The sequence below is a fragment of the Uranotaenia lowii genome, chromosome 3 (assembly GCF_029784155.1).
Source record: "Uranotaenia lowii strain MFRU-FL chromosome 3, ASM2978415v1, whole genome shotgun sequence".
Classification (NCBI taxonomy): Eukaryota; Metazoa; Arthropoda; class Insecta; order Diptera; family Culicidae; genus Uranotaenia; species Uranotaenia lowii.
Genome location: NC_073693.1, coordinates 124,204,003 through 124,348,181, shown reverse-complemented (window position 1 = coordinate 124,348,181; position 144,179 = coordinate 124,204,003). Strand labels below are relative to the sequence as shown.

Genomic DNA, 144,179 nt, shown 5'->3' with positions numbered 1-144,179 from the left:
AATCGTGCTCATGCTGAAGCCGAGTGGCGAAACATTCCTAACAGCATTCTCCACGTGTTCTCGGGATGTTGAAGCAGTAGCAAAGGTACTCGAGAATTTTTGAGCAAAGAGAGCACAGATTCCGCCATCAGAGTTCGCAGTGTTGCCATCCAGAAACATTTGAGTTGGAATACCAGGTTCATTCCGCTGACTTTTGACATGCTTCCAGAACGATTTTGGGTTGGACTTGAGGTTACGTTGTACTCGAAAAAGATAATTTTGGTAACAACGCTTACTAGCTCTTTTATAAGCGGAGTTCAGTCTTCGATATGCATCCTTAGTTTGGGAGGATTTGAGCTTATGGTAATTTCTAAGAGCACATCTCTTCGCCGTCTTCAGTCGACGCAGTTCCTTCGTAAACCAAGGAGTCCGCAAATTCCCGGAAGTCGTTCGCTTTGGCACGTGGCGGTCGATAACGTAATTTAAGATATGCGAAAAGGTTTCGGCCGCAGCATTGGGATTCAATAGATTGAGTTCAGATTCCCAGTCGATGGTGACCAGGATATGGGAGATAGCATCGAAATCCGCTTTCTTGAAGTCGAGATAGAAGGGTGCTGATTTTTCGACAGAAGCATGCAATCCGGTGACCTCGAGCGAAACCATTAGAGCTGGATGATGCTGAACTGCCTTAACGAACGGAGCAGGAGCCGATTCAATGGTCGGAACGCGAGACCCATCGCTATCCGCCTTGCCAGGTAAATTTTTTGACGTTTCGGAGTTAGGACAAATGTATGGCCGTTTTCAAAAGCTTTCCAAAAGCTCCCTAACTAATCGAAACTTTTCTATGGAGGACATGGTGTCGCTAGTGTTTGCTTAATAACTCCCATTGTCATTGAAGTTGAAATCCGAAGTTTTCGCGCTGGTGATCGGCAACCTTGCCAACTAGCGACGTTGTGAAATATCATTACTGGCAACGCTTTTGTAAAGTAATAACCAGCGTGCCTATACAGCTACGGGTGGTTGCACCTACGTTGCAGCTACGGGTGGAGTACCAAAAGTTTCTCATTGGTGGGGGGTGGAGACGGAGCGCTTTTTGACAGCGAATTGTTCGCCTACCATGCCTATGATTACGATTGCCTGTCACAAGATGGACGATTCCGTGTATTCACGCAGAGTAAACTTGAATTTTGGAACGAATTAAATCTGACTTTGATTCAAAACATTCATTTTTTTGAATCCAGCTCCTGTTTTCTTTGAATCAATGAATTATAGTTTTTATTGAAAAGAATAATTTTTGAAAGAAAGAATAAATTTTTTGAATTAAATAACTTTGGACTTTGATTTCAAACAAATTCTTTGATTCAAAAGAAATTTGTTCAATTGCATATTTCTTTAGAAACAAAGTAAATTTTCTTTCAACCGAAGAATAATGTTTTAAACTGAAAAGAATAATTTTTTGAAACAAAAACTTCAAACTTAGAAGATATTTTGCATTGACTTGCAAGAAGAACAGAAAACCGAAAAATCGAATAAAGTTCGGCCGCTCGTTTTAAAAATCAAACCAGTGAATCGGAGTAAGCTATAAATAAGGAGGATTCAGGATGCAAAATGGTAAGTGTAAGTTAATAAATACTGAATATTTATAAGTGAATTCAAGATTTTCTAAAACGCTTGTATAGTTACAGGACCACGGCCGACGGATAGATTTCCAAGTCTCTCGAACATGGAGAAAGCTGCGCAAAGTAACACCTCCCCAAATCCCGCGGTTGTATTTTTTCGGCCCAATCTTCGACGGCAATCACAAGTCTGACCAGCCAGCAGCTGGAGTGGCTTTCGGAAGTTTATTGACAGGCCCACGGAGAATGCGAAACTTTGTCAACGATATCAAGGACCCTACTCGGTTATAGTGAACCAGTGTTTTATGTGTTTGTGAATAAAAAAGAATTTAAGAACTAAAATTGTATCTTTTTATTATTCAAACTCCTAATAGGAACTTCGAAACAACAGGGTAAAAATCTTCCAATTGGAATAAATGGAAAATGGTTCAATGAATAAATGCTTTTAAATCTATATCTTACCTTTGAGCAAAGATAATAACTTTAAATCAAATGAAACTGGTTTTTGTATCAAAGCATTAATATTTTGAATCTAAGATTTTTCAAAAGAAAAAATCTTTGAAACAGAGGAAAATACCAAAACCAAAGGAAAAAATCCTTTGTTTTTGCGGCACTTTCCTTTGAAATAAAAAATCTTTGGTCTAAGAACACACCCGAAGTTGTACACGTCCTGATAATAACTTGTCGCCAGTGAGTGTCGCCAGTAAACACGCTAACTTTTGGCTACCCCTTAACGAATACTTTTGACCCGTTATTGAATAAGACTGGGAGAACTCCTTTTTCCGGATAAAGCCCCTTTACCCTTTAAGGGGTACTCAGCTTGATAACGCTTGTAGCGGATCAAAATTACCCCTTATTTCAAACGATTGTAACGGGTCAAAATTACCCCTTATTTCAAATGGTTCCGTATGCGATTTCAGGAGCTGCTTACTGGGAAATAAATAACAACAAAATATCATGTTTCATTTGGTTTATTCATATGATATTGCTCTTTCAGACTTATTTTGGATTCTCGCAACTCTTCCTGAAGAAGAAGAAGCACTACCGCAAACGTCAAACATGGAAACCGAAGTTTGAAACTGAAATAAATCTTCAGAACACTTTCATGCGTTTTTTACTAAGACAAACATCATGTTTCAGAATCAATCATGATTTTTCAGCAACATTTCAAACCATTTAAAATGATTACTGCACATGGTAACGTTCTGATTGGAACATTGTTTACCTATTTACAGAACTTTGGTAAACTTGATTTGAAACTTCAATCAGAAGGAAAAAGAAGAAAGAATGCAGAGCTTATTTCGAATTGTTTTTCTACGCATTTTTATACATAAAATCGAAGGATTAACATCCCGCATACTAAAAAACCATATCTCAAACAGTCTCTACGATACATCTACGGTTTCAGAAATAGTGATTGGATCTGTAAACGTAGCTGTTCTTTTAAACTTTACTTCGCCAACGATAACAAAACGAAATAAGAACGTTCATGTAAACATGTGCGATGGTATCTGAAAAGGTGATAGAATGATATGAACGATTTCCTTCAATTTTTCTTTAATCGTAAAACTGAACTGGAACCGTTAAACAAACCGTTCATCCCTTCTGTCATACTTGTCATACTCGCACGTCAAAATCAACGAAATGCCCGGTCAGAGATGCCAGTTGGTTTTGTACAAAATCAGTACACAATTATGAAAATAATTTAATTTTTTCTACTATCATTATACCACAGACAAACAGACGGGACACTCTGAAGAAAAATCTTCAAATTTTTCGCAAAGCTGCTTGTATAGCCATCTGGTGGCGACATTGCCTATTATGAGAAATTGCAGCCACCAACCGGTACAGAAAATAAAAAATCATCACGATACCCATGAAACCAGATATCTTTAAACCTGTTGTAAACAAATAAACATTTACAAGTAATGATATCATCACTCAGACAAAAACATCCGGTGTGTGTGTCACGCAAAAGACGATGTGTACGATCGGTTCCCGAATAATACGATGATCTTCTCCAACTTGCGGCCACAGGTGTCCTCGGATCGTGGCAGTGAACAGAAAACTTTACCACCCACCCGAGTGACGCCCAACGTGACCGAGTTTGAGGAAGTTTTCGACCGCCGGAATTCGGCAACTGCCACCCACATGAAACCGGTCCGCCGGATTTCCGGTGCTGGTGGAGGCGAACCATCACCAGGAACCAGTAGGGGTGGGGGAAGGACCGGAATAGTGGAATTGGATTTGGACTTGGACGACACCCGATCTGATGTGGGATCCGAGATTTGTTCGGAGCTAGGCGATGTCACCACTAGACGCAAGACGCAGTTTCGCCGGGTGATGGATTTGATTCAGTGTGAGAAGGTTCAAAGTTGATGGAAACTACACACTACCAAAAAAATCTGGAAAATTACATCACATATGATGTAAATAAAAAGAAGCATCATATATGACGGAATTTTCAGTGCGAGTTGAATATTACACGCCTGTAAAATTATGCAACGTGTAATATGAAAGTGATGTAAATTTAACGCCACTGAATTTGTGAAAAATATCCTATTGGAATTTGTTTTGTTTACTTTTTATTGATCCAATTCAATGGAGTTTTTTCATCTTTCATAACAAAAACAATCTTTAAATAGTGAATTTCATTTATTTGTGAAATTTAAAAAAAAATGTCTTACACATTAATTATTTTAAAATTCACTTTCACCATCTTCCGAAGTAGAGTTAAGCAGAGTAGCATGGGGCCGCTTCCAGAACAGCTTCCGCTGCTGCTGCTTTTCGGAGTTATCCGGAACCAACGATATCGACGAACTTAGAAGCTAACTGCTTCAACAAATTACTTTGGTTCACGATTTGACTGAACTCTACATTTGTGTATTCCTGTTTTTGACAGTTTTTATTTTTACATGACGTTATCGCGTTCAGTGTAATGTAATATTAATTTAACTCCCTGTCGATATTAAATTCCGTGTCGTGTAATTTTCAGAAATTTCTAATTTAGTGCTGTTGAGAATTTTGTGTGACCAGAAAAATTGTAAAATTACATCATATATGATGTAACGAAAAAGATGCATCACATATGATGGAGTTTTCAGTGCGAGTTGAATATTACACGTCTGTAAACTTCTTAAGACGTGTAAAATTTGAAAACATGTAAAATATTAAAGACGTGTAATATTTAATTCGCACTGAAAATTCCGTCATATGTGATGCTTCTTTTTATTTACATCATATGTGATGTAAATTTACATCAAATAATCGCGTTCTGTGTCAAATAATATTCGTGTCATTAGAATTCCGTGCTTTTTAGGATTCAAATATTTTTAGTCTGTTAATTTACATCAATAAATCGCGTTCTACGTCATGTAATATTAAAGGTTTTCAATTTCAGTGTTGTTAAGGATTCAAATTTTTTTTCTGTGTAGCCCAAAGTGTACCCTGGTTGCCACCCCAAAGGCGGAAGCTTTCGATACCGTCAGAAAGCTACAATCGGTCAACAGTTCCAGCACGGTGCAGTAATTTCTAACGGAACTTTGTGACCATTCTTTCGGATTTGTTCTAACGGAAGTGGTTCTCAAGCAGAGCATCAAGATGCTGATTTACCTAAAGCAATCCCTGGAATAGGCTATCATACAGGGTAAAAACTACATCATAGCTGCCGTAGGATCCACCGATCAACCACCGCCAGGATTGGTGAAGAATTTGCGAACCTGTATCACACCCAGAGGCAGATCACAGTCGATTCTGTGCTAAGGATGGCCGTTTCCATACTGCTCATATTTATCCTAGTTTAAATTTATGCCATTGTTTGGGTTAACACTCTAAAACATGCTATAATAAATGCTAGAAACTATTAATCAGTATCAATTCAGTAGCACATTCGTTTCATACTCGATCCTTTATATTTGGTTTGACTCAGGATTTTTCAGTTACCAGACTTTGCCAGCCAAACGGTAAAAAAAATCATTATGTAGACCTAAAAATTTTTTTTCATCTATGCAGGTTTTCAGAAAATGGACTGTCGGGACAACCCCCGATTTTGATCAAATTAGTGAAAGTTCTTAATTAACTTTTGCAATTGTAAAGTTTCAATATTTTTGAAATTCAAATCATTACGGATGGAAACATAATCAACAGTAACAGAAGGTCAAAATCGGATTGAATAATTTAACACAAAATCAATGCCTTACAATATTTTAATTTTTGGTTTATTTTCACAAACTGATTTTATATTTGTTTTCATAAAAAAAAAACATGATACCAGCCATACCGCTACGTGCATAATTTTTGGCCTGCGTTGGAATGTACTGCTTTCCTGCTATCCACATCTTTCTCGAACTCTTGCAATTCTTGGAACTGATGAATCCATTTTATATTTATTAACGATTCCTCCTGATAAAGCAACAGAATGCAACATGATTTCTTGTGGAATCAAAGATGAACACTGCTGCAGTAGAACTACTTAAAACTATCCGGTACCAGCTGGTTCGTAAAAATGATGCGTACGACTAGGTCACGGACCATGGAAGTAACTAACGTCTTATTTCTTTTCCGTAGTTCCGAGTTTTCCGTAATTTTAATCGAAAAATTTGATCTACTTTTATCTCTCACCGTACTTTGTTTACATTGAAAATTTGTTTTCCTATAAGCTCCAAGGATATTTATAAAACAAACAGCTACTATGATGAAAAAAATTTGATATTCACACCAGTGCACTCTGGTGTCGACATTGCCTAGCTTTGAGAATAAACCGGAACCGGTTTGCGAAAACCGGAAACAGAGTGTCCCGTCTGTTTGTCTGTGATTATACTAAACAAAGTTCAGCTCTTGATTTAGGCCGATGACATTTTTTTTTTCTTGTTGGGGAGAGAGTCCACTGCGACCATTTAGTTGATCTATTGTGGTTTACTCTGCGTTACTATTTTTACTTTGCTATGCTACTTGACACCCCTGCACTTTTGGTTGAAGTTGCAGTTGTTTACCGGTAGCACTACGAGCACACACATAACTAGGTAGGATCTCCAAGTGCAATCTAAGTTCCCTTGAAAAGATCCATCTACATGCATGTGCTGCATCATTGAGGCGTACAATTCCAAGGTATACCCGGCTAGCATTTCACTAATGCTAAAACCGCCAACCTTCATCATACTTTGTGTGCCAGGTTATGTCACGACCGGGTTTCGATCTCATGAACGTTGGCTTAGAAGACACGGATGCTATCCTCTAGGCCACAATCTGCTGGCTAGGCAGATGACATAGTGGAAGCGTTTGCACCACATATGAGGGAAATGTATGTGAATTACTTAAACCTGACATTAAATGCGACGAAGGAGATGCCAATTTGTTCCACCGCTCCAAATCGCATTATGGTCTCGTTCGCCAAATCGCTCTCACTATGTCATCGGCCTTACAAGATGCTTTTAACAACGCTCATTATGCAAGATAATTATGGTAGCTTCTTTACGGTCCATGGACTTAGTTTCAATTTTAGTTTAATTGTCGTTGAAAATAATGCATGTTATAACGAAACAACCAGCAATTACAAATTTGGTGTGTAGCATGCATGCAAAAAGACGACTTAGAAACATCAAAGCTTAATAAATCTTTTTTTACTTTCACATATTAATTTCATATCGGTACAATTTTGAATAATCGGTCTAGTCGGCACCACTGTCTACAACTGGAAGAAAACACAACAACAATTTTTCGTCCCTCTGAAATCGGGATTCATACTGGCTGATTCTTTCGTTCTGCGAAAGCTACCGGAAATAACTACCGTAAGTAGTAACATAATTATTTGTAAATGTTTAAAAAAGACTAATGATCATTAATTTATTTCAGCTTCCTCGCTCATTCATCACCCGGTTGACGATGGCTTCCCAGCATTCCGTAGCGCAGAGCTACGCGTTTCCATATGCTATGCCCATGGCGGGGTAGGATCTTTCTGCAAGAATCATCATAGGTCATCATGGATATGAATCGGTTTTCATTTCTCACCGTTTGTAAGTTCAATAAAGTTCAATAAAGATAATGTAAAAAATGGAATTGATATCGAAACATCCGAAAATTTCCAAAATATTACCATCTATGTGTGTGTGTGTGAGACCGCCATTGACGTACGGTTCTGGATAACGTTGGAAAAAACGTTATTTTGAATCGTTTGATAACTATTACTGTTACTGTTTAGATAAAAGATTACTCTTCGAAAAACTGTTATATTAACAGTTTGGTTGTCTGAATACGTTTTCCAAGAGCGGTTTCTGGACGTTATTTAAACTGTTTGTAGTACAGTTCCTCCATATAGAGGTTTTAACAGTTTTAAACAGTAACATAACTTAACGCCATATTCAACAGACCGTCGTTTTGGAATTCAAGTTTAGTGCAATGTTTTTTATGGTTTCAGATATCATTTTCTAAACGTTGGTTTACACTATTTCTAAACGTTTTATAACTACTACAGGAACCGTCATGTTACAATATTTTCGTATTCGGGATACAATATCAGAAATTTTTCTTTTAAACTTTGAATCTTTTGCAAATTTTTGTGTTCGGAACAAATTGTCTAAAACTTATTCCAGAATTACAGTAAAAATGACGAAAAAGTAGTTTAATTACTTTTGCCAGCTTTCTCTAAGTTGCTGATTTTTTTTTTGTGATTTTCATCCGCAAGAATGATTCAGATCTCAAGATTTTTCAATCGTTATTCAAATAACGATTTAAAAAACGACTGAAAAACCTTGAGCGATGAATTATCCTTGCGGATGAAAATCCCCCCAAAAAAAACGACTGAAAAATGATGCTGGCATGCAACCTTAGTGCTTTAAAATTACGAAGTATTTTTATCATGTTTATTCAAAAATTGTTTTATGAAAAAAAAAAATCCTGAAACCGTGATTAATTATCAAAATATTAAGTAAAAACCAATAACTTCAAACAGCAATGTTGCAAATCGCCATTCGACTCAATCAAAGAAATATTGTGCATCGTTTGGAAACTGACAACACAAACTTCCGACAATCTAGTACAAACATATGTTTTCTTCGTTGGAAGTTGAAGTCCAACATCTGAAGTTAAATTTAGTGCTGGCGCGATAGAAATATTGAATAGAAAATAAACTTGTAATCCTAAATTTGAATGAATTGAGTCAAACATTCAACATTATCACATAATATACAGTACAACGAATGTTTCAAATAAGTCAGAGATGTTTTAAAGTAACCGACTCTTATCGATATCTAATAATTTACTAAACTCGCCGAGAAGTCGATTTATTCATTCAAATAATAATTTAGTACATCTTAAAAAAACGATTTACATATCATATGATGATTTGCTTTAGTGTTTCTCGGCTACACTGACGAAAATGCAACCCATCAGCAGAGCTGTCAAATTACGGTTGTCAAATTTCGGGTCTAACTACCGTTGCGAAAATCCAATTTTTCTCTGAATACACAATAGCAAAGTTTCAATGTTAAATTAATTTTGTATTTTTGTTTACCATAAATCCACCATGATTCGGATTTTATCCATCATCTTCCCACTCATCCGGATCGTCGCACTCATCCGGAACTGTGCAGCGCTGAAACGAAAATCAGAAAAAATTAGTTTCTTAAGGAAAATATAATAAAAGCAAAGAATCAAATACTTACAATTTTTCTCACCATTATCAGTTAACCGGTCAAAAAATAACGCTTTGGATTTGACAACATCCAAAACAACCCCTTTTGCAGGGAATCGAGCTTTTCGAAATAAGGGGTAATATTGATCCGATAAAATGACCCTTTATTTGACAGATCGTGGGGGTTCTCAATAACGGGTCAATTTTACGCCTTTAAGGGGTAGCCAAAAGTTAGCGTGAATGTCGCCAGCGCTCATTGACGATAACTCCGGTTTGGGGATTCAGCGACAATAGCAAAGCACACTCAGCCGAAAAGGACACGTTAAATTCACCTATATTTTCACGTAGGCACTCATTACGTGAATTTTTTCTTGGTTTACGTGAAGCACGTAGAAGCTAATACGAATTCACTTAATCCTTACGTGAAATTCCTATAGTTGTCATGCTTTCAAAACAAAGTCACGTTTGATTTACGTGAAATTCCAGTGAACAGCCAATCACAAGCGGGTTTGTTGAATTCTATGTGATGTTCACGTAGCTCTGAATGGCTCAATTTAGTAAAATCTATGTGAAAGGCAAAAGGTACCCAATAAGGCGCGCGTGAATCCAAGTTCTATCGGCTGCCAAAAAGAGAAGTTTTTTTTTTTGTGATGGAGAAGCTGTAAATTCGTAAGTAGTAAAAAATATCATTGTTTGGTTGTTATTTATATATTTTGCCATTTCAACAGGATGCGGAATTGGAGCAGCTGGAACGATCAGCCAACTGCTATAGGGGGCCGAATTGAATACAATTTTTCGAAGACGTTGTGAAGTGATTTTAATGAAAGGTGAAGTAAAATTGTGAATACAGTTAAGTGTAACTATGAATGATGTGAAAGTAATTCATGTAGGTAAATAAAATCTTCTCTTCGAATAAAATGTTTCATTGATGCGAAATACAATACAAAACGTTAACATTTTAATTAAATCTACGTGAAAAGTATGCAGTAGATCGAATCCTTATTCACATCCGATCTAAATTATTCTCACGTACGCTTCACCTACACCTCATATGAAAATTACGTGAATTCTGCTTGCTGCGCGGGCTCTGTTAGCTACCTGAAATTCACGTAAGTTTCACGTGATTTTCATGGTGGCAAAAATCTATGTATATTTTCACGTAGCGTTAATGTGAAAAGTTTTTTCGGTGCAGAGATCCAACATACGGTCGTTTTCGTTAGTAACTCTGTTAATTTGACGCAAGGTTGCCGTACTCAGGGAGTCTAGTATGATGTTTGAAGGCGCCGAGAATGTAGAGCGCACAGGATCCGGGTACAAAAAGCTACCATGGTTGGAGCACCACTTCAAACCGGGCAAATTGAAGTCACCAATGACGAGAATATCGTCTTCGGGGGCGCAGAGAGAACTCACTTTGGATATGCAGTAAATTTGAAGTATATGCAGTCATTTTGAAGTAAAATGACTCAATTTAATCAATGTTCGGCATGATTTGCCAATGAAATTTCGGAAAATAGCATCACACATAACACAAGACAACAACATTTACATTTTCCGAGGTGCATGCACGCAGCGAAAAGATTTTTTATTTCAAAGGAAAGTGCCGCAGAAACAAAGGATTTTTTCCTTTGATTTTGGGATAAATAAAAATTCCTTTGATTCAAAGGCATCTTCCTTTGTTTCAAAGAATTTTTCTTTTGAAAAATCTTTGATTCAAAATATTAATGCTTTTGAAACAAAAACAGTTTCATTTTATACAAAGTTGTTCTCGTTTGCTACTATGTAATTTAGATTTAGATTTAAAAGGATTGGTTCATTGAACCATTTTCCTTTTATTCCAATTGGAATAAATATTTTCTGTTGTCCCGAAGTTCCTATTAGGAATTTTGAATAATAAAAAGAAAGAATTTACATTTTAAAATCATTTTTATTCACAAAATTAACATTAACACTGGTTCACTATAATTTTGATCCTAATTTTGGCCTGAGGGCATACTTCTTGGGCCGCTCAATAGACTTCCGGAAGCAGCTCCGGTTGCTAGGTTTAGTGGTCATCCAACTGGTGATTACCGCTGAAGATCGGGCCGAAGATAATCAGACCGCTGGATTTGGGGCGGAATCTGCCGTGTTCCTGTAATGCAAGAGTTTATATAAAATCTTAAACATTCACTGGATTAACACACACTTACCATTCTTCATCCTGAATCCTCCTAAAGCTATCTCTGATTCACTACACCCATAGAAGAGGTTGCAAAAATCCTATGCCTATTTAGCAAATCTCTGTGCCGATAATGCGCTGAAATGTGCACTGTGCCGAAGACGGTATGTTTGAAAAACCGTAACTGGCATAAGGACTCGGCTCCCAACCAAAATGATGACCACTACATTCAAGCGAAACAAGAAAAACATTTTATGGGATTTCCTTCCTATTGGATAATTCATCCCAGAAACAAGAAAATAAAAATTAAATCCACAGCGCTGTGGTGAGAATCGAACTCATATCACCATTTGTATCGTCTTGCCAGTCCGACATCCTAACCAGTGTTCTATACGAGCTTCATGCAGGACGAGGTATATTTGTCATAGGCTTTCTGTTACCGATCAATCACAAAAAAACGTACAACGGCGGCTTCCCGGCGTTTGGCCTCCTTTCAATGCATTCCTTTGTCTTAAGATGGAAACGGGAAAGGGAACGGGAGTGAAGGAACGGGAAACCCATTGAATGAGAACTGTGCTTTGCTTACTGCCTGCTATTACATACACACGCTACATATACACAGCTGCCAAAGCCGGCCAGCTTGTTTTGTTATGGAAACGGGAAAGGGAACGGGAGTGAAGGAAACGGGAAGCCCATTGAATGAGAACTGTGTGCTTACCGCCTGCTATTACATACACACGCTACATATACACAGCTGCTGAAGCCGGGCAGCTTGGCCGGTGTTGTTTGCCGGTAAATTGAAGGAAGGTGTTTTTGTTGCTTTTGCTACATACACACGCACAGCTTAGCCGTGTTTGCCGGTAGATTGAATTAGAAGGATGTTTTTGTTGTTGCTTTTGCTACATTCACACGCACAGTGCTCGGTTCGCTGGCTGCCTGGTGTTGGCCGGTATTTATTTCCATCCTTCTTCGGCTTGTGATGCGATGGGGAGGGACGCGAAAACGTTTTTATTTTGTTTCATTCAGACATACGCAATTCGGTTGCGCTGGGAGGTTAATGCCGGTGGGCGCAAATCGAATCAGTGCCGGTCGCGTTATCTTCTTGTACCAATGATGCTATGAAATTGACTACACGCCATTGGCACAGAGGCTGAATTTTGGGTGTACTCATTGATGATAACTCTCTCATAAAATAAATTGATTGTCTTGTTATGAGTTGCTCTTTGCTTGCAAACTGATGATATACCTTGTTTACTTTAAAGCTTAGTTCTTTTAGAAATGGGACAGTAACGAATGCGTGTATCTCAAAACCCATTCGTTTGATCAAAAAACTTTCTATGGAAGAAATGAAAGTAATCTTATGATAATTCATTAAAAAATTTGAAAAAAATATTTATCGTCGTTTGTAAGAAAAATCTCTACTTTACTCTTGGTACCTCTTATCGAGCCTGCGCACACTTTTTTCAGTCATGATATTGTTCAGTTTTTTCAACTTTTACTTCGTCCAATCTGTTAACTAGGTGGCTGCATTCTCCTCCTTCTATTTCTACGACTTTTTGGTCCAATACTCCTCTTTTAAAAGAAACTAAGAGTAATTTAGTGGATGAAGGTGTTTCAAAATTAACAAAACTTGATTATTTTTGACTCACTTAAAAGCGTTTTAATGGAATTTCTGCTGGCAAAAGCTGACAATAACGAAGTAAAACCACCATGAGATTAATATTAAAGTATAATCGGTTAGTGTAGATCGTAGGTTGCGAAGGGTACATACAAGATTACTCTTTTTAGGCTTTTAAAAACTGCAAAAAGCAATGTTTTTGTTTTGAAAGTTGTTGTTTTTCTCCATAGGATCAGAATCTTGGCATATCATTATAATTTATACAAAACAGCCAGATAATACATACTTTAATACGCGAGGGACCTTACCACAAGCAGACATGTTATGGAATTCAAATTCTTGAATTTGTTTTATATAGAATTTTTCTCTAGTTTTGTCGTCCTTCAGAAATCACCTGTCTCATTGCCTCGTTACCAGCTTTACGGCTCACGGGCTCTAGAGCTATCAAATTTTTATTTGTTTGAGGATAGGTTTGAATTACTCATAATTAGGCAACACTGTGAGCTAATCACGGAAATTTTTTTTTGACATTTCACCGATCTACACTTAGTTTTTCGTTTATTCAAAATAAAAAATTCTGGTCTGAGTCTTGTCTTCCCTGCTGGCCCTTAACCGTAGTTGCTGATTATGTGCTTCACTACAATGCTTGATTTGAACTTTGTGGACATTTTCGACATTGTTTGCATACTTTTCCACTACTCACACACACACTAATTCTTTGAATAATCAACGATTTTGTCAGCTATCCATTTGATAATGATGGTTTTTGAAAAAAACTGTGCAAGATATTTTTTTTCTTTTTGTCTTGCATCGTAAATATCTCAAAAACGCCCGAATTTAAAATTTTGAAAAAATAGGTCGGTGAGGAATTATCATAGGCAACATAATGCTGTCAAAATTTTGAATGTCCGACTACTAGTAACTGAGCTATTAACAAATGAAAGTGTCCCATTTCTAAAAGAACTAAGCTTTAATTTGTTCAAGAAGCCTAACTTGTTATGCGAAATATATTCCACTAAGTAGTATTCGTCGCAACGTCGCAAGAATCAAAATAGCATTTTTTGAATAAATTGAGAAAAAATAATAAATTTTACGTCTTAAGGTTGAATTGAGTTCTAAAGGGTAAATGTACCTAAATGTAGGGGGTTTTTTTCAACGGTTATTTCAAGGATATTTAATACACCTTTCAAGTCTATTTCAAGTCTATTTCAGAATCTTTAAAGAGGAAATAAAGAGGAAAAACTCAGTTTATACACCGATATTTAAGCTTGCTCATCTGTATCCTACAACCAGTTTCAATCATGTTGAAGCTTACAAATTTTAAACTGATTTTGGTTTGCATATCATTCTGCCAAAATTGCATGACATAAAAAAAGCAGCGATTAAACTGAAATTTTTAAGGAAAAAATCGTTACGTAACGATGAGCATACCTCCCCCCCTCCCCTATGTCACAATTCGTAACGTTCGAGCTAACCCCCTCCCCCCCCTAGGAGCGTTACGTAATTTATGGATGCCCCCTAAGACAAATGCAACTGCAATCATGTGACGTGCATATCAAGTTATTGATATATCATTTTTTAAGTTAAGTAGGGACTGCTGTTTTATGATAATTAACAATCTATTGTAGAAAAAAATCATGAAATAAATATAATTTGAAATAAGCTTCGCGGGCCGCACAAACATGTCCCGAGGGCCGCATGCGGCCCGCGGGCCGCGGTTTGCTCATCCCTGATGTGTATGATGGTTTGGATTACGAATTCAAAAATTCCAAAAACTCATATTTTAGTTTTTTTTTTCAATGTTGTATTACCTAACGTTGATCTGTACAACCCTCAAGGTACTCTGCAAAGTGATCCTGAACAGGATCCAGGTTAAAATCGACGCTACACTCCGAAGGTAACAGGCTGGTTTCCGAACCGGACGATCATGTGTGGACCACATCACAACACTACGAATTATACTGGAACAAATCAACGAGCTTCAGGACTCTTTGCTGCTGGTGTTCGTTGATTTCGAAGAAGCATTTAACCGACTTAACCATGAAAACATCTGGGCGGCTCTAAGGCGACGAGGAGTCCCAGAGAAACTAGTCCATCTCATCGAAGCACAATACGAGGCATTTTCGTGCAAGGTCTTGCACGACGGTTTCTTGTGCGAACCAATCCCGGTAACTGCTGGAGTGAGACAGGGATGTATCTTATAACCGCTGCTTTTTCTAATCGTAATGGATGAGATTTTGACTGGATCGATCGACTGTGCATCGAACCGAGGATTGCCGTGGAATCCTTCAACAATGGAGCAACTGAACGACCTTGACCTGGCTGACGATATTGTTTTGCTCGCCCAAACACAACCGGATATGCAGAGCAAACTTAACGAGCTCACCAAAAACTCCAGGGCAGCAGGTCTCAACGTCGATGTCGGAAAGACCAAGTCGATGGAGATCAACACAGGTAACTGGGCAACAGGTAGAGAAAATGGAGTGCTTCCAGTATTTTGGTAGTCAGATAACGCCTGATGGTGGTACCAAGAAAGACATCGAAACCCGGATCAGAAAGACCCGATTCGCGTTTGCGAGTCTCCGGATCATTTGGCGGTTACGCCAGATCTCTCTACGAACGAAAATCCGAATCTTCAACTCAATCGTCAAATCCATATTGCTGTACGGGTGCGAAACTTGGTGCACATATGCGGCAACGACGCGAAAACTGCAAGTATTTGTAAACCGCTGCCTGCGGAATATCATCCGCGCTTGGTGGCCTGGCAACTGGACCTTGAATGAGGAACTGCATCGCCGGTGTCATCAAAGGGCGCTAGAAATCGAGATTCGGGAACGTAAGTGGAGATGGATTGGGCACGCGCTGCGAAGAGATGAAAACGAGATCTGCAGAGAGGCGCTAGATTGGAATCCAGAAGGTCATCGAAGAAGAGGCAGACCCAGAAACTCGTGGCGGCGAAGCCTAGCCGCTGAAATCCGAACTGTCGACGAGAATCTTGACTGGGACCAGGTGAAGACGCTGGCTCCGGATCGTCAACAGTGGAGGTCTTTTACCACGGCCCTATGCACCGGAGGATCGGCGCGGGATCATTAAATAAAAAAAAAAAAAATCTAATGCAGCATGGCTTACAAAAAAGATGCTTTAACAAGAAGTTATGTAGGTATTGGTGAAAAAAAAATTGAATAAGAATCATCCTGATCAATAACTTTTCATCAGTTGCTCTCTAACGCTGTATTTATTCGTTCTAGCATAATCTGGCATTTGTGAGAATGAAATCCTATTTTAATTGATCAATGTGCTTAAATCATTTTCTTTTCCTTCCTTTAGCGCAACCGAAGTAAATTTCTTGCACCGCGCCCTGAAGCAATGTGCTGCTGTAAACTCAATCGCGAGAAGAACAAACGCGATACCAAACCCAACCAACATCCAAATGTATGCAGAACGCAGCTCATTCATTCCCACCGAAGTGAATTCCGCCGCTCCAGATTCACAGCGTGGCTTCGGAGCTATCCAGAGCACATTGTAACGCCGAACTATGCCAACTTCCTTCTGCCAGAGTAGACGTTGCCGAATGAGCTCCCGATATTTGCTTCCTTTTGAAAGAGGTATGCTGAAGGGGGGTAGTTTGATGCTGTCCAGTTCATGCACCTTGCAAGTATCCTGGGGTGTGAATGTCTCCATTATAATCCGGTGTGCGGTATTTTCTTCTATCTACAATAAAAAAAGAAAGTTTCAAAATATAAATTTTTACAACAAGATGTAGAAGCTACCTGAAAAGCAAACATGTCGTTCTTCACTCGTTTCATCCCAGTTTGAGCATCAGCAAAAGCTTCTTTACCTAAAGGTTTAATCTTCTGGAGAAAGACTGATTGCACTGCGAGGTCAGAACTTTCGTTCAAATACTGGTACGCATACTGCGCATTTTGAGCCCCGACCTCTAAAGGAGACTCCACCAGATCCGTTAATGATTTAATGATTGTACTGGGACTCTGCAGCAATGCAACTATACAGGCCGAATAGGAGGTAAAAAGAAAGAAATTCGCTAGTTGTACCCAAAACAGTAGAATCTTGGCTCCATCATATTTCGGATACAGCTCAAGATTCTGCTGACACAGAGTGCCTACGATGTACATCAATGATTCCAGTGGAGTCAAATGTTCCGTTTTAGTAATGCTTCTTAAAATCAGCAGCCCTATCCAATAAACTCCGATAAACCCAAAGCAGCTGAGCCAAACTCCAAAACTGAAAGGTAGCTCGAATATGTTGGTTACCAAAGACAGCGGTGGTTGTTTGAAAACGAATCTAGCGTTAATGGTCAATGTCACAATCGTGAAATCCAACATTTTCATCCGCTCCGGGGTCATCAACACAGCTCCGGCACAGAATTCCACAGCTTTCTGTCCAAACTCCATCAGTACACTACCCGACGAAAAGCTCCCATTGACCCTACAACCTCCTTTCTCGAGCTGGATCGCATTACGTGTGAAATTGAGATCGTACATCAAGTTTTCTATGAATGGATAATTTGCCCGTTCAACTAAATCGTCGATGTTTTCTACGACTTCGTTCCAATCCTGGAGTAATTCGGTCTTGGCCATCTAAAAATTCAAAATACGTTCAAGAATATTGTTATCATTTTAAAAATGTCTTTCTTTACTACTCACTCCGATTCCCACCGGCATCGAAAACGCCTCAAGGTTTCTTCTTTCAGCCGACCGAAAATCCACCAGCCGCAGTGCTCGTTTCATGGTTTCCACCTCGGTCAAGTCTCGATTACGGTAGCAAATCTCCGCAAACTTTACCTCTGCGGAACGAAACGGCTTCCAGCAATCGTACAGCTGCCAACGTGTCCAGAACAGAGCAATCTCCACGTGGGTACTCGGCAAAATATCCACTGTTTCAAACAGGGCGGTAAATTTTTCTAGAGAGTGCTCCAATTCGGTTCCATTACTTTCTTCCGCAACTTGATCCAGGAAAATCCAGTAAACATCAGTTAACATGAAGGCGTTTATGTTTTGCTTTAAATGATAGAAAAGATATTAGAATAACTGTGCATAAGTGCTATATTTGATACATTGTTAAATATATTAACATCGCTGTTGATGGAATTATAACAGTTTTAGTATCTTTATCTGTCGATTTATACATGCTGATATGATTTATTGATTGAAATAACACAATAGAAATATAGCAGAGATGCTTCGAGAATCTGAATCATGACTCAGAACTTAGATTGGAACCTCAATAACTGAATGAGGTGCAGAATTCTGATACAATTTTTGGAAAAGGTTTTTTTTGTTGTTTCGATTATAGTCGTTTTACCATCTTTATGGCATTCGCGACTTTATCAACGTTACAGTTGGCGGATCGTTATTGAAAAACTTATCCGGTACAACTGTGTTCGATATTTACTCTTGGGCTCGAACTCGCGGACACCGGCTCAGGAGACAACAGACTTGCCAACTGAGCTATATCACAAGCCCATTTGGAAAAGGTACTCATACGATGTAATTTTAAAACTTTTGATCTTATTCGTTATTTTATTGCAAAAAACGAAATTCTACTTCAGTGTTCAGATATTGGAATCTGTATCCTGTTCAGAATTCTTGATTTTAATGGTGCATCTTCCTTGAGACAAAAGCTTTAAATTAATTCAAGTTGAAATTATATGATGTTTCACTTTCTAAATTTTGTATTCCTAGCATTGGTCTGCAAATCGAAAAAAAAACAAGTTTTACCAATCTGGTCTTGATATTGATATTACAGTGGACGATTTCAAACACCGGAAGAAAGATTTGAACAGCAAGTAGTCAGAGAATCGTTTACCCAGACAACCATTTGGTGGGTATATAAAATTTGCAACACAAATATACGTGCAAATATACGTGTAGGTAAACATATCGCATATAATGCAGCAAAACAAGTATATACGTATAATTTTGAAGGCCATATAGGTACATTAGCAACCATATCATTGATTAGGATTGCATTGTCGTAATAAAATCAAGCAATGTATTTAAATACGATAAAGAATATGCATATGACGCACATTGTAGGTGCAAATATACGAATTATCGTAATAAAAACATGCAATGTATTTAAATGCGATAAAGAATATGCATGGGCCGCACATTTTAGGTGCAGATATATGAAAATGAGTTTAAATAACATTCATACGATATAATCTGTAAAATAATATACGAATTCTGGTTGTCTGGGTAACTCTCTGGAGCCACCATTTCTTTGTATACACACATTATTTCTGTCGATTGCACTTTTAAAAGTCCTCGTGCGTTCGGTTTGTCCAACTTATATTTTTTGGTAGTAGTTTCAATAAAGAGAAAAAATGAAAATTAAATTTTGCAATGCGAAAGAGGAAGGAGTTTACTTAAATAACTATAAGCACTAAAAACTAGCACCAATTCTGCTCTAGCACCAATTCTGCTATAGAGCTTGATTCTGTGCATCATATTAGCCATGTGAGCCAAGTCTAGCGAAATTAACTGCGGCTTTAGTGCAGAAACTGGTATAACCCTATAAAAGCACTGTGCTGTGCTAAGTTGATGCTATAGCGTTGGCGGGCAAAATGCTGGGAAAATGCAAATGGCGTTCAAATGAGGTACAAACCATACGAGTAAAAAAAAATCGATTTTTGTTTCGCTCCATTTTTCTGCCATGATAATGAAATTTTGTTTATGTTGATTTTCGCTTATGCATATTTAGGGGATCTGTGCATTTTTTACATGTTTTTTTTTTATTTTTCGGGTGAAGATGACCTGGAATCGAACTCACGACATATCTATGGCTCTGACATTTGACATTGACTCTGCTTGTGAACCTTTAAGGTCCGCGCTAAATCTTAAAAATAAAGCTGGTGTAAAGCTAACAAAATGCAAAGCTTTAGTGCTTATGGTTACTTGTTTACTCTCGTAACCTCTGGCGTTCCGCAAGATTCCTTCCTTGGACCGCTTCTTTTTAAATATTCAATGAATAAATGAACTGTCTCTTGTATTGAAATTCCCAAACTCACTCCATAAAAAATGCGTAAATGTGCTCGAAGTGCCCTTATTGTTTTTTTTTTACCGGAGGAACTTTTTCCAAAGTTCCGGAAGATTTCATGAAGAACTTTTTCCAAAGTTCTGGAAGATTTCACATATAGTGCCCATACACAAGAGCGGTTCTAGAATCTCCGTTGTTCAACATGGCTTCCTTAAAAGGCGGTCAACAGCGACAAACTTAACGGAGTTTATCTCAAGAGTTTCACAATGGATGATGAAAGGTCTACAAGTCGATGCTTTGTACACCGAAATGTCCAAAGTCTTCTATGTGTTCAACATACACGCTCTTCTGTCGGTGCTGTGCAAAAATGGAATAATTGGCACTTGCCTACAATGGATTCACTCATACTTAATCGAAAGAAAGCAATACGTAAAGCTGGAGAACGTGAGGTCCAGGACTTACTCGGTCAACAGCGGTGTACCACAAGGGACCCTTTTTTCATCACTGTTATGAACGAGTATATGCCGATGATTTAAATATTTTTCTGAAAATTCGTCACCCAAATTGCACGACTTTGAAAAATGCTCTACACAGGTTTGCGGAATGCTGCAGCAGGTTTGGAATAAAAATCAACGACTCTAAATGCAATGTTGTACCATTTTCTCGGAAATTGAGCAACATTATGTGCCAATACTGCCTGGGAAATGACTTGATTGTGCACGACAAGCCTCAATAAAAAACTTGGGAGTTGTATGAGACCACAGAGAACAGACAAAACAAACAAAATTTAGATCAGTTTTGAACAGGTCGTATGAAATGTTTGGCATATTTCAAGAAAATCGCTGTTAAAGTTTTGTAACACTTTCGTCCAACTGCGTAATAGAAAAATATCTTAAAAGTTAATCGCTATTCCCTTCAAGTTAGAAGTGCTAAATTTTGGACAATGGGATGCAAAAGTGATACTTTTGAGAGCAACCCACTTCGAGATGTATAGAATCAGTACTGATGGTAAGACTGATCGTCAAGAATGTTGCTAATTGACTGGATATGACCGATTTCTCCTTCTGTTAGTTATTTCGACTGCCTCATTAGTGCAAAAATAAAGGAATGAATAAAAGTTTATCACCGTTACTTTTTATACGTTTTATACTTACTGACCTTTTTACTGACCTTTCCCCAGGTGCAACAACAACCGAGCGTCTGTTCTCCAGGTCAGGGGCGGCTCAAACAGCGTCTGTCTTGCAGCAAGCGGCTGAATTTATGAAATGCGGCTCCCGCCAGCTAAGTCCAAGATGGCAGCCCCATCGCGGGATAGGGACTTTAGGCTAACAACCTACTGCTCCTGATATCTTGTATTGTTACAGAAACTGAGAGAAGAAATAACCGAATTGGAACTTTGGCAACGACTTTTAGCATGAAAACACGGACTAGAATTGGAACTTGGAATGTTTTGACCCTTGTCCAGCCAGGAAAGCTGGCTCAACTTGCTAGAGAAGCTAGCCGCCTCAAGCTAGAGATATTGGGACTGAGCGAAGTCCGTTGGCCTAACACTGGAGAACACAAGACACAGTCCGGGCAAGTACTGCTTTACTCTGGCATACGAGGAGAACATGCTACTCGGGAACGAGGAGTTGGTTTCCTGTTAAGCCCGCAGGCCCATGCGGCCCTCATAAGATGGGAACCGGTAAACGAAAGAATAATCGTAGCCAGATTCAGAACACGGGTTAGAAACCTTACAATGGTCCAGTGTTATGCGCCAACTGACGTTGCCGACTTGCAGGAGAAAGAGCAGTTTTACAGTCAATTGAACAGCGTGGTTGAGAGAATTCCGAAGGGTGACATTCAAATCCACTTAGGCGACTTCAACGCAAAGATTTGCTCCGATAATCAGGACTTTGAGCGCATCATGGGGCGCCATGGTCTAGGACAGATGAGCGAAAACGGAGAGCTGTTTGTAGAATTTTGTGGCAACAACAACATGGTGATCGGTGGATCGCTCTTCCCCCATCGACCAGCACATAAGGTCACTTGGGTATCCCGAGATGGCCGAACAGAAAATCAAATTGACCACATCTGCATCAGTCGAAAATGGAGAAGGAGCCTTCTTGATGTCCGCAACAAACGAAGCGCAGACATTGCATCTGACCATCACCTCGTCCTTGGCGAGATACGACTGAGAGTTGCGCGTGTCCAACGGCGCGAGGATAAAGTCGGGTGTCGATACGACGTCCGCCGGTTGGAGAATCCAGAGGTGAAAAGGGCTTTTGTTGAACAGCTAGAATCCCGAGCCTCGGAGCTGACGACAGACGGAACAGTCGAAGAACAGTGGTGTGGAATCAAGAATGCCTTTATCACGACGAGCCATGGTACTCTCGGTAAAGTTTGTGGAAGACGAAGTGAATGGATGTCGGATGAAACCTGGAGGATGATCGATGATCGGAGAAAGGCGAAAGTCGGAATTGAGCAGGCATGTACCGGGTCAGCCAAAGCAGCCGCCCGCTTACGATATGCGGAGCTGGAAAAGGCAGTTAAACGAGCTTGTAGACGAGACAAGAGAGCCTGGACAAACTCCCTAGCCGAAGAGGGAGAAAGAGCCGCCGCCATTGGAGATATCCGATTATTATATGAGATTTCTCGCCGCCTTAGTGGTGCAAGGACTAATGCAAGAATGCCGCTGAAAAACCGAGCAAGTCAGCTGCTGACAGATCGAACAGATCAGCTCAAGCGTTGGACTGAGCATTTTGATCAACTTTTCCGAGTTACAAATAGCAAAGGCCAACAGAACCCGCAGCTCGAGGCGCCCACAGTGAGTCGCATTAATGGCGTCAACTCGGAAGCGCCCTCACTGGCTGAAATAGAAGCGGCAATCAAGGACATGAAATCCAACAAAGCGCCTGGAATCGATTGCATTCCTGCTGAAATGCTCAAAGCCGACCCTGCCTTGTCAGCACAAATGTTGCACCGTCTTTTCGCTGACATTTGGGATACTGCAACATTCCCGGCCGACTGGATGCAGGGTATCCTCGTAAAGGTCCCAAAGAAAGGAGACCTAACAGAGTGCGGTAACTGGCGTGGCATAACTTTGATCTGTACAACCCTCAAAGTACTCTGCAAAGTGATCCTGAACAGGATCCAGGAGAAAATCGACGCTACACTCCGACGGCAACAAGCTGGATTCCGATCCGGACGATCATGTGTGGACCACATCACAACGCTACGAATAATACTGGAACAAATCAACGTATTCCAGGACTCTCTTCTACTGGTGTTCGTTGATTTCGAAAAAGCATTTGACCGACTGAACCACGAAAACATCTGGGCTGCTCTTAGACGACGAGGGGTCCCAGAGAAACTAGTCCATCTCATCGAAGCACAGTACGAGGCATTTTCGTGCAAGGTCTTGCACGACGGTGTCTTGTCCGAACCAATCCCAGTAACTGCTGGAGTGAGACAAGGATGTATTTTGTCACCGCTGCTTTTTCTCATCGTAATGGATGAGATCTTGACTGGATCGATTGACTGTAGACCAAACCGGGGATTGCCGTGGAATCCTTCAACAATGGAGCAACTGAACGACCTTGACCTGGCAGACGATATTGTTTTGCTCGCCCAAACACAACAAGACATGCAGAGCAAACTCGACGACCTCACCGAAAGCTCCAAGGCAGCAGGTCTCAAAATCAATGTCGGAAAGACCAAGTCGATGGAAATCAATACAGAAAATCGTTCCAATTTCGTGGTAGCTGGACAACACGTTGAGACAGTGGAGTGCTTCCAGTATCTTGGTAGCCAGATTACGCCTGATGGAGGTACCAAGAAGGACATCGAAACCCGGATCAGAAAAGCCCGATTTGCGTTTGCGAGTCTTCGAAACATCTGGCGGTCACGCCAGATCTCTCTACGAACTAAGATCCGAATCTTCAACTCAAACGTCAAATCCGTATTGCTGTACGGGTGTGAAACTTGGTGCACATATGCGGTGACGACGCGAAAACTGCAAGTTTTTGTGAATCGCTGCCTGCGGAACATCATCCGCGCTTGGTGGCCTGGCAACTGGATCTCAAACGTTGAACTTCATCGCCGGTGTCATCAAAAGGCGCTAGAAATCGAGATTCGGGAACGTAAGTGGAGATGGATTGGGCACACGCTGCGAAGAGATGAAAACGAGATTTGCAGAGAGGCGCTTGACTGGAATCCAGATGGGCATCGAAGAAGAGGCAGGCCCAAAAACTCGTGGCGGCGTAGTCTAGCCGCTGAAATCCGCACAGTTGACGAGAACCTTGGCTGGCAGCAAGTGAAGACGCTGGCTCCGGATCGCCAGCAGTGGAGATCTTTTATCTCAGCCCTATGCGCCGGTCAATCGGCGCTGGACCCTTAGGTAGGTTAGGTAGGACTGCATAACAGTAATTTGAAACCTCTGTTTTGCATATTAAAGGTGAACAAATTTGCTATCGATCATCTGAACATCCCAAGCAACCAAAAGTCTCGTTAAAAATGTCGAACACAGCTTAATCAGCATAATCAATGTGCTGAAATTCCTTTTATTCAGCCCAAAATTTAAGTTCTTATTGAAACTTTGAAGTTCCATTACAGATTTGAACGGCCTTCTATTCAGCCTACAAGTAAACGTTTAATCAGCGAAAACAAAAAAATAATTTTCCTCTCCTCTCTCATTTTGGTCACCACCAGCCCATGTGATGCTGTCGGTTTCTCGGCATCCATCTTTATTCCTCCCATCCCTCACCTCCCTCAATTGATCTTACTTAATTGCTCTTTTTTAAACTTTGTTCGATACATGCCAGCAAGCACGCCAGTTCTGCTACACAATTATTTGATTCGCTTCCTCAAGCAATCAAACAACTTTATAGAAAAAATTAGTCCTGGTACCAGATTTGAACCCGATCCTCCGAGGTGATAGCCAAACACGCTGCCACGATGCCACGCCTAGATGTTGCCTTGCCGGCAGCTAAAATTCGAAGTGGTTATAAGCTTCCTAGAATATCCGCAAGGGCAGCCAGCGGCCAGCAGCAAAGACGCATGTTGATTATTACTAAGAAGCATTACGAAAAGGCGTATAAATCAATCATCCGTTAAAATAATATCGGTTTAAAAAAAATGAATTCCATGTTTATAGCTGTTAAGCATAAAATTATACAAATTCTAGAGTTTATCTGATACTAAATTAATGAATTGCTTCAACTTACTTTCAATGTGTGATAAATTCCTGGTAAGTAAATACAGTTTGACGAAATTTCATAAAGTCAAAATATTTACTCTTTTCAAAAACAATCATTGGCGAGTAAGCTTTAAGTTGTTCTGAGTTGAAGTTTCAATATAAATTATACATTTCAACAATTTTCAAGCTCCAAAAAACGATTTATTTATTATATGCCCTTTTGTGATGTTTGTTCACATTTCATATTCATGAAATGGCGGACATGTCTCAAAAATGGCTATTTGAGGAACTATTTGGAACTTCGAGTCCATAGAAGGCTATTTGAGACCCAATTTGGAACTTTTATTCTGAATGGTGCGATTGACATGTCACAAAAAACGCTTTTTGAGGAACTTCTTGAAATTTGAAGTTCACAGAAGGCTATTTGAGGAACTTCTTGGAACATGAAGTTCATAGAAGGCTATTTGAGAACTAATTTGTAACTTTTATACTGTGTGGGTGCAATTGACATGTCACATAAATGGCTATTTGAAGAACTTTTTGGAACTTCAAGTCCATAGAAGGCGATTTGAGGAACATTTTGTAACTTTCATGCTCACATTCGAGAAAATTTGGTACCAATTCCCTTCGGAACCTTTGTTCAGCGAAATTCAAACTTTGGAGGCACGAGTTTAAGTAGATATGAGACTTTTGGTTGCTTGGGATCATTTTTGCACATCATCAACAGTATTGTTGATATTAGTGGCTTTATGAAGGAAAAAAAATATAAAAAACGCATTTTTTTAGAAAAAAATTAGTATTTTTTGCTTCTCCCGAGCATTAAACGCTAAAATCCTATTCACGTTTGGGACTCAAGCAACCCCTTCCCATGGTCAGATTGTTCTGAAAATTGGCATGTGATCTTCTGGTAAGCTAAAAAATAATTTCGACTCGGAGCGAGTGAGATTTACCATGTTGATTTCTTCATATACTATGTTTAGTATACTGCGGCTCGTTAAATTTTTCAATAATGCAGAAAATTACTGTTATGGTAAAGTAACCGTAACTTACTCAATTTTCAACCGAATTTGAAAAACAACCACTTGAAATCGTTGTTTCTAATTCACATTTAAGGCCAATAGAAAATAAGATTTTTTAAATGTTACCATCGAGTCTGAAACTTTAACTCAAACAAAATTTTCTCTAAAAAAATGCGTTTTTTATCATTTTTTCTTTCATAAAGCCACTAACATCAACAATACTGTTGATGATGCGAAAAAATGATGTTAAGATGATGGATAGCAAATTTGTTCACCTTTAATATGCAAAACATAGGTTTCAAATTTCTGTTATGTAGTCCGAGATATTTTAATCTAAGTACATGTACTTTTTTAATTTTTCCAAAATTTCAGATTTGGAGCATAACTCAAAAACTGTTCTACTGAGATTTTTTTGAATTTCATTTTCGGATTCAGCGTCAGATTTTACATTAAAAATGACCTTCAGTTTACTTAGTTCAAAAATGCTGTAAACTAGTTTTATTTATGAGTTTATAAACGATTACGCCTCTTCGAAAACTGGGCACTTGAAAATTTGATTTGTAACTTTTCAACGGCGCAATAGATGGCACTGTTTCAAGTAAATTTTCAACGTATTTTTTTATGTCGCCATTTGAAATTTTACACACTTTTTTGAAGATTTTTTGTTGGAGCTTGTGCGTCTGTTCGCTGTGATTAGACTTACATAGAGCTAAATTTCTCGAAGCATATAGAAGATATATAGATCCCTATACGATTGGATCAATTTTCGCCGGATTAGTTCGTACCGCTATAGAGTCCGCCGGTGTTGTTTGGCGTCCCTACCATTCATCCATACCATCCATACATTCATAAATATCAACAGACTAGAGAGAGTTAAAAAAAAAAGTTTCTGATAATATTTTCATTGAAGCTACCAAGTAATGTAATATTAACGTGTATAAAATTTGGTGTCAATCTGTTTAGTGATTTTTTGGTCAGGACAAGACAAATTTAGGAAAGAGCCTGTGAGAGACTCAAAAACAGCTAAAAATCAACTTTTCGAACCAAGTTCATAAGGTAAATTCTTGAGGAGTCCTAGAAGATCTAACAATGAGCTTAAACTCGAGTAAAAGTGAAGATGGTTGATTCCATGAGGTTAAGGAACGTGAGAGTATTTATCAAGCGCAATCCCAATGTTTCAATAAGAGAAGTAATAAAAAAAGATAATTTTTTATGACTGGTTCGTCTAGCTGACTAATAAACTTCATTTCTACAAGGTAAAAAAGCTGCCCGCCGCGCCGGTGAAATAAACCAAATGCGGTGGTCAAATCGTGCGCAAAATATTTGAAACGTACGCTGGGGGATATTTTTTTAAATTTCGTAATGGGCTGCAAAACAAACTCTTTACCGGGCACCTGGCGGGTTTCCAGACAGAAACTTTTCATTGATTAGTCTCTTCTAGATGTTCCGATAATAAAAAGAAGAAATTAAAAAAAATGTCTAATACTTGAGGACGCCGACGATCTGAGGAAGCTGCAAATCAGTCAGTGTTTCATGTGACAAATGTGGCCATTTTCTCCTGCATTGCAGTTCAATGGGTCAAACAAAGTTGAATCTCTGTTTTGGATGGATCTGGAATAGAGTGCCCCAAATGACCCGACTTTTGAAAAAGTTATGTGCTGCAGGCTAAAATTGATCCGAGGGATCCTGTATGAGATTTCGAGACATTTTGTTCGGGAGAATCATGAAAACCCAGTTTTTCATGGATAACTTTGGTTTCCTTCGGCCGATTTCTTTTGAAAACGGGGTTTCTTAAAGCCCAAATTATGAAAAGTATTTTATCCGAAGACTGCAAATCGATTCCAGTTAAAATAAAAAAGTTATTAGACTTCAAAAATGGGCTAACTTTTTTAAGCGTGGTATTCATCACGGTTAATGCTGCGTCGAAATATTCGAACGTCCCGACTCATTAACAATGATGAATACCACCCTTAAAAAAGTTAGCCCATTTTTTGAAGTCTAATAACTTTTTTATTTTAACTCGAATCGATTTGCGGTCTTCGGATAAAATATTTGTCATAGTTTGGGCATTAAGAAACCCCGTTTTCAAAAGAAATCGGCCGAAGGAAACCAAAGTTATTGATGAAAAACTAGTTTTTCATGTTTCTCCCGAACAAAATGTCTCTAAATCCCATACAAACTTCAAGCTCGTTGAGCGACCCCTTCCCGTGATCCGATCTGGCCCAAATTTGGCATGAGATCTTGCACGAGGCCTAGGATCAATTTTACGCTGCAGCGCATAACATTTTACAGGTTTTGAATTTCCCATACAAATTTGGGGCAGTCTAATCTGGAATCGGGCCATCACGCGAAAACTGTGGTGGAGTGATAAAAAGTTAAATAGGTGTTGTTTTTTCCGAAGGAGGACAATCGGCTTAATTTTTCATAACCTCTACCATAATAAAATTTTCGAATAATTTTGAAGGTAAAGTTTCAGTAAACAGATATTTTTTTTTATCGAAAATAGCTTTGATAAGAAAAAAAGGTGGTTCACAATATACATTATAGATGGCACACATCTTCATTGGACGCTATTTAAAAATCACTTGAAAAAACATCACAAAAATTTGCACATGTGCACATTTCATTATCTATTTACTAGGCAGCTTCATTCAAATTCTCATCAATTTCCGTCTATGCATTTTAAAGTTATTTACAGAACAAAGTGATGCATTTTTTCGAATGTACTTCTAACCCTGTGTTTTTATTATCCCCGGTGTACCCTATATTAACTTTTCGAAGAATAACTCGATCAATCTGAGCTAAATTCTTAAATTAGGATGTACTTATGTATAAAACTTTTCATGACTGAAATTGTCTAGCTAGTTTTATAATCTTAAATTCAGTAAAAGATAGCAGTTTTGGGAAAAACACTATTATTAAAAGAAACAATAGCGCCTGAGCATGAGCTAGCCAAAATTCATATTTTTTTACGTAAGTATATGTTTGAAATGATTTACAAGTAAGGAACTGAGATTTATTGTGATTGTCACTCAAGAAGAAAGTCTAAAGGATCTGTTTCACTTTATGGAGCCACCACTTCCTTTTCTTTCTCCCATGATATTTGTTTACATTCTTATGAAGTCCGCTTGTATTGCTCCTACAGAGAAAAGTTGGATTTTTGCAACTCTTCCAAAAGAAGAAGAAAAACTACCGCAAGACGTCAAAGCCGTTGCACTGAAACAAACAATTCAGATCATATTTATGAGTTTTTGCGGGCAGAAAAATCATTGTTTAAAAGTCAATTATGAATGATGCAGTGACATTTAAATCCGTTTTCAATGCATTTTACCAATTCTTAAATTATTTATCACATTTATTTAGAAAAGAAATGTATCGAATCATTGATTTGAAAAACAAAACGGGAAACCAATCTATTTCTTTATATATAAAAATCTATAGTATTAAGGGATTTATTTTCTAACTATAAAGCGAATGGTATAATAATAGCGACACGTCAAGAAACGCGACGGAACCAGCATCGCTTTGTTCAGAATTATTTATAGTCCATGTCATAATTACAAAAAAATATAGTGAAGGGACTGTTTTCGACGTCTCAAGAAAAAATCTAATTCCATTAATTTGCAGTAGAAAAGTTGACTTCAGCCTTACATATTTACCATTTCGTAACAAATTGAGTTATAAAAATATTAACTCTTATAATTGTAGAACAAAATATATTTTAAAAACTACTCTTTAATAATTAACATGAAATGTTTTTTATTACCTATTTTCGTGATAAAACAACTGAAACAACCACTGATTTAAAAAAAATGGATGCCTAAACCAACCCAAAACATTTTTCAGATTTTTTTCAATATCTTTTCTTATATTTTAGAAACATTTATTTAGGTAATTAAACAAACAATTTGAAAACATTTGACTACTTAATTTCTACCGAACAACATACAACGGAAGTAAAAAATATAAAAATAATAAAATGGAATCAAATGTGATCGACATCTGTGCAATCGGGAATTTCATTGACAACTTCTAATGAAAATGAAGCTTCCGATGGAGCAATCGTTGTTGTTGTTGTTGTTGTTGGAATTTTTGAACGATGCACTTCCGCTCTGTTTCGGAAAATTTTAAAAAGAGTTTTTCCCTGTTGCATCTGTTAACCGTTCCGTTGTGTTCAAACTTGCTTACCCAATTTCCGATTATTGTTGGGCTTTTGTTTTAAATTTTGGCAAGCTCTTCTTTTCCCAGTCCCAAAAAATAGTACCCAAACAAACAATGGACAATTGTATTAGGAGACGCATGCTTCTCCATTTCTGCTCTCAACAGCGCCATACCTGAAAGCGATTTTGATTTTGAATTTGCAAAATCATATTTCACTTCTACCTTCCTTTTTATTCGCATATGCTACTCTTTATCAAAGGACAACAAAAAACACCACCAGAAAAGAAGCCTCAGATATAAGATGATTATTTTCTTCAGTGTTACTCGGTTACACTGACGAAAATGCAGCCCATCAATCGAGCTGTCAAATTACGGTTGTCAAATTTCGGGTCTAACTACCGTTGCGTGAATCCAATTTTTCTCTGAATACGCAATATTGTTCCTTTAGCTCAACCAGTTCATACACACAAAATTTTCGAGGCCAGAATTTAGCAAAAATTTGCTCAAATTTGACCAGCTAGAAACTTAGCAAAAAAATTAGCAATATTTTTTAACTATAATTTTAGCAAACGAGAAAAAAAGATAGCCGCCGCAATTTTTACTCAATTTTTTAGCAAAAACCGGAAGAAAAGATCGCCCGGATCTGAAATTTCAAAATTTATTGTTTTTTCTCTGGAGAATCAGGGAGAACGTTTGATTATGAAATAGAATTCACAAATTTACTTCACTTTCAATTTATTTTTAATTTTTTTTTTAATTTAATTTCACGTTCGATCAACGGAAATTCCGGTTCCATCTTCATCGACGAATGCACCAGAGTGTGTGCCGGATGCAGCTCGTTGAAATTCCAGCTGTGGTCCCCTTTATTTCTGGTCTGATGGGGGTTTTGTGTTGCAGTTGTAACCTGAAAGAAAAACAAACAATTTTGGATTTAAAAATCGGAAAATTTGTACAATTTATAATTCGCCCTTACCTGTACGCATCCGGTGTCGATTTGGTTAGTATTTTGTTGTTGACTTAGCCACCACTAGAACCACAAGCATCGAACTTTCGGAACCGCGCACAATCATGTCTGTTTGTTATTTTTCTTAAAACCCGCGGCGGCTGTTGTCTGTGCACAAAGCGGCTAGAAAAACTTTGTTTTGCTAAAGTCAAGCAAAATGAACTTTCTAATTGCTAAAATCAAGTAAATTTAGCTTTTTGCTAACTCAACAGTAAAAAAATATTTTTGCTAACGGAAAGTAACAGCGAAATTTTGCTAAGTGGAGCCCCGAAAGTTTTGTGTGTATTTTAGGAAGTAATAAATAAATTCACTCACTTTTGACAGCATTGAGATTCAAGGGTAAATCAATCTCAGTTAAAGCAGATAAAAAAAAGGTTGCGCTTTACACTCACCTTGTAGATAAGTGAGGTTGTCAATTCCTCACACCTAGCATCGACGGCTACTCCGCTGTTCTTGCTTCCGGAAACGTTAAATTTGTCGTCAAATGATGATATTATGCGAACATAAAATCCGTTGTCCATGTAAATGTCCATCAAATTGTACAGCTCAACGTTATCGAAGCATCCAACAACAGTGACCGATTTAACATTTCGTGCCTTGAAGAAACTAACAGAAATTTTGGCGAAATCTGTTGCGTTAAAATACTGAGCTTCACCGTAAATGGTATGGATGCAACAAATGAAGAGGAATTCGAGAAGCATGCTTATCAATCGGTTTAGGAACAGACTTCGTTTTTTGAACTGCCAAGACCAAACATGTTGACAACCATATTATACCCACAATATGCTGTGAGAAAATTGAATAATCATTTTGTTTTTCCATTGGACTATTAACCAATTAACCAATTCAGCGGTAAATCATTCACTAACGAAACGAATTAACTTGAAGGTAAAATTGTTAAAAGGTAAAATTATTAAAATGAGATATAATTTTCCGTGAAGTTTTCTTTTTTGGGAACATTATTTAAAGTTTCGTTAAGTAGGTATAAAGCTACTAACGAATGGAAAAGGAAATTAATAAAGGCGTTGTGATGATCACTAGCTAGTTCGTGATCATAAACTTTATTCGATTAAGTTCGGATTGTGCATCGTGCTCAAACTTTCTACATGTGCGGTTGTGGTAAAAGATGAAACTCCTTAGTGGTGCACTAAATTTGATACATTTGTCATCTAAATTTTGCTCAAATTCAGTTTGTAGATAATTTTTCTGATATTTTTTTTCTTGTGTGCTGATACTTAACTTATATTACATTTCAGTGTTTTTTTTTTTAATTATATATTTATGGTATTACGTTTTAACATTTTAAGTCATTCTCAACTTTTATCAACGATGCAGCCATTGTCTTAACAGGCAAGTATACTACCATAGATCTAAAGCCCGAGCCCGATTTCAGTTTCAATTATTTGTTCGAAAGGTTTCTTTTTTACTTTTACTTTCTTATTTTCTTTGTATAAACAATGATTGTACATTTTACTACTATTCTGATTTTGATATTAGATTGAAAATTTTTAGTGCTTCTCCACTTTAAGTATGTATTATCAGGCTGAGTCGATTTGGGGTCATTTTTGAACTTCACAAACCCTGGGGTCTTAAAAGCATCGTTTTGGTTTAAAACTCAACCATGATTTTTTTGCTGAATTTTTAAGTAACGTTTAGATAGATAAGTAAATAAAAACTTTCATGTTTGAATGGTAAAATTTTATATATTTTTTTCCCGTGAAATCATCATCATTCTGTTTCTTCCGCGGAACTGCGCCTGGTAATGGGTTTTGTGCCAATTTATGAATAGTGATGTCAGTAGAATGGATTAATTTTCAATGCCAAAAGACTTAACACTATTCAACAGCTAATAACTTTTTGCCTAATAAGATACGAAGTTACAATCTTCGACAATCTTCAGCGGAAAATTCCCGTCAAAGAATGCATAATTTGGCACACCCATTACCAGGCTTGGTTCCACGGAAGAAACAAGATGATGTTGCTTTTTCAGAACAAAATATTCAATTTTTACATACAAACATAAAAGTTAAAATTAACTCATGTAAACATTACTTAAAAGCTCTGCAAAAAAATCATGAATGAGTTTTTAACCAAAACCAAAGCTTTTTTGACCTCAGGGTTTGGAAAATTCAAAAATAACCCCAATTGACACAGTCTAATATATTATGTTGATTTGCTCATTCTATATATATATTTTTTTTCTTTTTTGCTTACAGTGTCATTGACGTGTTTGATCTATTTTACAATTTAAGTAAATCAAATAATGATACTCCTAGCTTAAGCACCAATACAATCAAGCAAAGGTCCAAATGTCCCTTAAACCACTGACCACACTGACATGACACTTAGAACAAAAATTCAACCATTTTCTGTCTAATTTTTTGTTGTCAGATTTTGCAGGTTCGCAATACCGACGGCAGGTGGCGAACCTGAAAAATTTGACAAAAAATGCCCTGTAAGAAAAAATTGTCCTGTTTAGCCCGATTTTATCGTAGAAATTGCGTGTTTTATTTTTAAAGTTGGGTGGCATTTCCTAACTGGGATAGCATTTCATCAAATCGATCGATGCGCACTCTGGAATCGACATTGCGTACTGTTGGAAAAAATATCCAGAAAACGAAATCGAGTGTCCAGTCAGTATGGTCAGTGCTTAAACAACGCTTGTTAGAATTTTTCCACAAATACATATTCAGACCGGGCAAATCCGAGATATTTTATCTAAAAACCTAGGCATCAAAATTTCCAACTTAAAATCCAAGCAATATCCAGGCAAATGAAAATCAAGGAAAACACCTGACAGTGTTCAATCAAAGCAATCGAAGGATTCCCAAGCAACCAAAAGTTCGAATATCACTTAAGGAACGAACTAATAAGTTCATATATAGCTGTACAAAAGTTCTGTGGAACTTTTTTGCTGTTCAAAATGCTTTTTCGAGGTCCATCGAACTTCATTCTTTATCAAGTTCAGCCAATACTCAAAAAAGCTTTAAAGTACTGTTTTGGTTTTTGTTTCTACTTTTTGGGAACTTTAAATTTGTATGAAGAAAAACAATCTACTTGTTACGTACTTCTCATTTTTTTCAAAATCAAGTAGCTATCAAAGGGTTGTAAGTCTTTTTGTACAGCTCAATAGTTCGTAAAAAGTCTCTGTTGTACTATTTTGTAAACTTGAAAGTTTTTAATTAGTCCCAACGGGCGTTCAAACGCAACTTCGTATTATAGAAACTTTGAAGTAGATTTAAAGGCTAAAATCTACTTTTTTCGAACTTCAACACGTGTTTGCATAAATAAACACATCGTTACTTGGGAAACAACTATATGAAGTACACATTAAGTTCCGGAAGAACTTTTTAACAGCTTGAAAGTGGGAATAAAGTAGAAATAAAAAACCTGAAAGTCGTTTTAAAGAAAATCATCACATCGAGTAAAATCATTGCCTACTCATGATGTTCATATAGGGCAACAAGTATGGATCTCAACTTTCAAGCGGTGAGCTCGGGTTCGAGGCTTGGTTAGAACATGTTTTTTAAATGTAATGTGAGTTAGTAACAAATATGGTTGATTAATATGAATCAAAATAGCAGACTTGAGAAGGCAATTGAAGGAGCGGAAGAGTAATTTTTTCGATTTTTTATGCTGCTTATAAAGTGGATTTTGAAGCTGGTTAGAAGTTGTTTGACGATTTATGCGAACTTTTTGTCAACTTTAAAGTTCGTTTAACTACTTAAAAATTAAGCTGAAAAGAAGTTATATTAGCATACTCGATTAAGCTGATTAAACCTGATAGAGGAATGTTATCCGAACTTTTGGTTGCTTGGGTTCCCTCCAATTGAACCACGTACCGTGGTTAAATTAAGGAAAATTCTGTGATTGCTTTGTTTCAGTAGAATCATTCAACAGTAGTATTTTTTTAACGAAAAAACTTCAGCAGATTTTAAATCAAATTATTAGCTTCAAAAAAAATTCTCGTTATTTTGTTAGAACTTGCCAAAAATTTCGTTTTTGGACGCAAAAAAAATTGAAGGTTTTTGTTTCATTTGGCAAATAAATTGAATAAATTCGGGCTCTTGTCAACAAAATCCGGGCACCCGAGCCGGACCGGACCTTTCCCAACCTTTGTATCGAGTTTTCAAGTCTTGGTAAAACCGGGAAATTAAGCAAGCTTAGCTTAGACAAGTTCAGGAAAAGTCCGTTTCCCAAATAACTAGTGAACCTGCATATAAGAGAAGCGACGTCTGATTCCTGTTAAAATAAAATATGTGGCAACATCGCCGAAAGCTTGGACAAAAAATCCTCAGCACTGTTTTCTGGCTCAGTGTTCAAGCTCTGAAGTGAACGCCCATTAATTCTAACAAAACCATATTGAATTTGATGCCCGGTGGGTCGCGATAAACGGTATGAATGACTTGAATTTTGATAACAATCAGATAGCTTACTACAGGGTCCGGCAAGTGAACTGCTACATAACTTTAGGAGTAAATATAACGAAGTATATATATACAAAACCGAGTTAGATGACACCTTGTCACCTTGTTAACATTATGTCTAAGACGTCAGAGGATATCGAAAGATTCCTTTTAATTCAACCACGGTAAATGAAAAGTTCATATACATATATTTCGATAGCAACTTACTACCTTCTTCAGTGAACGTTTTCGATTCCAAAACGATTCGAAAACGCTCACTGAAGAAGGTAGTAAGTGCTATCGAAATACTGGTATATGAACTTTTCATTTACCGTGGTTGAATTAAAAGGAATCTTACGAGTGCTTTGATTCAGGTGTAATCAAGTGTTTTTTTTTGTGAAAATAGTCCTCGAACCTTAACGTAGTGCTTTGATTGCCTAGTTCCAGGCTGAAGACATATTTCGTGAGTTGTCCAATGAGTGTATGTATTTTTTTTGCCTTTCTTACAGAAAGGTATAGTTATCGGTCGATTTGGGAGATCCTTAATTATGGGTCTTAGATATACCTTTATAGGTACCTATCGAATCAGCTCGACGAGTTCTGTCGATGTCAGTGTATTTGTATGTATTGGTGTGATTTTTTTCTAAACTTTGTCACTACGTTTTTGCGAAACTGGGAAGTACAATAAAAATGATTTTTGTCTTAAAAAATTTGATTTTTTTCCCTCTTCAATGTATAAAAGAAAGAAAAAAAAACAAAATAGTTTGAAAAATAAATTTTCATAGTAATTATCATCAAATCATCACTCCAAAAAACGTGTCAATATGGCTGGCTAGCCACAACCAGCAATCACTAAAATCAAGATTATCGTATGTATGACGTCAAATTATACGTAACGTCATAGATACGCGCTTGCTATCAGTATGGACCTGTCGATGTGTGGAAGGGAGAACAGATAGAATTCACTCCCACTAAGGTCTTGATGACATCCTGACAGAAACCGTATGGGAGGAAAATAACAGCTAAAATTTTCCCGACCAATGGTTATTTTTTTTCATTTTTATGGATCAGTTTGAACCCGATCCATTTCAAAAATTTCGGAACCGAAGCCCCGAATTATGAAACTTAAAAATGGTTTTCACCAAGGGGTACGACCCCAAAATTGATGAAGTCGTCGATGAGTACGTCATGCCCACACTGCATGGTACGGAAGCGATAGTAACTTCGCCCAACATTATATTCAGGCACAGATTGCTCTGAGAAGGGGAAAACAACACGGGTACGCGGACGATGTATGTCCTCTCATCTTCTCACATGCCGTTCGTGCTTACGAAGCTTTTTCTTAAGCAGCAACGACAGGAGAGTATTTCGCCCGTGGAAGCAAATTGAATCCAATAAGACAAATGCTCTCGAGCTTTAAGCTCTCGGGCTTGTTTTTTTGTTCCCTTTTCTCTTCCTCTCTTCAGATCTAACGTTGCGTTGTTGTTGTTGGGGTTGGTGTCTAGAGAAAAACGATGACGGCTTGGAGGTCAATCTGAACTTTCACTTGCTGAAGCCAATGGAAGATGACAACCAAACAGTAGCGCCACCAAGCCCTCCATAGTAGAGTTTGAAGCATTTGGGATTTTTTTTGGAACATGCATATAAAGCTAAAAAGCTAATTATCATTATTGACAAAGTTGAAGAAACAGAAAAAAAACCTTTTCGCCAGGTTGACCAAATACAAAAATGACAAAATCGACAAAATTGAAAAAAAAATGACTAAATAGACCAATTTGACAAAATTGACGAAATTGACAAACTTGACATAATTCATTGATTTGACAAAATTCACTTAGTTGAAAAAATCATAGAATTGATGAAATATATAAAATTGACAAAATCGAAAATTGGCAGATAAAATTCACTGAATTGACAAGATTGATAAGACTGACAAAATTAACAAAATTGAAAAAATTGACAAAATTGACAAAATTGAAAAAATTGACAAAATTGACAAAATTGACAAAATTGACAAAATTGACAAAATTGACAAAATTGACAAAATTGACAAAATTAACAAAACTGACAAAATTGACAAAATTGACAAAATTGAAAAAAGTTAACAAAATTAACAAAATTGACAAAAGAGATGACAAAATCGACAAAATTCACTAAATTGACAAAATTTACAAGATTGATAAAACTGACAAAATTGAAAAAAAATGACTAAATTTACGATGACAAAGTCGAAAAAATTCACTAAATTGACAAAATTGACAAGATTGATAAAACTGACAAAAATCGACAAAATTGACAAAATTGACCAAATTGACCAAGTCGACCAAATTGACAAACTTGGCTTAATTCATTGATTTGACAAAATTCACTTAGCTGAAAAAATCATAACAATTGATAATATTTATAAAATTGACAAAATCGAGAAAATTGGCAGAGTTGACAAAATTGACGATGAAAAATTCGACAAAATTCACTGAATTGACAAAATTGACAAGATTGATAAAACTGACATAAATCGACAAAATTGACCAAAACGACCAAATTGTCAAAATTCACAAAATTGACACAGACAAAATCGACAAAATTCACTTTATTCAAAAAATTGACAAAATTGACTGGCGAAATTTACAAAATTGACCCAATTGACCAAATTGACAAAATTGACAAGATTGACAAATTGACAAAATTGACCAACTTGACAAAATCGAAGAAAATTGACAAAATTGAGAAAATTGGCCAAATTGACAATGACAAAATCGACAAAATGCACTTAATTGACAAAGCTGACAAAATTGACAAATTTGAAAAAATTGACAGAATTTTCAAATTAGAAAAAGTTGACAAAATCATGAAAATTGTTAAAATCGACAAAATTGACAAAATCTAGAAAATTGGTTAAATTGACAAAATTTACTAACTAACAATGCTGACAAAATCATGAAAATTGATAAAATTGACATTATTGATAAAATGGAAAAAATGACCAAATTAACAAAATTAACGAAATAGACAAAATCAACAAAACAGAATAAAAATCTCAAAATAACAAAATTCAAAATACTACGCTTTCAAAATTTTCAATATTATTAATTTTCAAAATTTATTCTACCGATTTTCTACATTTTTGTATCGTATTTTACTCTAGCAATTGAAATTTTATCCAATAGTTTTATCTATGTATTTGTTTCCTCTACTTGAGAGGTTGAATTATTTGAAATACATGGTCAGGTATCTTTTTTTAAATTGTATTCTTAATTTTTATACCCCTTCCATTTTGAAGATATCATATGCTGTAACTCCAAAAGGAGTAAATCGAGTTAGGTTATAATGTCTTAGAAACGGAATCATACATGATATTCCAGAATCTAGTTATTCAAAAATCTCCAATTAGTTGCAAATAAGGTTATTTATATGAAATTTATGATTATATTAAAAATACTTTTATCCTAATAAAAACTTTGAATCTTTATTTCCTAAATTCATTTTGGATTTATTGCGTATGAAATTCATTAATTATAATTCATAATTCATTTTGTTTTATATGTACCCAAATATAATTTACAGACTGTAAGAAAGGCTACAATCCACTGTCAAGTGTATTAAATCGGGTTTTTATTTTGGCTCTCACTTGGAAGATACCTGGAGATCAGAAGTACCCAAGTATAGTATGGTGGGGATCGTCAAGCTACAGTAGCAACACCTACCATGGTGAAGATCATCAAGATGTACCCTGAGAGAATTTCTTGGCGTAGTAACACTAAATTGGCGATAGATTTTAATACACCGGATCAAAAAACCCTCGGATGTTGGAAGATGATCTTTAGGCCCAGCCTTACAAGATCCTAAGTTTTTAAGACCTCTCGTTTGAACAGAAGCAAGAGCGGGTAGAAAGGGCGAAGGCGCAGCTTACGCGGTCCGCGCATGAAAAATTTGGAGAACATCGTGTTTTCTGCCGATAAATTCGTCTCCGTACAGTGGTCCGTGAAAAAAAAAACAGAACTACAGATTTTGGTTGCCAGAAAGATCACGAACCTATGCAAACCGCCTACCATTCAACGCTCCTTCACGGACTCTGCGCCACCTACCGATGTTCCGGTTACCGTTATCTCGTACTGTTTATTCTTTTAATAGTCCCTTAGTTTCATGTTGTAGACGCTTCAATGAAATCAGTGATCGCTTTGATTTTAACATTTCCAAATATGCATTTAGACTTAGAATAAGTAGGACATAAGCAGTCTGTGCGAATAAGTGTAATTCGAAGACAAGTAAATAAATAAAAATAAAACACATTAAAGGCCACACGACGACAGAAATCTGTCTTATTAAAGGTCTGGGTCGGAATCGCCCGTACTCTCCTGGTAAAGATCAACCGAATACCCTGAAGAGGTGTAGATCAATCACTTTTCGTATCGAAAAAAGTTCTACGGCATGTCCTCGAACTGTGGACACGTCCCAATTTGGTTTTATTCTTTTAACGAATAGTCACCGTTGGTTATAATTTTTATGCTAGTTTTAATGGCATTGCGGTGAACGTTACGACGAAAATTCTTTTATAGAAGAATTACAGACTGAAAATTAAATGATGGATAGATAAAGCAGATGCTTAGTAGGAGAAAATTTACAGATGTTGAAAATGAGCCAAGAGCATATTTTATGGAAAGCTTCAAAGGTGCGTTCTAGACCCTTTGTCCCACATCAGTTGAATGGCTGAGAGAAGTAATAGCGAGAGGCGCAATTACGTTCACCCATACATCCAACCCGATGGATTGGTAAAGCACGTGCTTCCCAATCGGACAAAAAGTCTAGACCGCATGGCTCTGGTGAAGCTTTTCTATTGCTGAACCAGTTCAAGCGATGTGTTGTTTTTCGGATTCCGTTTTTATCGGCAGCGCTACTTATTGTTTTCACGCAAGTACCGTAAGCGTCCCTACTTTTGACAACTTTTTTATTTTATGAACTGTATTTTTTTTTTTTTGAAATATTTACCCCTTATTTAAACCCCCCAAAGCCAAATGATTTTTATTCTTTTAACGAATAGTCACCGTTGATTATAATTTTTATGCTAGTTTTAATGGCATTGCGGTGAACGTTACGACGAAAATTCTTATATAGAAGAATTACAGACTGAAAATTGAATGATGGATAGATGCGTGAAAACAATAAGTAGCGCTGCCGATAAAAACGGAATCCGAAAAACAACACATCGCTTGAACTGGTTCAGCAATAGAAAAGCTTCACCAGAGCCATGCGGTCTAGACTTTTTGTCCGATTGGGAAGCACGTGCTTTACCAATCCATCGGGTTGGATGTATGGGTGAACGTAATTGCGCCTCTCGCTATTACTTCTCTCAGCCATTCAACTGATGTGGGACAAAGGGTCTAGAACGCACCTTTGAAGCTTTCCATAAAATATGCTCTTGGCTCATTTTCAACATCTGTAAATTTTCTCCTACTAAGCATCTGCTTTATCTATCCATCATTTAATTTTCAGTCTGTAATTCTTCTATAAAAGAATTTTCGTCGTAACGTTCACCGCAATGCCATTAAAACTAGCATAAAAATTTTGGTTTTAGTTGGTGGTTTTTTCAGCAGAACTTGCATTGGCTTACGAAGGAAAGAGGTCCCAATTTTTGTGTGTGTTGAATCCTGGGATTCCCACCTGCGGGCTTTTTAGAATATGTGCCTTGAGCTTCTGCAGCGAGTGGTTAGGCTCAAGGACAAATAAATCGAAAGGCGCCAATGGATTAAGAAATATGATCTGTTTTGATGTAAATCGTATTAAATTTGAAAGAAACAGTTTTTGTTTTGATCAAATTATTTGTTAGTTCCAATGTTGCACTTCAATCGGACCCGGACCCTGTAAATAGAAACACGATCCACCAAAGGCCGATGACAGAGCGAGTGCGATGCGATGTGAAACGGCGAATGCGATTCAATGCGGCGAAATACATTTGATGAAAATGTATGTGAATCGCTTAAACCTGACATACTCAACGCGGCGAAGCAGATGTCAATTTGTTCCGCCGCTCGAGTTCGCATTGGCCGCGTTCGCAATTCGCATCGCATCGCTCTTACTATGTCATCGGCCAAAGCAGTGAAAAAAATGCACCGAATCATAAATTACTATGACGAGTTTTAAAATTATGTGTTTGAACTACAACAACAATCATATAGTACCTACTCTCCTTGGTTGAGTTTTCAATTAGAAAGCTAAAAGCTTTACGACAAAAGCTCGGATCGATTCGAATCGGTTTTGACAGTTCTTTTGTATCGATTGGAATTTACCCGATAGGAAATACACCCTACTATTCACCATACTTAGTCGGCTCGCGAAGGGTGCGTCGGCCGATTTTCGATCATACTAATCGGCCTATTGTTGCAACGTCGCTTATGGGAGTTTTTGCTGGGCATCAGCCGATTAATTAGCCGATTTCGTAGGCCTATCAAATAGGGTGATGAGTAGCATGATTGTGTAGGAACCGACTTAATCGCCTGATTAGTAGGGCGATAAAGTTGATGAGATTTTCGACGTTCAGCTATTTAATAGGGGTATCAAACGAGCTATTTAGTATTAACCACCCGACTTAATCCGACTAAATAGCAGAATTGATTGGCCTCAAAAATCGATTGTTTTTCCTACCACCCTACCCAATCGTACTAAATAGCCGGATTGATTGACCGTTAAATTGATTTTTCTCCCTACTACCCTACGCAATCCGACTAAATAGCTGAATTGATTGACCGCCAACATCGATTTTTTTCCTACCACCCTACCCAATCGTACTAAATAGCCGGATTGATTGACCTCAAAAATTGATTTTTCTTCCTACCACCCAACTCAATCCGACTAAATAGCCGGATTGATTGACCGCAAAAGTACCAGTCGACTAAATAGGGCTATTTATGTAAATGGTTCATTTTAGTATCTCGGAGCATGTCCAGTAGAGGTATTTTTATTTTTCTGTAGTAAAAATGTCTCCAGGTGGTTGGCGAAGTAAATTTTTGGCAGGTAGCCTGATGGTGGAGGCACGAACCTGCAAAGTGGCTCATTCGGCAATGAGAATGCCGGAATCTTTGAACCTAGCGTCCTACAGTAGTCGGTCGGGAAACGACCTGTCCTGTGGAGAAGCTTGCCATCCAAGCACTGCAAAACTCCAACGATCTACCAAGGCTTCCGTAAACTTCTGACTCACAGCACCTGAAGGTGGAAATCCGTCCAAGCTCCTCCACCCAACCGGTACAAACGGATTTCGAGAGCTGAATGTTTTTCTATTGAAATAAGAGGAAAACAATCAAACTAATTTCCACAATAAATTTTTATTCCATCAACTCACCTCCATCGGAATCATGAACACATTCGATTACGGCTTTAGGCATGCCCAGCAAACGTCCGGAAACTTGGTCAGGTTGACGTCGTCACGACGGAACCGATAGAAACCCGCTCGCCACTCGAACAAACTGCTGATGAGCACTGACGAAGTCTTCTGTGCTATCGTGGGCCAAGCTTTCCCTTCGATGAACTCCATCACACAACACAACTAATTCAGTTATGACCATTCCATACTAAATAGGCTTAAAGTTTGCCAACTAAATAGAGTCCTACGAAAACCTACTAAATTGACCGATCCCCCCCGATTACGTCGATCAACTTATTGTGCTACCAAATCATGCGTAATTGTGTGAGCCTACTCACCATCCGATTTAGTATGGCACCTATTTCATATTCAAGCGTAGCCCGATTAATCGGCATACCAAATAGGGTCATTGATTTAGTAGGGTGATTCATAGCCAGACTAAATCGGCACCCAACTAAATATGTGAACGGCGAAATTTTTCAACTGTCAAATTTCCTATCGGCTAGTGTATCAGAAGTCGCTTCTCTTACATGTAGGTTCACTACTAATAACTTAGAACTTTGAAAACACGTATGCATGTAACATTTGGTTGCTGGGAAATTTGTTCGCTCATCTCTATGACCATTTTCAACATTCAATCCAAGAACATGTACTGATAATTGTTTGCATCTTCAATCAATTTTGTTTTCCCTTTAACTAACTCTCTTTCTTGCTCTTTCCTTCTATGCCACTTATCTCTAAGGTGTTCGGCTCCAAAAACCAGCAACGCAAGCGTAAATCCAACTCCAATGACGACGTACGCATATCGCAGCTCTTCCAGAGCAACCGAATTGAACTCTGCCGATCCCGACTCGCACTGCGGTTTCTGGGCGATCCAAATGATATTGAAGCGCCGAATTATGCCGACTTCCCGCTGCCAGGCCAATCGCTGCCGGAACAATTCCCGATACTTGCTCCTTTTAACAACCGGAATACTAAAAGCCGGCAGCTTGATCGCGTCCAACTCAAAGACCTTGCACGTGTCCTGAGCTGTGAAAGTTTCCTTGATCAACTGATAAGCGGCATTCACCTCGACCTGCAAGACATCAGATATTGTCAAATTTAAATGTTGAAACGTATAGAGATCTCGATGATCGACTAACTTGGTAAGCATACAGCTCATCCTTGACCCGGCTCATACCAACTTCGGCTTCGGTGAATGCCTTCTTTCCGTAAGGTTTTATCTTCTTACGGAACAAAGCTTGCACGGCTGGGTCTTTGCTTTCGTTGAAGTAAACCCATCCATAAACGGTATCCTGCGAACCGGCCTTCAGAGGAGAAGTCACCAAATCTGCCACCGATCTTATAACATGACTCGGACTTTGAAGGAGGGCTACAATACTTGCTGAGTAGGATGTAAAAATAAAGAAACACGCCAAATGGATGCAAAACAGCAAAAGTTGCCCAGCATTGAAGTGTGGAATAAGGTTAAAGTTCTGCTGGCACATCGCTCCTAGGATATAAGTCAATGAATCAACCGGTGTGAATGGTTCGGTTTTTGTTATAACTCTAATAAGCATCATTGTGATCCAATAGATGACCACGAAACCGAAACAGCACAGCCAAACTCCAACGCTGAATGGCAACTCGAAAATATTGGACACCAAAGATAGGGGAGGCTGTTTGAAAATGATACTGGTCCTCAGGATGAAAGTCACTATCGTGTAATCGACCACTTCCATGCGTTCCGATCTCATCAGCACGGCCATCGCTCCCAATTCGGCTGTTCTTCGCTGAAACTCTCCCATGATGCCGCTAAACGTTCCATTCGTTTTCCATCCGACTTTGTCCACTTGTCGTAAGTTTAGAGTAAAATTCAAATCATACATCAGAGCCTTAACGAATGGCCAGTTGGCTTTCGCGAACAAATCGTGAATCGAATCAGTCCGATCTTCCATCCCTATGTAATACTCGGGTGCCGTTATCTAAAATCGATATCAATAGAACGGATATAAGTGTATTCTTGAGTTAAAACGTAAATTCTTGGAATGTGGATTAAAAGTTTGAGATCTGATACTTGATTCCTCTTCTTATTTTCATCATATCTTTTTGGAAAAATTTAGCAACTCATCGACTTTTGCATTCTCTGACAGCGTGTAATTTCAAGTTTATATACTTCAAAAGTTAGACCAGTACATGAACCTGTAGATGAACTAGAAGCATTTTCGAGTCGAAAAAGTGATATTTTTTAAGTTTAAAGTGACTTGATCCTATACTAAAGGAGACTTGATCCTTAATTAAAGGTGCCCTGACCCTAAGCAAAAATCTAGCAAAATCCGAAAATAAAATGTCCGTTATCTATTTTTTGCCATATTAGTTCTCAAATAACAGTTTGTAAGAATTATCCAAAAATAATTTTGAAAGTTCGTCCAATAACCTAAAGTCATTGGATACTTTAAGGCGCAATTTTCTAGTTTTTAGATAAATACAATATTTTGAGTTCTATTTAATAGATAATTACTGGATAAGGTATGCCGGAGCAATTGCAAACATTCAACTTTTCTCTGTTACAAAAAATTTAAAAAATATTTCTTCTAGAAATTGTTGTTTAGGCCCAAACAAACAATCAGACATAGATAAACTGAACTTTCTCCAAAATATTCACTAAAACACTGCACTGTTTCTATTACACAAGAATTGAAGTACGTACTAGACATGAAAAGTGTCTTTTCGTTTAGCATATTTTGGCTTCAGAAAAGGGCATTCAAATCCGCTTTTTCGCTGAAAGATGGGTGTTTGGAACTGATATTCAAGTGAAAGCTGAAAATTTATGATACATTTTCAGTACATCCTGAAAGTTTTGAAAATAATATTCACTCTTGTCAATGAACACTGCAGGACAAGTACAAACCACACTACCCTTAAACGGGGCAAGTGTAAACTTTTAAAATTTTTCATAAAAGAACCATTACTTTTTGTCGAAATTTTTTAATTTTCCACTTTCAACGGGAATTTGTTGAGAACTACAACGAACGATAATTTTTGAAGATATATGTACATGTTTTTCTAGGACATTACCTTAAACATTACTTATTGAACAAATATTAGGGTAGAGTACCTAGTTTTCGACAGTTTTTGCCTGGGTTTACACAATTTAACTTATAAAACATTTTAGAATTTTAATTCAAAAACCAAATGAATTTCATATCATGAAATGAACATTTTTCTACATGTTCAGCACCAACAGAGTGAAAATTCATTTTTTTTTACCTTTTTTTAAAATGCCATTGCAAATAGGGGAGATAAGGGAATAACGAGCACTCAGGGCATGATAAGCACTCCTTTTTTCTACAAAAGTACGTATTTTCTTAAACAAATTTTCATGAGGATTTGTTTCGTACTACCTATAGTATTAATTTTTCACCAAAAAAGAAATATTCTTTTCATTTTTACAGAAATATTAAATAATAACTAGCTAGGTTCTCAAGTGACGAAAATATTATAATTTTTTATCACCACCAAATAAGCCACCTTTAAATCCTCTTAATCTGAAATGTACGCACTGCAACATGATTTACACATTGTGCCTAAATTTTCACCATCATAAAATTTTTGATTTTTCACTTCAATCGATTTTAAAACGCGTTTTTACTTAAATTTGTTGACCTGGGGCGAACAGAGCACTATCAATCAGGGCAAGATGAGCGCTTTCTGCCGTATAATCTAGCAACGAATTCAACTCGATAAAGTCAACTGAATAATAGAGCTACAGCTTGCCTTGTTTCATATTGCCGATTTGGCCTATTGGTCGGAAAGGTTATCAGTAGACTCGAGTTCGATTCCTGTTCGAGGGGATTTTTTTTCACATACCATTCATGATTGATTTTTTTTTATTGTTACATTATACGGCTAGTAGCATCAAAGCATCATCCGTCAAACAAAACACCAGAAACATAAAGTATGAGCATGTGTTAATTCTTTGAATTCTACAAACAGACCTAGATTATTTTGTTATTGCTTTGTTTGATGAATCTACGCCACACCGTTTAGTGCAATCATGATCATGAATGATAAATGAAAAAAAATCCCATCCACCAGGAATCGAACTCGAGCCTACTGATTACCTCTCCGACATCTAATCAATAGGCCAAATCGTCAGACGATACAAGTTAAGCTGTAGCTCTATTACTCAGTTGACTTCATCGATTCGAATTCGCTGCTAGATTCCCCGGCAGAAAACGCTCATTATGCCTTCATTAATGGTGCTCATACTGCCTCGGGGGCGTATTTCATAGTTGCTTTTGAATTATAGATTTACACTTGTTAAATATGTTTTTGGATAACTTTTTATTTAGGTTCAACAAAAGTTAGGTCAAGGGAAGAAAAAATCAAAAATATTGACGTGTAGGTTTTAAACAACTAAATAGTAAAATATGCCCATTTTCAATAATTTGTCTAAAACTAGCTCCTGTCAAAATCTTGAGTTTTTACCTAGTATCAATGATCACGATTCATTCAGAAGAGAAATACATCTTTTTGGACTCTTGTGATCAATTAAGCCCACTTTTTTCCACCCAATTTAAAAAAAAAGAGAGTTTGCTAAACGTGAGGAGAATTCGACTCCGGAAGGAATCAAGTCGTATCGAGCTTGCAAACAGCCAAATCAAACCATAAAACAGTATGTTTTAAACAGAATAGTGTGGCCAAAATCCGTGCTCGGAAGCTATATTGTAGAAGGCTTTCCGTGGTCGGTGCCACAATTAAATAGAATCAAGCTGGGGTTAACTTTGCGTGTATTGGGCAACATTAAGGAAACTCAAACCTCCCATCATCCCCGAAATGGCGTTTACTCACTCGCTTTCACAAGGTTGCAATGTGCTTCCTGCTCGGCCTGGACTTCCAATGTCTCTCGCCTCTGGTGCGGCGACGAAATTCGCTCTGGATGCTTTCGCCACTGGTGCGGCAAAGAGCTTCGGCGGCTACTCCACCCGATAATCGCTTGCTGCGGCGGTAGGAGGCCCTTTGCTTCGGCGGCGGTTCCCGGAGGTTACGCCACAGATGCGGCAAGGAGCTTCGGTGGCTGCTCCACCCGATTGATCGCCTGTTGCGGCGGTCGGAGGCCCTTTGCTTCGGCGGCGGCTCCCGGTTGTAACGCCACAGATGCGGCAAGGAGTTTCGGCGGCTGCTCCACCCGATGATAGCCTGCTGCGGCGGTCGGAGGCCCTTTGCTTCGGCGGTAGTTCCCGGCTGTAACGCCACAGATGCGGCGAGGAGCTTCGGCGGCTGCTCCACCCGACGATCGCCTGCTGCGGCGGTCGGAGGCCTTTTGCTTCGGCGGTGGCTTCCGGGATGTTATGTCACAGATGCGGGTCGGAAAAGCCTGAGAAATCAGCGATAAGGAGATATAAGGGGAAAAAGGCCGCCTTCGCGAAAGCCCGTATTAGTCGCCAGACCACTTTCCCGATTTATCGGCAATTACATCTGCGACCCTTTTCTTGCGGCTTGATTTTCTTTACCTGGAACTCCTGACCCGGGAATCGAGCTTCTCCTGATGGGCTGCCCTAGAGGCGATAAAAGAGCCGGTTTGAGAAGTTGAAAGTGGCTTTTGGCCGGAGGTTTTTACCTTCGATTCGACTGGCTGGATGTTGTGCTAAAAACCACGTGGCGTAGACGAGTTTTTTGCCGCGTAGCAGCTGCAAATAAAATTGCATTTTTTAAATGCCTTTGCGCCAACCGGGTGCGATTTCGGGGTTACGTACCTCCTACTGGAATGCTGGAATGCTGTCCTCAGGATCCTCCGGCTTCTTCCGCTGGCAAAATCGAGTTTTCCTCGGGGCACGCACTCAACACTTAGCGCCCGAAACTTTTCACGCCGGAACCGCGAGTGACGTTTGAGCGGGTTTGCACGCTCAGTATGGTTTACCCATTTTTTCTGCACGCTCAGTATCGTTCACTCATTTTTTGCACGCTCCGAATCCTTTCTATATTTTTGCGTTTATTTTCCATACACGCTTGCGCTACTTAATATGGGGTTGGGTTTTTGGATGAGTTATTGTTGCCAATCGCTTTAAATGTATCAAATTTGAGACTTATGACTTAAAATAAATTCAAATGCAACAATATAACCAGGTGCTGACCAAGTTCGACGGCTGTCTTCTGATGGACGATGAAACCCATGTCAAGGCTGACTTTGGGCAAAATCCAGGCCAACAATTTTACTTGGCAAACTGCCCGAAAATTTATGATTTGGCAGACCATTTCCACCTGTGGCAAAAAAATGCAATTTTTCGTTACAAATAAGACAAAAACGTCGGAAAAGAGTCTCCAAAAACGAATTTTGCCTTTCATTTGATCCCACAACCATCTCGTAATGTTTTAGCCAGATTTGGCAAGCTGTCATGACAGCCAAGTCATTCAAGAATGGTATGCAGAGAAAGCAGTCCAGTTTGTTCTGAAAAACTTCAACCCACCCTACTGCCCCCAGTTCCACCATATTGAGAAATACTGGGCAATCATGAAGAGGTGACTCAAAGCAAAAGGAAAGATTGTCAAAGACATCAATCAGATGAAGACCTGGTGGAATAAGATACCTAAATCGATGGATGAATAAGGCGTGTCCCGCCTAGTGAGCCGTGTTACAGAAAAAAAAATCGAGAATTCCTTCGAAACCGGAAAGAATAATTTTATCCACATTTTTTTCTTAAAATTATGAAAAAAATAACTGAAATACAGGCACTTGTTTTTGTTCCAATTTTATCTGAGGCTGAGGCGAGCTCTAATTGTTTTTATGAGGGAAACGTGAAGTGGTAAAAAAGATGTTCAAATCACGTTTTGCTTAACTATTCAAACAAAGTTCAATAACAAGAAAAATAAAAAATTTAAAATTTGTTGAGATAACAGCATTGTTGTTTTTTCTGTTAGGCACATTTTTCTAGAACATTTGATATTTGTAAGACGGTTTCGAGATATTGTAGCGAAGGAATCAAGTATCCCAGGGATCAAGTGTCCTCATTCTCCCCTATTTATTACAGTTGCATACCGCGGTAGCTGCTGGCATTGCAAACCCTCGAAGGTTTCTCCGATCTTTGGAATACCGTTCCAATCGCCACAGGGCACGTGCCATATTGTCCACCAGGTTTAGATCCCGGTTGTAGAAACAAACTTCCCGAAAAATTAGTTCCGCTGTCCAATACGGTTTGTAAACATCGAAAAGCTGCCATCCATCGAGGAACAATGCCAAAATCACGTGGGCTGTCGGCAGGGCATCAACGCTTCTAAATAAGTGGTTATAACTCGTGGCGACTTGATCTAAAGTTGTTTCATCCAGTTTTGTTTCATTATTCAAAGCAAATTTTGATAAGTCGTCCAAGTAGAGCCAGTAGATGTCCGTCAACATAAACGCGTTTATATTTTCCTGAAATTTTAACAATTCTTTAACATCAAAGTTATTCTATCACTTTTTAACAACGCACGTGTTCAATCAATTGAGACACCAATTCTTCACAGCTGGTATCCACGATGATTCCACTTTTACCCTGCCCGGAAACGTTAAAATATCCTAAACTCGTCATTATTTCCACGTAAAAACCTTCTTCTAACAGTTCTTGCATTAGTTGATAATTTTCATCAAAACTTAAGCAATCAATGACGGTTACGAGCTTCACTTGTCTAGCCTTGAAATAGCTTATCGATATCCGTGATAAATCCTGAAGGCTCCATGAATCACACAAAGCAATCCCTCCGAACATCAAACAAATCAGTATCCAAGTCATGTTTTCACAGAACGGCTAGACAATATCGAATAACCGTTTTCTTTAGATTGATAGCCCGCGAGTCATGATCTGTTTGTATATTTCATTAGCCTGGCTTTAAATTGCTTAATTAAGTTGTTGTTTTGCCCTCACAGAACGAACATTCTAGGAAGCTCGTGTTATTTGAGATTTTCCAGCAAACTTTCTTCTGAATGTAAATTTTTAAATTTGTGGTACTTTCTTTTGAGCATTTGATAGCAGATCTACAGTTTCTTTAATCATTTTTTTTTAAACTTTTGTTTACAGTGATATCAAATAAGGAAAATATAAATTATTGTAGTTGATTGTTGTTCGAAAGTTTTTAACAACACGATTTTCAAAACTGAAATTTTTGTAGATATCCGTAGAGTAATAATAGAGATACTCTAATGTAGAGATTCTTATTCAGGAATGAACTTTAACGTGTAAAAAATCTGAGACGGATGACGGTTTCTGCTCGTTACGGAAACAAAATCGACCATTATGCTTGTTCCGGTTGGAAAATATTATTGCTGTCCCAAGCCATCTTTAGGACCTTTACTCATGTAAACGTTAACTAAAAATTCTGCAAAAAATCATGGATGAGTTTTGAACCAAAACAAAGCTTTTTAGACCCCAGGGTTTGAGAAATTCAAAAAATGATCCCAAAACGACTCAGTCTAATGTAACATGAGACTTATTCTGCAACGAACCTTATACGGCCAAAACAACCTGTTGGATGTAGGTATGCTGTGCACGTTCCAATGAGATAGCTAGTGATTTTGATTTCAATGTTTCGGAACCTGTTTTGAATCTAGAATAAGATAGTTTAAATATTTCCATTTTTATTGTACTTATTTTTGTAGTATCGGCAAAGAATAAATAAATAAAATAGAAGTTTTCGAAGGTCATGGAAAGTATTAGAGAAACATGAGGTATCAAAGAAAGAAAAATAACATAAGCCGTAAATATAATGAATTTTTCGAAAAAGATACAACGGCTCACCGGCAGGACTTGAACCCGTAATCTTCGCTTCAGTACAACGACGCGTAAGCCAATTTCACCACGGTGAACATGATTTAATCGACCGACATGTCGACATAGCGTACATGTCGAGCTCCACCAATTAACTGATGGACCCAGGGATGCCAATGTGTCTGATTCTTCGAGACAACCTGATAAGCTATTGAATTTTGCCTGGTTTTTTGAAAATATGCCTGATTTTTGCGAATGTGATGAAAAATGGGTAGTATGGAACTGGATTAGGTACCATCGCTGAAGTGAAAACGTGGAAATGAGGCTGAATCAAAGCATTCGAAAGATTTCCTCGAATTCTTATATAAAAAAGGGCATTAAAGGGAATCTTTCGAATTATTCAACCAAGCAGGCCCACAACAGATATTAGAGAGAAAATGCAGAGCGGTGACAAAAAAAAACATTATCGTAGCCTGATTTTACCTGATTTTTATTTCACCATTTTCTTGATTTTGGAAAAAAAATGTTGGCAACCCCGGCTGGACCTTCTATCGAAACACCATGTATATCCCGCATGTGTTCTTCCCCACTATTAATCTCTCTTGTTTCTCTATCACCAGCATCACCCAGCGTTTCCAGATTGAAAACCGATCAAGCCCGTAGATTTTGCGAAAATCGAAAAATGTAGATACTGATTTCGGCAAAATAAAACTTGTTGACCTTTTTTTTTTTGTCGTCAGGTAGATTTTTCTTTTATCCGCAGAATCCCTTGATTTTTTTCGATTATCCGTAGAAAATCCGTAGGAAATGCTGAAATCCGTAGCTCCGAAGAAATGCTTAAATCCGTAGAACTGCGGAGAAATCCGTAGATCTGGCAAGGCTGGCACCACCCATCGACTCGGGATTTAAGGCGAGCGAGCACATGGTCGATTGCTTCGGGTTTGCCGCACCTACGATAAGATGAAAAGCAATTAGTGCTGCTCAAGGTTCCGAGAAGACCAGTTACACAGGGAAGTGTTGCTCTGTTGAAATCAATACAGATGTAATGAAATCACTTGGTACATCTTTGTACGCACGAGTCGGTCGATTCCATCATGTACACCGTGGTGAAATTGCCTAACGCGCCGTTGTACTGAAGCGGAGATTGCGGGTTCAAAGTCCTACCGGTGAGCCGTTGTATCTTTTTCGAAAAATTCATGATATTTACGGCTTATGTTCTTTCTTTCTTTGATACCTCATGTTTCTCTAATACTTTCCATCATCTTCGAAACTTTGATTACACACTCATATGGCGCAACCCCTTATAGTGTAGTTCTGATGCGTTATCGGATAAGACTGTGTTAACTACTTTTTGATGTAAAGCCCTTGTACCCTTTATGGTGTACATAGGCTTTTCTTTGACATCGGGTCAAAATTACACATTTTTCAGAAGCGGCGCTCTTTAGAGATGTGAGCAGTAAGTGGTGTGATATCCCAATAAACATTTTGGCTGCTTAAGAACGGCAATTCGCTGAACAAAAGCTGAGCTAAAGCGTAATTGCTGCTTCAGCTTAATGGTTGAATAAAGACAAACTATCACCATGTTTCAGCGTTTAAAGAAGTCTCAGTGCAGCCAATAGGAGGAGTTGAAGAGTTGCTTCCATAACACTATTTCAGCCTTTGTTCAACCATTCGCTACCATTGGAATTTGACAGACTGTGAACTGTGGTAAAATTGCCCTGCATGATGGCGGCTTGATTGGAATGAGAGGGGAATTTTTCTTTTCTTTATGCAATGAGATTGTTTTATGATTTCTAAATGATTTTTATAATTTTGAAATAAAGAATAAATTTTCTCAAAATTTTATTTTTGGTGCCCAAAACTGAAAAAAAAGATCATTTCTCTCACACTTATTTTAAAAAAAATATTCGGTTGAGAGGCATGTTGGTCGCTTAAGAACGACAAATTATCATCGCGCCGCAGATTTCATGATTGGTTCTGCGTACTGCGGCATGCGACCAACAAGCCGGAGGTTTAAAAGTCGGGGCAGTTGAAACGAAAAAAACAACACAGAGGGAAAAAAGTGGGTGCGAAACATCTGACAGACAGACATTTGACTTTTTTTTTAATTTTTTTTTTTGATGATCCGTCAATTGACGTTTAATGACGTTTGCTGAATAACTTCTCCAGATCAAGATGATTAAAGGCTGAAGACACGTGAATTAGTGAATTTTTGATACCTTCTTTCAGCCAGATTGCTGATTAAAAATTGAACCACGATATTTTTTCAGCGTTTATTCAGCAAAAAGTGTTTGTTGGAATGTAATGTTGCATGCGAGGAGAACAAAAATGAAAGCAAGTCCCTTTTTTCTGCTTGATCGTGAGAATCAGGTAATTTTCAAACTATCGCGGAATCCGGAAATGGAAAAAACCAGCCACAACATCAAGAAATTTTACATCTCAAACAAAGTCAACTGCCTGGAAGGAGGACTGACAATTTTCTTATAAGAATTCGTACAAGCACACAATCGTAAAAAAAAATATCCAAATGGACTTTAAATCATCCACTTCAATTTTACGTGAAATTCATGCGGCAGTTACGTCATTTAAAACAGTTACTACAAAACACACGTCAAATCGATGGGGAGTTCGAAGAAGGCCTTGCACACTCATTTGGCGGAACACTTGAAAGTTGTAAAATTGACCCGTTTTTGCGAACCCGCATTATCTGTCAAATAACGGGTCATTTTGTCGGGTCAACATTACACATTATTTCGAACAGCCCGCTTCAAGTGGGGTAGTTTTAGAGCTTCTCAAAATTTCAACCTTTTGTGTGGATTTGGAAATAGAACTACCCGAATGTAACCTGGATGTGACTACCCGAATAGACCAGAACCATGGTAAAACATGATTTTTACAATGAAATTCAATGTGTACCATATACTTCATGGTAGAAACATCATACTTGGTTGAATATTTTTGATACTTACACATTTCCACTTTTTCGTGTAGCTTGAAATTTTCGCGCGCCAAAAGTGAACTTTTCGTACGATTTGTTTTGATTCGCAATTCAGTACGTTAAGTTTGAAAAGAACTGTAAAATTATCGAAGTTTTTGAAGTAGACCACCGGTGAGTTGTATCGAAATTACGCGAAAAACATACTTTAAACTTTTTCCTCAATTCTAGCGATGCAAGTCCCGAAGTGCGAGACCCAATCCGATGGCTTCCGCAGGGCTTGGAAAATGCATCAAAATGCCATTGGGAGGAATGACCAGGAATCACCAAGCTGGAACTACCTATACATATAGTGACCCAAGAACAGCCCGGCTCGTGGTCTGCGGACGAAATAAATTTCAGTGCCACTCGGAGATCCCACATCTTATGGTCTGCGGTTGTTCCAGAAAATATTTCATGTTCAACATGTTTTTTTATGTATTGTTATTTAACAAAGTGATATGTGATTGTGATGTGATGTAAATTAATGTATTTTTGGAATAAATAAAAAAAATCTAAACATAATTAAAATAAAATTTTATTCCATGATTGCAAAATATTAATAACAATGACTTTCATCATCCAAGCAATAATCAAAATATTATGAAAAACAATGGGTTTTCATGGTTTTATTGTGAAAAAATGGAAGCTGTAAAAACCATGAACTTTATATTTTTCAGCTTTCCAATGTATGGGAAATCGCCATTTTTTTCATGGTCACGCTGCATAACAAAACCCTTTTTTCATGGTAATTTTCGTCAAAACGATTAAATGTATGGTCGTAAACTATGAACTTCAATGTGTATTCACGATATCGTGGATCGTAAAAGTCATGGTGAAAACCATCAAATTCATGGTTATTGTGATTATGAACTTCAAGGTTTTTTCAAGGTGCAAGTCTATTCGGGTAGACAGGAAACGCTTTAACGGTAAGTTCATTTATATTAATGAAACTATCAAACAATAAAAATGCAAACTCTTTCAAGATTTCTTCATCCTGTTGCCGTAAGCGAAACGGACTGCCATCCATATAGATGGACATTTTATAAGAAGAGATGATCTAAAGTAATATAAATTAAAAATAATAAGTAATTTCGAGAATAAATAAAACAATTATGTTTAAAAAAAATAACGTAAACTTGTCTTTCATTAGATTTTTCACCTTGCATGCAATATTTCTTACCACAAGTAACTGCTCACATCTCCACCGATTGCAAGCGTTTCAAATAATGTGTAAATTTGACCTGACGATATGACGTATAGCCTATGTACCCTATAAAGGGTACAAGGCCTGTTCATGAAAAAGGAGTTAACCCAGTCTTATCCGATAACGCATCAAAACTACACTATAAGGGGTTGCGCTAGATGAGTGTGTGGTTTAGTCAGCAGCGAAAAAAAATGTCTCCTGCCAAAATTCCTGAAATGATTTGTGATAAAATATGAACAATTAAATGATAAGGTTCGTGATTACGTTGGTGTCGGTCGGAGTGAAATTCAAAACGAATCAAGTTAGAAGAGCTGAATCTGGCCTTTTGTCGGCATTATCGGTGAAATTTGGTAGTGAAAACAAAAAGTGCAAACATCCCGATGGATGCTAACTCCTCGATTCTACCTGGGGATACGAAACGAGCCGAGCGAAAGAAGGAAGTCTCGAAGGAAGATGTTTGTTATTTGTTATATGGAGTGGTCAACCCATGTTTTGTCATCAACTTCCTGATGTATCCTTTGAAAATTTGACGCTCATTTTTCGACCATGTATGTCTTCACGAACACTGTAACCTGCACCCAGGAAAATCGGTTTTTGTTTAGTTTTTTTTAAGTCAAAACTATTTCACAGCTGACTTCAGAAAATCTTTTCCGAAAGGATTCAAAACACGTTCACAGATATGCTCAAATAACCTGGCTTCAATCATATACTTCCATGATAAAGAAGAAGAAAGAAAGTAAGAAAGGAGGGGTCTCAAATAATCGTAGAAATATTCTTCGTATTCCTTTTGTTTGAATAGTTTTCCAGTTATGTAAAATGTTTTTTACAGAAGCTCTCCCTCCTTCTATTTATCTTCCCACTGGAAGGTTAAAGAGATACCGAAGATTCAGGGAAACATTTAACATACTCTAATACTATCCCATGCAAAATTTGTTTCCATTGCTCGTTATGTTCTTAGTTAAACAAAAATATGTACGGAAGCCCCAGTCCCCCTCCCCAGTCCCCTTCCACAGATTGGAAGGAAGGAGGGGTTCCAAATAATCATAAAAACATTTATCGTTCCCAAATATCCTTCCAAGCCCAATTTGGTTACATTTGCTCGATTCGTTTTCCAATTATGCAAAAAAAAATGTAAGGGAACCCCTTCCCCTCTTTCTATCTCCCTATCGGAGGACGGATGGGTGCAAAATACTCATTTAACCATTTCTCGTACCATCCCATACCAAAATGGTTCCATTTGCTTGATTAGTTTTTGAGTTAAAATGTCGTAAGAGAGGCCCCTCCCCTTTCCATCTCCCTACTGGAAAAGAGAAGGGATCTTAAATAATCTTAGAAATATTTCTCGTACCCAAATACCCTCCCACTCAAAATTGGGTTTTTTTTTCTGATCCGTTCTTGAGTTATGCAAAAAATTGTCTTTTGATTGAGAGGCTCCATCTTCCCTTCCTGTGAGGGGGGGATTTCAAACCATAATAGGAACCTTCCCCGGCCTCCAATACTTGAGTCTGAATATAAAGAACAGACAGAAAAAAAATCCATTTACGTACAAAGACTCTTCAAGAATTTTCAATATTATTTTTGTGAAAAGTTATTCTTGAATAGAATAATATTGTAATGCACCGCAAATCTGTGAAAAATCCACAAACCGTAACAAACTGCTGCCCCCCTCTTTAAAAGCGTTACGTCATATTTGAAAGGTCCCTTATTATTGAATTGAATCAGATATTATTTTCTTGATATCCCGAACGTACAACCGTGTAATTTGTTAGTTTCACTAGGAAATAATGGATTTCGGAAATATGAAAATGCATTAAATCATCCTACTCAGATGTGCTAGTAATTACATACTTAATTATGCGTTATAACATTGAGCCTTGCCGACTGTTTCGTGCATGTGAGAAGCGATTTTGAGTATATATCATTAAGTTTTTCTAGTGTTTACAGGGAGGATTTGTGGGGTAAACTTTCATTTGTTAATCGTTTTCAGTTCAACAGATCTTCAAATTTTTCTTCTGTTTAGTGCTCCGTGTGTTCACCCAAGCCGTACCCACTTGTGTTCTATTTTTCTTCTTCTTCCATCCGAATTCGAAGGCCAGAATTATGAAAGCTATACCGAACCCTACCAGCATCACGTAGTAGGAATGGCGCAGCTCTTTTAGCCCCACTGAAGTAAATTCGGCAGCTCCCTCTTCACAGGTTGGTTTCTGCGCTATCCAGATCAGGTTGAAACGTCGAATAATTCCCACTTCTCGTTGCCAAATGAGACGCTGCTTAAACAGTTCCCGATATTTACTTCCCTTGACCACCGGGACGCTGAAGGGAGGCAGCTTGATGGCATCCAGCTCGTATACCTTGCAGGTGTCATCCGGGGTGAACGTTTCCATAATCAGTCGATAAGCTGCATTAACCTCGGCCTGAAGAATCAATAAATTCTTGAGGCAAATATTAGATCATGCAAATTTTGATGTAGCTACCTGGTAAGCATACAGTTCATCTTTCACACGCTTCATTCCAACTTCGGCCTCGGTAAAGGCCTTGGTGCCGAAGGGTTTGATCTTCTTACGAAACAACGACTGAACTGCGGGATCTTTACTCTCATTCAAGTACACCCAAGCATAGACCACATCCTGCGCTCCTGCCTTCAGTGGAGAAGATGCGAGATCTGCCATTGACGTGATCGATCTACTGGGACTCTGAAGCAATGCAACTATACTAGCCGAGTAGGAGGTGAAAATGAAGAAATTGGCCAACTGTACCCAGAACAAGAGTATTTTGGCGCCTTCGTACTTAGGAAATAGCTCAAGATTCTGTTGACACAGAGTACCTACGATATACATGAGCGAATCCAACGGGGTAAAACGCTCCGTTTTAGTTATGGCCCTGAAAAGCATGAGTCCAACCCAGTAGATCATCACAAAACCCACGCAGCTTACCCAAACTCCGATGCTAAAAGGGAGCTCAAATATATTCGAGACCAAGGATAGTGGAGGTTGCTTGAAGACAAAACTTGTCTTGATGACTAAGGTCACTATTGTATAGTCAACCACTTCCATGCGTTCCGATCTCATTAACATTCCCATTCCTCCCAGTTCAATGGTTCTTCTTTGAAACTCTCCCATCAGACCACTGAAAGTTCCGTTCGTTTTCCAACCACCCTTGTCCACTTGCCGCAAATTAAGGGTAAAGTTGAGATCATACATCAGAGCCCTGATGAAAGGAAAATTGGCCTTGGCAAACAAATCGTGAATTGTGTCTGTGTGATCGTCCATCCCTTTGTAATGCTCTGGCACAGTTATCTAAAATTTTGAGCTTATCGTAGAAATGGGCTACATAGAGTAAAAAAAAGTCTACATACCGCAGTTCCCGAGGATATAAAACAGTGATGTAAGTTTCTTCTCTCTTTGGGCTTCGATTCTACATTCCATAATCCTTGCCGTATATTTTCCACCAAGCTAAGACTTTCATTGGCGCAAGAGATTTCGACAAATTTCACCTTCTGCGGCCAGCATGGTTTGTAGGAATCAAACAGATTCCAATCGTCTGTGAAGACTCCAACAACGACATGTGTCGTAGGTAGTACATCGACATTGCGGAAAAGAAAGTCAAACTTTTCCTGCACCTGAGATAAATCCGTAGGCTCACCGTTAGCTTCTGTCAACGGGCTCGTCGAAGATTCATCCAGAAACAGCCAGTAAACATGAGTTAACATGAAGGCATTTATATTTTCCTGTGAAAAAAGATATCATGAGTAGAGTAAACTCAAAACTTGCTAATCCCAAAAACTCACATGGAAAATGAGAGAGCTTAGCAACTCCTCACATCTGGCATCAATAACGACGCCACTATTTTTCATTCCCGAAACATTGAAATAACTGCCAAACGATGGCAACAACTGTATGTAGAAATCATTCTCCATAAAGCTTTTCATCACCTCGAAATGATCGCTGGCGTTGAAACATCCTATCGCGGTAACCGACTTAACATTTCGTGCTTTGAAGTAACTTATCGATATCTCGGCAAAGTTTTCAGGGCCGAAGTTTTGATATCCCCAAGAAAACTGTATGGAACATGTGAGGACAATCAACAACTTTAACATTTTTCACAATAAAATGGTTTTAAAACGGAAAGTTTCTTTTATGCCTATTTTGCTAAGCTCAAACTTAATGATGTTAACCGTTTAGTGATTATTTATTGAGGCTTAATAAGGTCAATTAATATGCGAAGGTTTTGCATGGTCGATCAATCAATGCAACAACAACATTACCGGTTTAACTACACCATTTTTTCGTAAAAAAGATTATTTCATCAATACGAAATTCATGGACACGAACATCCAGTTGTGTGTATGGTTATAAAAAATAACTTATTTCATATGTTTTTAAAATGTTAGTTGCACGATTGAAATACACATAAGCAACTTCGAAGCAGATAAAGGCCTAATTTTATCAATTTTAAAATTATGCTCGAGATTAGAGAAAACGTTCAATTGTGCAATATTCATTCCAATTTTTCAAGCACCTTTTTAGCAAACTTATTCAATGATCCCACGTCAATTTTCCGAAACATAGGGCCATGGTAAAAGATTTTCACTGTTATAACGATCCAGAACCAGTCGAAAACCACTTCGGGGTCTACAGGTCCGCTGCAGCCTGCTGTTTATCATTGTTGTGTCCTTGTGGGTATATCTTTGAATATTTCTTCTTGTCTATTATGCAATCAGCACTACAATTCAGTGCCAGATTTTTCCAATTCTTGTACTTATAATTTTCGTTTCTTTCCAAATCATGGGGAAGTCATCGGTGTGCGTAAAATGCGGAAGTAAAAATTAATTCGGGCTTATCACCCAAAAAACTTGAAATTGTCTATTCATTTGATCCCTTTATAACATCGGTAACGGGGAAATATGAATTAAATATTGTAGAAAGAATGCGAGGTGCACTTTATCTGGCTTTTTCGATAATTCAAAATTAGGTCACTAAGTAAGTGAATTGCGCTGATAGTCATTCCTCCAATTCCATCGACTTTTTCTTTATAGCAAACATTAAAGGGTGATACGGTCAAAATTTGGTCAAGGAAAAACCGCGTGTAAATCGGTGAAATCGTTTATTCAAAAAATGAAATTAAATTTCTTTTTCAAGTTTAATAAGTATAAAATTGAGGAAAAATACTCAGTTAGGCTTCCGCTTTTCCAAATCCGAATTGCCGGGCCTTACGCTTAACCCCTGCCATCAGATTTTGTACAGCCACCTTGTCCACCTTCTTCGCCGCAGAAAGCCAGTTTGCCTTGAACTGCTGCTCGTCCTTAACAGTTTTTTGGTCTTCTTTAGGTTCAATTGGCGGAGTTCTGGTGTGTTGGGAGGGTTCTTGTCCTTGGGAACCACCTGCACGTTGTTGGCGGCGTACCACTCCATGGCCTTTTTACCGTAATGGCAAGATGCCAAATCCGGCCAAAACAGTACGGAACAACCGTGTTTCTTCAGGAAAGGCAGCAGACGTTTATTCAAACACTCTTTCACGTAAATTTCTTGGTTGACAGTCCCGGAAGCTATGAAAATGCTGCTTTTCAAGCCACAGGTACCGATGGCTTGCCAAACCAGATATTTCTTCGCGAAATTTGACAGTTTCATGGGCTTGAAAATATTTGCTACCTTTCCCCTTCTTTTGCCGTATAAAACTCCTGTCCCGGAAGCTGCTTGTAGTCGGCTTTGACGTAGGTTTCGTCGTCCATTACCACGCAGTCAAACTTCGTCAGCATCGTCGTGTACAGCCTCCGGGATCGCGCTTTGGCCGTCGTATTTTGTATATCATCGCGATTTGGAGTCACTACCTTCTTGTAAGTCGATGCACGGTTGTAGACGATACACCCAGCTTATTTGCGGCATCTCGGAGAGAGAGGTTAGGGTTTCGCTTGAAACTACCGGCAACTCTCTTTGTCGTCTCAGCGGCTTCCGGTTTTCGATTTTCCCCCGATCCAGACTTCCTGGCTGTCGACAAACGTTCCCCAAACACTTTAATTACATTTGTAATGGTTGATTCGGCAACTTTTAGCGATTTTGCCAGCTTTGCGTGCGAGTAGCTCGGATTTTCGCGATGCGCGAGCAAAATTTTGAAATGCTGCTCTTCTTCTTTGGACGGCATTTTGACAACTGAAGAGTAAATTCCAAAATCAAAATAGGAGCAACATTCTACACACACACATACCTTCAAAATGAGGGGTGTTCAGGTTTTTTAAATGCAAAATTGAAAGAAATACGTCAAGTTGATATTGACCAAATTTTGACCGTATCACCCTTTACATACAAGATATTAAAGGAAAACCCTGAAAGCAATTGTTTTATTTATTATTTTCATGTAACCTGTATCGGAAAACCGTGGCCCTACCCGTAGTTAGGAAACCGACTGATCCGGTGGAGGTTTGTAACAAGTGGACAAGCAAAATAATTTCGAAATTAAATTTCATCCCCTCCGGAGTATATGTGTTCAACATATTTGTACTTCGGATCATCATTATGGGCTGTATAAAGGTTAAGGTTAAGGTTGACACTAGCTGTATCCCTACCCTTCTTTATCTAAATAGTTCCTTGTTGCGGAGCAAAGTATGGTGTACGTTAAAAAGTTTCTCTTGCTCGCTCTTTTCAACACCTATTACTTTCTTTTAATCATTTCTATTCAAGATTAGAATTATTTTAATCAATTTTACTGTGGTTAACTCTCTTGAATAAGAAATTTAATATACGGGATTTTTCACTTCAACTCAACTTTTATTGCATCACATTGATTCTATTTACGTTTGCCTTGTTGTAACTACTGTACTTCAATATGACTGATCAATGATTTTCACGTAAAGTATTAGTGGATGAAAAAACAGTTTTTTGCATTTTTGTTGGAAAATAACATTCTTATCGGAAAAAGGACTCGTTATCAATCAGAAGAATATTTTTGAAGTTGAAAGTCTAGCATCAATCATACCATTGTAGTTGAATTTATAATATACGTAGTTTAATGCATAAAATCAATCAGTTGAATATAGTTGAACGCCATCTAATCAATCTGAATTTATAGTTGAACGTCAACTATTTATAGTTGACCAACAATTTATCAGCCACTTAGTTGAATACAAGTGAAATATTGGCAATGGAATGTAAACCGCTTGTATTAATTAAATTAAACCGGCATGGTACGGTAGGAAACAGTTTATATTATTTAGTTTTCAACTCGAAAATACCCCGAATACAAAACTACACGAACTGTCAAAAATGTCCATAAAATTCAAATCAAGCATTGTAGTGAAGCACATGATCGGCATTTAAGTTTAGGTGTCATCAGGAAATTCAAGTCTCATACTTGGATTTTTTAATTGAATAAACGACAAACTAAATATAGATCGCTGAAATGTCCCACAATTTTTTTCTATGATAAGTTAAAAGTGTTGCCTAGTTATGATTCATTCAAACCTTGTCAGTTAAAGAGCTCGTAAGCTGTATAGCCGATACCGACGGTATGAGACAGATGATTTCTGATGGACGACAAAACTTATGAAAAATCCTATTTCAAACAAATTCCAGCGGTTGCATCCTATAACATTTCTGCTCGTGACTAGGCCCCTAGCAGATTAAAGTATGAATTTGCTGTTTTTTTTTTGTTAGAAATAAAATGATTTGCCTACATTCTGCTCCTATGGAAAACAAACAACAATTTTCAAAACGAAAACTTTGGTTTTCGCTATTTATAAAATCCTAAAAGAGTAATCTTGTATGTACCCTTCGCATCCTACGATCTATACTAACTGATTATACTTTAAGAGCAAGTTCACTGGTGTTGGGAAAAAGTGGTAGAAATTTTGTCACTTTTGGCATATTTTGAAAATTTTGCCATGTAAAAACATTTTCAGGACCTGTGGCCTTCAAGTTTTTCTATAACACGTGTTGTATTTTCGCATGCTGTGATGCAAACATAGCAATATTTCTATCACATACGTCTGAAATAGAAACAGTGCTGTAAAAAAATACAACGTCCAAAGATCTTGAAAACATTTTTGCATGGTAAAATTTTCAAAATGTCAAAATTTCTACCTCTTTTTTTCAACACCAGTGAACTTGCCCTAAGTTCAATCTAATGATGGTTTTGCTTCGTTTTTTTAGAATTTGCCAGCAGACCTTCCAGTAAAAGCGCTTTTTAGTGGCCCAAAAATAATCAAGTTTTGTTACTTTCGAAACTGCTGTATCCACTAAATTACCTTCAGTTTCTTTCAAAAGAGAAGTATTGGACCAAAAATTGCAGAAGTTGAAGGAGGAGGATGCAGGATGCAGCTACCACAAATATAGATTAGACGAAGTAAAAGTGGGAAAAACTGATCAATAACATGACTGAAATGGGAGATATCATGACTTAAGTAGAAATATTTCTTTAAAAAAAACGATAAAAAATGTTTTCTAATTTTTTCATGAATTATCCTAAGATCACCTTTTATTCCTCATAGAAAGTATTTCCTGTGGTATTTCGATCAAACGAATGGTTTTTGAGATACACGCATTCGTAACTGTCCGATTTCTAAATGAACAAAAATTGCCATACACGTAAAATAATAATATGGAAAAGTTTACCGAGATAAAAAGGTGAATGCTCGTGAAATCCAAAAAAATTAATTTTACCTCGTTGAGGTGAATCTCACCTCACAACGAGGTTAAGTTTACCTGAGTCGTGCTGACAAAAAAGTATAATTAACCTAGAAAAAAGGTTTAAGAAAAAAAGGCAAAGCTTTCCTCGTACACGAAAAATAATAAAAAGGTAAAATGTACCTCGATAGCAAGGTAAACGCTCGTGAAAATCAAAAAGGTAACTTTAACCTCTTTGAGGTGAAACTCACATCGTAGCGAGGTAAAGTTTACCTGAACTGAGCTGAAAAAAGATACATATCACCGAGACAAAAAGGTAAATCCAAAAAAGGTACTTTCTACATCTCCAAGCAGGGCCGTAGGAAGAACCAACTCATGGGGGGGGCGGTGGGGGTTGGGGTCTTGGTGTCCGCTTTTTACCTATGATTTTTTGCAAAATATGTTTGAAACTATATGATTATTCATTTTGAAGTACTCATTTATAGTTTTCGTATTAAATCATCACTTTAGAATAGTTCTCCTAAGCCTAAAGGATGAGATAATTTTTTATAATGAAACCTTTAGAAACAAAATATGGAATTTGCTTTCATTGATGGTTAAAATTTATGAATTTGTTCAAGAGTCTGGTAGATCAAAGTTATTTGATTTGAGCATAACATAAGTTCTTCTTTGAGTAGCCTTCAATTTCTTGAAAAAGCTAATTCTATATTAAAATCGAACAAGCCCAATCTTCTAAACTCTTAACCAAGTTCCAAGATTCCAAATTTTCATGAAAATAAATAAAACATTTCAAATAAACAGTAAGCGATAAAATATTTTCGGATCAAATTTGCTTGATGTAAACTTGAACTAAATTTATGATTTTAATATGAAATTTGGCTTTAAAAAACTACAATATTGATTTGGTTTTACAATACACCGAGAAAATGTATAATTTTGTGCAGATTTTTAAGGTGAGGTTCAGGTACATGTTTCTTTAACAGTATCTTTCTTTTCTTTAAAATATATGTTCATGAAGAATCAATTCCATAATGAAAATCCTGAAGATGATTTTTTTTTTAAATATAATTTAGGATATTTTGCAAAACTTAATAAATTAATTCAAATTCAACTTAATTTTTGAAATTTTCAGCTGAATTACATATGTGTACCAACTTATTTTTTTTTTAAATTGGAATCTGGGAATTGAATGGACAAGCAAATATTTAAGTTCATGTTCTCTTGAATTCCTCAAAAATTTAATGTTGATTGAAAAACTTATTCACAAGATAAATCTATTTCTGAATTTTAAATCTGAATTCTGAACCTGAATTAAAAAATTGATTTTTGAATCTGTTTCCGAATTTCAAAACCATGTTTGAAATGTTCATAAAATATGATTTCTGAATCTTATTACCAAATCAGAATTTTATGAGCCAAGCCCTCACTCATGAATCTTTTATTTGAACACTGTAGTGCTGGTTCAATCTTAATTTATTATTTCAATTATTTATTTTTAAAACTGTTTTGTAAATCTGAATTAAAATGTGAACTTCAAATGATGAATCTGAATCTGAGTTGTTTTTTTTATTTTGGATCACCACTTAGTAGCTTTAAATGCTTAAATTTTGTGTAAGAATAAAGTTTAAGAACTTCGAATTTGAATATAAAACAAAATTCTCTTTTTTTTCATATTCGGAAAACTTTTATCAAAATATTGGAAATGCATATGATTTTCGAAAAATGTGATTCAAATTTGATTTCGAAAGCCAAAATACTTCTCATTCCAAATTTCTTATGATCATTCGAACTGAAAATCAAGAATCCTAGATGTTCCGAGTTGTATGCAAGAAAATTTACACCGGTCTCGATAGCGATCAAGCAGCTTCAAGCTGTAATTTTATTAATTAGGATTAGATCTAAATACTTAGCTTATATAGTATCAAACTTACAAATCAGTGTTGGAAGTAACTTCTCCTACAACCGGAACAGTTCTAATACGGTTCTTGTACGAATGCTGTTAACAAACAAATAATTAGCTTAAGCCGTTTCACATGAAGTTAGAATAGCAAACCTGGTAAGTTACTTTACGGCTTAAATCAAGCTAGCTTACTTGGCTGGGAGAGCCGTAATGGTTCTTAATCGAACTGTTTGCTTCTGCTAAGTAAACGAAAGGGAGTTAGCATGAACTTTTCTGTTTCACATGTGGCAAAGTAAATTAACCTTATAAACTGTTAAATACGCGGCTTGGAATAGCAGAGTTTTACACTTAGCCGGAAGAGCCGGAACAGTTTCAGGATAATCAAACTAGCTGGTGCTGCTGGGAAACATAGAGGTTAGCATTTAGCATGTCCGTTTAGCAAGCAGCGGGAAGAACGAACCTGGTGGACTGATGTAGGAACTTTTCACTTATTACCACAATTCAGTTCACTGCTTTTAGCGATTAAGATTATTTAAAATTAAGACTATAGTTTAGGTAGGTAGGTTATATAATAATTTAGCTAGATTTTTCAATTTTGCATGTACTTTGCGCGGGTGGTAGAAAATGTTTTCCGGAACTCGTCTTTTCCAAACGGGAGACATCTACAACTGGCCACTGAACTGTAGTTTGGCATTTGGCGTCGCGTCGCTTCAAATTGGCAGTGCTCCCAGTTGTCAACAGCCTCCCCCCCGTAACACTGGTCAGAATGATCCCGGGTTACCTTTAGTCGCAACTCCCAGTACAGCTAATTTTGGTACCTCAGCCTCAACGTCAAGTACAGCTAACTTCGAGACCGATTGCCTAGTGAGCCCCCTATGAGTTTGAACAATTGCCTTTCTTACACGCCCATCTTACCCTGGAATGACCTCATTAACACGTCCGCGGACCCAACCATTTCTTCTTGCCTCGTCCACAATGATCACTAAGTCTCCTACACAAATGGGTCGAGTTTCACCCTGCCATTTCGTGCGCCGAGTCAAATCCGGTAAGTACTCGCGAACCCATCGACGCCAGAAGTTGTCTGCTTGGTGTTGTATTTGGTTCCAGGTATTTTTAAGCATTAATACTTCGTCTACCTGCTCTACAGTCGGCTGCTTGACACCGTTGGAGCTTCCGATTAACAAGTGATTAGGTGTAAGAGCTTCTTGTTCCGCTGCCTCAATCGGAAGATACGTAAGCGGTCTGGAATTCACAATTCCCTCAGCCTCGATTGCTAGAGTCCACAGGCCCTCATCGTTTAGTTTTCTACACGAGCTCACGCTCGTCTCCATCGCTTTCTTCACCGAACGCACCATGCGCTCCCATGCGCCGCCCATGTGTGGTGTTCCAGGAGGTATAAACACCCATTTCGTTGCAGTGTTGGTGAACGTAGATGCCAGCCCTTCTTCGATGTTTGACACTTGTTGCTGCAGCACGTTATCGGCTCCCCGGAAGTTGGTGCCGTTGTCTGAATAGAATTCTAGTGGTGATCCTCGCCTACCAACAAACCTCCGAACCGCCATAATACACGACTCCGTACTTAGGTTGAATACTACTTCGACATGGACAGCGCGCACTGTCAAACAGGTGAAGAGCGCGATCCAACGTTTAACCGAGCTCCTACCAACTTTAACCTGGAGTGGACCAAACAAATCCAACCCAACGAAAGTGAATGGTAACCTCGCCGCTGGTAAAGGAGCCATTCTTGGAATTTGAGGTCGAGCGTTGTTGATTTTGCAGTACTGACAACGCTTCACAATCTGCTTCACACGGGATCGTACTTGTGGGATATGGTAAACCTGACGTAATTCGTTCACCACGGTCTCGAAATTAGCGTGATGGAACTTACGGTGATAAAAATCGATGATCAAATCGCTGACACGGTGTTGTTTCGCGAGAATCACTGGATACTTGATGTAGTTGTCCACATTAACCGCCGCTCCAATCCGCCCGTCGACTCGCAGAACTTGGTGCTCGTCTAGGTAAGGTGACAACTTGTACAGTTTACTGCCTTTTCCAACGGCGACCTGCTTCTTATTCGGCTCGCTGATTTGTGCCAGTAGCCGGTGCACTTCGTCTGGAAAAGCTTCTCGTTGAACCATTCGGAAAAGGTAATCTTCGGCGAGCCTCAACTCGGATTGCGTGGGATACAAACTACTGATCTTGCAACGTGTTTTCTTGCAGTTGTTGAAATATCGGAATACGTAGGCCATTGCTCTGGTCAGTCTCTCCCACTTAGAAAATCTGGATACATCAACCAGCGGCTCTGGACTTTCTAGGCTTTGATGGACCCCACACATTTTTTGTTCTTCTACAGTTGGTTGAATTGATTTGGGACGCGGCCACTCTGCCTCTTCCTCTTTCAAGAATTCCGGTCCGTTGAACCATGGACCATCCACGTCCAGTTGGCCACCTTGTCCCCATTTTGTGGCCAGGTCAGCAACGTTCATCTTCGTTGAGATCCATCGCCAATCAGCGATAGAAGTGGTAGATAATATTTCAGATACTCGACATGCCACAAACGACGAATATCTTCGATGGTCCGAGCGTATCCAGGCTAGTACTGTACTCGAATCCGACCAAAATACCGTACGATGTATTTGCAATGTATGGCCTTCTTTAATAAAAGTTTCTAGTCGCGCAGCTAATACAGCAGCTTGGAGTTCAAGCCGGGGAATCGACCAATGTCGTAGAGGAGCTACCTTTGTCTTTGACGCAACTAGAGCGCACTTATATTCCTTGCTGTTGATGGAACTACGAAAATACGCTACGGCTGCGTAAGCATCTTCGCTTGCATCGGCAAATATATGCAGTTCAAGATTATTGTAGAGTGTTTCAGTAGCATCTAGATAGTAGCATCTTGGAACCTGGAGGTCTGCTATAAGTGGGAACTGATCTATCCATCTGGTCCATTTTTCAAATACTTGGTCGTCGATTTCTTCATCCCATTGTGTACCGGCTCTCCAAATATCTTGGAGAAGTATTTTGCCTTGAACGACAAAGGCCGCTAGAAGACCGAGAGGGTCGAATACACTCATTAAACACTTCAGTACTTGTCGTTTCGTTGGCCGCATTCTGTTTGAAATTATGACGTTTATTTGTGGTTGAAAATTGGTGGAATATGCCAGAGTATCTTCATTGGGAAGCCAGTGCATTCCAAGAACTCTCTCGATGATGCCGTGCTGTGTGTGTAGTTCTTTGGGATTAGGATCTGTTGCCTCTCCAAGCCCTTGGAGAATTTTCATGCTATTGGATCTCCAACCACGAATGTTGAAACCTCCTCGCGCGTGAATGGCCTTGACTTCTCGAGCAACTCGTTGTGCTTCTTCCTCTGTCCCAAAGCTATCGACGTAGTCGTCCACGTAATGGCAGTCGATGATTCCTTCAACAGCTCGAGGATAGACATCCGCAAACTCTCGTGCGTTCTTATTCTTTATGAATTGAGCAGATGCTGGGGAGCAAGTTGAACCGAAAGTGGCCACCTGCATAACAAAAACGTCGAAAGCTTTATTTGGATTGGTCCGCCAGAGAAAACGCTGAGCTTGTTGATCTTCGGGACGAATACGGATTTGGTGGAACATCTCGGATATATCACCAGAGACTGCCACAGCATATTGTCGGAAACGGAAGAGGACCCAGGGTAGTGTTGTTAGTTGATCTGGTCCTTTCAAAAGCATGCTGTTCAACGAGACACCTTTAACCGTAGCAGCTGCGTCCCACACCATGCGAATCTTCTCCGGCTTTTTGGGGTTTACTACAACGCCGAGTGGTAGGTACCAGGTTTTCCGAGGATCTGAGTTTTTGATTTCACCTTCGGTGGCGAGACGGGCATAACCTTTCATCTGGTATTCTTCTATTTGCTTAGTAACACTTTCCATCATCTTTGGGTTTCGTTTCAGCTTACGTTCCAAACACTCGAAACGTTTTTCAGCCATAAAACGGCTGTCAGGAAACTCATAATAATCGGACTTCCAAAGTAAGGCAGTTTGGAATCTATCACCTTGGCGACTTGTGTGCTCTTCAAGGATTCTCTTGGCCCGTTTATCGTTCTCAGATTCAAGAATGGCTGTCCCGGTTATACCCACGTCTTCTAAAGCAAAATAGTTCCGAACAGCTGTGTGCAATGCATCATCACCAGAGCAACTACAACGGTGCACGTACAAAGATGTATCTTGGTATCCTGTTCCTCCGTAGACACACCATCCCAACCTTGTTTTAGTAGCTATTGGGTCTTGCGGTTGACCTTCTTTTGTACGAAGTGGAACGGTCAAATGAAGGTTGTTAACCCCTATCAAAACACGAGGAACTGCATTCCTGTAGCTCGCTATCGGAAGTCCTCGTAGATGCCGAAATGAAGCCGACAATGTCCCAAAGTCTAGTGTTTGTGGGGTAAGAGCTAATTCTTTGACTGTGCGAGTATCTTGTAGTTTATGATGCCTTTGATCGGTTCCGGATATCTGAAGCTCAATCACCTTGGAGCCATGTTCCGTTCTCGTCTTATTGCCCGTCCATTTCAAACAGAGTGTTCGTGGTTGTCCTTGCAACCCGAGTTCATCAACCAGTTTTTCTTCGATAAGCGTGAGTGATGAACCATCATCCAGGAAAGCGAAAGTGTCAATTTTCAGATTTCCCTTCCCGTGTAATGTGACCGGCACAAAGCGAAGCAGGCAAACTTGAGGAAAACTTCGATGCACGTGGATGTCGGCGGGCGGACTGGGTTCGAAAGCGGATGGTCCACGACCATTGGAGTTGGACTGATGATCGTTTGAACGAACTGAAGATTCGCCAGCATTATTCTGCGTCTGCTGACCCCCGATGGAATGAAGAAGAGGGTGGTGGCGGACTGTACAACCATTAACATTGCAATATCCACTCAAACGACAAGGTCGGTGGCCGTGGAAATTTAGGCAATTGCGGCATAGTCTTTCTTGCTCCACGACTCGCCTGCGTCCTTCAAGGGTAAGCGTTTTGAATTCGTCGCATTCCTTCAGTTGGTGGTTCCGGCTGCACATGCTACATCTCCTCTCTCTGTGGTTACTGGCTGGGTGACTGCTCTCGGTATGCGCGTGTAAAGCTCCTCGCTTTGGCCGAGTCCGTTCCTCAAGCCGACTGGGTACAACACATATTTTCGAAGAAGTAACTTTGCTTGCTCGTTTCATTAACATTTTCATAAATTCACCAAATTCTTTTAAGCTCACTTCACTGTATATGCTGACCACTGCATTTGGTAATCGACCGGCAAACGGTTCACTAACGCGGCAAGCAATGATGGATTTGACAGATGGGCGTTTTGATCAGATGCTTCCAGATGAGCGCAGTAATTTTGAACGGCTGTGCCGTATTCTATCAGGGATTCTAATTTTTCAGCTTTGGGGGCAGGAATATTCCAAAGTTTTTGTAAAAGGCCATTAATTATCAAGTCAGGTCGGCCAAAACGAAAGCGTAGCGTGTCAATTATCTCAGGCACTAAATCGGGCAGAAGTAAGCTGCTTCGCACCGATTCAAGTGCTACTCCTTTGAGGCAACGTTGAAGACGAGTCAAATTTTCAACAGGGTTGTAGCCACAGGCTAAAGTGGAGGTAGTATAATGGCTAATAAATACTGGCCAATCTTCCGGGTCCCCTGAAAAGATAGGGAGATCCCGGGCGATAACCTGACGTGCTGCTAGTTGAGATGGGGTAGGCGAAAAACTATTCATGTGTTGGGTGATATTTGCGTACTCGCTTGGGGGGCAATGTCCCAACTGTGATATCAGGGACTCATGGGGCTCATTACATGGATCGGAATTTAGGCGAAAAGAATTAGGAACGGTCTTACCTTGACGTTGGTTTCTGTTATACTTGTCTTGAGGGGGGTGAGGCACAGGCGCACTGTCCTGGGATGGCGCACGTGGAATTGGTGTAACCTGCTCGCCATGGGGAAAGAAACCGGCTGGATTTCGATGATATTGTTGTTCGGGAGTTCCTATCGTGGCTATCTTATCGGCAAATTGGACTGCTGACCTTCTCTTTCCACCATGGTTGTCGGTTGACAACTGCTGCATCCGTTGACCCAAGTTGGCTTCCGAAACAGCGGGAAAAATTTGAGTAGATGCTGAATCCGGAACGACCAACCAGGTCGGTAGATGAGTATCACTGATGCTCCGACCACTGGTTGTGGGGAAAGTTGAACCAGCGATAGGTTGGTTTGAACCCGTCGGATGTGTGTTAGAAGTTGGACCGTTCAGGTGGCCTGTAGGGACCATCGGAAAAGTTGCATCATTGGTTGGAGCACGTTCGGGAGTTACAACGACATCGGATGTGCTTTCCAACCAATCAGTCGTAAGCTGACGACTAATCCTCCTGCTCACCCGGCTCTGAGTGTTGTTCGTTTCATCCACATCGTTGACGGTGGATTGCAAAAGTTTGTACTTCGCATCGACCAGTCGTTTCTGGGCTTCGATTGCTTCCAAGCGGATCTGTAGAGCCTTAAGCTCTAAGCTACGGTTTTCCTCCAATTGCTCCAGCTGTAGCTGAACCTTTCGGGAACGTTTACTGGAAGCTGTCGCACTGCTGTGAATGCTGAGCGCTGGCTGGCATTTTGGACAGGACCAAGGGCGGAACTCAACGGATGGTGTAACTCCTGCACAGGTTAGATGGTACCAATCATCGCATACGTCGCACTGCACCATGTTCCCTGCCGAATCAGGGAGATTACACGCCACGCAGTTGGAAACTCCATCATTGGGCGTCGCTGGAGATGGTGCATCGTCGTTCACAGTTGCCATCTCCCGCGGTGGATGATGATTTCTTGAAGAACTGTTCCGAGTTGTATGCAAGAAAATTTACACCGGTCTCGATAGCGATCAAGCAGCTTCAAGCTGTAATTTTATTAATTAGGATTAGATCTAAATACTTAGCTTATATAGTATCAAACTTACAAATCAGTGTTGGAAGTAACTTCTCCTACAACCGGAACAGTTCTAATACGGTTCTTGTACGAATGCTGTTAACAAACAAATAATTAGCTTAAGCCGTTTCACATGAAGTTAGAATAGCAAACCTGGTAAGTTACTTTACGGCTTAAATCAAGCTAGCTTACTTGGCTGGGAGAGCCGTAATGGTTCTTAATCGAACTGTTTGCTTCTGCTAAGTAAACGAAAGGGAGTTAGCATGAACTTTTCTGTTTCACATGTGGCAAAGTAAATTAACCTTATAAACTGTTAAATACGCGGCTTGGAATAGCAGAGTTTTACACTTAGCCGGAAGAGCCGGAACAGTTTCAGGATAATCAAACTAGCTGGTGCTGCTGGGAAACATAGAGGTTAGCATTTAGCATGTCCGTTTAGCAAGCAGCGGGAAGAACGAACCTGGTGGACTGATGTAGGAACTTTTCACTTATTACCACAATTCAGTTCACTGCTTTTAGCGATTAAGATTATTTAAAATTAAGACTATAGTTTAGGTAGGTAGGTTATATAATAATTTAGCTAGATTTTTCAATTTTGCATGTACTTTGCGCGGGTGGTAGAAAATGTTTTCCGGAACTCGTCTTTTCCAAACGGGAGACATCTACAACTGGCCACTGAACTGTAGTTTGGCATTTGGCGTCGCGTCGCTTCAAATTGGCAGTGCTCCCAGTTGTCAACACTAGACTTGATACAAAATCAGAAATACGAAAATATGTAGAAATACCATTTTTGTTATGAGAATGTGGAACCAGAACCTCCGAAATGGGTTTAATTTAAAATTAAATATTCAGACCTGAATTTCTATGTTAAGGTTTGTAACCGTTGTTACAAAACGCTTTAGATGTTTTTCAATGTTTCCAAATGTAATGTATAAGCTGTTGTGTCGTTTGTTAAATGTTAGGTAGGGAGTTAGGATACGATATTTATAATATCTAGTTACTTTTGTTTAAAATTCAAAAACACTATAACATAATTTGTTAGTATTAATTCAGGCGGGCTTCAGCGAGGGTGTTGATGTTCATAGTACTATGAACATGGAGGGATGGTCCTCCATATTGGGTAACGTAGCAAAAAGCAAAATGATAAGAAGGCAAGGAAGAAGATGACTCAGTTTCCGTTATGGGTCACTTTAATTCTGGCGTTCGTATGTGCTAGTAGTGAGTGTTAAAAGTAAAATAAACTGTATGTTAGTGGCTATAATTGTTCAGGACCATATCCAAATCATTCAGGTAAATGATAAAATTTAACTGTGATTATTCCGGTTTCTACAATGCTCTGGTGCGATTATAGGACTTTGAAATTTTGGATCAATATTTCCGTGAAAAACCACGAGACCTCACCCGCACATACGATTCGGCCTAGGTAGTCCTAGACTGCCTACGCCTAAACCGTAAAGGACCCCACTCTCTGATTCTGCGGAGCCATAATCGCGAAGGAGAGAAGTCTCAGGCCTTAGTGCCTTAATTATCAAGGAGACCCCCTCTCGGCGCGACCAATACGGCCTAGCTGTGGTCCGCCGATTGTGCCAAGGAGGGAAGACGCCATTGCCTAGCATTTTCTCGGCCCAAATACGCCATTTTGGGCCACCTACGCAAGCCACTTTAGTAGTCCCTGATTACTCAAGCCGGAGACCAAAGCAGAAGCAAAATCATCAATCATCAGTACCAGTAAGCGCGCCAACGATCACAGTATCAGAATGGGGGTAGGCTTAATAGCGGCACGTTATCCAAACATACGGGAAAATTGTGCCACCACAGCTTACTCCTTAGAATTTTTGTTCCGCGTTCCCTCCGGGTACCCAGTAGTAGGCCGACCCTAAGACACAATTCAGGGGTCTCCTGCTGCTGAGCTAGTTTTCCGGGAGTGTTGGACCACGAGGTTTTAGGTTGTAGGTTGCCCAGTTTTAACCAAGTTGGCCCGGATATTTAATATCAAATTTTGGAAAAGTCCGATTCGACCCTGTTGCCCGGATTTCATTGGAAAAGTCCAGATTTTGCTCGGGTTTATTCACAATCTCATTCTTAAATCAAACTTAGAAAAAATATGTTGTAAATTTATTTTTATCTATGCGCCCAAAATTTTTGAAGCAAGTTTAAAAACAACAATCATGAAAGGTTTTCTTTCTTGATTTTTGATGAGTAATTCCTAGGTTTTGACCAGAATTGCCCGGATTTTGGTCGATAATTTTGAAATCATATACCCGGATTTTGCAAGGTTTTTATAAAAAAACAGCTCGGATTTGTACGGCCCGGATACGTGGTGAAAAAAAACTGGCAACCTTATTCCATGAACAAGTGAGAAAATTTTGAAAAACTGTAGCAGAATTTTGAACTTGGGATGGGTTTTTGAGGTTTTGGCATTAGCTTTGAGTCTAGATTGCTACTCTTGAATAATTTTTCAGTTGGATTATGAATTTAAAATTTTAAGTGAAGCGGCCATGTCTCCAAGGTAAAGCTTACCTCGCAGCGAGGTAAAAGTGTTCCTGAATTGAGCGAAATAAAACGGTACCGTCAACTGGGGCAACATGCAACAATTTTCAACTTCAATAGCTTCTAAAAAACTTATGTTCACAGTTAATCGTATCTTTTATGCATCAAAAGTTTTAAGGATGCTTGGACATCAAATTGGCGTAGTTAAAAAAATTATTGGATTCTTCGGTTATTTTTAATTTTCTAAAAACATGCGATTTTCACCCTTCTTAGAAAATGGGGTAACTTGCAACAAACTTTGTTTTTAATGAAATATCTTATGAACACGTACGAAAATTCATAATTTTTAATATACTTGCGATGTCTTAAAGACCATTACGCATGACAACACCAATTGCAGTAGTTTTTGGGTCTGTAAAAACAAATTTTCACATTTTTCTGAAATTAAGGATGCTGCATACATTTAGGGGTTAAATAATACTACGAAAAATTCTTAAAGCTGAAATCATAAAAATAAATGTTTGGATAAATGAAATTTAAATGTTTACAAACGCGTGATTCAAAACATTCATATTCCAACACTTGGAAACGAGATTTACAAGGTATTTCTTTGATTTGCATTTTGTTGCATTTAACCCCAGACACCTAACTGAATATTAAAAATATTCATTCAAAAAAATTAGGTGATTGTTCGAAAAATATTTTTACATCAACAATGTTGGTATAATATGAGGAAACCTGTAAAAAGTTTGTAGGTAATTTTATCAAGCCGATCCGTCATACTGGGTAAAGTTTTTTTCAGCATCAAAAAATGTTAAAATTTGTACATTTATTGCTCGATTTTTCAAATTTTACATAAAAATAAAAAACTTAAGACATCTAGCTTAAGATGCGAGAAATTATGTCATCATCATTTTGTTATCATTAAAAGATAACTTTATTACAATACATTAAATTAAAAATTGATTCAATGTAGTGTTATATAAATGTTGCATCGAACCCCGCTGTTGCATGATGCCCCGTTTGGCGGTACAATTCACCTAGCAAAAAGGTAGCTATTTGCCGAAGCTGTTTTGCGAGGTTAAACGATCATGGTTGGCAGCATCAGACTTGCGTTCGACAGTGCATAGAAAAAACACGTTCGATTAAAAACGGGAATGCACTGTTTTGTTCGTACGAATGATGTGGTGCCTAGCAGGAAAACAGTTAGCATTAATCTTTTAAAAAGGTGAACAGAAAAAAGATGAAAATCAGTGAATAGGAAACCGGTAGAATGTACCTTTTCGGCCAGTGAATCTAAAATAGGTAAAATTTATAATTTTCCTAGATCAAATGAATAAAAGTACAAATCACCATTTTGCTATTGGTGAATAAAAAAAAAATTAAATTTACCTCGAAAGAGGGGTGGTAAAAAATTACCCCAGTTACTCGATAAATTTTACCTTTTTTTTTTATTCTCCGTGTAGTCGAGCTTGATTTGATAGTTGTTGCAATTTTTTGGATAAATAATCACCCTTAGTCTTTTTTTCAGTCCCCTCAGTCTTGTAATTGTTTGATAAGCCATTGTCGAAAGCGTAAAGAAGCTTAAAAATATGAAAAAAACTGGACTTGAACCTATTTTTTATTAATTTATTAATTTTTATGCTTCAGTGGTAATTTATTTAATGACCAGCGGCTTAGATTGTTTGAAAAAGTTTGTTCTGGGTCGTGTGTCGAAGGCCAGGCGGTGGATGAACAAATGAACTAAGTCACGGATTTTGGCAAAGTTGTGCAGCAGAAATTTTTCTTTAAAGGGTGATACGGTCAAAATTTGGTCAATATCAACTTCGTATTTCTTTCAATTTGGCATTTAAAAAACCTGAACACCCCTCATTTCAAAGGTGTGTGTGTGTAGAATGTTGCTCCTATTTTGATTTTGGAATTCACTTTTCAGTTGTCAAAATGCCGTATCAAAGCCGTCAAAATGCCGTCAAAGCAGCGTATCAAAATTTTGCTCGCACATCGCGAAAATGCGAGCTACTCGCACGCAAAGCTGGCTAAATCGTAAAAAGTTGCCAAATCAACCGTTTCAAATGTAATTAAAGTGTTTGGGGAACGTTTGTCGACAGCCAGGAAGTCTGGATCGGGAGTAAATCGAAAACCGGAAGCCGCTGAGAGAGAGAGTTACCGGTAGTTTCAAGCGATACCCTAACCTCTCTCTCCGAGATGCCGTAAATAAGCTGGGTGTATCGTCTACAACCGTGCATCGAGCCAAAAACCGAGCCGGACTATCGACTTACAAGAAGGTAGTGACTCCAAATCGCGATGATAAACAAAATACGACGGCCAAAGCGCGATCCCGGAGGCTGTACACGACGATGCTGACGAAGTTTGACTGCGTGGTAATGGACGACGAAACCTACGTCAAAGCCGACTACAAGCAGCTTCCGGGACAGGAGTTTCATACGGAAAAAGGAAGGGGAAAGGTAGCAGATATTTTCAAGCACATGAAACTGTCAAAGTTCGCGAAAAAATATCTAGTTTTGCAAGCCATCTGTACCTGTGGCTTGAAAAGCAGCATTTTCATTGCTTCCGGGACTGTCCACCAAGAAATTTACGTGAAAGAGTGTTTGAATAAACGTCTGCTGCCTTTCCTGAAGAAAAATACGGTTGTTCCGTACTGTTTTGGCCGGATTTGGCATCTTGCCATTACGGTTAAAAGGCCATGGAGTGGTACGCCACCAACAACGTGCAGGTGGTTCCCAAGGACAAGAACCCTCCCAACAGGCCAGAGCTCCGCCTAATTGAGAAATACTGGGCTATTGTTAAGCTGAGCCTAAAGAAGAAAAAACTGCTAAGGACGAGCAGCAGGCAGACTAGCTTTCTGCGGCGAAGAAGATAGACAAGGTAGCTGTACAAAATCTGATGGCAGGGGTTAAGCGTAAGACCCGGCAATTCGGATTTGGAAAAGCTAAGCCTAACTGAATATTTTTCCTGAATTTTATACTAATTAAACTTGAAAAAGAAATTTAATCTGATTTTTTAAATAAACGATTTCACCGACTTACACGCGTTTTCCCTTGACCAAATTTTGACCGTATCACCCTTTATAAGTTTGGACAAAAACGAGTGGGTGGATTGGTTCCGGAGTTAAAAGAAAAATCACGTTCGTGTTTAAGAACAAAATTTTAATTTTTCGCTTACACAACTAAAGATTTAGATTTACTCATGTAAACATAATTTTAAAATTCTGTAAAAAAACCATGGAATAGAAAACCAAGCTTTTAATACCTCAGGGTATGAGAAACTCTAAAATGACCCTAAATTGACTCTGTCTTATGCTCATGTAATGTTCATGTTTCGCTTAATTCTATTGAAAATGTGGATTTTGCTGTAAAAATGTAAATTTAATCAATCTTGGATCGATGATGATTTTTAATTTTTAATACGACTGTACAACATTCATCGACGCTACTTTAATAAAAGTTTAAGTTCCATATCTCAATATCTGGATCATCTCAAATCAAACAATGTTCATCGATTCTTTACAAAAATTATTTAAAAAAGCAGACAAAGAATTTAAATGTTTGATTCAAGATTGATTCATGCATAACTTAAAATGATTTCGGATTATTCCAAATTTCCGTATACCAGCGTCTGTAGTTTGGTTTAGTTTTATTTTCTAATATAAAGGACATAGCCCCATTGCGGGTGAACATTATCTTCCAAATTATAAATACAAATTGGTATGTATTTCTAGTGTTGTTTTGCTTTTTTTCTTTTTTTTTAATTTAACAAGCAGCCAATTGTTTTTTTTTCATATTTTTTCTGCTCGTTTCCTCTAAATTGGTTCAGTTTATTCCAACAACAAAGTTGAACGGATCATTTTATTTTTCTGTGTAGGAAATATCACGTTCGATTAGGACTGTTTAGCTTTTTAAAGTTTAGCTCCAATTTGTTAGGGCTGGCCAATTGTTTTGTGTGTTTAAACTTTTTTCTCTTAGATATTGACTTTCTTTTAATAGATTTTAATTCCCGTTTTCGAATTAACGCTGGTAGAATTTACAGTGAGGGGCAAAATAAAGTGTCCAAATTATTTTTTTTCAATTTCTTTTATTTTTCTGGTTAAAATTCAACGAAAACACATCGTAATCATTTTTAAAATATTGTTTATTATGTTCTTTCCAATTTTTGTTAATGTTGCGCTGGAAAAAAAGAAAGTTTTTCTGATAGATAAAAAACAGTTAATATTCCAAAAAAAAAAACAGGGGCAAAATAAAGTGTCCAGATCAGTACAGCTTCAAATAATTCAAACTGAAGGCAAACAAGAACGATTTAATAATGGGTATGGCCTCCTTCAGCCTTCAACACCTCCTGCAAGCGCTTCGGCACACTTTCAACAAGGTTGTGCAAGTGTTGTGGGTCGAGTTCCTCCCACGCATGCTCCAGGGCATCAAAATAAGTACTTTTATTTGTCACACCAGTCTTATCAATCAGAGCATCGAGGATGGCCCACAGATTTTCGATGGGGTTCAGATCAGGACTTTGCGGAGGCCATTCAAGGGGTTTGATGCGGCAGAAATGGAAAAATAACTTCGTCAGATTGGCCGTATGCTACGGATCGTTATCCTGCTGTAAAACAAAGCGCTCTTCGAGGCCCGTCTTGATGAGGGATACTTCGAGGTTTTCCCGCAGGATATTGCAATATGACTCAGCTGTCATGATTCCGTCAATTTTTACCAAATTTGCCTACCCCACCCCAAGAAAAGCACCCCCACACCATCACGTTACTTCCTCCGTTGCTTCGTGCTCGATATCAATCGAAAACGCTTACTGAAGAAGATAGTAAGTTGCTATCGAAATACCGGTATCTGAACTTTTCATTTACCGTGGTTGAATTAAAAGGAATCTTTCGATTGCTTTGATTCAGTGGAAAACATTGTTGTGGACCGACGAATCCAAATTTGAGCTATTCAACCGGAAGAAGCGGGATCATATGTGGCGCAAGTCGGGTGAGGAGCTCCAAGACCGCCATATCCAAGGAACAGTCAAGCACGGAGGAGGTAACGTAATGGTGTGGGGGTGCTTTTCTTGGGGTGGGGTGGGCAATTTGGTGAAAATTGACGGAATCATGACAGCTGAGTTGCAATTGCAATATCCTGCGGGTAAACTTCGAAGTATCCCTCATCAAGACGGGCCTCGAAGAGCGCTTCGTTTTACAGCAGGATAACGATCCGAAGCATACGGCCAATCTGACGAAGTCATTTTTCCGTTCCTGCCGCATCAAACCCCTTGAATGGCCCCACAAAGTCCTGATCTAAGCCCCATCGAAAATCTGTGGGCCATCCTCGATGCTTTGATTGATAGGACTGGTGTGACAAATAAAAATACTTATTTTGATGAACTGGAGCATGCGTGGGAAGAACTTGACCCACAACACTTGCACAACCTTGTTGAAAGTATGCCGAAGTGCTTGCAGGAGGTGTTGAAGGCTGAATGAGGCCATACCCATTATTAAATCGTTCTTGTTTGCCTGAATTATTTGAAGCTGTACTGATCTGGACACTTTATTTTGCCCCTGTTTTTTTGGAATATTAACTGTTTTTTTTTCTATCAGAAAAACTTTCTTATTTTTCCAGCGCAACATTAACAAAAATTGAAAAGAACATAATAAACAATATTTTAAAAATGATTACGATGTATTTTCGTTGAATTTTAACCAGAAAAATAAAAGAAATTGAAAAAAAATAATTTGGACACTTTATTTTGCCCCTCACTGTATTTCCAATAACAGACAGGTTTGTTTTTTCTTAATTTATGGATTACATCAAGTATACCAGCGTTGAAAAATTTAATTAATTATAGTGAAGACCCGTTTCAGAGCTGCAATATGAGTATTTGCTAGGGAGTTTCGTAAATGTCCAATTTACTTTAGACTCGCTTGCTACGCATGGCTTTTCATTTCAACCTTCGTGCGTTGTCTTTGCAAATATTGTTGTAAATATATGCTTTTATTACTACGATTGTTATCAAATATATAATATATGTTAAGCTTTTCTTTAAACTCACATCACGAATCGAAAATGTTAAGGAATTTGATTTGTAGTGGGAATAATAACGATGGTATTCGAAATTTCAAAAGAATAACAAATCGATACTGGATACCTCAAATCGAAAACTTTTCTTATCGACAGGTTTAGATAGTTATTGGTTGGTTTATACACAAATCTAAATATGTAGTACACGAAGTTGCGCTACATCAAATCGGTCGCTTGGTAAAGGCCATCAATATATGTGTTACAATTTATTTGATTCTCTAGTAAGACTATCCTACTGGTCTGAGCTATCGACCTGGAGCAACATAAATCATACATTCGGTTTGGGTTCGTTATGTTTTTGTTTTTATCTTATTGAAGAACGTCGAATCAAGGGAATATTATCGGTAGCTAGACGTAATTCAACAGTTTGTTAACCAGTTGTTTCCTATTATGTGATTTACTGTTCTACAGCTAAACAGTCATCGCTGAAATCTGTTTTTTTTTAAATTTTCTTTTCAAATCAATATTTTTTTTAATCTTTCTTCACTTTTATTCTCTGTTGTAAGATAAAATGCATCAAAAGGCTTCCTTTTAAGAATCTGTTTTAGTAATATAAGATTTGTGCAATTACATTTGTGTTGTTTATTATTAGGCGTGACCGATAGTGATGATTGTTGACTATTTTTTCTTGTTCTAGTTAGGAATTCACTGCTTCGATTTTTGTTGAAACATAACATAAATTTGCTTAGAGTATGGTACAAGCCGAACCATGCATAACCTCACTAATAAACATGGGCGTACCAGCACCCAATCCACCGTCGGTTTTCTCGTTTTCGTTCTGGAAAATAAAGGAAGTTCTAGATCAGAGATCATTCTTCTAAAACTGACATCGTTATCATACCTGATCGTACTCGCAGTCGAAGTAGCGACTCTGACAGTCCAGGCAGCGGCACTGGTCGGACATTTTGCAGGTGATGCCGCACTCCTTGGCCACGGCTTTGTAAAGCTGTTTGCTGGATTTGTACAGGATTTCCGGTCCCGGTTGGACCACTGGCTTCGGGGCGGCCGCAGCTCCAGTCGAAGTGCCCTCGTATGCCTGTGCGTCGTACGAGTGGCACTCGTCCGAGTAGGAATTACTGTCCGGTCCCAGGTTGTCGACCGAGAGGCACGTTTCCTCGATGTGCATGTCCTCCAGTTCTTCGGCTAAACGTGAAGGAATATGAAATGTAAGAATAATTGTTTAAACTCGTTTGATAGAAAAAAAGCTTTAAAAAAAACTCCTGAAATTTCGACACTCTTAGATATGTAATATCTGATATGTGATTTTAATCGCCGTATTTTTACGATTCTTATTTTAAGTGGCATGCTCGGCGGAATGAAAAACTAGAGATAATTTTTTTTTAATTTTTATAGAAATTTGAAAAAAAAGGTTGATAGACACTAGACACGCATCAGTGCGCCAATAGAAGATAGCTTGATAGGTGTTGAAATTTTAGGTTAGAGGGCATATTGATGAAAAGCTTCCATGAATTGTAACGCATTTGCTCTCAGGCCCATGCAATTCTACTCAACCCGCTTGGAGCACATCTCTCAGATTTAAGCTATTTTTTTGTCAGATTTAAGCCTTTTTCTCAGATTTAAGCTTTTTTTCAGATTTGAGCTTGCATTTCCAATGCTCTCAAAGCAAAAAGAAGCTTAAAAACGTGATTCATTAACACCTAGCAAATTGATGTTGGTCACACGATACATAAACAAATTCTATATCATTGCAGCCCCCTGGGGCTTACCGAGGATTCCTTATGGGAGGACAGCACAGTTCTAGCGACGTTGCCTTTTTTCTGATTTTCGCTGCGAACAGGGGAACCAGATACAAAATGCGCAATGCGGGCAAGATGCGCCACCATCAGTATTTTACTAATCAAACATTTTTCAACATTTCTGAAAATGTCAGTTTGTTTTTTTTTACACTTTTATGCGTTCATAAACATTTGCGGACCTTCTAAGTTTTTTATACGTTTGATTTGAACTTTGTGGATATTTTTGACACCTTGACATTGCAACCTTTTTTTTTTGTTCGGATAGTACTTTTTAAGTACAGGCAACAAAATGCTGTAAGGATTTTGAACGTCCGATAGCAAGAAAATTAGATATCAGCAAAAGAAAGTGTCCCATTTCTAAATGAACTAAGCTTAAGGTTCACTACTGAGAAGTGTATTGTACCAAAGATAATATGACTGGAAAAGCACTACTGACTCGAGCTCCCCAGCTAAATGATGCATGACCACTATATTCAAGCGAATCAAGAAAAAAAAAACTTATAAGATTTTCATCTTAACGGATAATTCATTCAAAAAAATTGGGTAACGGACTTATTTTGGACCAGGGGATCAATTTTGGAACACCTAGTGCAATACATTAAGTGTCCGGGCTACAACTATATTTATTTAAAAAAATCATGTTTCGTTGCTTTACGACAGAACTAGACAAGGTAGTAAAAAATAGGTCCTCTGGTCCAAAATAAGTTCGTTACCCTATAATGACAATCAGACTCACAGCGTCACAGCAACATCTCATTTTTAGCTAGTTATCAAACAGCTTGTTAATGCCGGTTCGGTATAGAATCTTATACCGATAATTCCACCTCCAAAGAAGTTCATTATTGGAGTAGAGTTTGATCTGTGTGTCTAGGTCAGTGGTCGGCAACCTTTTGAGTCGGAAGAGCCAAAAACCTCAAATTTTCTAAATTTAAGTTTTGAAAGAGCCACATTAAAGATTTATTGTTTTGGGTTTAATAAAAAAAATTAAAATATACGAATAATAAATGAACATTTAGTTTTAAGAAAATTACTTTAAACCAAATAGAGTTTTTTTTCTAACTCTTAGATTTATCTTTTAAATCTGTTTCTGATTACCATTAAGTACATAGATTTTCTTCTTCAACCCTTCTAACATGGTTTGATTGTATATCAATTTGAATAAGTTAGCAAATATCGAGTCCAGAAAATTTTAAGTGCATATAAAGCTTAAAGAAATAATTTGCATAATTATCTGATCATATTTACCAAAGCAGAATTTTTATAATTTCTTCGGCAAAAAAAAAAGCTTTTAAAATAGCAAAGTAAAGAGAAATATTTTTTTGTAATTACTAAGCTTTTAAGACATTCCCCAGATTGAGCTTATCTTTTCCAAAATCTAGAAGTATGAGGTAAAATTCAACTAAAATTTATGTAGTCGAAAATTTTAATCTTCATAAATTATGCTCCTGACAACTGGTGGAATTTTAAAAATTCCTGACTAAGCCTAGATGATTTGAGAAAAATGTGGACATTTTAAATATTTCCAAAGGCTCAAAGGTTTACATTTTCTTTTCAATACATACAATTTAATTAAAAAAACAACTGTGATGGAGAACCGACCAGGTTCTTTTTGCCGAAAGTATCAGAACTTGTGGTTGTTAGCGAATAGATCCTACCATAGGATCTATGGTTGCATACGGTAGATCCTACCGTCCACGTGATTTGTAAATTTGGGATTTCCGTGATGAAATTTGGTTTTTCCGAATCCAGAGGCTTCACTGATTACACTCGCGTTATTTAGATAGCAAAACGATTTATTCAGTAAATTGAATAATATTTTAACTTCATTTATTAATGCTAACTTATCTAATTTAGTGTATAGCGAAATTCAATGCCGATGCCGAACGATGGTTGGCCGAACGCGGACGAGGAGCAACTGCTTCGGGTGATCGCGCCAAAATCGTCGGGTGCTCTCGGCTACTACTGCTGCAGCTAGTGTCCCATCATCGGGTTCGCTCTTCGGGTCCGTTGAGTAGTAGCTCACCTTAGTGAGCTGGTGTAGTGCGGTGTAGTAGCTGACAGCTTCGATGAACGGGTCGAGGGGCTTTTGTATAAACATTCCCGACCCCCCTGAAATGACTACATTTCAGAAACCTTCTGCTCGTCTGCTGGATTCGTGGTGATGGGAAGAAGGCAAATCTTGTTGATGGCCCTCTTGGTGTAGCCTTTAGCGGTCTTGAGTGTAACCACTCTCGTCACACCGTCGTCGCCAGGGTGGAGTTGATGGATACGGGCCATTTTCCAGTTCATCGAGGGTTGGTTTTCGTCGATCATGATGACGAGTCTGCCGGGCTGGATGTCAATAGGAGGCTGCCAATTTTTGACACGAGCTTGAAGCTGTGTCAGGTATTCGGTGCTCCACCGTCGCCAGAAACGGTCGAGTTGCTGCTGCTTGAGTTGAAGCTGGTTCAGCCGATTTTCAGGAACGCTGCTCAATTCTTCGTCGGGGAGTGCTTGCATCGAGGATCCGATGAGGAAGTGGCCAGGGGTGAGCGGTTCTAGGTCGGTGGGATCATCGGTGAGCTGGGTCAGCGGGCGCGAATTGAGGCAGGCTTCAACTTGGGCGAGGAGAGTGATGTAATCTTCTTGGGAAGCGGAGGAGGTACCTAACACACGGAGGAGGTGTTTCTTAGCGGATCGGACAGCGGCTTCCCAGAGTCCGCCAAAGTGGGGAGAGCCCGGTGGGATGAAGTGCCAATTAATACCATTTTCGCTGCATCCATTTTGGATTTCGTCGTGATGAGTTCGGGTTTGCAGCTTCTTTATAAGTTCCCTCATCACATTTCGTGCACCGACGAAATTCGTCCCATTGTCGGAGTAGATGTTGCAACACTTACCCCTCCTCGCAATGAAACGACGAAGTGCTTGTATGAATCTCGGGGTGGATAGGTCGGAAACTAGTTCCAAATGGACTGCTTTTGTGGCGAAACAAACAAAGACGGCCACGTACGCCTTTATGGGACCCTTGCGAAAACCTTGCCGAATATAAACTGGCCCAAAATAATCGACGCCGGTGTTGGTGAATGGTTTTGAAATGGTAATTCTTGTTTTCGGTAATTGGGACATAAATTGCTGCTGTAAGTTGGGTTTTGCTCGGAAACAAATCAAACATTTGTGGATGACCTTTCGACACAAATTTCTTCCTCCTAGCGGCCAAAATTTCAGTCGGATCGTGCTCAACAGCAGCTGACAACCAGCATGTAGTAGACGGCGATGATAACAATCAGCTAATAGCTCTGCAAACGGGTGCTTTCCTGGGATGACCATCGGGTGTTTCGCATCTTCGGGCTGCTCGGAATTTTGCAGTCGGCCACCAACACGAATAATTTCATCCTCGTCGAGTCTCGGAACATACCAACGAAGTTTGGATGATCGATGTACAGGATTACCTTTTTGTAAAGCGGCATATTCTTTGGGGAAATAATCTTTTTGTACCATACGAACCAGTTGGTGTTCTGCATCGTGGAGTTCTTGAGTGAGAAGAGGTGTCGAATTGATTTTCTCCTTATCTGGGGTTCGTAGATACTTCAAAAAGCGTCGTAAATAAGCGGTAGTTCGAACCAACTTAGTGTAATTGTTGAACTGGGAAAAATACCAATCACTAAATTCGTTTTTTGAGTTGGGGGAAATAATGTTGGGATTTGAGATGCGCTTGCGCTCTAAATCAATATTTTCAGCTTCGGGGTGTGAATCTGACTGCTTTGGCCAAAATGCTTTCTCCTGGGCTAGCCACGGTGGTCCATTCCACCATGCTTCGTCATGTATCACCAATTCCGGATCCAAACCTCTCGAAAGCTGATCTGCCGGGTTGAGTACTCCAGGCACGTGGTTCCAATGAGAGTTCTGGGTAGCATTTTGGATGAAAGAAACTCGGTTTGCTACAAACGTTGACCAGGTGCTTGGTGGCTGGGCTAACCACTGCAAAACCGTCCTAGAATCCGTCCAAAAATAGGATATGTATGGGATATTCATGGCTTCCGTTATCCTTTGAAGTAGTTCTGCCGAAATAAAGGCGCCACACAATTCCAACCTGGGGATGGTAACCCTTTTCAATGGGGAAACGCGAGATCTCGATGTGATCAGCGACACGGTCACCTGTCCATTATCATCTTGAGAGCGCAGGTACACGCAAGCGCCGTATGCTGCTTCGGAAGCGTCGGAAAAGAAGTGAAGCTCCGAAGAAACAGGATGATAAATTCCAACAAAACGGGGTATGCGCAATGCTTGAAGTTTGGGTAATAAAGAATAAAATTGGGTCCATCTTCTAACAAGTTCTTCGGGTAAATTGTCGTCCCAACCAAGGGCTTCGTTGTTTGTATTTTTCAGCAGCCAAATTTCCTGCATGAATAGTTTAGCTCTTGTGACAACGGGTCCAAGCATTCCAAGAGGATCGAAAATTTTTGCAATTCGAGATAGAATAACTCTTTTGGTAAGAGTTTCCGATGAGTCTGGTGAAAACTCCAAATTGAACCGAAAAGTATCCGTTTTTGGCTCCCAAACCAATCCTAGGGTTTTGACTGTTTTCTCAGCTTCAAAATCAATCCCGTCACCAAACGGAATGGCCAAATTGTCCTCGTTAATACCTTCCAGGGCCGCTGGAATATTGGACACCCATTTCCGCAGACGGAATCCGCCACTTTGAGTGAGATCGTCGAGCTGTTTCCGAAGCACCTTTGCTTCATCTACATCAATAGCTCCCGTGATGACGTCGTCCATGTAGACGTCTTTTTCTAGCCTTTTTGCTGCCAAAGGGTAATTTTCCGCCTCATCTAAACTCAACTGTTTAAGCACACGTGTCGCAAGAAAAGGAGCTGGCTTTGTGCCGTAGGTAACGATCAAAAGTTCGAATGTGTCGATGGGGTCCGTTGGGGAAAAACGCCACAAAATGCGCTGCAGTGGTAAGTCGGCAGCATCAATCCAAACCTGCCGAAACATCTTTTCGACATCAGCGATCAGAATTATGGGAAAAAACCTGCTCCGAATAATCAACGTCCGCAAATCATCTTGGATAACTGGCCCATTTAAAAGTGCGTCGTTGAGGGAAATTCCATTTGTTGATTTTGCCGAGGCATCGAACACAACCCGCACACGTGTTGTGGTGCTGGAAGTTTTGATTACCGGATGGTGGGGAAGATAGAAGTGGGGAATGTTATCGTTGGGTTCCATAACCTTTCTCATATGACCATGACTTAGATACTCAGACATGAAGTCATTGTATTCGCTCCTCAGCGATTCATTCTGATCTAGACGACGTTCCAACTGTAGCAACCTTCGTAAAGCTGCAGATTTCGATTCTCCGAGACGTGCCACAGCTTCGGGGGATTTCGGCAAACCAACTATGTACCGACCATCGTCTGCTCTTTTTACCGTCTCAATAAAAATTTCCTCACATCGGGTTTCTTCCACGGAATATTTAGACGAAGACCGACCTTCTTCGATTTCCCAAAATTTGCTCATTAATCTTTCCAAGGATTGTGAAATTGATGAATGCAGGCATAAGATAGGAACCTCTCCACTGCTTACACCACATCGACCAGTAACCAGCCATCCGAAAACTGAGTGAACCAACATTGGAAGTCCTTCACCCAATTGAATCCGTTGCTTCGTTGGGAAAAAGCAGAAAAAATACTTGCCACCAAGAAGAAGATCGATAGGATTAGATTTGAAAAAGTCCGGATCAGCCAATTTGATTTCTTCTGGTAAGCGCCAAGTAGAAATAGAAATGTTCGACGTGGGAAGATCCTCCGTTACCTTGGGCAGCACGTAAAACTCCATCGGTTGCGAGTAATCAGATTGAAGTGATTGGATCGTAGCTCGCACCCTCTCCCTTGTATTTGTAGGAACCTGTCCTACTCCGCTGATTTGCACCTGCACCCTTCCACGTTGGATTCGTAACCTCTGGGATAGTGACGTGGAAATGATGTTACATTCTGATCCAGAGTCCAACAGCGCTCTCGCAGGAACCTTGCGACCGGAATCGTCCTGCACCCATACAATCGCTGTAGCCAAGAGAATTTTTTGAGCTGTTCTGACCACATGGGAAGCTACCCTCTGCGCTTCATTTCCTCCGCTAGTAGATGCACCATCGTTAACTGCTTGACCAATCCTAGGACCACCAGATTTCACCCGTTGTGAATTTTGGCCCTCTTCCGCTTTGAAGCAAACTAATGTATGGTGGCGCCCCTTGCACCGCCGACAGGAAAATTTAGATGTACACTCTTGAGCCCTGTGTCCCCTACGAAAACAGTTCCGGCAAAGCGATTGAAGACGCAAACGCTTTTCCCTTTCCTCCACTGGCAACCTTCCAAAAACGGGACACGTGTGTAAAGGGTGAGACTCTGAACAGCAGATACATTTCCAGGATTCCGATGATAATTGAACCGCACCGTGACTAGCGACCTTGATATGATTGGGTTTCCGATTTAATGATTGGGTTTGCTCAGTAGGTTTTGTGGGTAGAGAATTAAGAATATGGATTCGACGACGCAAGAACTCAACAAAATCTTTTAGGCTTTCCTCTTCCATTGTGGACGAATGTTCCTCCCAACTCCGACGTGTTTTATCATCCAACCGAGAACTCAAAACGTGAATCAGGAGAAGATCCTTGTAGTCCGATGCTTGAATGACTTGATCCAAAACCTTCGTCGCCTTATCGAAACCCTCAACCAGCTTGTAGAGATCTGTGGCCGATTCTTTCCTCAAGACAGGAAGGTCAAAGATGTTCTGAACCTGCCGTTTTTTCAAAACCTTGTTGTTAGAATACCGAGCTACAAGCAATTCCCATGCGATCATATAATTCGATTGTGTCAGAGCTAACGATGAAATTACCGATAATGCTTCTCCTTCTAATTGGCTTCGCAAGTAATGAATTTTTTCAATCATTGGCAAGTCAGGCGAATGATGAATTAGCGACAAGAATAAGTCCCGAAAGGCCAACCAATCTTCCACATTTCCCGAAAATTTAGGCAGACTTATTAGTGGCAACTTAACATGTGGATGCGAGGAGGTAATAATGGTGGACTCATGGGTCGGTAGGGCAGCACTAATTTCAGAGCACATCCGAATTCTCGAAGTTAGGAATGCCTTCAACTCGAAGAATTTATTTTGAAAATCAAGGCGATCTTTTACATACCGATTTTCCTCTCCTCCAGCCTCACCATCCGCATCCTCCACTTCTGTAAACGATTCTTCGACCCTTTCCCACAGTGGGTCGAGTTTTTCCAGTCGCACCGCCAGCTCACCGGAATCCCTATCCTCGTTGTACCTTTCCATGAAGTTGTAGATGCCCGAAAATGTTGCCAGCAGGCCTCGAAGTAACGACGTCTTGGATCGAGTTTTCGACATCTCGATGCGGCTTCCGTTGATGACTCACCCTGACGAAGAAGAACGAAAAAACAAAAGAAGCACCCTTGAGGGGATAGAAATTGATTGGAGAGGTACGCACCTGCTCCCAATCAAAATTGGGCCTTGTATTTTTTACGAATGCTTCTTTGCACGCAGCTTCAAACGTTGTAGCGATGAACAGAGCCGTAGCCGAAAACCAACCTCGCTGTTGCTTGTCCACCAAAGGTCCAAGTTTCGGATTTCCGAAAAGCGTTTTATGGGAAAGATCCTTCTCGAATCGATACGATGATGTAAATTTATTAGAAGTTACCGCCCGTAACTTTCACCAATGATGTCACGCACCAACTTGAATGAGAAAATGGTCCAAGCGTAACACCGTACACAATTGATGAAGGAAGTTTGGAGTGGTACTCACCTGCTCCCGATTAATTCGGGCCTTTGGTTTATTAAATATATCGGGAAGCAGGATACCGTTTCTCCAACCGTTGAGCTGATCCAAGCCAACAGCCAGAATGGAATTCCTCCGGGGAATGAAAATAACGTCTCAACCAGACCAAATTATTTTCCGCTGCGCTCCGATACGGGGAAGATATTCAGGTCTCGATGTCCTCGGAATCGATCGGCACCAGGATATAGAATCGAAAAAAACAAAAAGCGAAACACCGGACAAACGGGTGTGGTATTTTGGAGTGCTACTCACGTATTTTCTTAATATTCAATGCCTTGTATATTAAGAAATCCAGAATTTGGTAATAGGATAGCTTAGCTCCCAGAGCTCAGCTTCAGCGTTGTTCAGGAATGTTCCGAAAGGATGATAGATACTTGGAAATGGTTCCACGTGGGTTGCACAAAATCCTTTTGTTCAATGGCGTCCGATGGTTTCCCCTTTGTTACCGATTTCCCTATTGTGCGACCACGCGGCAATGGCGGAAAGAAAATCCTGTTTTCTTCCAAAACCGTTCGATTTCCGGTTCCGATACCTCCAACATCCGGTTCGAAGGACCAATAATGATGGAGAACCGACCAGGTTCTTTTTGCCGAAAGTATCAGAACTTGTGGTTGTTAGCGAATAGATCCTACCATAGGATCTATGGTTGCATACGGTAGATCCTACCGTCCACGTGATTTGTAAATTTGGGATTTCCGTGATGAAATTTGGTTTTTCCGAATCCAGAGGCTTCACTGATTACACTCGCGTTATTTAGATAGCAAAACGATTTATTCAGTAAATTGAATAATATTTTAACTTCATTTATTAATGCTAACTTATCTAATTTAGTGTATAGCGAAATTCAATGCCGATGCCGAACGATGGTTGGCCGAACGCGGACGAGGAGCAACTGCTTCGGGTGATCGCGCCAAAATCGTCGGGTGCTCTCGGCTACTACTGCTGCAGCTAGTGTCCCATCATCGGGTTCGCTCTTCGGGTCCGTTGAGTAGTAGCTCACCTTAGTGAGCTGGTGTAGTGCGGTGTAGTAGCTGACAGCTTCGATGAACGGGTCGAGGGGCTTTTGTATAAACAAACTGCTTTGGGTGATTACGTCAATTTTTTTTTAAATTTTTTTTAATTGATAACGAATACATGTGATTCAATTTTCAAATAGATTTTTACAATTGAAATTTTCATTCACTCTGAATGCTGATTCAAGTTTGAAAAGCTGTCAAACTTTAATTTGTAATTCTCAATTCTAAGTTTTGGACTTTTGTTTTTCGATGTCATGTGTCTATTCACTATTTTTAACTCGTTATTTATTAAGTAGGCTTTCTAGATTTTTTTGTACGTTTCTAGACCGGGCATTGAGTTTCTAAATTAAAAACTCAAAACTGGTTTATATCCGGGCAAATCCAGCCAAAATCTACGTATTTTCCAAAAAAAGGCAAAAAAAGGCTCCATGAGGGTCCATGAAAAGCAAGCGAGGTTTTTTACTGTACACTCAATTTCAATTCTCAATCAAATTTTGATGATTGAGTAAGGTAATTCAAGAGTAACCAACTTGACTTAAAACTGATGCCAAAACATCGAAAACAAATCCCAGGCTCAGAATTCTGCTACAGTTTTTCGAAATTTTCCCACTTGTTGATTCCAACTCAGTTCTTTATATTCAATTTTTAATGAGATGAAATTCATTCAGGAAATTCTGGTTCCATACTGTCAAAATAATTGTTTTTATGTTTCCATATTTTGTATTCTAGTTTAGCTTTTTTTGATATTCGAATAATATTTTTTAAAAGGTATTTAGCTAATGTTTTGAAATCCTGATCCAAGTATTGTTTTGCATTTCATACAAAATTTGATCGATGAATTTCAAAAGGCAAATGCATTTTCAAAATTTAAATGATAATTTCAGGGTTTGAAAAAAAAAAAATAGAAACCACCCTGAGTATTTGTTTTGTTTTTAGATTCGAAATTCTTGAACTTAATTCTTATGCAAAATTCAGGTATAGCCAAGCTTCAAAATGGCGATCCAGAAATGAAAATTCGGATCCAGATCTTCATTCTAAACTCATATGTTTATTCAGATTCACAAGTCGGATAAAAAAAATTAAGCAATGATTGAACCCCAAAACATCAAAATTTTAATGATAGATTCATGGTTGAGGGCTCTTAAAAAATATTTCACATCTTTGTTCATCATTATTTAATTCTGATTTGGAATTCAGATTTAAAAAACGTATTGAAATTCGGAAATAGATTCAAAATTCAGTTTTTGAATGCGGGTTCAGAATTCAGATTTAGGATTGATATCAAAAATTTAAGTTCCGATTCAGATTGTAAGTAGGTTTTACAATCAACATAAAGATATCAAGTAACTATTCCATCAAAGGATTTAAACTTCAAGAGATCGCAAACTTATAATGTTGAAAGGAAACGTAATTTCGAAACTTCAGCTGAAGATCACAAATACTTTGCTTAAGCAAAATTTGATTACATTTGGAAGTTTGATTTATGAAAACATAAACTGATTTCTATTCATGAAAAACCATCCACAGAATTTGTGTTTTGGAATTGATTTTAAATAAAGAATGTTTCTTGTTAAAAATTAATGGGGAAATTTGTATTGAATTTTATGTTTTCTCGGTGTTTTGTTTATTTTGTTTTTAAATCTCAGCTTTCAGATATTCAAATTTGTGGTTTTCTTTAATTGATATTTTTCGGTGATTTACGACGATAAATATAACTGCTGTTTTTTACGTTTCGGCTTACTGAATATCACGATATCGTACGACGGCCGTAAAGGAAACACGCGGCAAAACAAGTTTTTTTTCCTGAGGATGGCTGAAATTCAGTAAGCCGAAACGAAAAAACAGAAGTTATATTTATCGTCGTAAATCACCAAAAATATCAATTAAACAAAACCACAAGAAAGTGGGGTGATCAAATCCAAAAAAAAAGATTTTCAAATTTTGAACTAAAATTTCGAATTTGGATTTGCAAGAATCAGACTTGAAAAGCAAAATTTTTAAATTCTACTTTCACTTCTGATTTTTTTTTAATATTTTTACCATCGATGGTTGAATCGAAATGGATGATTAATTCTAATAAGATTTTGGAAATTTCATCTGATCAATTTTCATAGAGAGCAAAAAAGTGATTACGAGTTCTTAAAATATAGAATTATATGAGGGCTACGTTGTTTGATAACAAAACAAAGGCTGCCTAAGAACTAAAATATACAAACATTTTGAAAATAAATAATCTGATGGTAATTTAAATTTTGTTGTTTCTTTGCATTTACGGTTAATGGTAAACTAATTCCTGATCTCAAAACAGTAAAAAGCAATAAAATTGTAAAATTAGGCTTCTAAAAATGCTATTTTGCCATTTGGTCCTTTCTGCTTGTTCCTACAGCAGATGCAATTTCAAAATTCTTTTCTGGACCTATGAAACTCTGTTAGCTAGGTCACAAGACTCAATAATCGCTTCAGCACGATTTTATAAATATTTTATTCAAAAATATATAGGTATAACATTAACGCAGTTAACTAAAGACATTACATTACATTACATTAAAAGAGCCGCATGCGACTCACGATCCGCAGGTTGCCGACCTATGGTCTAGGTATACTGCACGGAAAATAATAAAAAGGTAAAATTTACCGAGTAGCGAGGTACTTTTTTTCCACCCCTCTTTCGAGGTAAATTTTACCATTTTTTCATTCACCTAGCAAAAAAGTGAATTGTATCGTTTTTCTTTTCACCTAGAAAAAAAGGTAAATTTTACCTTTTTGGGATTAACTGAGCAAAAAGGTACATTCTACCGGTTTCCCATTCATTATCTAAAAGGGTTCTGCTTATTCGCTAAATTAAATGAAACAAAGACACAAATGCATTCAAGATTTTATTTTTATTTTTCATTACCTATGTCATTAATGTTTTGGGAATCTATGTTTTAATAATGTTCTTCTCCGTTTTTTTCCTCGAATGTTCCGTTTTGTCGGAGGAAAACACTATTGCATCCTCTTGGCTATCAACGCTGCCTTTTCCGTGTCTACCATGACCGCTGAGTCCTCCTACAATTAGCACATTTCGTCCCTTCTCCGTTCGACTCATCCGGCCAACTGGGGGATTATATTGGCTGTTCCGGAATGATGAAGAAAACACTTCGTAGCTCAGTAGGCCAATCTGTAATATAGTTTTATTAGTTTTATGATGAGAACCCGCACAACAAAATGAAATCTAATGCTAAATTTACCTTTCTGTTCCTATTTTCACGTATTGCGCACGAAACAAAACTTATTGCTGAGTGAAAAAACAACTTAACCTCAATAAACGGGTTCGGAAAACAGTTACCTTTGTTTCGAGGCAAGGCCGGATTAACGGGGGGGCAAAAGGGGCAATTGCCCCGGGCCCCCCGACACAGGGGGGCCCCCGAGGGAAAAAAAAGTTTTAACATTAATTTAATCATACTAGGGTAAGTGTTCCTAATGTGGCATGTGTACCTAATGTTAACATACTGTTCGATTTTGCCTGTTTTTGACGTTATTTTTCACTTATCACAATTATCAAAAAAATGATAATGTAAAGGATCATGTGAACTTTCATTTAACAAGCAAATTAGTTTTCTAATTCACAAGATTTTTCGTAAAATCCGGATTGTTTCCAAGTATGTCCAAATTGAATGGAATTGTTAGCAAATTTCTTAAAAAACACCTGTTTAGAAATAGAAGATTAAAGCTGAATTTGTCAACCGATTTTTTTGAAATTTTTTGTGGGATTGTTTTTTATCATGATTTAAGTAATAAGTATGTTGGAACGATGTTTTGTTCGTGTAAAAACTAATAAAAGCATATGTCCACAATTAGGAACACTATTTTCAATGTGTTCCTAATTATGAACATAGTCAAAGTTTTCCAAACTATATCAAAGTCATAGAATGTATTTAAAATAAATTTGATTGAAAGAATTGTGTTTTATCATAATTTTCAACCATCTGTTAAAATAAACTGTTTTGAGCTAATAAAACATGATTTTTTTTACTTCAGTATATCTCAAAGCTTAAAATGTTGAAAAAATATTTTCGGCAGGTTGTAAGGAACGCACCTTTCGCGACAGAGAAGGAAACCATCAAGTTACAGAGAGCTTCTTAACGAGAACAGAATCGAAAGGAAAAATTAAAAAAAATCTCAATGAAATACGTTGTATACCGTCTTTTGGGGCATCATGCAACACTTTTCAACTTCAGTTGCTTCTTAAACCCTAATGTCCACTGATAATCCTACCGTTTGTACATCAAAAGTTTTAATTTAATGGGACATCAGATTAACGTAGTCAGAAAAATAATTGGTTTCACCAGTTATTTTTAAATTTACATAACATACGATTTTCACCCTACTAAGAAAAAGGGATATCTAAGTTGCAAAAACCTTTGTCCTTAGTGAAAAATCTAACAAAAAATTTTGAAAAGTTTTTGACATATTTGTGATGTCGTTACGCATAAAGCACGATCTGCAGTTATTTAATATTTTGTTAGAATTAAAGTTTATATTTTTTTCTTTTAAAAGAAAGCATAAGGGTGCTGTATACATTTAGGGATAAATAATACTACAAAAATTTTACATCATATTCTAGCATATGGCAAACAGGATTTGAACTGTGAATCATTGATTTGCATGTCGATGCATTTTAGCCCAGACTGGTAACGAAATTTTAAAAATATTTATTTTAAAAAATTAAATGATTGTTCAAAAAATATTCATACACCAACAGTGTTGATGTAGGATAATAAGTTCCATATAAAGTTTGTAGGTAATATCACTAAGTCAACCCGTCCCATTGTGTAAAGTTTTTTACGGCATCAAAAATGTTAATATTTCGATGTTTCGAATTTTCTATGAGATTCAAAAACTTCATAAAACTCTCTCACGATGTGAGAAACTATGGCATCATCGTTTTTTTTATTATTAAATGATAATTTTAATCAATTATATTAAAATGAAAGTTAAATAAGTGTTGTTGTACCCAAATGTTGCATCTAACAATGCTGTTGCATGATGCTCTATTTAACTGAACTTATTTGTATCCATCACAATGAATTTTCTACTTTTTGAAATATAATAAATGTATCCATTGGAAAAGGTAAAGTTCGAATATAAATGAGCTCAATATTCACTATTTTCCTCAAAACTAGCGTAAAGGAATATTGTGTAGGATTTAAATAGTTCTTATTTCTCTATTCATATTCCAAAAACGTTGTTATATTCATAAAAATGTGAGTTTGAAGATTTTTCTATTTAAAGTATTAAATTAACATACCCATATGCAAAATCAGGAACAAAAAGTGTAATATTTGGGTACGCGGATACATTTTTCCTCATATGTTAACATTAGGAACACCGATATGTTAACATTAGGAACAATTAGTGCCATATTAGGAACATCGACACACTTTATAAAACATGATATTTTTCGTAAATTAAGGCTTGAAATGATTATTTCAAACCAAAACAGAGTTCAGAAAAAAATTTGGAATTTAGTTACCAAAAAATTGTATATCTAAGTATTAAAGATTCGGCGCAATAATATCGAATCTAAAAACCTCTGACAAAATATAGCGAAATTAGGCTCATTTACCCTACTTCAAATCTATGAAAAGAAATCAAAACTTGAAAATCGGAATGAAAACTTGAAATATGAAAACTAAAGGCCCCAGTGAAATAATATCTAGATTAATTTTTGTCTTAAAAAAGTTAAGGGGCTCCCTAGAGTAAGCAGTGAAAGAGCTCTCCCACATTTTGCGAGCTGAGAATATCAAAATCTTCTGGACAAAACCGACTTTGAAAAAAAATTAAGAAGAGCATGAGGCAAAACACCTCAACTTTTCATTTTTTATCGAAACATATCAGTTACGATATTCTGTACAGAACAGGTAAAATAAAGAAAAAGCATCTCCTGATTTTTATAACATTCAAACGTCTTGCACAACAATAATGTCTGTTGTTACGTTAAGTTTCCAAGTTATGATTATTGCACTTAAATAGCAGCTTATTTCGCTTTATGATAAACATTTCAGGATTTTACCCGGCCAGTATCCGGGTTAATATCGCGTATGATAATAGCTTTTCACCTTTCAATCATTATTATTGAAATTTTGATTGGTGATTAATTCTAAACCCTTTTCCTTCCCAATTTTTGAAAGTAAAATCTTAAAAAATCTGTAGTTGCTTAAATTAGACCAATCGACAGTACAGGTTTTATTTATTTAATTTCTATCCCAATTACTGGCTTAGACTTGAAATTTGTATTGGAACATTTTCAATTGATTTTACCAAAATTTTATCATCTACTGAAGTGAAAATCCTGAATTCAGCGTATCATTTTCCAAATGATTATTATCAAATTATCATAAAAACGATCTGATAGTCGAGTTGCTAGTATCATTGAGCGATTTTCTTAATATGAAATTTCTATGATCTTGCTGTTTCTTCAGTAACTGAAGTTCAGAATTTTGAAAAATTCAGGATCTTTGTTTAAGGCTAAACTCATTTGGATTCCTTTCTGATTTTTTCAATGAAAACTGATTCTGTGTTTTAAACATTTAATCTTTATTCTCAATTTTTTTTCAACCGATCATTTTTGTACTTATACGCCTTTGGCTTTGGGGGCATCGAATGAAACTTTCGACACATTTAAAAAATTTTATCTGATGAGAATCATATTCAAAAACATCCCATAAAAAGATTTTTTTTTGTGTTTCAAAGGCATAGAATTGAAATTCATATTTGGTGTAATTTCTGCTTTTGCTCTGATTACGAAACTTTTTTTTTTATAATTTCGTAACTTTATAATTTTGTAACTATGTATTTTTTTATTTAATTAATGTTTTGTTTCTCAAAACTTGATTTGAAATTATGATTTAGATTTGAGACACTGAATTTTTGTTCTGAATATAGCGTGATTTAAAGTTTTGAATTCATAAACTCTCTGTATCTCTTTGGAATGTGAATTTAATTGTTTTGTTTATTATTTTTTAAAATTTTGTTTTCTTTGTTTCAAATCTTCATGATACTTCCTAATTGTCACTAAGTAAATATTTCTCGAATAAGCACAAACCAAATGATCAATGATGATATGAAAATCATTTAAAATATCTATCCGGTCTTTTTTTAATTTGAGAATTTTAGTTGGTGATAAGGGTTTTAAAAAAAAATGAAAATTAAATTTTGCATTTTGCAGCTCAAATCAGAGTTTTCATTTCTAAAAAATTTCTAAACTCTTCCGCAATGTTTGCACGTGATTAATTAACTATTTTCTACGCAGACAACATGGCTATTTGGAGATAGTATACTGAACTCATCTACAGTTTTGTACGCGTTTAAATGCTTTTGTATTATCTGGGATAGCATTTGAAAATAAAATCGAATTATAGGGGCCCTCCAAAAAAAATTGCCCCGGGCCCCCCGATGGCTTCATCCGGCCCGAGGTGAAATGTACCGTTTTGTTCAGCGCAATCCAGGTCAACTTCACCTTGCTACGAGGTAAGCTTTACCTCGAGGAGGTAGAAAGTACCTTTTTTGGATTTACCTTATTTTCTAGGTGAATTTTACCTTTTTTGTCTGCTCGATTCAGGTAAACTTTGCCTCGTTGTGAGGTGAGTTTCACCTCGGTGAGGTAAAAGTTACCTTTTCGGATTTCACAAGCATTCACCTTTTTTATCTCGGTAAATTTTACCTTTTTATTATTTTCCGTGTGGGTATACGGTATCATCGGCATCGAGAATAATTCTAGACAGGGTGAAGCCAACATTTGTTCCTTGGTTCGACTTCTTTTCCCAACCAATCACCGCAGCCAAAAGTTCCCCGTATCGGAGGTCCAAGGCAGTTAGTGTAAATAAGGTGCCCAGTAGATTGATGCAAAAATTTGCCTTTTGCTCCCCTATTTTTTATGCTTTTTGGGTCACCTAATTTAAGATGAATAAAGTTATAACCATTTCAAATTAAAAAATCTGAATCCAAAGAAAAGTAATTAGAATGGCAGGCTTTGTTTGATAGAAATGATTTCATGGAAGGTTATGTAAATCAACAAACTCATTGGCTACGCAAAGCAGTTTTTTGCATTTTTTTATTATCATTCTACGGTCAAACACGTTTTAAATTAGCAGTCGCTACGAATCCGGTTGGAACAAGACAAGCGGGGTGCAACGAGCGAGGTGGTAAGACCAAGTGGAGCGTGATCTGGCGAACGTGGGGTGACCCAGAAATTGGAGAACGGTTGCCATGGTCCCAGTGAATTTTAGGAATTATGTTCGTCAAGTTATGTCGTGAGATGGAATACTACGAAAATAAATAAATAAGTAACGGCTATCTAAGGACTTTGAAGTTATACATAGCCTCGATAGTCGACTATATTTTTTCTGAGATGCTTGGAGCCTTCTTAACATCATAAATCTTGCTCTTACACTTTAGCGATAGACCCGAGACACTTTGAAGTTTCCGACCGACTAGATACAGAGTATATTGGTAAGTTTTCCACAGAAAGTACACCTAAATAGTAGTAAATAACGCGAACGTAATATGGTTGCTTCTATCATTGAACGTCCAAATTATTCTTGAGCGTTTTGATACGAAATCGAACGTAGACAAATGAAGCCGCATCGAAGTACGATGTATTTCAGTGCACGGATTTGGTCTAGAGTGCACAGTGTCTAGCCTTCTCCAACATTTTTCAATCTGTTAAATGGATAGATTTGTGCCTACTGTCGTCGCAACTGCTGGAGGACATATTGTTAAATGTTAAATGGACTGTCACGTTGCATCTATCGTTTTGAGGCTCAATCCACTATTTGAGAAAGATGCATTATTTTGATTATAAGGTGTTTCTGGACACGGCCGTAGTGATATAAACGACGTATTGGAAATTGTCAAAAATTTATATCAGAGGCATTGCAGCGTCGCGTTCCACGAACAAACTGTAAAGTAAAAGTCAGCAAAGTTATACATCGTACGCCCGCTTCATTGGTAACTGTCGTGGAAAGAATACCCAAAAGGCTGTAGTGAAGGAGCATGTGCGAATACTGCAAGAAGGCAGTCACACTACAGTAATATTCGAGAGCCCGATTGTCAACATGATTATTGTACCTACTTTTTAGAAAATTCTTCAATTAGATTGATAGATAGCAACTTACCCAGCTCTTCCATGTGCTCCTGGGCGGCCATACTGAAAAGCGGATCGCACGATCCGGTACACCCGAGCAGATTTTCCTGCGACGGTGAAGTGGCCGAGCTGCACGAATACAGCGACGAATCGATGGAGTCCTGCTTTCTCGTTGTGCCGGGCGTTGATTGTTGCTGCTGTTGATGCGATTGTTGTTGTTGTTGTTCGGAACCAGCCGAATTCGATTGCTGATCGGCCGGCATTGTTGAAGCGTTGTTTCCTCCTAGCATCTCGAAACTGGTCGGGATCACCAGGTTCAGCGTCGATGTTTTGTTGTTTTCTTTGTCTAGTGCTGCCAAGCGGTTCTGGGGGAGTGGTTTGGGGAGGATATTTTGATAACATTGTTCGGGTTAATCGAGGACTTTTTGGAACTTACCTCCTCTAATACATGTTCGTATGATGGCGGTGGGCTCAAAGGAATCGTATTTGTTTCTGTGTGTGTAAGGGTTGGATTTACATAGCCTGAAAGATAGTGCGGTTAATGAAAAGTTTTATTGATAACCGGGTAGCTGGGAAGGTTCATGAGAATGATCTTGAGAAAGAATTCTCAAATGATTTTTTTTGGTAGAAAGGAACCGGAAGAAGTTACCTATGTGTTCATCGGGCCCATCTCGGTCGCGAATGAGGGCCCGCTGGTCGTTGCCCATCGATACAAGGCTATCATTATTTTGTTCAGAATCTAAGGTGGTGCTGCTACCATAGCTAGCGACCCCTAAGGTGCTACTGGACAGATAGTTCGGGGCGATCTGATTGGCCTGACTATCTACTATGACATCCTGTTCCTGTGAGGCGCTACGAGACGAACCACTACCCATGCGGAACTTGAGTTTGAAGGGGGCCATCGTTCCGCGAACGGAAACAATTTTGGCGCGGAGCCAACGGGTGGGCTGACCGAGTTTGGGTTTTAGAGTAATTTTTTAAGCTTATTTGGCTTGGGCTTTTCGAATCTTAGGGGAACTGAAATTAGAAAAAAAGGTAGAGAAAGAAACAAGTGAAAAGAAAGAGAAGAAGGGAATCGAAAAATTTTACCAAACACTACTGGAAGCAAAATTACGGGAAAAAATTGTCAACCAATCAAAAGCAAGCTTGTCGATAGAAAAAGTAGAAAATTCTATTAAAACAAATCAAATAGACATGAAAATACACATGCAGAAAAAGTCTTTATATAAACTTTTAAAACCAAGCCCTAATTAATGTATGAAATTATTTAAGTAAGAATAATTAATTACACTGCAACATTTTAAGGGAAAATTTCTGGATACAAGAAATGCTAGTTTTGAAATACACATAAAAATCAGTGAAACCTACGAAAGATTTCTTCAAATCACATCAATGTAGTAATTTATTCAACAAGTTTCAAAAAGTGGATTTTTTCGTCACGAGTCGTAAATTTATCTAACAAGGCTCGCCGAGTTGAAAAGACATGGTAGAAATAATGTTGCACAAATTTGCGCCTATTGCGCATTTTGCGCTTCGAAAATTCTCCATTGTCGATTTGAAAACTCGTGAACTATTGATTTTTTTTCTGATTTTTTTTTGACCAAATGGTTAAGAAGTATAAGGAGCTACTCTAGGATCCACACGATGTTCAAACCAAGCATTAGGGTGGAACCCTTGATCTTAAATATGGCAAAAAGTCTATGGTTATTGGGGATAACTGAATGCAGACCCCCTAAATAATGCAATAAATCCATTTTCGACAAGCAAAAAGTGTTGTCTGACTAGTAGACACCATGTAAATAACTAATAGTGAGCAATTCAATAGATCGCAATCTGTGCAACAGATTTTTACGCAATGTGACAGATGTGTTCTGATGGACAAAGAAAATTATATTAAAACCGGATTTAAGAGATCAAATTCTTCGGGATGCTTACCCATGAAAAGGTTCCAATCAGATTCCAATTGATTTTTCCAGGTGCGTTTGTGTAAAATATCATGATTTTGCAAAGATTTTAAAATTGAAAAGGGCTAATCTGATACACACTTTTTTATGTTTGGATTAAATTTAGTATGTTGATGGTTAAAGAAAAGAAAGACAGTCACCATTGTTTTATTAAGAGATTTTTTTTACACTGATATCATTTTTTTCTTCAATTTGATTCTTCAATATTGTCGAAACCGACCAAACTAATAAAGTTTTTTTTCCTTCAATTCGTCTTATATTTCGATAAACGCTTCCTATTCAGACTGACCACGCTATTCTTTCCTTTAAAATTTCATTCGCGTTTACTTTCCCGACTGACCTTTCCTTCGTAAAACTAGTCTATAAACTGATTCATCTGTTCGTTTCGTCTCTTGCTGAACTATCTTTTCCTTAAACTCTATACAACTTTTCTCTCTAATTGAAATAAACGCTCTCATAAACCAATAGTTTCTGAGCACATGAACAGAAACGTGCTCTCTCATGTACTAGTGTTGCCAATCTCCTAGCCGTTCATTTTTCGTGTTTGCCGTCAGATATATTAATTCTCACTTTATTCCCTACAAATATATGGAAGTTAATAGTAAAAACCCGATTTAATACACTTGACAGTGGATTGTAGCCTTTCTTCCAGAGTGTTAATTATCTTTGGATGCATATGCAAGACACAATATACTTAATTCCTGATAAAAACCGGAAATCATATTAAAGAATATTATTTAAAAAATGGATGCCCAGCCATGTGTTTCAAATGATTCAACGTTTATTCTGAGAAACCTCTGTAGTGCAGGATACGGGGATTTGCAAAAAATAGTTGGGTGGAAGCATATTTGCATCTCACTTACTCTCAATCATGAGATATGTATTAGTCATATTTGTGTCAGTTTTGTTAATTAAGGCAAATTGTCAAGTTGGTCAATTTTGTATATTAAGTTTGTATAGTTTTTGTCATTTTGGTCATCGTTATCCAATTTGTCCGATTTGTAAATATTATCAATTCATGTAGTTTTTGTTAATTTTGTTTGTATGTATGTATGGTAGGCACCTTGGGTGCACGGTCGTTCCGCAGTTGTGGCTAAGGCTTCATCAACAAGTCACCGTAAGTTACAACATATCCATTTAATAACAGCTGTATGGGACGTTCAAGGGATGGATTCGTAAGTAGGGTAACTTACGATATCCGAAGGGTTAGGATCGATTGGTCTCGAGATGTTATTGCCGTATATAAAGCTAACTCACTATGCAAGTCTCTGTAGTCCCCGTCCCCGTCCCCAAGATTTGCTTTTAGAAGAAAGCGTCTATTGAAAATTTGGTCAGTTTTGTATTATTCTATCAGTATCAGTAAAAAAATATTTGTAATTTTATTTGTGAAAAAAAAATTCAATTTTGTTATTCTTACGATTTTAATCAGTTTTGTCAAGTTTAGAAAATTTAACAGATTTTGCATTTTTGTAAAATTTGCAAATTTGGTCAATTATGTGAAATTTGTCATTTTGTGAATGTCGTCATTTTGGTTATATTTGTCATTTCTTTTTTCAAATTTGTCATGTTTGTCATTTTGGTTTAATTTGTCGAGTTTAAGAATTTTGTCAAATTTTTTAGTTAAGACATATTTATAATTTTTTCATTCACTCAGAGAGAACTTTTGAAACTTAAAAAAAAATAATGACGGTCTCTCGAAAATCAGGACAAATCCTGATTAATAGGACACCTGGCACCTCTGAGCACAAGAGAAACAACAACAAAAACTGAACAATTGTAATGCACGTCAGAGGTGCCAGGTGTCTTGATTTTTCAGGATTTGTTCTGGCTTTCGAGAGGTTGTCTGAATTTTCAAAAACTTTCGAATTGTGAATTATCCTGATTTGTCAATTTTGTCAGATTTGTTAACTTTGCCGGATTTGTTAACTTTGTCAATATTGTCAATTTTGTCAAATTTGTCAATTTTGCCAATTTTGTCAATTTTGCCAATTTTATCAATTTCACCAATTTTGCCAATTGTGTCAATTTTGTCAATTTTGAAATTTTTATCAGTTTTGTCAATTTTCAATTTTGTCATTTTGGATAGTTTTTTTCTGTTTCATCAATTTTGTTAATATGTTTTGTCAATTTTGTCAATTTTCTTAATAACGATTTATACCCGACAATATTTAAAATATGTATTTTTAATATTTTTCTTCAACAACTTGTCCCGCTACTACTAGATGAGTTGATTCCAGTATGACATTTTTTCCAATAAGATTCGATTTTCCCTACCCAGCATGAGATCAGCAGCGGTATCGATTATTTCAAAAGGACGTACGGCCAAATGTAAACAAATCGAGTTGTCAGCTGAGTGAAAAAGTACCGTGCGAAGACCTGCATTACAGCTCAATTTCTTCTTTTGTCACCCCGAAATTTACAAAAAAAACCCGTAGGGGGAGATAGATAAGGTTTGAAATATTTTATGTGAATTTTGAAAAAAATCAAAAATCCGATAGATTACAAAATTTAAACTCAAATTTGGGAAGATTATTTCACCTTTTGTACTCTTGATTTTTTTGATTTATTTGATGAAAAATTACTTGAGTTATAGATTTTGTGCAATAATGCAATATGCAATTTTGTTGCACACAAAGTTTCGTGCTATTTATTCCAATTTATTTGTGTTTCGCATTATTTTTTTTATCATCCCCCCTCCCCTCGCGATGTTCTAACAGGATTTGATTAAATGTTCCGAAATTTCAAACGCGTTTTTCTCGTTCAGAGCTAACTGCTAGTTTCGCCCTTATGAAATACTACGCTAGGTTTGTTTACATTTGGCGCGTTCGCCCTTTTTCAAATTTACTACAAAATTATCTGACAGATTCCCGCTTGCGTCGTAACCATGGGTGCCAGGCGGTTTCGTCAAAAATCAGGACAACGCGATGTTAAAAATCAGGATTTTTTAGGACACCTCTTAATTCATGAAAATAATAAGAATTTCAGCTAAGATTGCATAAAGAAAGGCGCAATACAGTGCTATAAACGCTTTGATTTATGCAACAACAGTACGCAGCTCGTTGGCTGGCCAGTAGTACATATCGAAAAACACCATTTAAATATCATCTGAACTGAAGATTTACATCTGTTAAATGGGTTTAACTATTTTATAAGCTATTTATTCGATTTTCTCATACTTTAACAACAAATTCGATCATATTTAAGAAGTTTGATGAAAATCAGGACAAATCAGGACATTTTAGAGACAATTTTCAAAAATCAGGACAATTCGATAGTTTTTGAAAAATCAGGACGGTCTCTCGAAAATCAGGACAAATCCTGATAAATATGGACATCTGGCACCTCTAGTCGTAACTCCTCTAAAATTTTAGCACAAAACGTTCGCGGTTTGGGCACAGGCTAAAAGTTTGAGTCAATGCTACTAAATGGAGAAATTTTTGGCGTTTGATTCGGACGATGCACACCAACTCGATTCCTCTTATGCTCTCACGAACGACATAAGCTCGAGCGGTATGAGAGAAATTAAGATGGTGTGCTCCGTCCGCTCGCGTCCCTTATCTGGTTTCTCCTTCTAAGGGAAACCTTTGCTGGGCGTTGGGCGAAGTATCGCCCGCCATCGCTGCAGAAAAATACGGATGTCAAATGTAAGACCCTTCAAATTGATATGCACCTTAACGGCAAATGAAAGAAACCTCGGGGTTTTAAAATGGATATCGGATTAGATATCAATGATCCTGGTAACAATTGTCAATTTTGGTCATTTTTGACGCAATATGTCAGATTTTGCTTTGTAAATTTTGTCTTTAATGAAATTTTGGTGACATGTGTAATTTTTATCGGTTTGTTTTCAATCTTGCCATTGGCAAGTTTAAAAAAAACCGATTAAATTAACACATTTCACCAAATTTTGGAAAGTTGCCAATATTACAATTTGTTCACTGGCTCAGTTTGTTCTGTTTCTTTAACCCTAAACATACCGACACTTTGTATATACCTATTCATACTGCGAGCGGTCAAATGACGGTTTACACTGTTACCGCTAAAACTTTCTTGTTTCTCAACCGATTTCTTTAAAATTTATAGTTTTGAAAGGCCAATGGGACTCAAATATGTTTCTCAGACAGTTTTCAGCTACAATCAATTATTTCAAAGTTATTTTGAGTCCAAGAAATTTTTTATGAAAAAACATGCTTCAGAAAAATTGCTATAAATCAGTTATTTAGTGCACGAAAACAATTTCACTTAGTGCCTGAGAAAGCTGAAGTTAGAATCTATATGTTGCATATATGGAAATTTTTATCAAATTTTTTTAAGTTCATGCCCACAAAAACGTAAAAAAGTTGTGTAAAACCCGTACTTTTCAATCAGTCAACCGCCAAAGCTGTTCCTGTTACAGTAGAAAAATTTCAAAAAATTAATTGGAAAGTTGACGTAATTGGTCATATTTTGGCATCTTTAGATTTTGTAAAATACGAAATACATAATTTATGACGAATTTTCAAAGGTAGCTGTTTTCGAACATTTCATCAATTCGGATTTTTGATACAATTCCTACACCTAAACTCAGCTTTGCACAGGATTTTGATTATGTTATCGTAAGGTTTAGGCAAAAAAATTATATGCCAAAGAAAGAAAATTTCATACCGATTCTTGTGACGTAACTACATTACATGCTTTACAAAAATATAATAAATATATTTCTGAAAGTAAAACAAGAAAATTTGAGCGAATGCTCGTTTGTTTTTTCGTTTCCTTTCAGCCGTCTTCGTGTGCAAAATAGCTTTGTGATATTACCACCCACTGCGCCCGTCTGCCAAGCAAGAATTTGTGCTGACTTCTCAAAATTCAGAAACTACTTCACTGTTTTATTTATCATATTTTTGCTAAGCATTGCACCGCCAATGCAGTTACACCGGTTACACCATTAGAACTAGGTATGAAATTTTCTTTCTTTTGCATATAGTTTTATCGCCTGAACCTTACGTTAACATACTCAAAATCCAGTGCAAAGCTGAGCTTAGGTGTAGGAATCGTCTCAGAAAATCCAAATTGATGAAAAGTTCGAAAAACAGCTACCTTTGAAAATTCGTCATAAATTATGTATTTCGTATTTTACAAAATCTAAAGATGCCAAAATATGACAAATTACTTCAACTTTCCAATTCATTTTTGAAATTTTTCTACTGTAACAGGAACAGCTTTGGTGGTTGATTGATTGAAAAGTACGGGTTTTACGCAACTTTTTTTTTACATTTTTATTGGCCATGATCTTAGAAAGTTTTTTAAAAAAACGTTCCATATGTGCAACATATAGCTTCTAATCTCAACTTTCTCAGGCACTAAGCAAAATTTTTTTCGAGCACTTAATAACTGATTTACAGCCTTTTTCCTAAAGCATGTTTTATTATTAAAAATTTTTCTAGACTTTAAAAAATTTTAAAATTATTGATTGTAGCTGAAAATTGTGTTGGAAAAATATTTGAGTCGAATTATAATATGAATGGGTATATAAACAGTGTCGGTATGTTCAATGTTTAATATGTCAATTTTGTCAACTGTTAATTTTGTCTACTGTCAGTTTTGACAATTTTGTCAATTTTGTCGAATTTGTCAAATTTATCCAATTAGTCGAAATTTGTCAATTTAGTATATTTCGTCAATTTTGTGAATTTTGTGAATTTTGTCAATTTGCTATTCAATTCTGTACCCCCCCCCCCCCCTCCCACCCCCTCGCAATGCTCCAACAGGATTTGATAAAATGTTCCGAAATTTCAAACGCGTTTTTCTCGTTCCGAGCTAACTGCTAGTTTCGCCCTTATGAAATATTACGCTAGATTTGTTTACATTTGGCGCGTTAGCCCTTTTCCAAATTTACTACAAAACTATATGACAGATTCCCGCTTGCGTCGTAACCCTTCTAAAATTTTAGCACAAAACGATCGCGGTTTGGTTACAGGCTAAAAGTTTGAGTCAATGCTACTAAATGGAGAAATTTTTGGCGTTTGATTCGGACGATGCACACCAACTCAATTCCTCTTATGCTCTCACGAACGACATAAGCTCGAGCGGTATGAGAGAAATTAAGATGGTGTGCTCCGCTCGCGTCTCTTATGTGGTTTCTCCTTCTAAGGGAAACCTTTGCTTGCGAATACAGCGTTGGGCGAAGTATCGCCCGCCATCGCTGCAGAAAAATGCGGATGTCGGATATAAGACCTATCGATTGGATATGTAAAGTTTGGGGTTGTACCCCTTAATGAAAATCCATATCACTACAATATGGTTAGGAGCTTCGGCCCTAAAATTTTTGAAACCGGTTCGGTTAACACTGAACTGGTACAAAAGTGAATTTAAAAATTAAATTAGTAATTTTACCAATCTTTCCTACTCCTTCCTCCCGCTCGTTATGTCGTCATGAAGACATCATGAGTGGGAGTGGAGGCTGTAACTTTTTACCACTATACACAGCGAGCGCGCACATCGTGTAAATGACGTCATGTATAATTTGACGTCATATATACGATCATCTTGATTTTAGTGATTGCTGGTTGTGGCTAGCAAGCCCAATTGACACGTTTTTTGGTGTGATGATTTGATGATAATTACTATGAAAATTTATTTTTCAAACTATTTTGTTTTTTTTTCTTTCTTTTATACATTGAAGAGGGAAAAAAATCAAATTTTTTAAGACAAAAATCATTTTTATTGTACTTCCCAGTTTCGCAAAAACGTAGTGACAAAGTTTATAAAAAAATCACACCAATACATACAAATACACTGACATCGACAGAACTCGTCGAGCTGATTCGATAGGTACCTATAAAGGTATATCTAAGACCCATAATTAATGATCTTCCAAATCGACCGATAACTATACCTTTCTGAAAGAAAGGCAAAAACATTATGCATTTTCAAACTTTTGAGTATCGTTAAGGAAGAACTCGAGCGAGCGTAGTAAAATGTATAGGATTTGGTTTTTCACATCATTACACTAGTCAAAAGTGTATCCTGGTCATGTCCTTTTCTCCCAAACCTCTAACTTTAAATTATTTTGCTAGGATGCAGAGGTAACCTCGGTCCTAAAGCACAAAATTAATGTTTCATCCCTTTTTACCTTTTTCAATCTATCCATTGACTACTAGGACGTGGCCGGCGCCGTTATTGATGTTTAAGGAGAGAGTATCTGTTTTGTGCATTGAGGATGAGCTGCTAATCCATAGTTCAAAGGTGGATGTGAGTAGTCAATCAAGCTAAGCTAAGCTAATATCATGATTTTGCAAAGGTTTTGCTTCAGTGGTAAAAATAACAGAGAAATACATGACTTAAAAAAGTGTGCAAAGATAAAAAGGAGATTTTATGAAAAAGTATGAGTATTTCTTTAAACCATTGATAAATATTTTTTTTTTATATATTTTTACATTAAATATCCTAACACCTTCATTTCCTCCATAGAAAGTTTTTCGATCAAATGAATAGTTATTAAAATACACACGTTTGTAACTTTCCAGATTCTAAATGATTCTAGCCTTAATTGAGTTAAACATCACTTGTAGGTAACTTACAACACATTTTGAGTCCCATAATGGCTAATGTTACTCTGTAGAATAAATCTCACATCGCCAAGTGCTACTCCAAGATTGACCGAGGCCATCAATTTTGAAAAGGGTTTAAATGAATGGAGCCTGGCATTGGCAGCACATTCACAATACCCAAAACTGATGCTGTCTCTTTAAATATCAATAACGGCGCCTGCAGCGTCTTGGTAGTCAAAAAAGTTAAAAAAGGTAGAATGAGAAAAAAAAATCAATTTTGTGATTGGATGGAAACAAAGAATGAATGAATTGATCCGCTCGGTTAATGCTGTGCGTGCATATGTCAAGTGGCATTAGGAAAACTACAGAGAAAAATAAACCTTTCCTTGTTTCAATCCACCAACAAACAACACCAACATACGTGCGTGTGTATGTAAAGAGGCAGTAGGAGACCAAGTTGTTCGTTTCCAAGTCCTTTTCCCATCATAAGGCAATACTGGCAAACCCCCGACCAAACGTCAGACCAAGAAGGACTTAACCCTCATTCTCCATCTGGCTGAATTATCCATTAGGCTAAAAATCCCATAATATGTTTCTCTTGTTTCGCTTAGATGTTTGTATCATCCAGCATAATTTTGCCCGAGTCTTCATGCCAGTAACAGCAAGCAAATATATTATCTATGGCGAAATGCACATTTCAGCGCATTTTCGGCACACAGTTAGCCCCGATCAGCATTGAAATATTGGTAACCCTTCTTTGAGTGTACAACTAGCTGACTCGATGTGCTTTGCTACGCGATCATACAATTTATGTTTAAATTATTTAGAAAGAAAGAAAGTATCCGCAACAGCAAATAACACAAAAGAGGCCCAGTCGAAGGCAAGACTCCTCTTGGTTGTCCACTCGACTGACGGTCGTAACGATACATTTGATAGATCCAACGACCCCTTTAGGGATCGTTTTTTGGGAGCTGAGCCTTTGCTCAAGAGCCGACCGCTTTTCGGGACACAATTTTCGCCATTTTGATTTAGCGTGTCCCGATTTTGAGAAATTAAGATGAGGACGTGGTGAGAGCCAGCCGGATCGAGCCGGAAGTCGTGGGAGGGGCTCTGGGCAGCTACGGTACGCCTGTCGAAGCAGTGAAACCAGGCCGGGTTGCCAGATATTCCCATGATATTCTGGTGTGAGACACCTGTGCCGTCCGAGCTGTTATATGACTGATGTTATCGTTTTGAGGTTATGGTAGGCAACGAGACCATGAGTAATAATCTAAAGCTAGCTTAAGTTTCTGAAATGTCGTGTGTTAGTAAATAATTATAATTGCTACAAGATTTGGGTTTTGCGTGTTTGTGTTTTGAGTAATAGTTAGCCGTGCAGCATATAGAAAGTCAGTGTTGCTCAACCTGTTTCAACCTTCATTGAAATTCGATATTTTGGTTATTGTTTCAATGGGAAATAGGAATTCTGTTTTTTTTTGCTTTATAAGGTCATTAGTTATGCCATATTTTCTTTTATTAAAGTTTCTCTTCTTCTTCCAATGTCGGGAAGGTCTCGAGCTATCATAGGAACATGTTTTGTAACAAAATTACGTCACAAGCCACAATAGGCTTCATATACTCACTCAAGTCAAATTTGATTCCATTAAATTTATGAGTTTTCGAGGTCTCGAGTTATGAGTGACTCCCTCTCTCCTTCCACTACCCCTTCCATGTCCGCTGGTATCAAACTTCGAGAGAATGATTTCTTGCATAAAAATACGCTCGCTTGAAACGTTTGGTTCCTTTTTCCATTAGTTTTAGAGCTATATTACCAAACATTAAGTTGAGCCCCTCATCTCTTCATCTCCCTGATTGAAAGAGGGACCTAGCAAATATTTTTGTATGTATATTTCTTAACAACTTTGTTATACGTTTTATATACATTAAAGAATGGTCGTATAAAACTCGAAAAAACAGCATTTACCTACCAAAGTGAAGGCAATATTTATACATATCTGTACCAACACGTGAAAAGGATCTATCTCCAAAAGTAAACAAAAACCATTTTCAGTACCTCATGATAAGCTAACATTTGCACAACTTATCGGTTAAACCCTTTTGAAAAAATAATATTCCGTAACATTAAAAACTCAATTTGAGTAAAGAATCTATAAACATTCTAAAACCAGAACTTCCATCACATTGATATACGCCCTTTACTCCGGAACAATTTTTCGCTACTACTACGCAAACATACTCACAATAATCAATTTGACTCTTTATTCAACATAAAACATAGTGCAAATAAATGCGAGCTTATAACTAAAGCTTAAGATAAGAAAATAGCAAAGGGTGTATAAACAGGTTAGACAAAATATTACGTAAGCTAGGTTCTATCTACGATAGCGCGTTGTTTTTTCATGAAAATTGATATTCCTTTATTCTTACATATAGGGGATGCTTCTGAAAATCGTTTGTCTTTCATAAAAGCAAAAATTTCAAGTGATTTTCAATTAGCGATTTAAAATGGGTTGTATTTTTTTCAAACGCTTTTTTCTCGATTCGCCATATATGAAGATAGATCCTTTTCATGTGTTGGTACAGATATTTTTAACTTCTGACAAAAGCAGGGGGGTGACAATCTGGTTCTTCTTGCAAACAAGAATCTTTTTCTTTTTTCCTATCCATCGGGAGAAACGTTTATGGTGTTTTCCTCTCAAAGCAGTACAGAGTTGAAAAAGTCAAAATTTCAACCAATGAGGAACCAGAATGATTGTTGTGTTAGTGTGCAATCATTCATAATTCTCTAGGATTTGACATCTAGTCCGATTCTTTGACAGCAAAATGTCAGGTTTGTTATGGGCCCACAAAATCGTGGACCCGTAATTTTGATAGTTGTCAAAATCTATGACAAAGGATAGGGATGTCACCCCCCTGGGCAAAAGCGATAAAATCCATACCATAATGGATGATATTCTACACCTTAGACTTACATACTGAAATAATACAAGAGAGCGCAAATTTTACTCTCAACGCATGGATACCGTTGCCAGCGACAATATGTGCTGCTTCTCTCATTGGACAAGTCTTTCAAATGCACCATCTGATTTTTAGCAATCTGGTGGCACTGCTGGTCGCAGAAAGAAAACAAGACTGTTTTCTCACTTGAAACCCACGAGCGTGAACAAATTGAGCGATATGGTCTTTTGCAACGGACTTTTAATCATATCCGATTTAAAACGACTTCATGTAACCATTTTTACAACCGTTCTCTTATTTGTTAGGAATTGCGATTTGTAGTAACGTTATTAACAACCCCCTGGCAACTTGACAGTTCTGGCAAGCTTCGTGTGCCTGATTCAAAATCGCAGATGTCGCATGTGTACCGCTTGTTTACATACTTTTCGAGCCATGCGTATGGAAAGGGCACATCATCAAATGTGGTGCGAATCAGGCAAATTCTTAACTTTCGAATGAATGAAAAAGAGATTCAACCGAAATTATTATACATATTCAGTATTCTACCTATTTATTTATTGTATAGGAACAGTTTTTCCATAAAACAGGAAATGTGCTGCACACAGGAAATCTTAAAGTTTTGCCATTCTAAAATTTCCATATGTATCGCAGTTTATAGAAATCACTCGATGATTGTTGTGGTAATGTTTTGTTTTACATTTATTGTGTACGATTGTCCACAATTGTTTCGGTGGAAGGGATACTTATTCCAAAAAACTGCCGTATATTTGTGGATTATTTGGATCAGTTCAGAAGTTTTAGATCTAATAAATGATACACAGACTTACGTCTGTGAGTCGTTTGCATCGACTAAACTTTTAAAAACAGATCGTTTCTACATATAACTGAGCTAAAATTTCTAAATTCGAATCATTTTTTCATTTATTGAATCAATTGAAAGAGAATATATTTCAATATGCGTCCTTCCGACATGTTAAGTCGCTTGATTTTCGATTTGACAGAACCAGAGAACCAGAAAAAACTGGCACACGCGATTTATATGGGAAACGTCAAGTTGCCAGGGGGTTGGTTATTAACGACTTGAGTTATCATTTCTAATGTGATTTTATGTTTTCTGGGGAGGGGTCACAAAACATCAAAAAACACTTCTTGTATACAAATACGATTCCATGCTTTATATACAGGGTGTTTAATAGGTTCGAATACAACTTAAAATAACGGTAATTCAAAATTATCTGGAGAGATTTTTTTACTCAAATGGAAAGATAATTCAATAATGGTCAATCACACCTTTTGGTTTGGAAATTTTTCACCTTTATTCTGTGTAAGATGACACTACACTACATGCCAAATTAGCCAAAAAATCCATGAATGACCAATGTAAACTTAATACAAAGTTACACAAGCACATGTTTAATGGTTTTCATCTATTTATGATGTGCAATTGTTCAATGCTCCATCACGTTGATAAGCTTTTTGATGAAATCAAGCTAGCACGTAAAGTAGCTACGTCAACATTTCACACATAATACGAAAACATAGATTTTATATGAGACAAGTTTAGGAATTCTGTACTTGTTTATTCTCGACATCATCAATAATCAAGAGAACTTGACCAAATGAGGCAATTTAGGTGACCTGTAAACTATTTATTTTGGTCAATAAATTGGATTTTTTGCCTGTACCAGTACTTGTGGTGTGAAAAGGCTGATAAAAAACGAACACTTAATGAAAATTAATTCTTCGACACCAGGAAAAGTTTGTCTGATAATAGCACAAAATTACTCTAAAAAAGTTATATGCTACGGCTTTACCATACCATTTGGTTAAAAAGTGTATTCGAACTTATTGAATACCCTGTAGATCCATTTCCTCAATAAATTCTCGAATCATTCAAAAACTTGTATTGATTACTACCTTCGCTCTAACTATCTCTTCTCTGGCAGGAGAAAGGGAGTTCGAATACTCTCTCATGCCAAATTTGGCCTCATTTGCTTCATAATGCGAAATATGTTGTATGGGAAACCTTCTACCCTTTTTCTATCTCAACGCTGGAAGAAGCTACCCGATCAGGAGAGCATATCTAAATAATAACTCAAACGTATCTCACCAAGATATTTACATCTGATTCAGTTATAATTAAGTACTGAAAAATTTAGATTTTAAGTTTCTCCAATCTGAATTATAATATAATTCTTATTATTGACAGACTTGAATGGGGTTGAGATAATTTTCAACGATAAAGAATTTTTTCGGGTTGTCCCAAAATGAAATCTATTATATAAAATTCTCTTGTAACGGTGTTTGTAGTACTACTCCTCCGAAATTGCCAAAACGATTTGAATGAAATTATTTTTCGAATATTCTGTAGCCATGCGAATCGGTTTATATCGAATAAAATTAACAAAAAGTCACCTCAATTGACCGTAAAAATTAAATTTGTAGTTTTTTGAATCAAATAAAAGTCATGACATCCATTTTTTCGAGATTTTCGTTACTTTGGGCGCCGGGCGGGCGGTTTGTTATTCGTCTCTATGGTCGAGGCGTCGCGAACAAACGTCGTGAGAGGATAGTAACCAGGGCATAGCATACTGATTAGTGGGAATATTTGGGCGCCTATTTCTCAACCAAGCATACCTTCAACGCACGTGGCGGCGATATGAAGCCTAGATGTGACCCAGATTGATATTTTACCGATCAAATCAAACCCATTTAAACGGTTTTAAATATGAAAAACGGTTTTTATTTCATGTAAATTGAATCAGCAATGGTTGTCTAAAAAACATGAATTTGATACTGCTGCATGTGAAAAAATGGTATGACTCTTTGCGGACGTTTGAAAAAAAGAAAATGGGAAGATTTACGTACGATTGAATAATCCAATACGCCTAGAAACATTTTTCGAACATGTACAAATGTGCTTAACTGAAGATAAATCAAGCGCCTTTAAATTTACAGAACAACAACAAAATCCGTTGAAAATGAACTGATAATCTGATAACTGATAATCTGACTCAATAATCTAAGAAGAATTTCCATTTAAAAGGTACACTAGAGCGGATACAAACGTTTAAAATTTACATAAAATGTATACATTATTTCTTCATTTATAAATGGTTAGGTCCAAATAAATAATCTGACTAAACAAACTCAACTTTTTCTAAAATTATTTACCGAAAAACTGTTTACAGGTTCACTGTTATCATACCCGGTGTTCCTCTATTGAGAGTTTCGATTTACAAAAAAAAAAACATTTATTTTTTGAAGGTTTTGAGTTATTTCAGTATAAAATTTTCCAGAAAATGATATGAGAAAATGATATGATAGCCTGAACAGATTATTTCTTTTCGAACTATTTAGTTTTTTTTTAAAATCTGCTTTTCAATTAAATGTTATTGAATCTTGAAAATATTACATAGTCTTAAATCAATTCGCAGATCCCTACCAACAATGTTCAGGAAATTTTGAAATCAGAACATCATTTCGATCTTCAATTAAAAACATATTTTTTTTCTATTTTTAATACCATTCGTTTCCTTGATTCATTGGGTTAAAGTTCATAGGAATGTAATTTGCTTTTTTTTTCATTAATCAATATAAAAAAGTAGACTACAGTATACAAGATCGCCAGATTTTATACCATGGCAAATGCTGTTTGGGAACACTTCAAGTTGAAATGTGTCATATCTATACGTTCGGTATCTAGAAAAACTTTTTGATAATGATTTTGGTGAAAATATGTATATTAATTCAAACTACTTCGAGGGGTGAGGATGGTGAACAAAAAGCTGTCCCAAACTAATTGGGATCTAAAAGCACTGCGTTAGGAATATTAATCCTAACGCAGCGCTTTAAGCTCCCAAATACTCCGAAAATTGTCCTAACATTCAAAATTTTATTTTCATAAAGTTTCATATGCAATAAATTACAATAAATGAGAAACTTTTGATTTCGAATCAAACCTTAATGTTATTTCGAACAAAGCGGAGTAAATCCACTAAATGGTTTACAATAAATGAAACATACATATTATCAACATACAATTATTTATGGAAAAAGTTACAAAAAGTGATTTTTTTTGCAATAGGCTTGCAAGTTGGACGATAACATCGAACTGAAAAAATAAAACCATTTTGCGACAAGAACCTGAAACCTGCCCATTCGTTGATATACAAAAAATCTGAATGAAAGAAAAGTTAATAAAAAAAAGTATTCATGGAAGTTGCATGTAAGATTTATTGAAGGTTATTTATTTGTTCATTTAAGAAAAGACCCGTAGAACTGAATTAAAATTGTTAGGTTTTATTTCGATAGAATTAAGCGGGACAATTCGAGTAAACGAAAATGAGGGAAATTAAAAAAAAAACTAGAACATGTTCACAAAAGCGAGACGATTAACAACTAAATATTTCATAAATTTTAGAAGTTAATCAGCAAAGAAAAAATGGAAAATGGACGCCAAATTCAACAGGGTAAGACGAAGTTTACCGGGTCTGCTAGTGATTATATCTTATTTTGATATATGTACAACTTTTTCTGAAACACGGACATCGAAGTCAACGGCCCAAACCGTGCATTAATGAGTTTCGCTCAACTGATCCTTAAAATTGGATCCAATTTTTGGGAAATCAAAAATGGAACATGGTTTTAGCAAATAATATGGATTATTGACATTCCGCTAGAAATTTTTCTCGAAGCACTCATATCTTGATAAGTTATAATTTTGATAGGTTTTGTTCGGCCCAATATCAAACTATGCTATCTGAACGAGAAATAATCTTGAAAGGAGCATATCTAAAATTGATATAATTTAGCTATGATCGCATAGATTTTTTGATATAATTTGAGATATTTTAACATCCTACGAGTACTGAATAATATCTCATTTGGATAGAAAAAAAATTAGTATCAAAATATCTCATCTTGATATAATTTTGTTTTTTCCTCCTGATCGGGTAGAGGTCTTAAATAATCATAAAAAAACATTTATTTTAACAAAATACCCTCCCATGCCATTTTCAGTTCTATTTGCCCGATCCGTTCTCGTGTTGTAAAAAAAATGTATGGGAGTCCCCACTCCCTCATTCCTATCTTCTATCGGGGTCTATAATATTCCTTGAAACATATCTCGTTCCCAAATATTCTCCCATGCCAAATATGGTTTCATTTACTTGATAAGTTTTTTTTGTTAGAGAGACACCCTTTCCCTTTCCAGTGAAGCAGAGGGGTTTCAAACCACTTTGGTACTTTTACCGGCCTTAACCTGTCAGTTTTACGAAAATCGATTCAGTTGTTTCTTCATCTTAAGAGAAAAGACATTCAGCCATGCAGATAGAAGATTATTTTTTTAAGACATACTTATTTAAATATTCTGAAGTTATAAGTTCAAAATAGCAAAGGGCTTACGAAACGCAAGAATCATATAAAAAATATTTTTTCACAAAACATCAGATTGTAGTATAACTTTCTCAAAGAAAATAAAGGGATGAGATCGGAAAAATTTAAAGGTTTTTTTCTTAACTTTCTTGTATATTTCAAACTTATTCTAAGGGAAGTTGTTTTTATTTTTTGTGTTGCACTTTTTTGTTGTTAAAAGATAAAAATCAAGGATTCCCAACTTAGATTTCTGAAATCTTAAAAATGTAATTTTTAATTCTGTTTTTTCATAGAATTACATATCGAATGTTATAGTAAGATACCTAAACTCCGAATAATACAGGGTTGTTAGCTAATAATTTCCACAGTAGGTACCTACTATTTTTGGTGGACTTGACAGTGATTCGAAAAGTTTTGTTTAATCGAAACAGAAAGCACCTGAGTTGAGTGCTTCCTTTCCTGAGAACTTAATTAGGTTGTTCCAAGTTATAATAACTTAATAACCGCCAAATTGTTCCTCCTCCCCCACAGGAAAGGAAGTCGTTGGCTCTTTGTCTGTGACGAATGAATTATCGATTGATATATGACACCGGTCCGACTAATAGAAGACAGCAAGCGAGCGCCGGGGCAACGATCTCACAAATTGGTGGAAAAGCGAACATCGCTCATTCCTTCCATCCGCTCGTCCGTCACGAGGACGACGACGTTCGTCGATGGATATCTCACGGAATCGGAATTGGAATCCTTCGTCCTAGTTGAAGTTTAGTGAATTTGACCCTCGAATGTTTGCGACGTAGCTTTTTTTTCGTTGCTTAAGCCGCAATTCTTCAAGACAATCAAATATCTTTCCACGAGTGCTAGTCAGCGGGTATCATGTTTCAGTAATGTTGAGGAGTTCTAGTAAATTAATATTGCTTGAATCCTTACAGTGAATTCAATAGCAAATTTGATGAGAAAGCTGTCTTGAATTTTTGTTGATCATTGTACGGCCATTTGGTGGTTCTATGTGAAGCAATATTTACAGCAATGAAAATCAACACGGATAGCATGTTTTTTTCTTTTCCGACTAACTATTTAAGAAAGGTGCATAAAGTGAAGTGGAGTTGACTCTACCTCTCTATTTGACTATTCCAACCGAATTATACCCATATGGTGAGATTGATAAACCATTGTATGCTGTGTAGGTTGACTTGCCCCTTACTATGACGACCGTTAAAATCGGTACAGCTTGTGAAACGTCGTTTGCAACAAAATTTTCTACCAGAAACAAACATTCTGAGCCATATCATGCGGCACTCGAAAATTTTAGTAAAATTGGAGCTGAAAACATTTTTTTTTCAGATAAATTTTTAAACAGCAACCTTTCTTAGGTTTTTGGGTTTCAATTGAAAATATTTACCAACAAACTTTCAAACCACTTTTATTGAGGGTGGATTTGTTATGTGTATAATGTATAACCAAGAGTGAAATATAAAAATCACTGCAGTGGGATCGCTTTTGGAAGCAGTTTCTATTTTATTCCATTTTGAGTGCGCTTTTGAAGCAATGTTGAATCAATCATGGAAGTAATTATGTACATGATACTCACAAACAGGGATGCTTTCCTCCGTGGTGTTTTTACGGAGCCGGAGAATTTCAACACCGCAGTATTATTGCCATTAACTCTCCGGAGAGATTATTAGTTTTTCACCACTCTCTATCTGCTATCGAAGTACTCGAGTGTCATATACACTAACTTAAACTCGCACCGCCACCAGATCCTCACATTGGAGCATAAATGTTTGCACCGTAGAGCTCCGTAGAGTGGCAAATTTCCTCACCGGCGAGAATCACCAACGTTTTTTTGTGACTTGGCTTTGCCGAACGTAAGGAAAGCAGGAAGTTTAAAGCAATGTGCCATAAGACAGTATCCATTCCTTAGCCATTCTTACGGGGCGTTCGTAAAATAATCGTTTTGATTGATGCATCTGTTGATCGATTTATTTTGGTAGATGTCAAAAAACCATCCAAAGCATTTGATTTACATTCAAAAAATCACTTCGACCAGAAACATCATTTTATTTCTACGAATAGATAGCAATTTACGAACGCCCGGTATAATAAGCTTAAAAAATTTAGTAATCTGATGAAAACGAAATCTATTTAAAAAAAAAATCCATCGTTGCAACTGAAGACAATTGTCATCAAAGTGGAAAAATGTTATGTAAATATATTAAATTAACAATACTACATTTCAATAATACAAATACGCATTTTCAACATGTATCAACAAAAATCGAAATTAAAACCCAACTTTTTTCCATATTCTTTGCATTTTTTTTAATGATTCATGTCACATAAAATTGAACAATTCAATCAATAAGAAATTTCCAGATTGCCCGAATTTATCCGGGACAAACCTTGAAAAAAGTTACCGGGAATAATGCAATAAGTTCACTCGGCTCGAACTTTTCAGAAAATTGTAATAATTAAAAAAAAAGTTTTAACAAAATAAACATTTTTATTTATAGAAATCTTTAATGAGATTTGAAAGCAATAGATTTGGATTGGTAAAACATTTCTTCTTCAGATAAACAAACTGTTTCTTCATTGCTAGTCCTATTGGAACTGCCCCTTCAAGTATACTATCAATCGAAATACCCCTAAATGTAGACAATCACCTGCAATTTTTACGTGTTCAATAACTGGATCGATCGGCTTTCTCGGTGGTGTATGTGGTGAACATAAGAGCTCTCACTCTCACGCTCGTTGGTGTTGAATTCAATATAATCTCTCCGGTGGTGTTAGTTAAACATCTCCGTGGTGAAATGCAGAGAAACTCCGTGGGGAATCGAAAAACCCGCACCGCGGAGATTCTCCATAGAGAAAATGCATCCCTGCTCACAAATACATTTCGGACTATAGAAAACTCACTTGAATGATAAATAGTAATTAACGACAGTTTGAGCACTGATGTTTGAGGCTTGTTAACATTTTGTCCTCAAGATTCTCTAGTCTATGGTATAAATGCTTCGTTTCTTCTTTTGCCAGGACCACGAGAAAATCGGGTCAAGTAGTACTTAGCAGCCCTACTCGACTAAATTAGCCATTTGCTCGCAATTGTCGACCAGCAATGTCGAGTGCACTATGATAGATTTGTTCTGCTGATTTATTTGTCGGTATTTTTGCTCACCATCAAGTTCTGAGGATTGCGGAGGAGGCTTTCTCTGGCGGGATGAAGGATTCAAGCCAGAAGAATGATCTGCTTCAAGTTTGTGGTACAAGTACAGTTGCAAAATTCTTGGAAATGGCGACATTGCAATGTATGTTCAATATTCATAGATTAAAGGCAATTATGTTGATTAAATCTTGCACTTTTTTATACTTATATTTTTTGTTTTATTTTAAAATAGATTTTAACCAGCAAAAAGCAGAACAATACAGAATTTAAATTATCGGAAAAAATGTTCATGCAGTGTCATTTTATTAGATTTTTCTGAATGTTTTGTTCTCATGCGATACCGCAAAACCTTCAATATGAGGAGCTGCGGTAGCGTTCTTATAAGAGAAAACTAAATTTCTTACGATTATGAAGGAAGAATTTATTTATCATATGTGAAATTGAAAAGCTTAAGCACAACATTGGTATAGAAAGACTAAGCTTTATTATGGTCAGCACAACTTAGCATTAATCTTCATAAAAACCTACAGCGCAGAACTCTTAAAAAGCTAAAATCTGGCTATTTGGCCTTGTCTAGAAAAGCCACTATGACCAATTTGTTAATCTTTGATGAAATCGTTATGCTGTGAAATACTGGTCATCAAAGCTTTCAAAAACTTTCATGAAACATGTTGGCATTTTCTCTCATTTCTATAAGTTCTCCGAGTTTTTTTTTCAATTTCCAGCAACTATGATGGCTAATGATTGTACTACAGTGAATCCCCGATTTAGGCACCCTGATGATGCATTTTGGGGTGACAAATTGGAACAGCGACAAAACCGGGTAGTTTTTAAAAAGCATATTTTTGATAATCCTGATGAAATTAATACGGAAATATAAAAATTGCGTCATTTAAACAGTGTGGAGTGTTTTTTTGTGCTATTATTTGATAAGTCTATTTTTTTTTCAAAATATCATTTAATTTTGTTGCTTTGTTTCTTAAAACACTCTGTTTCGACCGGTATTTTCAAGAAAAATGAATGATCTTCAGAACTACAGATGGTTAAATCTAAAAATTTTAGAGCATTTAAAATGTGTAGGTTGCGGTTACCTATTTCGTCTCTGAAAATGCCTGAAGTGATTTTCCCAAGCTGATTTTATCAGAACTTCATTCAAGCAGTATGCAAATCTGTAGTTCAGAGTTTGAATATCATTTCTTTGAAGGACGCATGCTTTTGGATGCACGATGCTTGGGATTAAGTACAACGTTCAGTAATTCGAAGATCGTGGAAAAAAAATTGGAGTAATTTTCGAAGACAAACTCGTACACGAAAACGATATTCCTTTGGCTTATTTGTTTAATGAAAAAAGAAATAAGAAATTTTGAGGATGGTCAGTCACCTTTCGAAAGGAGCATTAGGATCAGAATCAGCAGCATCGACTCTAAATGATTTATGTAATTCTTCAGAAATTGGGGAGTTTTCTTTGAAAAAAAGCTCAGTAAATAAAAAAAGCAAACTTATTGATTGATTATATCGATGTTTTGTTTTATTGGGAATAAAAAAACACTTGTAAAAAATCGGACGTCTTTTCTTTGTGTTATTTATTGGGCATCTTCACTATACTAATCGATCATGAATAGCAATATTCCTTTAGAATGATGTCAATTAACGCAATATCAATGATAAATCAACCCAAAAGGAGAAGCATTGAATTTGAATATTTTTACATTGAATAAAATATGATGACAAAATCAGGTCAAAAAAGGTGACAAAATCGGAGGTGGACAAAATCGGGTATTCACTGTATTGAGATGTGATCTGGTAAAATACATAATCAAAAAGTTATCTTTACACCATATACTGCCATTCAAGATTTTAGGTAATATGTGTATGAAACGGTATCTTTAAATTTATGTGCCTCGTAAAACCTTTAGAATGAAGAAATTTTAATAAAATATTATTTTTATGGAAAAAAAAATGCTCGGAAAACATTTTGCGAAATATATAATTGTAATACTGAAATAATGATTGCGATATCACAACACAATGGAATGGATTGAAAAAAAAGACATGGAAATTATTTTCCAATACTTAACATTGTGAATCCATCAACATAGCGTTATTTTTCCCTTTAGGTTTTTCAACCAACATGGCGATAGTCAATTCAATGCTTAATAACTTTAAAATAGTCATATAAATGGCGGTGTAGTTTTTCAACGCAAAATAAATAGCTAAAATTTTGACGTTTCTCTCGCAAGCCAACCAGTTACACGCGTAGGATGAGTTCCTCATTTTTGAGTTGTACAGTAAATGAGGACAGACATTTAAATGCAACAAATAAGGAATCTATCTATCTATATATATAAAACAGGGAGAGAGACAGACCATACAGAAATGTGCGAACACGCAAAACTCTTCACTGGATCATCCGATTTGCATGCGATTTTATTTGTTGTGTTCGTCTTCACGCGAAGAATAACACAACGAAGAGATAATTTCGAAAATGTTTTTGTGGAATTTGAAAATTAATTTTTAGTTTTTATTCGAATCAAATAAAAGTCATGGCACCCAATTTCCTTTTTTTTTTCATTCGAATCACCCAGAGTAGGAAGGCGCCAAAAGCAATCAAGGCTTACTGATGTGCATCCATCTCTCTATAGGAAGTTTTGGCGCCCATTTTCGTTGCAAGTGCACTTTTCACGTGGCACTGAGTAAAATGGATACTTGGATGTGATTTTCCCTATGGGGCTCCGCAACTTTGAAGCAAAGCAAAGCCTTTACGAAGAATATTGACAAAATTTGTTAATTTTTCATCAGAATCAAGGCAATTCTAAGATTTTTTTAGATGTTTGTTCGTCCACCGTTAATTTTTTTTTAAATGTCATATTCTTTTAACAACTCAAGCGATATGGCTGTAAAATTTTCAATAGACTCAAAACAACTTAATGAGATTGAATTGAAACATTTCATTATCAAATCATTTTTGATGAGTTTTGGTAACACCAATAGAAAGTCATATAACTGGTAAAAGATCACCTTAATTTATTTTTTGTTGATTTTATCCAGTTAGTTTGAGAATTGAAGGTTATTAATTTTGTGATTCCAAGTAAATTGAATTATTATCATAAAAACGGATTGGAGGATCAGGAAACAGTGGAAAATCCACACTACCTTTCATGCTCAGTGGTTAATCGGAACTTTTGAAAATTTTAACTATATAGGACTTTATCTTGATATTAGATCCAACTCTTAGTTTCAAAAGTCAGAAAATCAATAATATCATCAAGTACTAAAAACTTGAAAAAATAAAAAAAATTAATTTTTAAGTAAAAAGCATGCCACCTAAAATTTCGAACATTTAAGTATAGAGAAAAATCTGAACCAATACACAAAAATACAAAAAAAGTTCGTACCAGATATAAGATTTAAAAAAACAATCTGTCAAGGCATAAGTAAATTAAAGATCAACGAAAATCCAGCTTTTAAAATAACGTTTTAATAAAACTGAAAATCCAGATTCATAACGCCAAATTAAGAATATTGATTCAAATTAACAATAAAATTCAAAATTAAATTTTAGCTGTCTGGATTACAGTTTCTTATCTTACGATCATAAACTATAAATTTAAGTAATTTGAGAATATTTTGAACTTTTAATCCAAATACTAAAAATAGATTTGCTTTCATTCAGGGTTTGCCTGTTAAGAGAAAAATAATCTAAATTCAAGAAAGTTCAAATTCTTTTTTTTCTGAATTCTTTAATTCTTAGTGCAATTTGCCAATCCCTAACTGAAAATTGAAAAAAAGATAATGATGACACAAATTCCGAAGACATTTTCAAACATTATATTTATTAGAAAAGTGTTGCTGTAAAATGAAATGAAAAGTAACTTTTTCTGAATTGATAAATATTTGTCAAACTCAGCTCTGTAAATTCACAATAAGATTCAATTAGTGTTTTTAGTACAAAGTCCGAAAAAACGACATTTGAAATTGAAATAATGGAAAAAAATTAAAAATTAAGTTTAATTTCATAATTCTTTTAATGTTCTGATTTTGTTCAATTCATTTTTAATTTTTCTATTCTGACGATCATGCTTTAAGAAAACTTCAATGTATTTAAATACAGAGGTAAACACAAATCGAAAAAAACTCAGTTCATGACGACTCCAGCAAAAAAGATCAATTTTCTGTTCAAATCAATCTTCGCAATTTTGAAATACTTGATCAGATAGGAGTTTTTGAATAGGAATGCTGGCTAAACTAAATTGAAACTTGATAGATTAAGCGTTCTTAAGTTACCGAAACTGATCATTAGCAGAACTTTATTATACGCTCAACAAGAAAATAAGTTCGTAAACAAAAGTTAGCGAATGATATTTTCCATTCTATTAGCGGTTTTTTGAATGAACCTAAAACAAATAAATTCGAATAACGAGCCATAATTCTGGATTTTTTTTCTGATACAAAAGTATCCACTAGCTTTTATACATTAAAAAGGTAGGCTGACTAAGGAACAGTGCTAAAATATAAAAAAATTCTCAAAAATTACAGGCTTAACAAAGTTTGCCGGGTCAGCTAGTCTATACATATAAAAAGCAATTTCTGTATGTTTGTTTGTTTGTTTGTTTGTTTGTTTGTTTGTTTGTTTGTTTGTTTGTTTGTTTGTTTGTTTGTTTGTTTGTTTGTTTGTTTGTTTGTTTGTTTGTTTGTTTGTCCTCTATAGACTCAGCCGTCTTAACAGCTAGAGAGCTGAAATTTGGCATGGATGCTCATTAGGACCAGGAATGATGAAAAATGTTTTTAGATTTTCGGATGACCCCTTCTGAAGGGGGTCGTCCATACAAGACAAATATTGTTTTCGCGATATTGACGTTACTTTTCGTCGGATTGTGTTGAAAACTTGCACATGAGTGTTTTGAAAGACGAGCAATCGATTTCAGTTGTAAAGTTTTGTGTAAGGGGTCGGCCAAAGGGGTCGTCCATATTAACTGTTCGCTGTTTTTGCGATATTGACGTTATTATACATCGTTTTCAGATGAAAATTGGTACAAGATAGTTTTGAGTGACGTGCAATCGATTTGAGATATCAAATTCAGTGTAAGGGGTCGGCGAAAGGGGTCGTCCATATCGAATTTTCAGTATCTTAGTGATATTAACGTTTTTATACATCGGATTTTGATGAAAATTTGCACATAAGAGATATTAGGGACAATCAACTGATTTCACTTATCCAAACTATAAGAGGAACAGTCTACGAAATCTTAAGAAACGAAGAATCACAAGAACATTCACTTTTAGAATTCCTTAAAGAATGTAATATCTACAAAACTCTGTAGAAATTAAATAATCAAGACACGAATGCCGCAGAGATGGTAAAGTGTCTCAAATAAAACAAAAAAAAAAAAAAACTTATCCAAACTAAAATCAGGGGTCGGCCAAAGGGGTCATCCATATTAACTATTAACTGTTGATGCGATATTGTCGTTATTATATATCGGATTCAGACGAAAATTGGAACACGAGAGTTTTGAGAGATGAGCAATGGATTTCAGGTTTTGAATTGAGTGTAAGGGGCCGGCAAAGGGGGTCGTCCAAATAAACCTTTCAATATTTTTGCAATATCGACGTTATTATACACCGGATTGGGATGGAAATTTGCACACGGTAGTTTTCAAGGACGGGCAATCGATTTCAGATATCAAATGTTTTGCCAGGGGTCGACGAAAAGGGTCGTCTATATGAATTAATTTTTCACTGTTTTTAGCAATATTGACATTATTGTACAATGGATTGCTTTGAAAATTTGCAAACGGGAGTTTTGAGGGAAGGGCAATCAATTTCAAATATCAAAGATTGTATAAGAGCCCCTGAAAGGGGTTTAGCTTTTTGGCAATAATTGCGTTGTTATGCAATGATTTAGTCGAAATTTATACACGTGGTTTTTTGGCACGGTCAATTGATTCCTGATTTCAAATTTAGAAGCAGACGACAGACAAAGTGATAGTCCAATATTTTGGCAATTACATATTACTTAACCATGAATTCAGAAGTGCATCTGGAAAATGCTTGGCAATTGAATTTCATACCAACTGTTCTATATGTCATGATTCCAAGTTAAAAGCGAAACGGAGTTCGTATGGGATCAGCTAGTATATATATAGGGGAGAATGAGGATACTTGATCCCTGGGGATACTTGATTCCTTAGCTATATCTCGAAACTGGAATGTCTTACAAAGATAAAATGTTCTAGAAAAATGTGCCAAAATGAGCAAAATAACAACGCTTGTAGTTTAAAATTTTTTAACAAAATAATTGTTTGAGTAATTGAACTTTGTTTGAAAAATTTCACAAAATGTAACTTGAAGATCTTTTTTCATCACTTTAAAATGTTTCTTAGATGGGGAAGTTATGAAAAAAATATTTGTTCCAATGTATCAATCGTTCGAGCGTAAAATGAACTTCATAATGCTATATTTTCAAAGCAATGGAAAACTCTCAACTTTTTTCAGAGAAAGTTTTCTAAAATGTTGATTATGGGTATAATTGATCCCCTAGAGTTGGGTACAATTGATCCCCCTTCCAAACGGCATATTCTTATTCTGAATTGATCGTTATGATTGCTGATCACGAAATTACTAATATTTATCCAAATACTAATATTTATCAAACAATTGTCTGAAGAAAAGAGCTAAAATAATTAATTTTCTCTTAATTATAAAAAATAGCGCCTTTAAGTATGCAATGTAATTAACGTTGAGACAAAGTTATAGAATTTTCTTCTTATGTCTGCTATTAGTTGTGAAATGAGAACAAACATTACCAAAAACGTCAATTAACATTCTATCTTGGGGTTTTGTTTGATTTTTATACAAGGATTAGGGCTTCCTGAATAAAAGATCAAGTCTCCTTCAATAGGGGATCAAGTCTCCCCTAACTTCAGAAAAATCGCAATTTTTTTACTCCCACGAAAATGTTTCTAGTTCATCAACGGGTTCAAGTATCGTTCTAATTTTTGGAGCATAGAAACTTGAAGTTACAAGCTGTCAGAAAATGTCAAAGACGGCGAGTTGCTAATTTTTTTCAAAAAGATATGGTGAAAATAAGAAAAGGGGATCAAGTATCCCCACTAGGGTGGCCCAAAATTGTACTATGTCTGGGATGTTGGGGGCTCAAGCTTCAAATGATAGCTTAGGGTGTAAGAAACAATATTTTATATGGCGGCGACTCAGAAAAATGATGTTTAGAGGTCGCACTGGTTCGATTTTTGAAAAAAGGCCATTTTTTAGAAATGTTGTCCTAATAACATTTTCAGATCTTGAAAAAGTATCAAACATGTGTCTCTAATATTTTTTAAATTTTCTTTATAATGTAAGTTTTAAACTAAAAATTTATTGGGACTATTTTGGACTCTCAATTTGTATGTATGTTTTTTTTAATTACGCAATACTGTGAATTTTTGTAAAAAAAATAATTAAAATTAACAAAAAAGTGTACTTTGGATTAAGATTTTTAATCAATATTAAATTCAAAAGATGCGCGACGTTAAAATGTGTAACTTTGCAGAAGAAAGTGTATAGCTATAACTTGTCGTTTCAAAGTAATTCAAGTTTCACTGTGGAAAAAAGTCACAATTTTCAAATTTTTGCTAAGAATTGCTCTATATTATGATGTTGATGAGGTTCGAGCAATCAAGTACCAAATAAACCCCTGACATCAATTTTTTTCATCCTTTTATCGATCCTTAAATCACCAGAAAGAACCATTCCAAGTTTCTAGATTTTTTATTGATTAAAGGTCGTGTTACCCATACTTGGGTGACGGTTTGGTGAATGTGTTATGGCTACAACCACTAAAAAAAAAAAAAATAAAATCTAGAAACTAGTCATGGTTGTTTCTGCTGATTGAAAGATCGATAAAAGGATGAAAAAGTTTGATATCAGAAGTTTATTTGGTTCTTAGATTGCTCGAAACTCAACAACATCATAATATAGAACAATTCTTAGCAAAAATTTGAAAATTGTGACTTTTTTCCACAGTGAAACTTGAATTACTTTGAAACGACAAGTCATAGCTATACACTTTCTTCTGCAAAGTTACACATTTTAACGTCGCGCATCTTTTGAATTTAATATTGATTAAAAATCTTAATCCAAAGTACACTTTTTTGTTAATTTTAATTATTTTTTTTACAAAAATTCACAGTATTGTGTAATTAAAAAAATCATACATACAAATTGAGTGTCCAAAATAGTCCCAATAAATTTTTATTTTAAAACTTACATTATATAGAAAATTTAAAAAATATTAGAGACACATATTTTCGTATGTGATGAAAGAAATTAGAGAAACATGAGGTATCACAGAACGAAAGAACATAAGCCGTAAATATCATGAAAATTTCGAAAAAGATACAACGGCTCACCGACAGGACTTGAACCTGCAATCTCCGCTTCGGTACAACGGCGCGTTAGCCAATTCCACCACGGTGAACGTGATGGAACCGGCGAACACGAGCAATCGAGCTCTGCCGATCAACTGCTGGACCTTCTATCGAAACACCATGTGTATCCCGCATGTGATCTTTCCCCCTATTGATCTCTCTTGTTTCTCTAACTCCACCCATCGACTCGGGATTTTAGCCGAGCGAGCACATGGTCGATTGCTTCGGGTTTGCCGCAACTTACGGTCAGATGAAGAAGCTATCAGTGCTGCTCAAGTTTCGAAATTTTCATGATATTTACGGCTTATGTTCTTTCGTTCTTTGATACCTCATGTTTCTCTAATTTCTTTCATCACATACGAAAATGTGATCATTTTCAGGTACAAAGATGTACCAAGCGATTTCATAACATCAGTATTGATTAGAGACACATGTTTAATACTTTTTCAAGATCTGAAAATGTTATTAGGACAAAATTTCGAAAAAATTGCCTTTTTTCAAAAATCGAACCAGTGCGACCTCTAAACATCATTTTTCTGAGTCGCCGCCTTATAAAATATTGTTTCTTACACCCTAAGCTATCATTTGAAGCTTGAGCCCCCAACATCCCAGACATAGTACAATTTTGGGCCAACCTAATCCCCACTCTCCCCTATATAAAGCAATTTCTGTGGGTTTGTTTGTTTGTTTGTCCTCTATAGACTCAGCCATCTTAAGAGCTAGAGGTCTGAAATTTGGCATGGATGCTCATTAGGACCAGGAATGATGAAAAATGTTTTCAGATTTTCGGATGACCCCTTTTGAAGGGGGTCGTCCTTACTAGACAAGTATTGTTTCCGCGATATTGACGTTATTTTTCGTCGGATTGTGATGAAAACTTGCACGTGGGGGTTTTAAAAGATGGGCAATTGATTCCAGGAATTGCATTCTAGGTCAGGGGTCGGCAAAAGGGGTCGTTCATATGAACTTTTCACTGTTTTTGCAATACTGACGTTATTGTACATCGGATTCAGATAAAAATTGATACACGACCATTTTTAAAGACGGGCTATCGATTTCAAGTTTTATTTTTTGTGTGAAGGGCCAACAAAAGGGGTCGTCCATATCAACTTTTCGCTATTTTTGCGATATTGACGTTATTATACATCGGATTCAGATGAAAATTGGTATACGAGAGTTTTGAATGACGTGCAATCGATCGTTGGTATAAAATTCAGTGTAAGGGACCGGCAAAAGGGGTCGTCCATATTAACTTTTCAATATTTTTGTGATATTGTTGTTATTATACATCGGATTGAGAAGAAAATTTGCGCTCGGATATTTTTAGGGACGGGCAATCGATTGCCGATATTAAATTCTGTGCGCCCACTTAAAGGGGTCGTCCATATTAACTGTTTGCTATTTTTGCTGTATTGACGTTATTATACATCGGATTCAGATGAAAATTGGTAAACGAGAGTTTTGAATGACGTGCAATCCATTTCAGGCATTAAATTCAGTGTAAGGGGCCGACAAAAAGGGTCATCCATGTTACCTTTTCAATATTTTGGCTATATTGAGGTTATTTTACATCGGATTGAGGTGAAAATTTGCACATAGTAATTATTAGGGACGAACAATTGATTCCAATTATCCAATTTAATGTCAGAGGTCCATCAAAAGGTTTGTCCATATTAGCTATTCACTGTTTTTTTGTGATGTTGACGTTATAATGCAATGGATTTATTTAAAAATTTGCACACGAGAGTTTTGAGGGAAGAACGAGGGTTGGGACGGTCAATTTATTTCTGATTTCAATATTTGAATCAAAAGACAATAAGGGGGTCTTCCGTATTAACTGATAAATTTGTTTTGCAATAATTTTGTATCGCATCGAGACGAAAATTCATATACTGGGTTTTTTTTGGCACGGTCAATTGATTGCTGATTTCAAATTTATTAGGATACGACAGAAAAAAATGATCGTCCATATTACGTGTTCAACATATTTGTAATTATTGCCTAACAATGCATTTGGAAATGCATCTGAAAATGCCTGGCGATTGACATTCATTCAAACTGTTCATGACAAATTCTCAATTGAATGCGAAACTGAGTTCGTATGGGAATAGCTAGTTGGTTTATAATGATCGGTGGAATGAAATCATGAGTTGAGGTCAAATTTCGCTATCAGACGCCATCTTAAAATTTAAGATGGCAGCTTCAGCTGAATTATAAAATGCTGTAAATGACTAAAAGTCGCATAAAAGCCCCACAATACGGGTATTGCAGAAAAGGACAAAACTGGAAGAAGTTGAATTTCGCTACCTGACGCCATTTTGAAGACATGCAATAAAACCCGATTTAATACACTTATCAGTGGATTGGAGGCTTTCTTACAGAGTGTCAATTATCTTTGGAAATAAATGACACAATAATGGATTCCTTATTTCTGAATTATTTATTATTAATCTATAAAAAAGATTATGATTAAAGAAAATCGATAGCAAAAATTACTAAACTCAATATAAAAAAAAGGTGCCCAGTACGTTTTTTGGAGGATAAACGAACTTATATTCAACGAGTTCATTTATAATCCAAATAATTCAAACTGTTAAAGTTTGAGAGCCACATATCTCGACGCTCACTAGTGGTCAAGGGGTTAACCTCCTAAACTCTCATGCTAGATGGCGTGGGATCGATTCTCTGCTGTTTTATGAAATTTTTGTCAAATTTTTGATCGCCTTTGTAATTAATTTAGCGATTGCTGGCTACTGCTGCTGAGCAAATGGCTACCTTTTTTGGAGCCAATTTAAGCATGATATGTTCTATGGAATAGAAAAATTTTAAACAATTTTGTTTTTTTTTTTTGGTTTTGAAATAAGTCCTACAGGAAAAAAAATGCAATTTTTTGATACTAAATTCATCAAAATCGTGAAACCTAGAATAGGAGTTAATGTGTTAAGAACGTTTTTATGGAACATACAAATTCCCGGACATCATCGTAACTCGTCGAGCTGAGTCGATTGGTACCTATAAAGTGGGGTCTTGGACCCTTAATTAATGATATCCCCAACTGACCGTTCCCTATGCCTTTCTGTAAGAAAGCCAAAAAGCTTAGAGAAAAATCCTTCAAGTTCGATTGATAATTTCTGAGCCTGAAAAATAAGAACAAAAAAAATGCCTTAAATAGTTAATACATAAAAATATGCAAAACGCATGAAAATATGCAAAATTTCATTGTTTCTTCTTTTTTTTTGCTTAATTTGACTTAATTAGCTTAGCTTAGCTTTGTTGACTACTCACATCAACCTTAAATCATCGAACTCGAACATTCAAAATATTAAAAATAATAAATTCGCCCAACAAACATTTTGGCTGATTAAAGACGCCAACTCGCTGAACATAAGCTGAGGTAATGAGTGATTGCTGTTTCAGCTTGCTTGCTGAATAAAGGCAAACTGAAATGCTGTTTCAGCGTGTAGGGAAGTTTAAGTGCAGCTTATGGGAGAAATTGAAGAGTAGTTTATGTATCATTTTTTCAACCATTCCACAATGGGGAAAAAAGTGTACAAACCGCGAAGAAATTCAATATCTTTCGTCCTACATGACTCAAATCTATGAAATTATACTTTCCTTTTGTGAAAATTTCCGGAAAATCGATTGAACATAGTTTCAAACGCCGCACAGGCTTGCGAACGGAGATTTAGTGCCTTTTTAACCCCTAATTCCCCTATATTTTGTAAACATTTCAGAAAAACACTGATTCGAACCAGTGAATTTCGATTAAAAGCAGACCTATCGTGTGTAATTTTTTTTGAGGAATCGAATGAAGGCTGTTTTGGCCACCGCACGCTTCAGAAAACGGAGTTATGGCTGTTTTTACCCTCGCTTTCCCTATATTTTTCAATTATTTCTGAAAAAAGTTGGTTCGGACTTGAAATTTTTTTACCAAATGGGTTGTATCTTATGTGTTTTTTTCCGAGCAATCCAATGAAGGCTGTTTGAGTCCCCGCACACTTCGAAAAATAAAGTTATGGCTGTTTTACCTTCAATTCCCCTCAATTTTTCAAATTGTTAAGAAAACACATGATCGGACTTTAAAATTTTGAATCTATTGGGACGTATCTTGTGTGATTTTATCCGAGAAATCTAATGAAGGCTGTTTGAGCCACCGCACGCTTTGGAAAATGGAGTTATGGCTGTTTTTACCATCATTTCCCCTACATTTTTCAATAATTTCAGAAAAAAGCATGTTCGGACTTGAATTTTTTTAACCAAATGGGTTGTATCCTATGTATTTTTATCCAAGGAATCCAATGAAGCCTATTTTAGCCACCGCACGGATTGGAAACAGAAGTTTTTGCTGTTTTACCCTCAATTTCCCTACATTTTTCAAATTGTTAAGAAAAAGCATGTTCGGACTTGAAAATTTTGAACCAAATGGAACGTATCATGTGTGATTTTTTTCGAGAAATGCAACGAAGCCTATTTGACACACCGCAGGCATCGGAAACAGGAGTTATGACTGTTTTACCCTCAATTCCCTTTCATTTTTAAAAAAGTTCAGAAAAACCGTGATCGGACTTGAAAATTTTGAACCAAACGAGACTTATCTTATGCAATTTTTTCCGAGGAATCCAATAAAGGCTTTTACCCTCAATTCCCCTACATTCTTCAATGATTTCAGGAAAAATGCAGGGCAATTGAGGGTAAAAGCAGCCATAACTCCGTATTTCAAAGCGTGCGGTGGCTCAAACAGCCTTCAAAAATCCTTGTGTGATAAAATCACACAAGATACGTCCCAATAAATTCAAAATTTTCAAGTCTGAATACGCGTTTTCTTAACAATTTGAGAAATGTAGAGGAATTGAAGGTAAAACAGCTATAACTCCATTTTCCGAAGCGTGCGGTCGCGGTGGTTCAAACAGCCTTCATTCGATTCCTCGGAAAAAATTTCCACAAAATAAAACCCATTTGGTTCAAAATTATCAACTCCCAACATGGTTTTTCTGAGCTATTTGACAACTATTGGGCAATTGAGGGTAAAACAGCCATAACTCCTGTTCCTAATCCGTGCGGTGGCTCAAATATGCTTCGTTTGATTTCTCGGAAAAAATCACATAGGATACAACCCATTTGATTCAAAATTTTCAAGTCCGAACATGCTTTTTTTCTGAAATTATTGAAAATGTTGGGGAATTGAGGGTAAAAATAGCCATAACTCCATTTCCCGAAGCGTGCGGTAGCTCAAACAGCCTTCATTGGATTCCTCGAAAAAAATCACACAAGATACGTTCCAAAAGATTCAAAATTTTAAAGTCCGAACATGCTTTTTCTTAACAATTTGAAAAATTGAGGGGAATTGAAGGTAAAACAGCCATAACTTCATTTTTCGAAGTGTGCGGTGGTTCAACCAGCCTTCATTGGATTGCTCGAAAAAAACCACACAAGATACAACCCATTTGGTTAAAAATTTTCAAGTCCGAACCAGCTTTTTTCAGAAATAATTGAAAAATATAGGGGAATTGAGGATGAAAACAGCCATAACTCCATTTCTGAAGCGTGCGGTGGCCAAAACAGCCTTCATTCGATTCCTCAGAAAAAATTATACACGATAGGTCTGCTTTTGTTCAAAATTCTCTGGTTCGAATCAGTGTTTTGCTGGAATGTTTACAAAATATAGGGGAATTAGGGGTTAAAAAGGCACTAAATCTCCGTTCGAAAGCCTGTGCGGCGTTTGAAACTATGTTCAATCGATTCTCCGGAAATTTTCACAAAAGGAAAGTATAATTTCATAGATTTGAGTCATGTAGGACGAAAGATATTGAATTTCTTCAGGGTTTGTACACTTTTTTCCCCATTGTGTAATGTGCATTCCTGCTACCTTTTAAATTTTACAGACTATGATATGAACTGTGGTAAAGTTGCAATGTATAATGGCAGATACTTTGATCTGAAATTATTTTTGTTTTTCTTATAGACGTCCATTTTCCATAATTGCTTACTACCTTAATTGTAGAAAGCAGAATGGTTTACTGGGAGGATTTCATGTTCGGTTCGAAAAAAAGAAAAAAAGACCATCCCTACTTTAAACATTACCTTTCTTCGGAGTGGTTTTTTGGTCGTTTAAGAAAAATAAAATTTCACCGCGCCGCAGACTTCATGGTTGGTTCTGCGTACTGCGGCATGCGATTAAAGTTCGGGATAGGTGAAAAACCAAAATAAACAGAGAGGATAAAAAGTTGGTTTCAAAAATCGGGCTGACATTTATCATTTAATTTTTGTTAATTTTTTCGGTTGCTCCGACAATTGACTCTTAGTGACGTTTTGGCTGGATGATATCTCCAAATCCAGATGTTTAAGATAGGCTTACCAGATACTTATAGCACCCTTATAGAGAAAAGTGGGACATTCCATGAAAAAAGCTGGACATAGCCGAAAAAAGCTGGACATTTTAGAAACATGGAAAAGAACGGAAGAACAAATTTGCTTTCAAAGCAAATATGGATAAATTAAATTTGTTTAATAAATTGAATTCTCAAGAAAACTTCCATCTTTGTATACTGCGAACACTTAAGTCGAAAATGTTGTAGTTCAAAGTAATTTAAACCCCGAAATTCCAATATTTTTTTAAATTTTTATACAGTCGTTTTTTGATCATCTACCAAGTTTTTTTAATTTTACTCGTCCATTTATGCATTATTTAATTGAAAATTGTTTTTTTTAAATCGGTCGTCCTGTTCTGTTTTATCCGAAATTTGCTTTTTCTAAGCTTTTATTCAAGAGATTATATAGGAATCCGGAGAAACATCTGGAGGAAGCAACTTAAAGCATATTTGGTTCAATTGAGAAATATAAACAGCCCTAGAACGAGCTCAGAGAACGCTTAACTGAACCAGATTTTTATGATATATTTAACACAAACTTTAGAAAAAGTTCGGTCCGGCCCGGTTGCCCGGATTTTGTAAAAAAAGCCACAGATTTTTCACTTTTTTCCAAACCTGAATAAAAATACTCCAATTAAGTTATTAGAACTTTATACAGAAATAATACATGACAAATGATCAGAATGTTAAGTTGAATTATTTAAAGCTTTTGATTTTATGCTTAGAAAGCATTATTTCGGATTCGTGCGCTATGCATTTAAGCAAGTTGTGGATATGCATATTGTTTATTGTCCGGGAGTTCATTGCCTACTCAAAGGCACTAATTTTGAACGAAAATTCCCGATTAAAATCGTGAATGTACTCGTGATTCCTTCAATTGGGATTCATCCTTTGAAACATTCAACAAAGCCAAAGTGAAGTGTTGTGCAACGAATGCATAAAAAGATGTATCCTTCTCTTGTATTTATAAGAATACAATCTTCATGTATCGAAAGAAATAAGTTAATTTGTAGTAATTTGAAATTACTACTTTTTTTTTAAATATTTTCTTTAAATCTAAACATTGCGATATATTTTGGGTCAATTTTGAGCCTTGTACCACCCACAAAAATTTTTAACGCATTTTTTCAGACGTTAATTTCTTCGAAAACATAATTTACTTAGCAGGGGCGGTGAGTTCAGAAATTTGCAAAAAAAGAGCAATGAGTAAAAAAAGCTTAAAAACGACTAGTGTAGTTAATTAAATTGTCTTTCATTAAGAAATGCATAGGATTTTTAGATGCTTTCTGCCATAATCGCGACTTACGATTAGAAGTGTATCAAGAAATTCATTATTGAATTTTTTAAAGGTTATCACAATAAAACAAATTTAATCCCTTCATATCAAAGATTTTAATTTTTCTATTCATTTGTTTTTCAGACAGTGAAATACTTTACCGAAAACATAATTGAAAAAAAAAAGTTTTTACCTGTCTTTGAAACATATGTACATGTCTGTTTTCAATGGGATTTTTTTTTTGAAAAATCAAAAATTTAATTTTATTATTTTAATTCGCTTATTTGAAACGGCTCGTACCGTAGGTTTTAAAGAGCCAATGTCTGATTTGTGTAATTACATTTCATAGTTTTTTTAAAGATATAGATACAGTGAAGAAGAAAGTAGTAGTTATAAACGGAGATCAACAGCTTTGAGAAAGAGGTAGATTTCGAGCATGTAATCAATGTCTATCGCAGCTAATACATCTCTCACTGGGGTGTTGGGTGGTTTTCTTCGGGCCCGAAGGGAGTCTATTAAATTCGTTTTGGCGACAAGATGGTCCTCACACGACCAAACAATATGCTCGATGTCATGGTAACTTTAAAAAAAATTTAATTTTATCAACCCTCTTTAAAGCAACCCCACCTTTAGACGTGGTTTATTAAAATCAGCATAAAACCAAAGCGAATCATTATTGTAATTTACTTTTTTGTCCACAATACTCCAAATGATGTTAATCTAACAATTCATATTAATGGCAACTGTATGACCAGTAATTGTCAAAAATTACAGCTAATAAAAGCTATAAAACTTGAGAAAACTGGAATTGGACACATTTTAGGAAGTTTTATCATTTTGTAGGCATTAGAAATTTCTGGGTCTTGTGTTTTTGATCTCAAGTATCTAAAATCTCAAGGATTAGAATTTACAACCATTATGGATTTTTTTTTGAAAAAATAGCTTCATATTTTATCAAGAAAAGAAGGAATAAAAATCCCGTCTAAAGAAAGCATTCCAGATTACCTGGTTTCTTCCGGGCTTGCCCAAAATTCAAGGAAAAATTCAAAACGAGATAGATTCGGACCTGATTCCCGAAATTTATGAAAAAATTACCGGTTCTTGCCCCGAGTTATTCTCATAATTTGCTAAATTTACCAAAAAATTCAAATTAAGCAATGATGTGCTTTGATTTTCGTGTATAAAAACGAATTCTTTAGAGTTATATCCAGCAAAATTGATAAGAAATTGATTTTGGAAGCGTTGATCTGAATTTGATGTGCTTCAAAAAATAATTAAAGTTCAACTGATTTTAATCTTATTTTCCCTTAATTTTGTTCAAATAATGGATAAATTTTTCCCAGATCTGTCCGGATATTGTCGGGTTTTTAATGGAAAATTTGGAATCAAATGCTCGGTTGTGCCAAGTTTTTCAAGAAAAAAAAACCAAAATTTCCCGGCCCAGACACGTACTAGAAAAAATCGGGAATGCTTAGTCAAAAGGGATAGGAAAAACGACAATAACTTGACAAAAATGTTCAATATTTGAAACCGAAAACGTACTGAAATTAAGCTCTTTAGCCCATGTGGTTATACAACTTTTGAAAAAAATATTGTTTTTTTGAATAATTAAGTTTGTCGTGGAACAAAAGTTGTATGTTATCATAAAACAAAACTTCTGTGAATTTTACTACGAAAAAAAAAATTGGTTTTAGTGGGTTAACGTTAAATAATTGTTACAATGTTAACAAAGGATAAGAAAGTTAGACGTGGATTGTTTTCTAAAATTTCAAGGACATCAATGTCTTATCACCCAATCCAGCAAACTAGCCTCGGAGCTCAAGCAGCTGATACTTCTTCTCGTTCTCCAGCTTCGCCTTCCAAAATCGGCACTCTCAAGGATCACGTTTCAATATGGTTCAATTAGCTCTGACATATTTTCCATCAAAGGGATCAAAGCGAAATCCAATGTTTTAATTAAGCCATAAATATACGCTCTCTTGCGCCCGATGACTCTCAAGTTTGATGAAAAATCTCACCGGATCTGAACCGATTGTAGCACTACGTACAGGGATACACAAAATATAAGCAGACACACACACACATACAAAAACGCACACACATACACACTCACACAGAGAGGATGAAAATGCAAGGAGGAAAAAAAGTCGTTCAATAGTCAATCAACAAATCCAAATGGCCAAGCAAAAATCGAACACACGGCTACGATGAAGAAAAGGGGCTGGTCCAAATAGTGAGCAACTGTTTGGGAAAGTTTTTTTCTTTTCCTAATTTACACAGCATCAAAAAATGTCCTACAAGTGACGGAAAAGCAATCTACGGGAAGCCTAAGGTGGAAAGCTTTCGATTTGATTGAGTTATTGACTTTTGCGAATAGAGCTAAGCTTTATGTCTATATGTTTTACTTGTATGTATGTTTTCAGAGTAGGGTCACACCGTTCCAGATTTGGCTAGCAAAGAACTTGGTTCTTACCCTTTTTTGCCTTCCGGAAAACGAGCGGATATCCTTAAACTTTTTCCACACTTGGAAAACTGGGGCACACGTTTTCAGGAAAAGGAGGAATTTCAAAGTTCGACTGATTTCGGTGGTTCATAGTGGCTCGGAAATTTTTTCAATCGATTTTCCCAAGCACACTCACAGCTTTTGCTTTTGCCAATTCTCAGATCCTTTCGATAAGGAAAACCCCTTTTTACACTTGTCTCGGGGAAACCACAGTTAAAAAATCACTTCCAAATGAATCCCACAAACATCCACTTCGGTAGAAAACTTTCCAACTGCGACTTGGCCACCGATCGACCTGACCGAAAAAAAGCAAATTCACTTCTTCCGGAGAATGCAGATGCGATGCGAAAAAACACGTCCCTGTTCTGGCCTCGCTGCCTTCGAAATGATAATGGAGTCGAACAAATTGCTCTCTCTGGCTGATGGAAGAGGTCCTTTTGAGTTGTTTTTTTTCTTCCCAGGGGGAGGGGATGTTTTTTTTCTCAGCATCAGATATGTCGCGATTTTGACAGAATTCGATGACAGGAAGTAACCTTCCCGAATAGGGGCAACTTTTCTAGACATATAGGATGTGGAGCCTAGAGCCCTTTAGAAATGTTTTCACCCCAAACAGTGAAATGCGCAGGCTTCAATTTTCACGAAAGCTTTTATTCAAAATTATTGTGCTTTTGTGGAAACGCATGGTTGTTCAACGAACGTGAAGTATAATAACGGACTTATTTTGGTCCAGGCGACTTATTTTGGACCACCTTGTCTCCTTGAGCTTTTTTATAAAGCAACTAATAATGATAAAAATTAGTGCATTACATTAAGTGCCCGGGCTTCAAAAATATTTGCTAAAAAATTTCATGATTAATTGTTTTATAGGAGAGCTAGACAAGGTGGTCCAAAATAGGTCCTCTGGTCCAAAATAAGTCCGTTAACCTAGGTGTTGTCAAACCTGAAAGGCATTAAAAGTTTAAAATCTATGGTTCGATAAAATGTATATGATTGTACAAACTTCTTCATTGGGTTTTAAAGTAAATTTTCAATCGATCGTAGCACATTGGAATACGATGGAAATATTTCTAAACAAACAACATCTTGAAATGCTTTTACTACAAGATTCTTGAAAATGATTATCAAACAAAGCTGAAGTATTCACAAAACGTGTGTTTCTGTTATTTTTAATCCTTAAGTCAGCACGTAGTTCGGTAGACGCAGCCCGTGGCGTAGAGGACAGCCTTCTAGTCTTCTAAGCCAATGGTCATGAAATCGAATCCCGGTCACGGCAAACATATTCAGTACACTTTCTGTGGGTTGTTGGTTTTAGCATTTGCAAGATGCTAGCCATCATATCCTAGACAAATATACGTTTAAAGTTAAGTGGAAGGAATCTCTTCTAGGAAACATGTAGATATTTTTTTTGTGTTCGTTTAAAAAAACACACAATTGCTAGATAAGTTGAAATTTCCATTTTAAAAAACTGAGCCAATGCTACCCGAGATAAAGATAAGTTTATCTATATATAGGACGTTTCGGCTTCTCAGTCATGTAATTTTGAACAAAAACTAGAAACAGCACATTTTCTCAGTGTCCTACGTTTCGGCCATGATCTTGGCCATCATCAGGGATATAGAGAGTGTACAGTTTGTCAAATGGTGGGATCCCGTATTGTTGTTGTTTTTTCCTTTTTTTCCTTCCGATCAGTGTAAATTGAATAATTAATCACTTTTGAGAAATGTTACGGTTGTTTTTAAATTGTCTGTCTTCTAGCTATCACTTCTCATTGGATGTTTTATCTGTGGTTACAATCTCCAATAATTGTAACCAACAATTTCCGTGTATTTGTTCGCTTGTGTGATTGTCTTTAATATTCTCTGCCGCCTTAAAACCTAGAGAGCTGAAATGTGGCATAGGTGTTAATTAGGACTAGGATTGATAAAAATGTTTTTAGATTTTCGGATGACCCCTTTTGAAGGGGGTCGTCCATACAACACAAATTTTGTTTTAGCGATATGATACATCGGATTGAGATTCGCACATGAGGGATGGGTATTTGATTTCAGGCATCAGATTTGTGTAACGGACCGGAGAAAAGGGTCGTCCATATCACCTGTTCACTGTTTTGGCGATATAGTCGTTGTTAAACACCGGATTGAAATGAAAAAATGGCACACGGGAGTATTGATTACAATTATCCAATTTCGGGTCAGGTGTCGGAAAAAGGGGTCGTCCATATAACCTAATCACTGTTTTTGTGATATTGACGTTAATATACATTGGATTAAGATGAAAATTGTCACACGGAAGTTTTCTGGAACGAATAATCGATTTCAGGTATCAAATTTGGTGCAAAGGGTCTGCAAAAGGGGTCGTCCATATAAACTGTTTTAGGTTTTTAGATATTGACGTTATTATGCATCGGATTAGGATTGAAAATTCCACATCAGGGTTTTAAGAGACGAGCAATTAAATGGATGTAAAAATTAGCACACGGGGTTAGCTAAGACTAAGACGAATCGATCCGTATTGTGGAACTATAAGTTAAAAGTTAATGCATAGGATGGATGAAGAAAATAGGTGCACAGTTATTTATTGGGAATTTTGAGTATTCAATTTCGGATAGTCATGCAACAAATAGCGTGACTTTCATGAACCAGCAGCTGTTTTTGGATATTTTTGTGGAAATTATACCAGGGTGGCCACTCAAAATCAATTTTCCATTTCCCGCATTTTTCTCGTCTTTTTTTCCGCATGGTCTCACGAAATTCCCGGTTTTATACAACCGAAAACCAAACAAAATTCCGAATACTCATTTTTGAAACCATAATCGATTGAGCTTTCTATTAGTGATTGTTGCCGCGACTTCGACTGGCCCAT

At 37.1% G+C, this 144,179-nt stretch overlaps 4 protein-coding genes across 4 annotated transcripts; all 4 read right to left on the bottom strand.

Annotated features, from left to right (window-relative positions):
- Positions 1–16,277: 16,277 nt before the first annotated feature.
- Positions 16,278–31,840, bottom strand: LOC129752578 (uncharacterized). The gene is made up of 4 exons (XM_055748352.1): positions 31,746–31,840; positions 17,660–18,013; positions 16,766–17,593; positions 16,278–16,706 (listed from the first exon to the last, which is right to left on the bottom strand). The coding sequence occupies exons 2-4, from the start codon at positions 17,993–17,995 to the stop codon at positions 16,278–16,280; spliced, it is 1,593 nt and encodes a 530-aa protein (XP_055604327.1). The 5' UTR covers positions 17,996–18,013; positions 31,746–31,840.
- A 26,060-nt stretch (positions 31,841–57,900) lies between these two features.
- On the bottom strand, positions 57,901–60,113 carry LOC129752577 (glutamate receptor ionotropic, kainate glr-3-like). The gene is made up of 4 exons (XM_055748351.1): positions 59,805–60,113; positions 59,373–59,744; positions 58,492–59,313; positions 57,901–58,431 (listed from the first exon to the last, which is right to left on the bottom strand). The coding sequence occupies exons 1-4, from the start codon at positions 60,111–60,113 to the stop codon at positions 58,006–58,008; spliced, it is 1,929 nt and encodes a 642-aa protein (XP_055604326.1). The 3' UTR covers positions 57,901–58,005.
- A 7,330-nt stretch (positions 60,114–67,443) lies between these two features.
- LOC129752576 (uncharacterized) lies at positions 67,444–71,583 on the bottom strand. Its single transcript, XM_055748350.1, has one exon. It carries the CDS (start codon positions 71,581–71,583, stop codon positions 67,444–67,446), a length of 4,140 nt encoding a protein of 1,379 aa, XP_055604325.1.
- Positions 71,584–81,473: 9,890 nt separating this feature from the next.
- Positions 81,474–141,735, bottom strand: LOC129754703 (uncharacterized). Its single transcript, XM_055750913.1, has 6 exons — positions 141,288–141,735; positions 102,407–102,774; positions 102,194–102,279; positions 101,789–102,122; positions 82,868–83,169; positions 81,474–82,804 (listed from the first exon to the last, which is right to left on the bottom strand). The coding sequence occupies exons 2-6, from the start codon at positions 102,657–102,659 to the stop codon at positions 82,712–82,714; spliced, it is 1,068 nt and encodes a 355-aa protein (XP_055606888.1). The 5' UTR covers positions 102,660–102,774; positions 141,288–141,735; the 3' UTR covers positions 81,474–82,711.
- Between the last annotated feature and the right edge of the window lie 2,444 nt (positions 141,736–144,179).

Bases quoted from the DNA above. Each gene is read 5' to 3' on its own strand.
- LOC129752577 (XM_055748351.1), bottom strand. From the start codon at position 60,113: ATGTTAAAGTTGTTGATTGTCCTCACATGTTCCATACAGTTTTCTTGG. The intron at 59,314-59,372 runs GTATGTAGACTT...TCAAAATTTTAG, and splicing joins TTATATCCTCGGGAACTGCG to ATAACTGTGCCAGAGCATTA. The intron at 58,432-58,491 runs GTAGCTACATCA...TTGATTCTTCAG, and splicing joins ATGAACTGTATGCTTACCAG to GCCGAGGTTAATGCAGCTTA.
- LOC129752576 (XM_055748350.1), bottom strand. From the start codon at position 71,583: ATGTGCAGCCGGAACCACCAACTGAAGGAATGCGACGAATTCAAAACG.
- LOC129752578 (XM_055748352.1), bottom strand. From the start codon at position 17,995: ATGTTAACTGATGTTTACTGGATTTTCCTGGATCAAGTTGCGGAAGAA. The intron at 17,594-17,659 runs GTGAGTAGTAAA...TTGAATTTTTAG, and splicing joins CGATGCCGGTGGGAATCGGA to ATGGCCAAGACCGAATTACT. The intron at 16,707-16,765 runs GTAGCTTCTACA...TTTTTATTGTAG, and splicing joins ACGACATGTTTGCTTTTCAG to ATAGAAGAAAATACCGCACA.
- LOC129754703 (XM_055750913.1), bottom strand. From the start codon at position 102,659: ATGGCCCCCTTCAAACTCAAGTTCCGCATGGGTAGTGGTTCGTCTCGT. The intron at 102,123-102,193 runs GTAAGTTCCAAA...CCACTCCCCCAG, and splicing joins ACGAACATGTATTAGAGGAG to AACCGCTTGGCAGCACTAGA. The intron at 83,170-101,788 runs GTAAGTTGCTAT...CTTCACGTTTAG, and splicing joins GGAGCACATGGAAGAGCTGG to CCGAAGAACTGGAGGACATG.